Source organism: Dromiciops gliroides, chromosome 1, assembly GCF_019393635.1.
Source record: "Dromiciops gliroides isolate mDroGli1 chromosome 1, mDroGli1.pri, whole genome shotgun sequence".
Taxonomy (NCBI): domain Eukaryota; kingdom Metazoa; phylum Chordata; class Mammalia; order Microbiotheria; family Microbiotheriidae; genus Dromiciops; species Dromiciops gliroides.
The window spans coordinates 670,805,743-670,939,313 of NC_057861.1; the positions used below are offsets into that span (position 1 = coordinate 670,805,743).

The 133,571-nt window shown below is 45.3% G+C and overlaps 4 protein-coding genes across 9 annotated transcripts in view; 2 read left to right on the forward strand and 2 right to left on the reverse strand.

The window, feature by feature from the left end:
• C1H1orf35 (chromosome 1 C1orf35 homolog) overlaps window positions 1-2,119 on the reverse strand; it is a 21,093-nt gene extending 18,974 nt beyond the window's left edge. The window contains exon 1 of the mRNA XM_043978607.1: window positions 1,992-2,119. The gene's annotated coding sequence lies outside the window, so the exon portion shown is untranslated. The remainder of the gene's footprint in view (window positions 1-1,991) is intronic.
• A 3,744-nt stretch (window positions 2,120-5,863) lies between these two features.
• Window positions 5,864-20,647, reverse strand: MRPL55 (mitochondrial ribosomal protein L55). Of its 4 annotated transcripts, XM_043977010.1 has the most exons (5): window positions 20,518-20,647; window positions 18,401-18,553; window positions 13,980-14,181; window positions 7,786-7,968; window positions 5,864-5,913 (listed from the first exon to the last, which is right to left on the reverse strand). In XM_043977010.1, exons 2-4 carry the CDS (start codon window positions 18,424-18,426, stop codon window positions 7,816-7,818), a joined length of 381 nt encoding a protein of 126 aa, XP_043832945.1. In that variant the 5' UTR covers window positions 18,427-18,553; window positions 20,518-20,647; the 3' UTR covers window positions 5,864-5,913; window positions 7,786-7,815. The 4 variants fall into 4 exon arrangements, with proteins under 4 accessions (XP_043832945.1, XP_043832943.1, XP_043832944.1 ...); XM_043977008.1 differs by lacking the exon at window positions 5,864-5,913 and having other exon boundaries at window positions 7,573-7,968; XM_043977009.1 differs by lacking the exon at window positions 5,864-5,913 and having other exon boundaries at window positions 7,573-7,968; window positions 18,401-18,556.
• A 3-nt stretch (window positions 20,648-20,650) lies between these two features.
• On the forward strand, window positions 20,651-49,965 carry GUK1 (guanylate kinase 1). 3 transcript variants are annotated; one of them, XM_043977005.1, is made up of 9 exons: window positions 20,712-20,789; window positions 21,512-21,577; window positions 34,510-34,623; window positions 36,533-36,574; window positions 37,624-37,720; window positions 45,520-45,658; window positions 47,089-47,173; window positions 49,498-49,583; window positions 49,831-49,965. In XM_043977005.1, the coding sequence occupies exons 2-9, from the start codon at window positions 21,550-21,552 to the stop codon at window positions 49,864-49,866; spliced, it is 627 nt and encodes a 208-aa protein (XP_043832940.1). In that variant the 5' UTR covers window positions 20,712-20,789; window positions 21,512-21,549; the 3' UTR covers window positions 49,867-49,965. The 3 variants fall into 3 exon arrangements, with proteins under 3 accessions (XP_043832939.1, XP_043832940.1, XP_043832941.1); XM_043977004.1 differs by lacking the exon at window positions 21,512-21,577 and having other exon boundaries at window positions 20,651-20,789; XM_043977006.1 differs by lacking the exons at window positions 20,712-20,789; window positions 21,512-21,577 and adding an exon at window positions 32,780-32,875.
• A 13,100-nt stretch (window positions 49,966-63,065) lies between these two features.
• Window positions 63,066-109,838, forward strand: GJC2 (gap junction protein gamma 2). The gene is made up of 2 exons (XM_043979143.1): window positions 63,066-63,198; window positions 104,039-109,838. The coding sequence occupies exon 2, from the start codon at window positions 104,059-104,061 to the stop codon at window positions 105,484-105,486; it is 1,428 nt and encodes a 475-aa protein (XP_043835078.1). The 5' UTR covers window positions 63,066-63,198; window positions 104,039-104,058; the 3' UTR covers window positions 105,487-109,838.
• The last annotated feature ends 23,733 nt before the right edge of the window (window positions 109,839-133,571 follow it).

The window sequence follows — 133,571 nt, forward strand, 5'->3', positions numbered from 1 at the left end:
TGGTCCCGCACTCTTATTTTACAGACGAGGAAACCAAGGCTGAGGGAGAAGTCTCTTAGAGGATTATGGGTTTAGAGCTAGAAAGGGCCTTAGGTCATCAAGTCTAATTCTTCTCATCTCTACAGATGAGGAAACTGAAGGTCAGAGAGATAAAATGACTTACACAGATTACAATCATGGTGAGCAGAACAGCTGAGATTGAAACCCAAGTTTCCCTGACTCAAAAGCTGTTGCTTTTTCTGCTGTACAAATTCACTGACTTGTCCAAGGTCACACCAAATCTATGAGCTAGTATGAAGTAGTACAGGGTGGGCCAAAAATTATGAAGGGGTTTCAATATTTAATAACTCCTTTTTTTTTTCCCTTTTGCAGGGCAATGAGGGTTAAGTGACTTGCCCAGGGTCACACAGCTAGTGTTAAGCGTCTGAGGCCACATTTGAACTCGGGTCCTTCTGAATCCAGGCCACCTACCTGCCCCCTAATAACTCCTTTTTAAAAAATTCTGTAATACAACTTCATATAGATGTTACATATAGAATTTACATTATGTGTGAAAAATCAAATCTTGTAAATGATGAAAAATAAAGAAAAAAAATTTTCAAAAAGTTATTAAAACGTGACTTTTGGTCCACCCTGTAGAACGAAGGCTGAACTTGGAGTTGGGTAGCCAGGGTTCAAATTAGGGTCTGCCATATTCCGGCTTTATGACCCTAGCCAAATCCCTGCAAAACTTCCAAGTATGTTTTTCTCCCCAAGACAAAACAAAAAAATACAAATAAAAACCCTTGCACTACCTACTTCACAAAGTGACTGAGGAAAGCATCTAGTAAGCCTCAATAATAATAACTCACATTCACAGAGCCCCGTAAAAGTTTTTAAAACACTTGGAGTGTCTCAGAAGGGAGAGGGAAACTTGGGGGGATGGGGCGTTTAAGGTCTCAGTTCAAATCCTGCCTCAGCATTTACCAGCCGTGTGACTGTGACTAAGTCACTTGAACTCTCTGAGCCTGTTTTCCGTCGTCGGTAAAACTGGGATACTATCAGCACCTATTGACTGGGTTATGGTGAGGAACAAATGTGGCGATGTATATCCAGAGGTCGGCAAACTTTACAGAATTATAGCTATTATTAAATATACTCGCTAACCTACTCTAACCACACCCCACCCAAACCAGTCTTCGACCTTGGCCAGCACATTAGCTGCCTTCCTTTCACACCTCTACACACCTCTCTCTCTACATCCCGCCTCCTTAGCTCATTCCGCGCCTCCGCACCTACGCCCCGCCTTCACGCCTCTTCTTAAAATCCCCCTGCACTCTCTTGAAAATCCCACCTCCTCCACTCCCCTCCTATTAGGCTCCAAGCACGCTCCCTCAAGCCCCGCCCCCAGACTCCCTTCCTATCAAGTCCTAGGCACGCTCCCCCAAGCCCTGCCCCTCTCCTATCAAGCTCCAGGCGCGCTCCCTCAGGCCCCGCCCTCAAACTCCCCTCCTATCAAGCCTTAGGCACGCTACCACAAGCCCCACCCATTTCCTATCAGGCTCTAGGCACAATCCCTCAAGTCCCGCCCCCAGTTTTCTCTCCTATCAGGCTCAAGGCACGCTCCCTCAAGCACCGCCCCACAGCCTCCACTCCTATCAGACCCTAAATGAGCTTTTGTAAGCCCAGTTCCCCTATCTCCGGCCCCAGGCGCGCTCCCGCAAGCCCCGCCCCACAGCCTCCACTCCTATCAGACCCGAGGCGCGCTCCCGCTAGCCCCACCCTGCTCCCATTCCCCCTCCCCTGGGCCCCCCCCCAGGCGCGCTCCCGCAGGCTCCGCCCCTAATCCCTCTCAGGCCTCGGCAACCCCCCACCTCGTGTTCCCCCTTCAGAGCCAGGGACCTTCCCCCTCCCCCCCCCGCCCCCCGCGTGGCTCGTAGCCCGCCCGGCTCCAACCCCTCTTGCTTGGACCGCAGGCTCCTTGACCCAGACCCGAGCCCAGTTTGGCTTACCAAATTTCGCAGCCTGCCGGGAGGCTCCTCCGCCCTCTCACCAACAAGTCGCGGGACAGACAACAACGGAGCGAGAACTGGGGCCCAGCAAGGGAGGACGCGGCCTCCGTCACAGCCCCAGCCGGAGTGGGCGGAGCCGCGGCCGGAAGGCTCGCCTTCCCACTCCTCCCTCTTTCCTAACTCCTCCTCCTTCCCGCGGGGGGGGGGGGGTCTGCGAGGTCCTGCGATTCCGTCGGCTGCCGCCCGGGGCGCTGCGGGGCCTGTCCTGGGGGCGCTCAGGTCTGTGAGCCCGGGTCTCGCAGCGTATAGAGGGCGCTTTCTCGCCTCTCCGGGGATCCATTCTTCCCTGTCCCAGCTCACGTGCCACGTTCTTCGGGGCAATGCAAACAAGCCTGCCTCCTCCCCATTTTACAGACTGCGAAACTGAAGCCAAGGCCCTTGCTTCCCGTCCCGCACCAACTTTTAGAAGCCAGAGTTAGCCGCCTCCCAGGCCGCGGGTCCTTCCCAATGAAAATGGCAGCATTGATCGTGGCTCCGGAGCTGGAGGGAGTGGGGGAGACAGGGTGGGGTGCCGGGGTGCAAAGTGAAGCGCGGGAGGAGGGGAGGGGCACAGGACAAGAGCTTCTGGCCCAAAGTTTGGAGGCTGGTGGGGCTGACGGCAAGATGGCCAGGGTCCTCCTCAACTTTCCCCACTGATCATATCCGTCCCTGAAGTCAGTCAATAAACACTGATTAGGTCCTCATCATGTGCCAAGCACTACGCTAAGCAGCGGGGATACAGGGGGGAACAATGGGCAAATATAAATTAGCCCAGGGGAGGTCCTAGAACTCAGCGGGTTGGGGTGGACTTCCAGTAAAAGACGGGACTTGAGTTGGAATTTAAAGAAAGGGGGTGGGGGAGGAGCATGGAGGACAGCCGGAGAGAATGCCTAGCGCTGACAGGCAGAGGGGCCGCTGTCAGAGGATCATTGAGTAAAGGTGGAAAGTAAGGTGTGAGAAAACAGCAAAGGTGGAAGGGGACAAGGGTACAAAGGGCTTTGAATGCCAAACAATATTTCTTGGAGGCTGTGGGAAGTCACAGGATTTGGAGGGGGAAAACCACTTTGGCAGCTGGAGAATGGATCTAAGCGGGGAAAATGAAGGGGTGGGCAGCAGCAGGCTGTGGCAACTGTGATAGGAGTTTACACTAGAGGGGTGTCGGGCGTCAGCGAAGAGAAGGGGCTGTACTCAGGAGATGCTGCAAAGGTAAAAACGACAGGCCTTGGCAACAGATTGGATATGGGAGGGTGAGAGATAATAAGCACCCCAGAATGACTCCTAGGTTGGGAGTCTGAGGGACTGGGAGGATGGTGCCCACTACAGTAATAGGGAAGGTGAAAGGGATGGGGAGTAGGGCTTAGGGGGAAAGATAATGAGCTCTGTTTTCAACATATTGAGTTTAAGATGTCTACTGGACATGCAGTTTGAGATACCGGAAAGGCAGATGAAACTATGAGATTGAAGGTCAGCAGAAAGATTAGGGTAGGAAAGGTAAGAATCATCAGCATAGAAATTCCATATTAGCTGAGGAGATTGCTAAGTGAAGTACTATAGAGGGAGAAGGGAAAAGGAGAGGAAAGGAGTAGAGAAAAAAAGAAAGGGCCTAGAACAGAACCAGAGGCCTATGGTTAGTCAGAGAGCATGATCTGGAGGAGAATCCAGCAAAGAAGATGGGAAAGAGGAAAGCCAGGAGAATATCAAGGAGGACAGCATGATCAACACTGTCAAAAGCTCCGGAAAGGTGGAGGAGAATGAGGATTTGGGGAAATTGGCAATTAAGAGATATTGGTAATTTCTGAGAGAGATACAGTTCAGGTTCCATCAACTCAATGGAAACCTTCACATACCTCAGACCACAGTGGGAGGTCTCCTTCAGCCCTGGTCTTCTCCCATCTATCTTTCCATCTTATTGTCTAACTCATCCATTTGGCACTTAACGAGTTTCTTTTGTCTTCTGGCCTTTTATTATCCATTATTTTGCCTTTTGATTTATGTACTCTCTCAATCTTCCTGTTATCCACTGGCTCTTCAATGCCTTGAAATTTGACTATTCATCCCTTGCCAAGCCTCAGTCCTTGATTACTCCTAACTCATGTGCTGCTGAACAGAACCGGAGGAAGTCACACAATGGAGTTTATTGGATAGACTACAAATTTGTTGGGGTGGGGAGGGGTTGTTGTTCACTCATTTCTCAGTCACCTCTGACTCTCTGTGACCCCATTTGGGGTCTTCTTGGTAAAGATACTAGAGCAGTTTGCCATTTCTTTCTCTTCCTAATTTTACAGATGAGGTAACAGACTCACACAGCTAGTAAGTGTCTGAAGCAGATTTGAACTCACAAAGATGAGTCTTCCTGACTGCAGGCCGGGCACTTTATCCACTGCCCATCAGATTTATGTGATCCAAACCCAATGAAGCCTGTACTGTGGCAAAGCAATCCTTTTACTCCTCCCTAATTGATTTCCTATCCTACTGCCATAGAAGTTATCTAAACACTACCTTCCCTCTGACCTCTGGATTCTTAGTATTCTGAGAAAATTAAGACCATGTATTGTAAACTCCTTTTTTCTCCCTTTCTTATCTCAGCACCTCTGGGCACTATCCTCCACTCTCTCTGCTTTTCATCCAGTATCTGATAAAATGACCCTACTTTTTAAAAAGGTCAACCTCTCTCCATGTGACCTTGATCCTCTCCCCTCCCACCTTCTGTCTAATCTTAAATCTTTCCTTATGTACTCATTCCTTCCCTACTTTTGTCTTCAAACATGCCAAAGACAGCTCAAATGGAAAAAAAAACAAAACCTTTCCCAGCCCTTATCATCTCCCCAAGCTTGATCCTTTCAAGCCATCTCTTCTCCCTTTCTCTTTCTTTTTTTTTTTTAGTGACGCAATTGGGGTTAAGTGACTTGCCCAAGGTCACACAGCTAGTAAGTGTTAAGTGTCTGAGGCCAGATTTGAACTCAGGTACTCCTGACTCCAGGGCTGGTGCTCTATCCACTGCTAACCTAACTGCCTTCTTCTCCCTTTCTCAACCAAATTCCTAGAAAAAGTTGTCTATACTTATTGCCTACACTTTCTCTATGTAGGTGATTCATACAAATATATATAACCTTAGTCTCTCTGCAGAGTTCCACTCCTCCATCAGCCACTATTATAAATTCTTCTCCCTTCTCTCTATCCCAGTTAGTTCTGTACTCTCTGGGACTGGACAACCTCATCTTCACACTGGCCATTTTCTGTTCTGTTGCTGCTCTATCCTCCAAGCTAGACCAGTAGAAACCATTCATGCCTGGGAGGGACCATGCTCTGCTCCTGCCTCTTCTTGCTCAGAGGGCTGTAATCAAATCAATATTACCATTGCCTCTAGAAAGGGCATGTCAACTGACCATATACTGTTCCATCCACCATCTTCACAATTTTCCAGAACCCAACTCAGTCCCCTGTATGTGTTGTCACCCACTGGAATGGTATAGGTTAGACTACATGGTCACTTGAGTCCTTTCCGACTCTCAAAATTCTGGGAGTCTGTGAATGTAAGCTTCTTGAGGGCAGGACCTGACTTTTGTGTTTGTAATCCCAGCATTTGGCATAAGCCTTGGCACAAAGTAAGAACTCAATATATGGTTTTCATTCCTCCCACCATTATCATTATGGCATACAATAATAACCCTCTACCAACCTGTAATATATATATATATATATATATATATATATATATATATATATATATATATAAAAATTTTTTTTTTTTGGTCGAGGCAATTGGGGTTGACTTGCCCAGGGTCACACAGCTAGTAAGTGTTAAGTGTCTGAGGCCGGATTTGAACTTAGGTACTTCTGACTCCAGGGCCGGTGCTCTAGCCACTGCGCCACCTAGCTGCCCCCTGTAATATCTTTTTACTCAATCCACCATACACACTGATTTTTTGGATTGGAACTGTGACTTTACTAGCAAGGTAAGCATTTATTAAAGCACTTACTATGTGCCAGATGGGCGGCTAGGTCGCACAGTGGATAGAATACAGGGCCTGAAGTCAGCAAGGGTCATCTTCCTGAGTTCAAATCCAGTTAGCTATGTGACCCTGGGCAAGTCACTTCACCCTGCTGGCCTCAGTGTTCTCATCTGTAAAATGAGTTGGAGCAGGAAATGGCAAACCATTCCAGTATCTTTATAAGGAAAACCCCAAATGGGGTCACAAAGAGTCCAACACAACTAAAAACAATTAAACAACAACAATAACAACAAAGGTTCCAGACATAGTGCGAAGAGCTAAGTGCTAAGTTCAGAGACACAGTGCTAAGTGCTGAGACTATAAATACAAGCAAAAAGAGAAACAATTCCTGCCCTAAAGGAATTTACATTCTAATAAGGGAAGGTAATACATAAAACAGTTGAAAATGAGTGGAGGAGGAAAGCTACCTCCTGGGAGGGGTGGCCCATCAGAAGCACAGCTGGGAGGGGAATAAAGATTGGCCAGTCCTGGCCACTCCCCAAAATGGAGTCCCCAAGAGGAATTCACTGAAGGGACAAGAAGGCTGACATGATGGAGAGATGTTCCAGAGTAGTACAGAATTCTGGAAAGTCAGAAGCACAGCCAGGAGGGGAAGGAAACTCCCCCTACCAACACAGAGCTGCATCTTCTCTACAATTTCTAGTCTTAGAGAATTGCCTAGGAAATTGGGAGGTTAAAGTGACTTAGCCAGGATCACACAGACAGGATGTCAAGACATGACCCTCAAAGTCCAGTCTTCCTGACTCCTAGGCTGGCGTTTTATCCACTATTCCCTTCTTTATCGGGACACTCTCCTATCAAAAACCTACATGGGGCAGGGGCAGCTAGGTGGCACAGTGGATAAAGCACCAGCCCTGGATTCAGGAGGACCTAAGTTCAATTCCAACCTTAGACAGTTGACACTAGCTGGGGAAGTCACTTAACCCTCATTGCCCCACAACCCTCCACCCCCACAATGGCTCCATGTCCTCTACCAAATTCTTAAAGTCCATATTGCTCAGCTATCCCCTAATCTCATTTCCTCTATTAAAAATGACCTTCCTTTCCAACATACTTTCCTGGCACTCACTGAGTACATTCTATTTTTTATTTTTAAAATTTTTTTAAATTAATAAAGTATTTTATTTTTTTCCCGTTACGTGTAAAGATAGTTCTCAACTTTTGTTTATACAAGCTTTCCAATTTCAGATTTTTCTCCCTCCCCCCTCCCCTAGACAGCAGGTAATCTGATCACTGAGTACATTCTAACTGCATGGTGACTCTTTGTATGTGTGAGTCAGCGATGGAAAGAGCAGTAGTTATGTGGTCAGATGGGTTTGACCTACTCTGCCTTCCTGGGCCTGTATCCTCATTTGGAGGGTTCTCACACAGTTGTAAGAATCCACGAAGACATGAACAATGTGTAATTGTAAAACAGAATATATATATATATATATATATATATGAGTTGTTATTGCTGTCTGTACTTTTATCTGTCCTATTAAAGTGTGAACTTCTCAGAAGAAATCAGGCTCCTATAAATTCCTGGCAGGGGTCACATATTGTCCTTTATTTCTCACTGCTATGCATACAGAAGTTGCCCCTTAGGTCAATGGGAAAGGTTTGAATCACGGAGAAGCAGCAGAGGAAAAAAGTCTAAGAAAACCATCCACACAAAAAATAAATAAGTGCATCATTATAGGGTTTATCAGTTTTTAATTTTTTAAAATCATGATATATTTGGGTGCATTAAATGCACTCACCCTTTATACAATCTTAACATCAAAACATGTTCAGTTTTTCTTCCAAAATTTTGTGTATTGCTCCACATTGAAGTCATCTCCAAACTCTGTCTCTTTCTTTTCCACTTCAACAAGCTTGGAACTCCGTTTGCGTAGCCTTAGCTTTCTTTCCTCTGGAGAAAGTGTGTCAATATCCACTGGCATCTGAAAGACAGGGGGAAAAGCAAATGGTATAATCATTGAACACGAAACCCTGAAAACTCAGAATTGTAATTCTGGAGATGGAAGGGACCTGGTCCAACCTGCACTGAAGCATGAATCCCTTCCACGCCATCCCCAACAAATGGTCATCTGGCCTCCCCCTGACGATTTCACTCCTGAGAGGAAATGTCATTAAGCCCTGCATTTAGCAATTTCTTATCAAGGCTCTTTAAATTGAGTATGTTTAACCTGTCTTCATAAAATTGATTCCCCATTTAATTCTTTTTATTACTTTTTTCTGGATCCCCTCCAAGTACATGACACCAAAATACAGTACAGACAACAGCTGAATTATCAGTGGTAAAGCCTCCATGATATTGAAAATTTCAGAATTAGATGTTAGATATTAATTAGCAAATCAAATAAAAGACCTGCCAGCAGCAAACAGTTCTGCAGTGCAGGAATTAATCTATGTTAGCTCTTTAGCCTGAGCCCATAAGCTTGTCATTAGCAGCATTTATTAGTGGGAGTTAATAAAGGGAGGTCTTGGATGACCCTATTTGAGAAGATCAGAACTGTCAGTCACATCTGCATGTAAAGTACTCTTGTTAAAGAAGAAAAACATTTTAGTATGAAGTGGTATCCATCCATCCAAGGCTCCCCCTATGAGGTCACTATAAAGAAATAGAACTGATTTTTTAATATAATACCCACACCAGAATTTATACATCCAAAGGAATACAGTCATATTCATTTAACAAACATTAAAGGCCCATGATGTATACAGTATGGTTCTGGGTAACATGGGGGGATATAAAATAACCTGTGTGACATTGGGCACATGATTTAAGGAAGCTCCTTGGGCTTCCTTTTCCTCACCTGTAAAATAAGGGGTTGAACTGGATGACCTCTGAGTTCCTTTTTGGCTCTAAAGCTACCAGCTTCTTAATAAATAAGTCTGGTTTCTACCTTCTACTTTCATGGAATTTATAGTCTAGCAAGGGGTTTCAAACACACACACACACACACACTCACTCTATTATATAATAAATGCATCAAAGGGATGCTATCAAAGTGTTATGATTAGCAGAAAGAGCTTAATGAAGGAAGCTGCATGTGAGGTGACCTTTAAAGGATGGCTAAGGATTTAGTGGGCATAAGGAAGCAGCATCTGGGCACTGGGAATAAAGTCATGGAGGCGGGAAAGTGTGAGAAATGGAAAGACTATGGCAATTGAAGGACATCCCCTTAGTTTCCAGCCTTTTGCCACTACAAAAAAAAAAAAAAAAGGCTGCCATATAGATTTTTGTTCATAGGGTCCTTTTCCTTTTCTTAAAAAAGAAAAATCTCTTTGAGGTATGGGCCCGATTGTAGTATGGCTGAGTCAAAGGATATGCATAATTTAATGACTGCTTCCAAACTGGCTGTGCCAGCTCACAGCTCTGCCAACAGCACATTTTTGTGCCAGGTTTCTGCCCCTATAACATTTGTCATTTTCTATTTTTGTCAACTCCGCCAATCTCTTGGGTGAGAAGTAGAACATCAGAATGGCTTCAATTGGCATTTCTCCAATTATTAGTGATTTGGAGTATTTTTTTTATATGGTTGTTGATAGTTTAGATTTCTTCCTTTGAAAATTGCCTGGTCATATCCTTTGACCGTTTATTGGCAGGCAAATGACTTAACAACTTACAGTATATGAATGTAATGGAATACTATTGTGTCATAAGAAATGATAAAATGGAGAGTTCATTGACACCTGTGAAGAGTTGTATGAGCTGATGTGGAGTGAGATGAGCACAACAAATCATACAGTAACAATACTATAAAAACAAATAAGTTTGGAGGAATTAAGGGTTCTGACCATCACAGTGACCAACCCTGATTCCAGAGGAGCAATGAGGAAGGAAAGTAACAACCTAATAGAGAAGTGATGCTAATGCAAGGATGTGTTTTGCTTTCCCATGCACATTTGTCACAAAGGTTACATTTTTCTTTTTCCCAATGGTGTGGCTGGAGGGGATGGAAGAGAAAATGGACTATTATTTGCTAAAAAAATTTAATTCTAAAAAGGAAATATGGATCATACAATATCAATAAAAAGAGGATGGCTGGCAGAAGAATATGGTCAGACCACTAACTACATGTAAACATAAATGGTATGAGATAAATAAGAAAAGTCTGGTGCTACTTGACTGTGGAGGGTCCTAAATGAAAGGCTGAATTTGAATTCTATTGAATAAACGACAGGGAATCACTGAAGGGTTTTGAACAAAGGAGGTATACAAACAGATCTACATACAAGGACAATTAATCTGACAAAAGTGTTAAGGACAGCCTCAGATAGGGAAAGAATGTAGACAGGAAGATCAGTTAGAGTTTACAATAGCTGCAGAATCACAGACTGTCTGAATTGGAAAGGCCTTTAACAGGCCTTTTGGTCCAGTGGTGTTCAATTCAAATGGAATCAGAGGCCACCAAGCCATTCATAAGGATCCCTGCAGGCAGGTAGGGCTTAGAACACTCCATATTTACACGATCTGTTTTACTGGATTTTTATTTGCTGTTACTGTTTTAGTCATTTACAGTCATGTCTGATTCTTCATGACTCCACTTTCTTGGCAAAGATAATGGAGCAGTTTGCCTTTCCCTTCTCTAGCTCATTTTACAGATGAAAACTGAGGCCAACAGGGTACAGTGACTTGCACAGGGTCACACAGCTAGAAAGTGTCTGAGGCCAAATTTGAACTCAGGAAGATAAATCTTCCTGATTCTAGGCCCAGTACTCTAACCAATGCACCACCTGGCTGCCACATTTTTATTTATTTTGTTAACTATTTCTCAATTACATTTTAATATGATTCGGCCACACTCACGAACACTGTGGGCCACATGATCCACACCTCTGCTCTAAGCCAACCTATATCTGAACAATCCTTCCAAAAAGACCCTAACAAGTGGTCCACTGGCCTCTCTTTAAGGTCCTCTTCCTGAGGCAGTCCACTCGATTCTGGACAGCTCCAATTGTCAGGGAAGTTTTCTTCCCATTAAGTCTGCCTCTTGCCCTTCTGCCCAGTTATTCCAGTTCTGCCTTCTGGGGTCAAGCAGAACGAGGGCCACCCCCCTCCTCCATGCAGCTGCCCTCTCAATTCTGGTAGACAGCTCTCACGTCCTCCAGTTCTCCTCCAGTCCTGGCTCACCTTCTTCCGCCGCTCCCACCTGCCCACAGCTGAGAACAGGACTTCATTTGTCATGTGACCAGGACGACCAGCTCCCTTGTGCTGCGTGCTCTGCCTCTCTCCATGAGCTCAGAAGGGCATGAGCTTTCTGGCTGCGACGCCACACCGAGGACTCAAATAAATGAGCTTGCCATGCCCAAAAGCCTCATCCTGAATTTGTGAATTTATTTTTGAGCCCCAATGTAGAACTTTATATTTATCCCTGTTAAATGTCTTTTTATTTCACATCAGTTCATTGATATAGCCTGTAAAGTGCTGCTGAACTTTGGTCTTTGCATCCCCTTGCGCCAAGCATAGTGTCTGTCCCAAAGGAGGCACTTAACGAATACCCGATGATTTACTGGTTGATGTTTGGCTCCTGAGTGCCATCAAACACATCAGTGATCCTTGCGAGCTTCAGGCAACATTCTAATTTAATAAGCACGTCGTCTACGCTTTTGTCCAAGCTATTGATAAAAGTGTGGAAGAACACAGGGGCCAGGAGAAGTCTCTAAGTGATCATCGAGAAGCTTCATAAAAAAGAACACGCTCCCCCCTCTACTTCACATCTCACAGCCAAACTCCTAGGAAAAAGTCACCTACACTCCACCTCTCTGCCATTTCCTTTTATCAACCCCTTGCAATCTGGCATGAGCCACCTAACTGAAACTGTTATTAATCACTACATCCTTGGGCCTAGGCTCAAACCACATCTTTCTTCACTTCTCCATAGCATGGACCCTGAAGGCCCCTCCTTCCTGAGGGATACACTTGGCTCCCTCAGTATCCATGCTTTCTCCTGGTTATTTTTCTTTCTGACTTCTTGGTCTCCATTGCTGTCCATGTCCATGTTCTACCCCACCCTATGGGGTTAGAACTCCCCTAAAGCTCACTAATCTCATTATTTCAGTGATTTCATCAGTTATCATCTCTATGTAAATAACTCCTGGATCTGGACAAATGGCCCTTCATACTGAACACAAATTCACTTTCACTAACTGCCTATTAGACATCTGAGCAATACAGGGGGAAAATGAGAGCCAGAGGATCTCTGGAGTCACAGGAACTGGATTCAAATCCTACCTCTGATGCTTACTGCTTGTGTAACCTTGGGCAAATAATTTCATTTCCCTGGGCTTGTTTGCTCATCTGTAAAACGAGGGGAGTGGAAGAGATGGCTTCTGGGATCCCTTCCAGCCACGGGTCTGTGAACCCACAATCTCCAACTGAATGCTCTGCATGCATCTCCAACCCGACATACCCAAAATGGGGTTGTAAACTTCCGCCCATTAAACCTGCTCTTTCTGTTTCTGTGAGGGCACAGCCACAACCTGGGAGAACCTCTCAATTCTTCATTCTTCCTCCCTTCCCATATTCAACCAGTCACCAAGCCTTGTCAATCTGACCTCTCCCACATCACCTCTCACACCTATTCCTCTCTCTCTACTCATACGCCAGTCATTCTCGTTTAGGGTCTTATTCTTTCTTGCCAGGAATGAAATAACCACCTCCTGATTCTACTTGCAAATTCTAGTCTCTCTTTAGTCTAATCTATCCTCCCTCTGAAGGCCAAAATAATCTTCCCAAAGTGCCAATCTGACCAGGTCATTCCCCCTGCCCAAGGACCTTTACTAGCTTCCTGTTTCTTCAGGATAAACTACAACCTCCTTTGCTAATGTGGGAGTTGGAATAACAACCCCTGATGGGAGGAACATTTTGTGAACTCTGGCCTGAGGACAAGCCATGTGGCCTTGGCGCCAGGAAGTGACGTTTGCTCATGGGTACTGTTGATCAAAGCTACCAGCCAGTTAGCTTGGAGCTGTGTGTGTGTGGACGGCCTGTTTCTGTTTTCGTGGGAGGCTTCTGGGACGAAGAAGGGGCGAGGGGCTCTCTTTTCGCCCAGGACCTTGGCTTAGCTGGAGCAGAGATGCTGGCTCCCTTAGATAGATTGATGAAGGAACCTTGGCCTCTTTCTCTCTCCTCACCAAATTCTTATGCTCCTTAATAAATACTTAAAAGTCTAAACTCTTGCTAAAGCTTATAATTTATGGCGACCACTCATTAGATTTTTAGACAGTTTAGCTAGAATTTTAGCCCTTATAGACATCAACTTTACAGATGGTGAAAAATCTCACACTAAGCATTTATTTTATTTTGTTTTGTTTTGTTTTTGCAGGGCAATGAGGGTTAAATGACTTGCCCAGGGTCACACAGCTAGTAAGTGTCAAGTGTCTGAGGCTAGATTTGAACTCAGGTACTCCTGACTTCAGGGCTGGTGCTCTATCCACTGCGCCACCTAGCTGCCCCACACACTAAGCATTTAAAGCCATGCACAATCTGGTTCCAGTTGGCCTTTCCAGCAGTATTGCCTCTCATTCCCCTTCATGCACGCACTCTAAGTTCCAGCCAAACTGGCCTCCTTGCCCTCCCTCAAGTCTGGCTCTCTACTTGTGGCCTCCACACCTTTCACAGACTGCTCCCCCCCCCCCCCCCCCCGCCGCCCCAAGCTCCTTTCTGATCTGCACCTGCCTTCCTGCAAGGTTCAGCTCACATATCATTTCCTTCGAGAAACCTTTCCTCATTCCTAAGGACACTCTTCCCCCTTCTCCAATGATCACAGATATCTTTATCTGTTTGTATGTGGCATCCTCCATGTAAAATGTAAACTGCTGGAGGGCAGGGACTTTGTACTCCAGGCCACAGCATAGCGTTTTACACATAGTAGGCTCTTAATAATGACTTTCTGGATAAATACAAGAACAATTTAAAAAATTGAGCCTGTGCTCAAATTCTTACTGTAAGGATCCGCCGAGGCTCCTTATATCTGATATGAATGGTAGATCCATCTTGCTTGACCAACAGCACTGGATACAACCGAGCATAAGCCTTCCTGTGCATTCGAGTGAGAGAAGCCCGGTTGGAGTTGAGCTGGCTGGGGGATGTATGCAGCTGATGTGAAGTGGGAAAGCTGATCTTCACTAAATTCTGCTGTAGGAAGCTACAAAGGAAGGGATTCAGATGGTCAAGTGTGTTCTCATTCACTCAGTGAAACAAACTACCACCAAACATTCCTATCATATACAAAAGACAGCAATGCCAGGCAGCTCTGTCCACCAATGTTAATGCAGCAATGTTGTTTAATCCTGACCAACAGGCCAGGGGCTCAAAGTAACAATAATATCTCCCCATCCCCTTTATAGTACTTTAAAGTTTATGAAGTATTATTTTCCTCCTCATAACAACCTTGTCAAGTGGCTGCTACCAAGAATTATCACCCCTATTTTACAGATGAGAAAATACAGATTCAGAAAAGTAAAGTGATTTTTTTTTGTGGGGCAATGAGGGTTAAGTGACTTGCCCAGGGTCACACAGCTAGTAAGTGTGTAAAGTGTCTGGGGCCAGATTTGAACTCAGGTCCTCCTGAATCCAGGGCCAGTGCTTTATCCACTGCATCACCTGGCTGCCCCAAAGTAAAGTTATTTGTACAGGTAATACAGCAAGCCATTGCCAGAGCTAGGATTCCAATTCCGACCTTCCAATCTCATTTAAAAAGAGGCGGGAGGGGCAGCTAGATGGCGCAGTGGTTAAAGCACCGGCCCTGGATTCAGGAGTACCTGAGTTCAAATCCGGCCTCAGATACTTGACACTTACTAGCTGTGTGACCCTGGGCAAGTCACTTAACCCCCATTGCCTGCAAAAAAAAAAAACACAAAAAGAGGCGGGAGGAGCCAAGATAGCAAAAAAAACAAAAAAAAGAAGAAAAGAAAAGGAAAAAAAAAGCATTAGACTGAATTCTGAGTGGGATAACCAACAAAAAGTCACAGTGAGTTATTTTTCCAGCCCAAGGAAGCTCAGGACAGAAAAAGAAGTCAGGTCTATGGACATTGGGTTGAGGGCTGGGGTGCCCAGTGCATAGGGACAATAAGGGGACTGAACACCAGACCAGAAAGAGATTCCAAGGGACCCCTGTGTGAGCAATGGGCATGGGACTAGGCACCTTTTGGCAGTTCCTTTGTCCCCTTACCTAGCTCTGGGTTATAGTTCTAGGGCAGAGAGGAGTGGAGTAAGGACCAGAGGGCAGAGCAGGGGGGCAGTGACCAGAATCCCTAGCCATGAAAGCAGCAGAAGGATGTAAAGACTGAAGCTTGGCCCAATCATCCCCAACCCTAGCTAAGCAGAGCCTAACTTTAACATAAAGTCCAAAGTCAAGAAACAGGCTGTAAAAATGAACAAACAAAAAAGAACTTGTCCAATAAAGCTACTGTGGTGACTGGGAAATTCAGGATATAGACTCAGAGGACAGATCTTCTGACTCTGATGAAAGTGCTCATTCAGGGGCAGCTAGATGGCACAGTGGATAGAGCACCGACCCTGGATTCAGGAGGACCTGAGTTCAAATCTGGCCTCAGACACTTGACACACTTACTAGCTGTGTGACCTTGGGCAAGTCATTTAACCCCAACTGCCTCACCAAAAACGAAAGAAAGTGCTCATTCCTCTATGCCATGCTAAGAGTGAGCTCCTGGCCCAGGGCTTATGCTTATATTGGATTGCCTACAACCATACATGACACAGAAATGAGCTCTTGTGGGGTGCTGGTTAAGCTGCTGAGTGATTGACAAACTATAGTGTGTTATTGTGTGCTTGTAGGATAGTATTCTTTTTTTAAACATTTGTTGTTAGCATGAGACACTTAAAATCAGTGTGGTAAATTGGAGTACAAAGAACTAATTAACTCCACTGCTGGAAAACAAGAGTGACTTTCAGTTATGAAAAGTGATTAGTTTTTGATTCTTCCAGGGGTTACTTATGGGACAAACCAGACCTCAACAGAAGTTATTTTGGTGAAGGATAAAGTTAAGCTGCATTAATCCCCAGAGATGCTAATAAGATGAAGGGCAGGACTGAGCACACCTGAAATTACAGAGATTCTGAAGCACTTAATTTTCTTTTTTCTTAAGTCCCAGTGTTTACTCATTTTCTTGGTCTTGAATTATGTCTATACTTGCTTGGCACAATGGAATGTGTGAGAATAGTGACAATGCAAGGATTTAAGGACTGACTGATGAAAGTGAGACATCTTCCTTAGGCTTCCAAAGACCTTCTTAAAGTATTTCCTCTCTTAGGTTTCCTCATACCCAACACCTGGCATTTTCTTTTTTCTTTTCTTTTTTTAAAAGGCTGCTCAAAGTTTATTAGTTTCTGTTGAGTACAAAGCAAACAAAGTTACTGAGGCTGCTGGAAAGCACACAGGTCATTTGGATAGTAAAATAACAAATGATAAGTGTGGTTTCTTTTACTTGTTTTTTGGTGTTTTGCTTTTGTTTTCCTTTTTAAAAACACACACACACACAACTATTTCTACACTTAAGCAGCCTGTCTATTCTAAGGGAATAGAATAGGTGGGAGAGGGAAGGGGAGGGGGGAATGGGTTCTGATGCCTAGCACACTTCAGAATCGGGGGAGCAACACAGAGGGTGCTGCTGCCCATGCAGAAGGCCCAGTGTTGGTTTTGCTGGGTTCGCTGACATGCCGCTTCCTCATGGCCTCCTGAGCCAGGTCACAGGTGATCGTGCCATGAGCAACCTGGAAAGTTCTTGAGTGCTCTGGGGATTCCAATACAGTTGTCATGAATGGATGACTCGACTTCCCAAAGAAGTAGCTCGCCCACCAGTGGCCTGGGTCTGATTTGAGAAGACCAGGATGGTGGGGGATCACTTCTCCAGAGTACTCAGCACTTCCATAGGAGCTGTTGCTGGAAGTGGAACCCAGATGTCTTCGGTAGTAGTCATGGGTTGCTATGAGTGAACCGCTGGACGGGATTGCTGCCATGTTGCTTGTTTCTTCCTATGCTGATGTAAACCTTAGTGGCAGCTCCTGAGCAGCCCATCAGGCACTGGGCTGCAGTGGACAATCACAGGTGACCTGGCTCGTGGGAAGGGGACACTAGGCCACAGAGCCCATTTGTTTTTTGGGGGGTTTGGGGGGGGAGGGGACAATGGGGGTTAGAGACTTGCCCAAGGTCACACAGCTAGTAAGTGTCAAGTGTCTGAGGCCAGATTTGAACTCAGGTACTCCTGAATTCAAGGCCGGTGCTTTATCCACTGCGCCACCTAGCTGCCCCCACAGAGCCCATTTGTAAAGGAGATAATGGGAGGATACTCCATGGCAATGGAAAATTCAAGAGTTCTTTGGGTTTCAACACCTGGCATTTTCAAAGGTTCTCTAAGTTACCCATGGGACAAGAAAAAGAAAAGTTTTAAAAATCCTTAAGTCTTTCTGAAATTGCCACCTGATTCTGACAGATTCTCCATTTTTTCCCCCACTTAACTAATAAATATCTGAATGCCTAGTATATGAAGGTACTGGGGAGGAATTAAAAAGAAAAGACACGGTTCCTACCTAAATTTCTGGTAGAAGAGCTAAGAAATAAACACAAAAAAAAACTTTAAAATGTGAGTTAACAAGTAGCAAGAGATATAATTCAGAGGAGCAAGCTTCAGTAGGTGAGGAAGCCTAAATGAAGAGGTAGAGCCTTTGTAACTCACAAATAGGACTTAGACAAAGAAAAGGGCATTTACACGGGGCAAACAAAATCAGTAATTGGATATGAAGTGCTCCTGAAGTAATGAGTTAACTTGTACTGGAGGACTGGTGGGATCAAGTAGGGAAGCAAACAATAGGGAGAGAAGAACATTACATTTGGAGGCAGAAGCCCTGGGCTGAGTCCTAACTCTTTCAGGGCTTAGTTAAGCTGTGTAATCATGGACAAAGCACTTCACTTCTCAGAGACCAGGTTTCCTCACCTATAAAATAGAGATACTCTGCCTTACTAGGGTGTTGTAAGGAAAGTATTCTTCAAACTTTAAAGCAGACTTTAAATGTGAGCAGCTATGAAGTTGTTATAATAGTGGCTGATAAAGCTGGAAGGGTAAATACAGAACGTTTTCTGAATATTCAACAAAAACAGCTAACTCTTATGGTAAAAGGAAGTACTAGTCCACACTTTTGTTTTGTTTTGTTTTGTTTTGTTTTAGTGAGGCAGTTGGTGTTAAGTGACTTGCCCAGGGTCACATAGCTAGTAAGTGTTAAGTGTCTGAGGCCAGATTTAAATTCAGGTACTCCTGACTCCAGGGCCAGTGCTCTATCCACTGTGCCATCTAGCTGCCCCTTGTTCACAGTTTAATAACCCTATGACACCAGAGCTTTGTGCTTACCAAATCACTCTTCTCACAGCTGCCATTCTTGACCCTGGGATGATGTCCACTAGAGCAGCTCGTGAAATGGAAGTTCTCTTCACACGCCTGTCAACCGAACCACATCACAGCCAAGTCACCAAAAGACTAACTGATGTACACTTAGTGTACAATCTGCTGCCCAAGAAAACAAGACATTTTTTAACCATTCTTTCAAAAGATCTCTATTTAAAAAGCATAAAACAAAATACCACCCCCAACACTCTCCTCTCCATACCCCCCCACCCCCGCCCCCGCACTTTTCAATAATATACCTATTAAGCAAAGGGTCAGACTCTCCCAGAATCTTGGCTATATTCATGTTTTGGGAAGTACTGATTGGAATGGCATTAAGGTATCACTAAAGTTTTCAAGGGGCTCAAAGGGTTGATGATCTCTATGTTATTTGACTGATAGGGAATTGGGATTTTAGGGTTGCAAGGGGCCTTACAGGTTATCTAATCTAAATCCATCATTTTGGAGATAAGGAAAGTGAGCCCTAGAACTAACTAAGGTCCTTAACCTGGGGCTTGTGGATTTGAATAGGGAAAAAACAAACAAAAATTTTTTAAAATAAAAAGACCACATCTTTATTTTCAATAATCTCTAACTGAAATTCAGCATGTCCTTCAATTATGAATGTTTTTCTATTTTTAATTATTCTGAGAAGTGGTATATATAGACTTCACCCAGACTGCAAAAAAAGATCCTTAACACAAAATAAGGTTAAGAACCTCTCCCTTAGAGATTCGATTAAACTCATCCACCTTGGAGTCCAGAAGATGTGGGTTCAAATCCTGCCTCTGACCCATATTGATTGTGATTCTAGGCAAGTCACTTAACCTCTCAGTGCCTCCAAGCAACTCTAGGGTATTAAGTTGTAGAGAAGATGCTGGTCTTAATTGAGGGGGGTGGTGGTGTCTCCTTACCAGGAACTCCCCATTTATGTCCCAATAAAACAGGTATAGATTCCTCCAATAGATAACTATCTATCTACCAATTATCTACATTAAGGGCCTATATATGCCAGGCACTGGCCTAGGTGTTTCAGGAAACAAAAACAAAACTGCCCCTACACTCAAGGAGGGGAAGAAACTGGGGCTTGGGGTGGGAGGGGTGGGGAGAGGAAAAAATATGTAAAATAAGTAAATACTTATCAGATTGGTTGCTGTCTTGGGGAGGGGGGAGAAGAATTTGGAACTCAAAATCATATAAAAACAAATGCTGAAAACTATCTTTATGCCTAACTGGAAAAAAATAAAATACTATTAAGACTGAAGATAAGTAAATAAAAAAAATCATTTCTATGAAGGAGGAACTAAGGTAACCTTTGAGGGAAACGAGGGTTTCCAAAAGGCAGAGGAATGGTCTATTCCTAGCATAGGAGACAGCCTGTGCAGAAGCATTAACAAGGAACTACATACAGCCAGTAGCAGAGTTTGGCTGAAAGGAAGAATTTCTAAAGGGGAACACCACAATGTGAAGACATTTAAATCCTACATAGAGTGGTTCGAATTTTATCCCAAAGGAAACAAGGACCCACTGAAGCTTCTTGAGAAGGATAGTAACATAATCGGATCTGTCCTTTAGGAATATCAATTTAGCAGATTTGTGGAAGGTGCTTTGTAGAGGCACAAATTCTGAGCTAGGGAAGCCAAAACAGGAAGTGATGAGAACTTTGGAGGTGATTGTGGTATAAAAGGAAGTGACTTGCCTAAGGTTACACAGCCAGCAAGCAGCAAAATGGGGATCCAAAACCAGTTCTTCTGACTTCAAAGTTCAATGCTCTTTTCACTCCACCTGGAAGACTAGCGACTTTAAAAAAAAACCTGTTCCCAGAAGGGTCCTGACAACCTGCTAGTCCTCAAGAGAGGCGGAAGCTGGTCGGGCACAACACTGGTGCCAGGCCGGATTGACATCAGCAGCTAAAGAACTTTAAGGACAACCAGGACCGGATCCCTCCCAGGCCCCTTGCCAAGGTGAGCGAGGCCTTAGGGCCGGATCAGCCCCAGGCGTCCTGGGCGTCTCTCTAGCCCATCCACGTGGCCTTGGGCCGCGTATCGGCCGGAAATGCGGACGATGGCCGCCACACTACCTACCTCCCAGGGCTGTGGTGTGGGAACCGTCGGGAGGCGCTGGAAGAGCTGCCTAAATAGGAGCATCGGCCTCTTGTTCCTAGTCTGGGGGCATAAGGTCGCGGGCGGCGCGTCTGCGTCGCCTCGCAACGGCGCGCAGTAATGACGCAGAAGGGGGCGTGGCTGCACTCGTGCCTCTGAGTCCGCCTTCATGAGCTGGCGTGTCTGGCCGAAGCTGGCAGCCGCAGCGGGTGTAGCTACGGCCTCTGCCTCCACCATCGGAGCCCGGAAGGCAGGTGAGGCTACGAGGGCAGGGAAGGGCATCTGGAGACTGGTGGATCTCCTCTCCCTCCCCACCTGCTGCTTACCAGGAGCCGTCCCGAAGGGACGGGAGCCGGGAGGGGACAGGCAAGGTCTGCGGAGAGGGATCCGGGGGACGGGAGCCGGGACGGGACACACAGCCCCGCAGGGATACGAGAGCTAGGACTGGCTGCAGTCGGGTGGGGACACCTGGGCGCATTTAGTGCGGCGGGGACCTCGCCTCCTTTTGGTCTTGCCCGGCGCGTGGCCAGCATCACGTCGCCAATAAGGATGATTCCTAGGTCCCCCAAACCCAGGGTCCCCCGAAACCCCGGGCCCCCAGCCCTACGCTGTCCCCACGCTCCCCACCCTCCGGGGCCTGCTGGGTGGGAGGCGTGAAACTTGTGCCTGCGTCGCGTGGAGCTTCCTCCCGACCGGGCCAGTGCTCGCATCCTTTCCATCGCGGGATACCCCCTGGCCGAGCACGGTCCGCTTGTGACCCTCCTGCCACGTTTTTCATCCCCTGATGTGGTAGTCGTCATGTCCCTAGTTATCTGGCCTTATAGCCCCGACACTGAGTGATACGTGTTGCTCTTGACTGAGGTCGTTTTACGTAATCAGCAAGCATGTATTAAGTGCCTACTGTGTACTCTAAGCACTGGGGATACAGGAAAAAGAGGGAAATGTAAATAATGTTTAACTCAATTCGGTTTTGCAGTTTTTTAAAGCAACAATATTTCTGCCGAATTTAACCCGATGGAAGTTCCTCTGAATTTTGCTTCGGGTCAGTATGATTATGTTGTATTGGGAAAGGTTCAGTTCAGTGGAGCAAATGGTAACTCAGTGTATTGTATGAGCAAGGACGTGGGCAGAATTGAGGGGAAAGATCGAAGAAGTACCAGATTTCAGAATTGGAAGGGACTTTGGTGGCCTCCTAGTCTAGTCCGTACTTAAAAAGGAATCTTCTGGGCAGCTAGGTGGCGCAGTGGATAGAGCACCAGCCCTGGAGTCAGGAGGACCTGAGTTCAAATCCAGCCTCAGATACTTAACACTTACTAGCTGTGTGACCCTGGGCAAGTCACTTAACCCCAATTGCCTCACTAAAAAAAACAAAACAAAACAAAAAAAAAAGGAATCTTCAGGACCATGTACCAACAAAATTCTTTGCTTAAAAGACCTTAAGTGAGGTAGGATCTACTGCCTCCTCAGGCATCACATTCCACTTTTGAATGGCTGTTATTATTAGAAAGTGCTTCCTAATATCAAGACTAGATTGCCTCTTGGCAGCTTCTACCCATTGTTTTTGGTTCTTCCCTCAGAGTTGAAACAGAACAAACCTATCTCTTTCCATGTTATAATAGCCTGTCAGCCACTCAAAATAGTTGTCATGATCCCCCTGAACCTTCTCTCATCCAGGTGAAACATTCTCGGCTCCTTGAACCGATCTTCACATGGTCCAGGGCTGAGCTGATACAGACTCTCCCAGCACTATTATTAGAGCCTCTGTGGCTAAAGACGAATGCAGGAATAACTGATAGAATATGTGCCCAGGCAAAGGGCTATAAGAAGGATGAGGAAAGAGTTTCCTTTTACTTGAACGGGGAGGGTGGGGGAGAGAAGAACTTCATAGAAGAACTGGAACCAGAGGTGGACCTTGAAAGTAGGAAGTTTTAAAAAGAGAGAGGGAGCTGGAGAGTCTGTTCATCCAAGAATCTTAGGATGACATGAACAAAGACAGAATGAAGAAGGTAAAATTTGTGGGAATATTATGAGATGACAGGTTGGAGTCAGATTGTGAAGGGCCTTGGATGCTACAGTCAAGGGTTTATAACGACAATAAATGTGGCTTACCAAGGGCTTTTTATCTATACTGCTTCGTTTATGTGATTCGTCCCCCCCCCTTCCGCCCCAGTCTGAGGGCTGAATTTTAGAGGGAAGATAACAGAGGCAGCAGCCAGTTAGGAGATAATTATAGCAGTTTAGGCAAGAAGAGATAGAGCCTGAACAGGGTAGTATCAATAAGCATGGAGAAGAGGGTATAGAGGCAAGTTACATCTTAGAAGTAGAATCAGTAGGACCCAGCAGTTGATTAGATGTGAAGGATGAGGACCCCAAGGATTCAATTCTGGGGGATTGGGGGGGCAGCTAGGTGGCGAAGTGGATAGAACACTGGCCCTGGATTCAGGAGGACCTGAGTTCAAATCCAGCCTCAAACACTAAACACTTACTAGCTGTGTGACCCTGGGCAAGTCACTTAACCCCAATTGCCTCCCCCTCCCCCCCAAAAAAGAAAAAAAAAGCAAGTTTGGGGGATTGGGAAGATCATGATGCGAACAACAGAAATAGAGAAGTTGGAAGAAGAGAGGGCTTAGGGGATAGATGGGTAAGCTCCTTTGGTGTCATTTTGACTTTGAGGTGCTGGTAGCAAACGTAGGTGAGGATATCTAGGAGGCAGTTGGAGAAGCAGGACTGAAATCCTAGGGAGAGGTTGGGGTAGGGCTACAAGATTAGCCACGTCCTTATTTAGTTGTTAGGAAGACCTCCTCTTAATTTGGCCATGCTTCAAACACCCAGCCTCACTCCTCCAACCCATTCATCCACACCTTAAGACTGGGAAATCCACAAAAATAGTTTGGTGTTTGGAGACAGACAGGAGAGCTACTGATTAGGAAGAGAAGCTGAAAAGGGAATCGCTTGTGAAACAAATTAAAAACAATTTCTTCCCCTTTTTCAGTTCCTCATCTAACCCATTCCCTTCAGCCTCATGTGGGAGTAATAGAAAAAAAACCTTTTTTTTTTTTTTTGGAAAAAAGTAATGCCATTCTGTCTCCTTTCCTGAGCTGTGTTGATCACGGTGCTGGTCATAGGGGAAACGAGAGCGTTAAAGTTGGTAGTGAATAAACTTGTGTTACTTTTATTTTTAGTTTGATAAAAGAATACTTAGTAATAAAAAATGTACCACCTTTCCTATGCAAAGATATAGCTTATTATTTGTTAAAGTTTTCTTTTTGCCCTTTGCTTTTACACCCAAATCATTTCCCTTTAACAAACTCCTAGGGCAGCTAGGTGGTGCAGTGGATAGAGCACCAGCCCTGGATTCAGGAGGACCTGAGTTCAAATCCGGCCTCAGACACTTAACACTTACTGGCTGTGTGACCCTGGGCAAGTCACTTAACCCCAATTGCCTCACCAAACAAAAACAAAAACAAACTCCTGCCCCCCTTCCCCCCCAATCCATCTTTGACATGAAAATTGATGAAATCTTAACATGGAAAACACTTAGGTAAAGCTAACTGAAGAACAGCCACATCTTATAGCATGTGCTCTCTTCATCAAATGCTGTGGCTTCCTCTCCTGTATCAGGACACATAATGCCAAAGGTCCTAATTACTCAGAACCAGCAAGTTGAAAAAACAACTCCTCCCTAAACCCTACTCTGCCCTTCCAACTTGTCCCCTCATTCTCCCTAGGCCCTCTCACTCCTGAGAAATCTCAGTTCCCACATAGTGCCAGTCTGGACAGGAGAAAATATAGCTATTTGACTGGTCTCTGATATAATGTGGGTTAGGACACATTGCTCTGACTTAAGGAACTTTAGAACATACAGTGTCAGAGCTGGAAGAATCTCTAGAATATAGAATGTAAGAGCCAGAAGGGAGCTACAGCAGATAGTTAGAACTGGTGGCCATGATGAAGTGGTGGGAGGACTGGGCTTAGATCCTTACTACCTTGGTGACCTTGGGTAAGTGAGTTAACCTTTACGGGCCCCCTTCTTTACAAGAGCTCTCTTCCAGCCACAAATCTCATCCTATGAGGACTTTAGGTCAGTGCCCTCCCATCTTGGAGGGTGTGGAGAATCTGGTAGGAGATCTCTCTTTCACCCTAGGAACATGTGACTTATTTTGATGATATAAACCCCCCTGCCCCCCACACCTCCGTGCTGTTCAACAAACAGAAAACTCCCAACTCTTGCCTCTGGACATTTTCTCTGACTGTCCCCATTCCTGGAATGCTCATTCCAGCCTCCTAGCTTCCCTAGTTTCCAAGTCCCAAGCTAATTAATTCTCATGCCTTCCCTCTGTCAATTATTTCCTATTATCCTATATAGAGCTTGTTTGTATATCGTTATTTGCATGCTGTCACACCGTTTAGATTGTGAACTTCTCTAGGGCAGGGACCATCTTTGGTCTTTCTTTGTAGAACTTAGCAGCGTGCAGGGCACTTTGTAAATGTTTAACTAATGCTTTTTCCGATTCCTGAATGACTAGCGACCATGTTTTGCTTCTCTTTAGGGGTGGTTTAGGAGTGTGTGTAGGGCTTTTTTTTCCTGGCCTCTGAGCTCCATAGGTACCTTCCCCTAGCACATACCTTATTTTGGTTTAGGATGGGTTTGAGACCTGTCCCTTCTCAGCCAAACAGTCCAGAGGAAATTTGAGAAAAAAGAATAAATGCCAAGCCGTGTTGTCACCTGCAGTGTTAGCAAAGACAGCACCAGGAGAAAGGCATCTGTGTGCTCTGGGCAGGTTTGAAAATTTCATCCCCTCTGGGTTACTGTTAATTCAACCAACATTATTAATGGCCTACTGTGTCCAGGATTGTACGATGTATGTGTGTGTATGTATATGTGTATGTATGTGTGTGCTAGAAGATGGGATGCTAGGGACAAAGGAGGGTTTACTTGACCTGGAGATCAGAAGAGACTTCACGAAAGAAGGGACATAGAAGTTGGGCCTTGAAGGGAAAGAAAACTTCGAATGGTCAGAGAAGAGGGAGGAATTAGTTCTAGACACAGGGGACTGTCTTTCTTGATGAGGTAATTAAATTAGTGAACAGCAGGTAGTTCAGTGAAAATGCGAAAGGTGACTGGAAAGGTTGGGTCAGGAAGCAGCAGACTCTGACCTGTTTCTGGGACCCCGGTTTGAAAGTTTTGCCCATTGCCAGTGGATTCTAGCATCAGCAAAGGTGGGGTGATAACTAGTCGCCTGTCAGTTTAGGTGTTACCCAATTGTTACTCACCCACCAGATTAGAGCCATAGAGATTCCAAGGTTGCCCTACTCGGTGCTCCTTCCTGAGGCTCCCTAGAGCCTACCAGGGCCCCCATACAGGCAGGCAGAGACCATTGGTACCTATTGGTCCAGTTCCTTTTTGGATTGGGCTGCAGGGAGTAGGGGGTTGCTTGCAGGGCTGAAGGGTGAAGAAAAGAGAAGTGGATGACCTACCAGGGACATAAGGACCTTGAAGTCGAGGGCAGGCCTATCTGAGGGAGAAAGGCTTTTCCTGTTTTCTTGCCCTGTTACGATTTGGAAACTGGCTTCCTAGGGCTGCCTCTGTCTCTGGTGGGCCTGGTGGCTTACCACACCTGTCACATGTTGACATCTTTTGATCCCTAAACCGGTCTGTTATTAAATTCCTTCAAGAGTAGCAGGGTTTGTTCCCCTGACTCCTCAACACACACACAAAATTTACCGAGTAGGGCATTCCAGACAAGGAAATCTGTCAGGAGCCTCACCTAGGCAAGGGGTTGGGGCAGGGGCAGAGGAAGGGAAGGGTATATAATGGAAGACCTTGCAAAGAATTTGGAATTGAAGTCAGTCATTGTCGTAGGAGCAGCCCTTTGTCCTTTTTCTTCTGTGTGTTTTATCTTTGATGGGTAAATTGCAAGTAGGAACAGTGTCTTATGTACTGTACTGAAGGCCCTTCTATCATTATTTTGTCTATAAAAAGTACTTTGTAGATTCTGACTTAGATGCCTTCCGCCTTGGAATTGCTTCAGTGCCCAGGGCAAGACAGCGGCATTGGCTTTGAAGTGAATGACTTTTCCTTCTCCAGCCTGCCTTCAGCTGACTTCATGCTTGTGCCACACTGTGGTGTCCCTTTTTCTAGCACAGCCACAATAAAAGCCCAGAGAGACAATGGAATATCTGTCAAACATTGATTGAGGCCTGTTCTGTTAAGGCCTCCACAAAAGGGCTCTGCTGCTTTATTCTGACATGACAATGACCTGAACTCCCAAAGGCATCAGTGGAGGCCAAGCACAGACAGATTTTACCAAGTTGGACAGACTTCTGTGAAAACTGTGTTCTAGTATGTGTCAGTTCTCCAAGGACTAACCTAGCTAAGTGCCCATGGGTTCATCACCAGAGAGCTGGCCACCAGGAGACAAATTTTTTCAGTCACATCCACCTAGGCAATAGTCTGTTAAGGTGTGGATAAGCTGTTCTCTGCCCTGGTAGCGTTCTGACGTATACCATTGAAATCCTGCATTCTTGAAGAGTAGCACCATGTGATGAAGGCTCTTTCAGGCAATGTTCAGAGTACAAAGAATCTGGCCCCTGCCCTCAAGGAGTTTACAGTCTAGTTAGAGATAGAAAATGTATACATTTGATAAAGCAGCTGCTGAAACTCAGTGACAAATGACTGACAAATACCAGGTCCCTTCACTACCATCCTCATCATGGCACAGATGTGACAGTGGGCTTTCTAAGGTTAGGCCTGAAAGTTCAAGTTTTGGCACAGTGCGTAGATATTAAGAATAGGCCTATGGGGGCGTAGCTAGGTGGCGCAGTGGATAAAGCACTGGCCCTGGATTCAGGAGGACCTGAGTTCAAATGTGGCCTCAGACACTTTACACTTACTAGCTTCATGACCCTAGGCAAGTCACTTAACCCTCATTGCCCCACAAAAAAAAAAAATAGGCCTAGGAATAGACAGTTTGTCTGTCATCCTAGGGAAGAAGGGAGAAGAGACCTTAGAAGTTGAGTCCTGTTCTTCATTTTACAGATGAGGAAACTGAGGCAATCCAGGTTAAGTAATGTGCTTGGGATAACACATGTAGAAACTGAAGCAGAACGTGATCCTCACCTTCCTGATTCCCGGCTCCAATGCCGTCCCTACACTATGTCTTGTAGACCAGCCTCTCTAGGTGTGCAGAGTGAGGCTCAGAACCAGAAGGTTGGTCACCAGGGTATGAATTATTTTGCCCCAGTAACTCTGCCAAGGCACAGAGGAGACTTATCCATCTGCGAAGGGTGGCCCACACTAATGAAATCGCAGATCCTCGAATACGGTAACATTCACTGACCTCCACATGGGGGCCTGGCAGTGATCTTCCTTAGAGGATTCTTGGGGTGCTGGAGATTTTTCAGGGCCTCAGAGCCCATCATAAGGAAGGGACTCTGGAGATCACATCAGCCAGCCTGTGATTTGCATCAGTATTCTTCAGGGAAAGAAGTACCCACATTGATGAACTCACAGATTGTTTAATACCAAAAAGTGTTAACTGAATGGTTCAGACAGTAGGTAATGTGGGCGTGCAAAGGAGAAAGAGATTGCTGTTGACTAGGATGGTCAGGGAAAGCTTCTGGTAGGATGTGAGATTTGAGCTGGACCTTGGAGGCCCCAGAGGATGTGGGTAGGCATTCTTGAGCAATCTGCAGGAGAGGCAAAACCCTGGAGAGAGAATAGTGCCAGGTGTCCCCTGGACAAAATGAGGCCACAGCCTTCCTTGCTGGAGAGTGGAAGGTGACTTTGGTGGACAGGTGGCAGATAAACCTAGAAAGTTCTTTTAGAGCCACATGGTGGAAGCCTCAAATGTCAGGCTAAGGAGTTTGGAATAAGAGAATAGTAGAAGCCTAAGGGACCTCAGAGACCAGATGAGAGGTAAAAGGAAACCTTGGAAGGTTTTTATGAAAGGGGGTGATATGACCAACGTAGCAAACTTTTCAGGAATCAGGTGGTGGCAAGCAGGGTGGATTATTTTATGGAGAAAAGAAAATGTCTCTCGACTGAGCTGAGGAGGAAATTCAGATGAATTCTACCTACTACACAAGATGGTTGTGAGGAGAAGGCTTGGTGAATGAGAAAGGAAACCCTGGGGAAACACAAGCTATCAGATTAGCCAGCAAAGGAATGAATACCAAACAAAGCTGTGGTGTGGAAATCCGAGGCAATATCCAGAGAATGTGTGAAATGACAAATCATTTGAAACAGGGCCTGCCCTCCATGCTAGGTCCTCTAAGCTGTGTGGAAGGGCAGAGTCATGAGCTTAATACCAATTCCTCATCTGTCAGACGGGAAGAATCATCCCTGCCCTGCCTCTCTCTACTGCAGGGATAACTCGACCCAATGAAAGGACATAGATAACAATGCTTGGAAAACTGGAAAGCATCACAAAGAGGAGAAAACACTGTTTGGTGAGAGGAACCCTGGGCTGGGAGCCAAGAGACCCAAGTTATTTATTTGTTGTTTTGTTCCTCCTCTGCTAATAACTAGCTCTGGGACTTTGGGTCAGATCCCTTAAAAACCCTCTGAGCTAATGTTTCCACACCTGGAAAATAAACAGGTTCAATTCTGGACAGGCCACTTAGAACTCTGAGAGTCTAGGAGTCATTGGCTCCTGGGAATATTCCCTAAAGCCAAGAGCAGGGGAGTTCTGATAAGCCTCTCTTTCCACCCTGCAGAATGCAAGGGCGGTTTTTTTTTAACCTCATATGAAGATAAAATTGGATAATGCACATTTTAAAAAAACACTCTATAAATGCTAGCTACTCTGCTTGTTATCATCTCTGGGAAAAGTAGGTTATAGATGCCTGAGTGCTCTTTCCAACCCCCTCACATGCAGAGGTAGAATCATCATAGAATTTTATAGAGCTCTCGCTTTCCTCACTTAGGAAAAATCCCATGCGCCCTTCAAGAACTACCCCAAACACCATCTTTTGCAGAAAGCCTAGAGCCAGATAGCCCCACATCCTATAAGAGCTCTCTATCCTTTGAAGTCCTAGTGTTTTTTAAAGTTTTTATTGTTATCTTTTCTGTTTACATTGCCTAGATTTCCCCTTGTGTCTCTCCTCTTCCCCCTCCCAGAAAACCATCCCTTTTTTTTTTTTAATTTTTTTTTTTTTAGTGAGGCAATTGGGGTTAAGTGACTTGCCCAGGGTCACACAGCTAGTAAGTGTTAAGTGTCTGAGGCCGGATTTGAACTCAGGTACTCCCGACTTCAGGGTCAGTGCTCTATCCACTGTGCCACCTAGCTGCCCCAAAACCATCCCTTTTAATACTTTCTTTTGAAGAAAGAAGAGGGGGAAAATCAGTAAAACTGATCAATATATTGGGGGAAAAAATCTGTAATTACATATTCCCATGGGACTCCTCTGCAGGGGAGTTGGGGAAGCTCTATCTCACAATATTCACCTTGAGTCATTTTGTGTTGTCTATTCTTTCCATTTATATCATCATAGTCCTTTGTATTGTTTTCCTGACTCTGTTTTCTTCACTTTGCATCAGTTCATGCCAGTCTTTCCATGCTTCTCCGTACCCATTTATTTTTGTCATTTCTTTCCTCATACACACATACTACAATCATTCAGCCATACCCCAGTGGATGTCACAGCTCTTGAGCTGTACCAGGCCAAGGCACTTAGCAGTAATCATCTTGTGTCTTCTTCTCTTGGATCGTGGATTATTTGCCTAATGTGTCCTATGGCCCCTTTCTGGGCCCTGAACCAAGATGTGGAAAACCTGGGTTAGCGGTGCGTGGACTGCTGGACCTAGAGTCAGGAAGACTTGAGTTTAAACTGAAACTCAGTCACTCTAGGTTCTTGAGCAAGCCACTTAAACTCTGTCCACCTTAGTTGCCTTCTCTATAAAATTAGGATAATAATACCATCTAGCTTCAAGGGATGATGTAAGGGTAAAATGAGCTATTATTTGTAAAGTGCTTTCCAAACCTTAAAATCCTATATTATACTAATTGTCATTCATTCATTCATTCATTTGTTTCTGCATTCTTTTTCTGAGCTAATGTTTTTTTGTTTGTTTTGTTTTGTTTTGATAAGGCAGTTGGGGTTAAGTGACTTGCCCAGGGTCACACAGCTAGTAAGTGTCAAGTGTCTGAAACCAGATTTGAACTCAGGTCCTCCTGACTCCAGGGCCTGTGCTCTATCCACTGCACCACCAGGCTGCCCCACTAATGTGTTTTTTGATGTATTCTTTGGCTTTTGGAAAGGTTAGGTAGAGAAAGGAGTGATTTCTAAGTATTTTCTGTCAGGGGAATCATGTTGTTTTTTTAATAAAAATGTTTGTTTATTTTCATTTTCAACATTTGTTTAGATAAGATTTCCAATTTCAAATTTTTCTTCCTCCCTCCCCCCCTCCCCTAGACAGCGGGTAATCTGATATAGGTTATATATATATAAAACATTAAACGTATTTCTGCATTAGTCATGTTATACGAGAAGAATCAGAGCAAAAAGGAAAAACCTCAAAAAAGAAAAACAACAGCACCAAAAACAAAAGAAATAGTATGGTCCAATCAGTGTCCATATTCCACAGTTCCTTTTCTTTTTTCTTTTTTTCTGGATTTGGAAAGCCTTTTCCAAATCATGATGTTTTAAATGAGGAGTATATTAAAGGATAAAAAAATTAGGAAAGAGTTCATCTATAGCTCTCCTTTTCCCTTCTTGGGTTAAATATAAACAACACCTAAGCATAGATTTTTTTTCTTCTGAGTCTCAGAGGAATGGGCCAGCAAGCAAAACCTTGACGACTTTGGTGTATGGGATGTTTGGTAAAGAGATCAACAGTTATGGACCATCTGCTGAAAATCAGAAGATGCTATGTTTATAGAATCTTCTCCAACTCAATGTTTGGGGGTTTTTTTGTTTGTTTGTTTTTGGTGTGTTTTTAATTTCTTTTGTGGGGCAATGAGGGTTAAGTGACTTCTTCAGGGTCACACAGCTAGTAAGTGTCAAGTGTCTGAGGCCAGATTTGAACTCAGGTCCTCCTGAATCCAGGGCTAGTGCTTTATTCACTGAACCACCTAGCTGCCCCCTACATTCTACTCTTTCACATAAAGGTCTGCCACCCAGTCAAAGAACAAATATATCTATGAATAAATACTTAAATATTGGGGGGGGCGGTGGAGAGGAGCCGCAGGCTTTTTGAGAGCTGGTGACGACTTATCCCCGAGAGCAATGAAGGTTAAGTGACTTGCCCAGGGTCACACAGCTAGTAAGTGTCATATTTGAACTCAGGTCCTCCTGAATCCAGAGCAGGTGCTTTATCCACTGCGCCACCTAGCTGCCCCATAATACTTAAATCTTTTTTTTTTTTTTTTTTTTTTACGGGGCAATGGGGGTTAAGTGACTTGCCCAGGGTCACACAGCTAGTAAGTGTCAAGTGTCTGAGGCCGGATTTGAACTCAGGTACTCCTGAATCCAGGGCCGGTGCTTTATCCACTGCGCCACCTAGCCGCCCCCATAATACTTAAATCTTAAGGAAAAAAAAAAATCCATGTTTGGATCCTGACTCTGACACTTGGTAACTGTGAGACCCTGGACAGGTCCCTTCTCCTCTCTGGGTCTCGGTTTCTTTGTAAAACCAGAGCATGGAGCTAAATGATCCTGAAGGCCCCTTCCAGCTTTGACCTTTCATCTGATTTCTGTAAACTTCCAAAGGGCAGGGGCTATTATCTGATTTCTCCTATTATATTGTAAACTTCCCAAGAGCAGGGGCTATCCACAGTAAAGGCTCAGGAAGTACTTGCTGAATGAACAAATTCAGTTTCACAAACATTAGTTAAACAAACACCTACTGAGTTCAGAGAGTCTAAGGGTGCAAAAATGAAACCGGTCACAGTCCGCTGGGAGTGGAGGGGCTGGGGAGAGTGGTATTCCACAGTAAATGAGCAAACATACTGCGGAATGTGATGGGGGCAAAGGAGAGACCCAGACAAAGCTGACGGTTTGAGGAGGGAGCGCTCACTTTTTGGGATGGGAATCAGGGAAGAAGGGAGTTTGGCCGGTGGAGAGGAGCCGCAGGCTTTTTGAGAGCTGGTGACGACTTATCCCCGAGAGCTTTAGGATAAGACCAGCAGGGCTAGAAGCAGAGCGGCTTAGGCTAAGACCCTGGCAGGAAGTGTTCATTGGCTCTTCAAAGACGCCCTGTCTGTATTTAAGGCTCAGCCCAGCCCAGCTCAAGGCGTATTCCTCCTGTCGCCTCCTAAACTCTCTGACCTAGAGTGGGCTATTTTTTTTTTTTACCCAGAACCATACTTAGCATTGCCAGAGGGGGCTGAAATCAGAAGTAAGTGCTGGAGATCGGGGGAGGCAAGTTTACACCTATCAGCAAAGACGGATGGGGAGCTGAGGCTGTGGGTGACCGAGGGCACCTGAGAGCCCAGGCATGGAGCCAAAGATGGAAGCTTCTTTTTTATTTTATTTTTTTGCCCTTGACAGCCTCCAGAGACAGGAACTGGCGAAGCGTTAGAGGATCCTAGCAGTTTTCTTCTCGATCCAACTCAAGAAACATTAAGCATCTGCTATGCTAGGGATCCAAAGCCACTCAGGGAGCTCTCAGGCTGGGTGGGGGCACAGGAGGCTTGTATCTCTGCTGCAGAAATGACAGGGTGATGGCAGATCAGCTCTTAGGTTCTTCTCAGCTGCCACAGAGAAATGGGTTGTCTGTGGGAGAGGCCACATTTCAGCTGAGAAAGCCCGTGGAGTTGGAGGGAGGGACAGGCATCCAGAAATGTAGGTGACACTGTGGGGTAGGGCGGGGCGGGCTGCTGGAGGATCTGATTCAGGTGAGAGATAGGGTGTGAGTAAAGTTAGAGGGACTGGAGAGGGAGGAGGATGGTGTGCAAATGGGAGGGGAGAGAGACAGACAGACGACTGAAAAAGTACACTGGAGCCAGATTACAGAAAGCAGCAGGTGCATGTTTTTATTTCTTAAAAAGCCATTCATCGGGGAGGATTTGCAAGTCCAATAGAAATCTGGAGGGAGAAGGAAATATAATGTGAAAACAGAGCTTGTTCCTTAAAGAAGGGGATTAAGGCTGGGAAGAGAGAGGGAAAAAGGGAGGGAAAGATGGAAAGAGAAGGATGAAGGGAAGAAGGAAAGGAGAGGGAGGGAGGGAAGTGGGGGGGGTGGAGTTTTTGTTAGGAGAACCACTTTCTTTCTCCTAGCACTTTGCTTAGTTCTCACCCTTAGACTTAGTTCCTTCTCCCTTGTATCATAATTTTTGTGCATGTCTTCCCCCCACTAGAGTCTTAAGTTCCTCTGTCATTATTTATTTGTCCCTAAGAAGGAGCATACAACCCGTTTCATGGTAGGCACTTAAATATTTGTTTAATTGAATTTGTTGGCTTTAATTGGTGCAGTTGGGATCAGTGTCATTTTCCTGCCAACTAAGCCCTGGAGGAAATCTGGCTTCGGGGATTGGGATAGGTGAGGAACTGGGGTAAAGCCGAGCACAAGGTTGCCACTGCCAAGTTAAAACTTTGCTCTCCTCTCACCCCCCCTTCTCCATTCTCCTGTCTCTCCTTTCTCTCACCTTCTGTGTGTCCTTTCTCCCTCCTCTTCTCTCTTTCCCCTTCTTTCCTCTCCTTTCCTTTTTCTCTTCTCTCTCCCCTTCTATCTTTTCTCTCCCTCTTTTCCTCTTTCCTATCTTCCTTTTTCCTTTCTTCCCTCCCTTGAGAGATCTCTTTCTTCTCTTCCTTTCCCTTCCTCCCCTCACTTCTCTGCCTATTCTCTCCTCTTTCTCTCTCCCCTTCTTCTTTCTTCCCTCCCCTCCATCTCTCCTTTCTTTCTCTCTCCCCTCCTCTTTTCCCCTCTCTCCTTCCTTCCCCTCTCCTCTCCTCCCCCTCTCCCCTTTCCTCCCTTTCTCTCCCTCCTTCCCCTCTTTTCCCTCTTCCTTCTCTCCTTTTCCCTCCCTCTAGGGATGACAGGACCAAGGCCAGTTGTTCTCAGTGGACCATCAGGTGCTGGGAAAAGCACCTTGTTGAAAAAACTTTTTCAAGAATATGGCAACATTTTTGGCTTCAGCGTCTCTCGTGAGTATTTGTGGTTGACTGGGGGGGGTGGTGGTGAACTGAGGAGTAGAGGCTGGGCCTGCCCAACAGGAGGGAGGACACTGCTCATCTTTCTCCACTGCCTTTGCCCCAGAGGTGAGACCGGCTGCCCCCTGTATAGTGTAAGGCTCTGAGTGCAAATGAGAGGGAGAATATCCTGGCCTCCTCAGGAAAAATCACTCCCATTCCTACCCCCAGCCCAGAGCATAAAGAAGCTTTGAGAACAGATCGATAGAAGAAGCTTTCTCTGTGAAGAGCAAGAGAGTTTAGTGTAGTAACCCTTTCCTCTCCTTCATCAGCCTTGGATTCCCCATTTCTTTTTTTTTTTTTTTTGGTAGGGCTATGAGAGTTAAGTGACTTGCCCAAGGTCACACAGCTAGTAAGTGTCAAGTGTCTGAGGCCAGATTTGAACTCAGGTCCTCCTGAATCCAGAGCCAGTGCTTTATCCACTGTGCCACCTAGCTGCCCCAGATTCCCCATTTCTAAAATGTGGATAATAACAGCAGCCATCGCACAGGGCTGTTGTGATGATCAAATGAGATGATATTTGTAAAGCATTATCACCACCACCACCATCATCATTATTATTAGCCATTTTCCTTGTGCGTCCTGCCTACACTGTCATCCACACCTTAATAGATTATGAGATTGTGAGATGCTGTGGCCACACACTTTGTCCCATAGTGGTGAGCCTCTCCTCCCTCAGCTAGGGTGGTCCTCAGTGACAGATAGACTGTTACTGGGGCCATACTTGAGGGCTTTCCACCTTGCACAGCAGCTTCCTAGGCCATAGGGAAGCCAGGGTCACTTCCACACCATGAGGAGCCATCAGGGAATGCTAGTGGAAACATCATTTTCTAAACATTGTTCATCGGTGCACAGTGTACAAACCAGTGAGCTGAACAGAAGACTCAGTTAATTGGAGCATCCCACCCCTACTCACATTGGATGAACAAGTTTAAGGGAAGGTTTAGGAGCAATGCACACAGAGGAACTCCAAAGTGATAAGGGATTCTTGGCCTTTTTTTTTTTTTTTTGCAAGGCAGTGAGAGTTAAGTGACTTGCCCAGGGTCACACAGCTAGTAAATGTCAAATGTCTGAAGCTGGATTTGAACTCAGGTCCTCTTGAATCCATGGCCGGTGCTTTATTTACTGTACCACCTAGCTGCCCCTCTTGGCCATTTTTGATGATCAAATCCCTTTGGAAGCCACAAGTAAGTGGGCCTCTTTATTGCCACTGCTTTTTGCCCCTGCTCTCCCTAGTATCCTGGCTGTGCCAGAGTTTAGATGGTGCAAAGAAACCCACCTCAGGGCACCTAAGCTTTGCCAAAGCCTCTCAGTACTGACTCCCCCTGTATACCTAACCCTAGCATGGGGAATATTGGAATATCCAAAGAATATTGGAGTTGAGATGGCCCTTATAAAGAGTATCGGATGTGGGGGCTCTTAGCACATTGAAAGTTAGAGCTGGGGGAGGAACTTTAGAATAGGGTACAGAGAATGGCACTAAGGCTTTTGGGACACTGCATATAATATTAAAGTCAAGAATGTTTAGGGTGTCATGAAGGAAAATGAGGAGGGACCTTAGAAATGACCTCATCTGACTCTTTTGTTTTCCAGATGAGAACCCTGAGCACCTGGTTTTGCATTACTCCAGGTCACATGGCTAGTTAGTATGAGTCAGGATTAGAACCCAGGTCTCCTGATCACTTCAGTTCTCATTCGGATATACCATGGCATCTTTGGTGGTTCCTTCTTTCCCATGACCTGTTGAGGGCAGAATGCTCTCTCAGAGCTGGTGGCCCCTTGATGATTTGTTATTCTATGGGTGAAGCCTACAGGGGATCTGTCTTGAGTCTCCAGATTGAGTCACTAGCATACTTTGTTACAGATACCACGAGGAGCCCCAGGCCTGGAGAAGAAAATGGCAAAGGTCAGTGTACCTCGTTATCTGCTGGTCTGGAAGAAAGCCCTATTACCCACAATGCATCCTTTCCCCTGCCCTGCCAGTGGGTAGAACCCCCAATGGAGGACCTATAACATAGAGCTCAGGAGACCTTTAGTCTTGGGATGGGGCCTTGCTCTTCCTTTCTTCCTGGTCTTTGTCTCCATCTTCTCCTTTACTCTCTGCCCAGCGCATATCTTGCCCTTTCACTTCGGTTCAGTTCAGCCATTATTTATCTTCAGTACCTGTGTATATCATGCATTGGGTCTGTGAAGTTCAGAAAAAACAGAGATAAAGTTTCATATTCAGTCCTATTCAATAATACACTAACTAGACGAGCCTGTGTAGAGCAGATGTTGCTCTTACAACATAAATTACAGTATTTTCATAGATGAAGGATACAAGGACATACACACCAGCTGGTTTCATTGCCCCTTCACTGCAGATCCCATTCTTATCTGATTTAGAGAAATGAAGTCACACACATAGCTGTCCCTAGAAGGAGGGCTCTATCCAGAGAGAGGATCAGTTCTTCATGGACCATGGGTGTGAGGTGAAGTGATCTGCCCAGTGGCAAGAGCAGCTTCTTGAACCCAAGTCCTCTTGACTTACCCAGCATTCTCTGCCCCATCTTCTCAACAAGCACAGCATATTCGAGGGACAAGAAGAAGATTAGCTTAGCAGGGGATGAGTGGGAAATCAGAATAACAAGTGGCAGGCCTAGACCTAGAACCTGGGCCCTGAAACTCCTCATCTAGCACTCTCTCTGCACTAACAGTCCATTTTATCTCCCCAAAAGACTCCCAGATCAAGGCACCCTAGGAGTGATCTGTAAACACTAGTATATTGTGAAATAGATGATGTCAGAGAAAGAAATGTGGAAAAGTTCTAGAGGCCAGGTTGGCTTTGGGCCCTGCTTCTAGTCTGCGGGTATGTACAAGATGATTGGGATAGAAAGAAGGGAGCCACGGATGCAGAGCTCAAATGTGACTTGGCTGCAATCAGTGGACTTTTTGTTTTGCCCTTGTTTATTCCAGATTATCACTTTGTGACCAGGGAAGAGATGCAAAGAGACATTGATGCTGGAGAATTCATCGAGCATGCTGAATTCTCAGGAAACATGTATGGGACAAGGTATGTGTCCGCTTAATTGCCTACCCAGACCTTCCTGTGGGAATCGGGCCGGGTTGTTTGGGAATATGGACCTGACTCCAAACCGATGAACTTTAGTGGAGGGTTTGGCCGAATGTTGCCCATTATACCCAGCCTCACTGATGTGGCAGACCTGTACTGTGGCCCTTGGGGATGGGATTACAGCAAAGTCTGCCCTGCTCTTGTCTGTGTACAAAGATGCTGTTCCACTCACCTGCCCCATCTGTAGAATTTAGGGTGTTTAGTTGGAAGAAGAGAATGCGCCAAAGCTATTGTCAGGTATCTATGTCAAGGGCCGCCATATGGAAGAAAGATGACCTTTATTTTGCTTGCTGTTGTTCACACGTGACATTTGTCTCCCATCTCCATCCAAGCCTTTGTTCTGGCCATCACCTGTGCCTAGAATGAACTCCTGTTAATTCTGGACCCTTTTGAAACTGTCCTCCCCCACCCCCCACCTTGCCCCATGCTGCCAGGGCCTCCCTGAAATTCTCCTTGTCTGTCTGTTTTTCTTCCTTCTTTCCTTCTTTCCTTCCTTCCTTCCTTCCTTTTTCCCTTTTTTTTTTCTTGTGGGGCAGTGAGGGTTAAGTGACTTGCCCAGGGTCATACCGCTAGTGTCAAGTGTCTGAGGCCAGCTTTGAACTCAGGTCCTCCTGAATCCAGGGCTGGTGCTTTATCCACTGCGCCACCTAGCTGCCCCGATCCTTGTGTTTGTTTCTACATGCACATGTTGTAGCCCCCGATAGAAGGGAAGCTCTGTGAGGACAGAGACCTTTCCCCCATGAATGCCTGGGACGTTCTATAGCAGGTGCTTAGTAAGCGCTCATTGATAGATTCTGCTTGACCTCAAGGACAGAATTAGGGAGAGTGTGGGGAAGTTCCCAAGATTTTGGTTTAGTAGAAGGAAAAACTTCCTGACGGCAGGAGCCACCCTGAAGTGAAATGCTTCAGGAGGGTGACGAGTTTCCTGTCACTTTATTTCCACTGGGATGGAGATAGTGGAGAACTTTCCCATCCCTTGGGTCGAGGCTTTTGGAAGAAGAACTAGCTGAATTTCACTTTGGCCCCAGAAAGCAGCGGGTGGTACCTGGAGGGTGTGCTTAGTCTTGATGAAGTAGAGAGCTGTCTAGAGGTGAAATGGGTTCCCTCAGGAAGGACCAGCTTCCCCATCACTAAGCCTCCGGGAGGAGATGGACAGCCCTGTGGGGGACGCATCGTAGGAGGGAGTCTTGTTCAGGAAGGCTTGGAGCCGGCGGCCTCGGATATCCTGCCACACAAAGCACTTCTCCCACAAAGCTCTGGGAGATCAGCAGCATAAGGCTTATGACCCCGACTCTTATAGATGAGGAAACAAACTCAGAAAGAAATTGAATGGAAAAATATTTATTAAACTCTTGCTGTATGCAACCACCATCCAGTGTCCTGGGAGTACAAATAAGAAGGAAAGCCATCTCTGCTCTCAGAGCTCACTTCTTTTTCTTTCTTTCTTTCTTTTTTTTTTGGTGGGGCAATGAGGGTTAAGTGACTTGTCCGGGGTCACACAGCTAGTAAGTGTCAAGTACTTGAGTCCGGATTTGAACTCAGGTCCTCCTGAATCTAGGGCCGGTGCTTTATCTACTGCGCCACCTAGCTGCCCCCAGAGCTCACTTCTTTTTAATTTATTTTTGTAATTAACAAAGATTTATTTCCTCTCCCCACCCTGCAAAAAATTTGAAAACAAATCTTGAACAAATAAATATACACAGTCAAACCAAACAAATTCCCACAGTCGCCACGTCCACCTGTGCGTGTCTCATTCTGCACCCTGAGTCCATTGCCTCTCTGCCAGGTAGTGAGAAACACCTTCACCATGAAGGTTGTTTGTCTTTTTAAGTTTTTCAAAATTGTTTATCTTTATGATGTCGTTATTGGACAAATTGTTTTCCTGGTTCAGGTCCCAAGAGCTCACTTTCTATTAGGAGAAACAGCAACTAGCAGAACTCAGCTGTAGGGGCAGATGGGAAGATCCAAAAGTCCTTGGGGTGCACTGTTGGAAAGTGGACAGCCTGGGGTCAGCCTGGGGCCATTGAGGGAAGAAGGAAGGGAGATAGATGACTTGCCCATGATCACACAGTAGGCAGGTGTCCAAGTCAGGAATCAAAACCAGGTCTTCTTACCAGAAGTCTAGCACTTTCCCTTCTATACTCTGCTGCTTCTGCATAGGGGGACTGCCCTGTAACTCTTGCCAATCATCCTTTGAGGCTTTATCATCTGTGAATTTCATCATCTTGAGCCTAATTATCCATGGCCCCATGACTCAAAACCTGGAATATCAGCCATTTATCTAGACATTTGATAGTGAGAGCAGTACATTTATTTAATAGACCAGCCAAAACCTGTGGGTTTTCTCAGGGCTTTTATGTATTATGTGGGTAGCACAGATATTGCCCACTTTGGGGCCACCAAAAATGACCATGTAGAGAATGACCATTACGTACCTTCTTTCAATTCAATCAAATGTATTAAGCACCCATTTTTAATTACATCTTGCTTTCTTGCTTTCTTGCTTTCTTGTGCAGCAATCAGGGTTAAGTGACTCGCCCAGGGTCACATAGCTAGTAAGTGTCAAGTGTCTGAGGTTGTATTTTTTTTTTTTTTTGGTGAGGCAATTGGGGTTAAGTGACTTGCCCAGGGTCACCCAGCTAGTAAGTGTTAAGTGTCTAAGACCGGATTTGAACATAGGTCCTCCTGAATCCAAGGCCAGTACTTTATCCACTGCGCCACCTAGCTGCCCCCACATTTTACTTTTTTCAATCAGCAAAAACCGGCCTTCTGTCCTTCCCACCCACCCAAATTCTCCCCCTCATCCCCAGTTGAGAAGAAATGAAAATGAGAGAAATTAATGAATGAAAGAAAATGAATGAACAAATGAAAGAAAAACAAAATCCTTAGTGCAAACATGTAAAGCCAAACAAAACAAATATCCACATTGGCTGTTTTAAGGAACTCAGTTTAGATAATGCAGCTTGTAGTCTAGTGAAGGCAGGATATATAAACTGATGCCACAAAGTGATATAAGTATCGTTGAGCATAAACAAAATTGCTGTGAGGTCTGAAGAGAGAGAGGGCATTGACGTGGTTAGGCAGGCAAAGCTCCTCAGTGGAAGTGGCCTTTGAGTTCGGCTTTAAAGAATGGATTGGAATACAACCCACAGTGATGGGGAGGAGGCCCAGAAAACATCATGAACCCAGGCAAGATGTATCCAGGGGATGGGGAGCCATCCAGGGTGGCAGAGGAGAGGGCTGAGAAGGTAGGGTGGTGCCAGTGCATGGTGGGCTTCCAGGCCAAGGAGCCAGTGTAGACATGGGAGCAGAGAAGCCCCGTGATCAGATCTCTGCCCAAGGAAGATGAGCCTGATGATTGGAGGGAGGAGAGAGTAGAGGCAGAAAGACCCAAGTACTTGGAGAATGTTTTAATGAGAGAAGTAGGTCTACAAGTCTGTTTCCAGCTAGTGACAGTAGAAGGCTCTTGCCAGAAATGGGGAGTGGGGAGAAGACAGAGATGCTGTCTCTGGAAGCCAAGAGGTCTGGGTTCTAGTCTTCATTCTCCATCCTCCGTCAAGTGGAGTTTCACTAGCTGACCCTTAAGGTTCCTCCTAGCCACGACATTCTGTGTCCTAGAAAAGTTGAACATAAGGCTAGAGATGGGCTGACTTAGTAAATGTTTTTGTCACTTGACTCCATTCACATAAGCTAGGTAGCACAAGTTTTGTTATCCCTATTCTAGAGATGGAAAAACCAAGGCTCAGACACAGGAAGTGACTTGCCTATGGTCATACAGCTTGTTGAATTGAGTCAAGTTCTTCTTTGATAGTAGCCCTATGAGTAAAATTAGAACTTTATCATCTGGACTTTAACTTACTTCCACTTGAGTTGAAAGTGCTAATAGGAGGGGCCTTGGTTAATGAGCAGCCACCACCATCCCTTGGCCCTGGGAATCAGGCTTGAGTTGTTCCTAAGTCTTGTCCTAGGAGGAAATACTGGAAGACTTTTCTGTCCCCTGGGTAGTGGCTCTTGGGAGAGCCTGCAAATCCTTCCACTCTCCCACTCCTGTCAGCTTGACCTAAAATAATGAAGGAGCAGGGTGATTGGAGTAACTCCCAGAGTAGGCCCTGAGGAATGCCATCTCTCATTATCTTTTTTCTTTTTTTTTGTGAGGCAATTGGGGTTAAGTGACTTGCCCAGGGTCACACAGCTAGTAAGTGTCAAGTGTCCGAGGCTGGATTTCAACTCAGGACCTCCTGAATCCAAGGCCAGTGCTCTATCCACTGCGCCACCTAGCTGCCCCACATTTTTATTTGCTTTTTTGGGGGGGGGGGTTGTTTTGTTTTGTTTTTTTTTGCAGGGGAAGTAAGGGTTAAGTGAACTCAGGTCCTCCTGAATCCAGGGCTGGTGCTTTATCCACTGAGCCACCTAGCTGCCCCTGGAATGCCATCTCTCAAGGAGCCTAATGAGGTTTGGCCTTGAGAAAGCATCCCATGGGATGGGTGGTGCTTGCCTCTTGTGAAGCACAGCCTTTAAAGAGGGTTTAGGGCTGGAAAGAGCCATGGTCAACCTTATTGTCTTATAAATGAGGGAACTGAGCCTCAGAAAGGTTGTAATAAGTGGCACAGACAGGGTTCTGAAACCAGGCCTTTACATGATCACATAGCATCCTGGACTGGGCTGGAAGGTCCTTCAGAGGCCCCTTGTTCAACTTGTCCCTGAGTAGGAATACCCACCACAACACCTCCTCTCCGGCCTCCCAGCGGTAGGGGGTTTAATCACTTCCTGCAGCATTTCTTCTGGATGCTATGAGAATATTTCCCTTTCTATCAGCTTTAATTTTCCTCTCTGAGGTTTGCTGATCCCTGGGATGATGGAGCCTGGAGACTCCTGGACCATGGCCTAGGTGCTCCCAGTGATTGGTGGGAGGAGACAATGAAGGAATCAATGAATGAATAAATGAATGAAAAAGCATCGATTAAGCCCTTACCATAGGCCACACAGTGAACTAAACAAGCATTGAGATACAAAACCAAAGGCAAAATGATCCTGCTTTTAAGAAGTCTGCCTTGTAACAGAGACATTATAGGATAACTTAATATAAAACACTTAGAGGATAAAATGGTGGCCAAGGAAGGGGGTTTCAGCCTGGAGATCCACAGGAGGACTGGGCTGAGTGAGAAAGCAGTCATTGGAAAGTCCTTTCTCCAAGCTATGGTGCTGGGGATTTGATGACTGTGCCCCAAGGAAGAGGTGGGTGTGTCAAGAAACTTAGTTATGGAACTAGGCAGCAGCAAAATCCACAGAAATGTACCAGTGTGGGAACAAGTTCAGAAGGGAACATAAAAACAACCTTTATTTGGGCTACCCCAGTAGATGAAAACATGCTTTTAAAAAACAAAATGTAAATAACAGGAGACGAGGGTTTCCTATGCAAACATTCTTTGGCTCTTGTTTGTGTAATTGAATATTTATATTTATTTGTGATAGATATATATCATGGGTTTTTTTTGTGTGACTATTGGCAAATAGTAAAAAAACACAAAAAACCAAAAAAGTTTCTTAGACCAGTGTTTCCCCTCTCTGTTTCCTTGTAAAATTTTTTATTGAAAAAGCTCAACTTTGGCTGAACTAAGGAGAAAAGAGATTCCCTCAGCCAGCACAGAGAGAGAAGCTCAGCATGCATTTTTAATTACATACTGTATGCTAGGCATACTGATGACCTAGAGAAAGAACTGGGTCCCCCAGAACCAGAATTAGGTTGGGTAGATCGGTGAACATCCCAGAGGGAGAAGGCTGAATGAGGGGCTGCTATGGGTGGTGGTAAGGAAAAAACAGTTCTCTGAATCCAAAGATGTGGGCATAAGTTCTAGCGCTCACTTGCAGTGGGACCTGAGCAAGCCCCTTCATTGTTCTCATCTTCAGTTGCTTTATCTGTAAAGTGGGGGGTAATAATCATGCCCACTTCCTCCTAGGGTGTTGCCACTTTGTGAAGAAGATGCCTGGTAGATACAGAGGGGCAGGTACTGTGAGTGTTATAGTCAGAGTGTTGGGAAGGTTCTCAGGAGGGAGAGGTCCTATCTGGTCGAGCAGATCACAGATGGCTTTGTGGAGGAGGAGGTGGCGCCATTTAAGCTTGACAGATGGATAAGATTCCCATGAGCAGAAATAAAAGGAGCGGAGGAACTGTCATGTTCCTGCAAGGGTTAAAAGCATGAACAAAAGCACACTCCAGGCTTCTTCAGAGAACAGCGACTTGTCCTGCTTGGCTGGAGCTCAGAATATTCAGGGATGGAAGGGGAAGAGGAAGCTGTTGAGGTGGGGTGGGCCCAGCTAAGGAGAGACCCTGGCCAATGCCAGGCTGGGGAGTTTGGAATTTGTTCAGTGGTCAGTGGGGGACAGTGTAAGGTTTTTGAGGAGGGACATGACACAGAGCTGGGTTTGAAGAAGATTGCTGTGGCAGAGGGCGTAAGGTGAATTTGAGCAGGGGCACAAAGAGATGCTCTTGGAAGTAGCCACAGAATCTGAGAGTTGGACCTCAATAGCCATCTAGTCCCAGCTTAAAGGAATTTCCTCTGTAAAAATCATACCCAACAAATGGGCTCCAAAGAGGGAGAACCAACCCATCACTGCTCAAGATGGCCCCGACTTTAGGTGGTGGGAGCAATGAAAATGGAAATGGAAGGGACAGATCTGAGCAGGGTTGAGGAGGAAGAGTGAATAGGCCTTGACAATAGGGTATAGGGAGATGATGGAGAAAGAGAGGAGTCATCATTATGAGCTTAATTGAGAAAATGGAGGCAGCTCGGTGGCTCAGTGGGTGGAGCACTGAGCCTGGAGTCAGGAAGCCCTAACTTTAAATCTGGTCTCAGACGCTCACTAGCTGTGGGACCCTGGGCAAGTCACTTAACCCTGTTTGCCTTGATCGACAAGAGAAGGGAATGGCAACCCACTTCTTTATCTTTGCCAATAAAAACCCTAAATGGGTCATGAAGAGTCAGACATGACTGAACAACTACAAAATGTGCTTGTGGGCAGGTAAAAAAGAGGGAGGAGCCAAAGGTGACTGGAGGCTTGATCTGGCTTTGTGCTGAAATAAGAATAATAACAGTCTTGTGTATTTTGTCACCCAGTGAGTTATTTCATCCTCACAACCAGAGGCAGTGGACCTGGGCTCAGCTATTGGAGAGAGACAGAGAGAGGAGAGAGAGTGTTGGGGAAGGGGAGAAGCAAAGAGAGAGAGAGTTGGGGAAGGGAAAGGGAGAAGCAAATCCCAAGAGACAGATGGATCTAGGTTAATATCCAACTTCTGAAGCTCACTAACAAACAGTATGATCCTAGGCAGGGCATTTTACTATTCATTTTCCCCATCCATGAAATGGGAGCGGTAATCTTTGTCATCACTTCACAGGGTTACAGTAGAAGAAGTCTTGTTTGAACTTTAGAGCTATAGTCCTAGAGGAATATAAATAAATAATAATGTTGTTGTCTAGCAGTCTTTGAGGTTAGGCGGCGTGCTGCATGGTCGATGATGGAACAGGCCCAGAGAGGCAGTAACTCATGTGAAGTTACAGATCCAGGACAGAGCAGGGCCGGGACTCCGCGTCGGGTCCCCTGCTGCAGCCCTTGGGGTGGGAGTGGGGGCGGGAGGGAGGTCACAAGTTGGGGGGGGTAGCTGTTGTGCTTGCCTGAAGACGTTGCCCAGAGCAGAGCTGGCTCCTGCAGTCTGCTGAATGGCCACTCTGCTCTCCCTGCAGCAAGGCCGCTGTGCAGGCCGTGCAGGCGATGAACCGCATCTGTGTGTTAGATATCGACCTGCAGGGGGTGAGGAACATCAAGAAGACCGAGCTGCATCCCATCTATATCTCCATCCAGGCGCCATCCCTGGACATCTTGGTATGCTTCCTCCTGGATCCCGGGGGGGGGGGGGGGGTGCTGATCGGGGAGCCACCACCCCAGATGGCCTCCCCAGTGACCAGGGAGCTTCGGGCTTTTCAGAGAAGGGGTCCGAGGGCTTGCCCAGTGAGAGAGACTTCTTAGTGATGAGCCCCCTTTAGGGAAGAAGAGAGGGCAGCATCCACTCCCTTGGGGTGAGCCTCCGGGCCCTGGGCTGGGCCGGCCCTGGAGGCTGCTCATTGATTTCTGGTACAGCTTCCCCTCTGAGGTGCATCTTGCCTCATTTCTGAGTCTTGGGCTCCCCAGGATGCTCCTCTCCATTCACGCTTCCTGGGGCTGGACCATTTCCCCTTCTCCTTCTTTTTCTCAGTTTAAACCTTGGCTTTTTCTGTCCCTCCAGTTCCAGTTCAGCTCCCGACTCTTCCTTCTCTGTCAGAATCAGGTCCCATGGGGCAGGAAGCTTACAAATCCCTCTAGTCCAGCATGGCGGAGCAGAACACGGCTTGGGGAGGGGGAGGGGGAAGCTTAGACTGGGGCTTCCCCTCACCCCCAGCCCGGGCACCCATGAATGAAAGGGTCCTTGTCCGTTAACATGAAGAGGATGCCACAGAGGCAGGGCTGTCATCCCACCTGTTCTAGGGCACCAGCCTGACCTGAGACCCTAGAAAAGGACAGTCTCTTCTTTCCTGACCAGTCCCTTTGCATCATCTCTACTCATTGTCGCCAGTTCAGATCAGAGCAGGAAGAATGATCTTGGGCAGGGTCCCTTCTGTCAGGGATGATCATATTCTAAGCTCATGACTCTAGAGCTGGGAGGAACCTTTCATTTTACAGAATAGAAAACTCTGCCACAGAGGGAAGGAGTGATTTGCATTAATGTCCCCCATCGGGTAAGTTCCTGAGGCCAGATTTGAACCCAGATCTTTTGGGTTTCTTGCTCCAGTACTCTACCCACTGGGCCGTGATGCGTATTAGTTACCCCTCCCATTTTTTGGTCCTCTTCTTGTTGGATAAACTTCTTTGTTGACAAATCTTCATCAAAGCCATTGCTAGGAATGTCAGACAGACCTTGGATTAGGGTTCAGGGCTAGCCACTAGAGATTTTCCTGCAAACCAATATCGCCCCTCTTCTACCTCATTTAGTCATTTCTTCAAGTTGCCAGCATTTCTCTTTCTCCTCCCTGGTGAATGGCGAGCACTGAGCTCATCCTTGGGCTTGGTCCACCCAGGCCTTGGGCTATTCCAGCAGTGTCCCCAGGGGTCAGGCCTCTCCCACCAGAGACTTTCTGCAGATAAGCGGGCCTTGTGGGGAAGGTCACATCACACCTGGGTTGAGAGAGCTTTGAGAAGAGGCCCTACTCAGGATCCTCCAGGAGCCAGTGAAGACCAGGGTTGCATTGAGGTCACCAGGCCTCTGTTGTGCATTTCAGGAAAAGCGACTGAGAGACAGGAAGACAGAAACAGAGGAAAGCTTAAAGAAGAGGCTGGCTGCAGCTGCGCGCGACATGGAGAGCAGTGAGTAGAGCGTGTGTGCAGGCAGGGAAGCCACCTGCCTGGCTGCCTGGCTCTGTGCCTGGTATCAGGGAGCATTGCTCACTAGGCTCACTGTGGTAACCATCATCCATTCCCTTAATGGGTTAATAGGAAACATTTCCCAGGTGTGGCTATCCAGGATGTTGAAGATCCAGCATTCTCTGGTTCTTGTTACCTGTGCAAACTTAGACACCTCATCTCTGACTCACAGGCTCCTTTGCTATAAAATGAGGGGGTTGTATACCAGATAATCACCAAGGTTGGGACAGGGGAGGGACACAAGACCCAGAGGCAGCAGGATGTCGTGGGAAGAGCTTGGGTCTGGGGTGTGAGAAGACCTGGATTCTAATTCTCACTCAGATGCTTAACTTTCTGTGTGACCTTGGACACGTCACTAACATTCCCTGAGTCCTACTATCCTTAGCAGTAAGACAGGGATGATCCCATAGTCAAAGGGCTTCTCTAAGTTTGAGAGCATGCTGAAACTCTCAGTGTCTCTAGAAATGTCAGCAGACATCATCCTAAAATAGAACCCCCCTGGTGGCACTTAGGTCTCATTAGATGGTGACTAAGAAAACTCTAGAACATTAGTGTACAGGAGGAACAAAGCATCCCCTTCGAGGCTCAAGGAAGAAAAGGTGGTTAGAGGCTCTCTGAAGGAGGCGGCAGCTGGGCCACATAAGGAAGAATGGATAGCATGTTGGAAGGGGAATGTGAAGTGTGGTCGGGGCGGGCAAAGCACTGTGCCGGAGGGTGCAGTGAAGCAGGAGATGAGGAAGAGCCGGCGGGGAGGTGGAGAGCTCCGGGCCTCAACATGGTGGGCCTTGATGCATGGGGAGTGTGGTGGCGGGAGAGGAGGAAGGGGCTGAGCAGGTGCTTTGGAGTCTGAGTTTGGCCACCAGGCACTCGTGTGATCTCGGCCTAGTCTTGGTCCCTGAGTCTCACCTTCCTCATTTATATACGAAGGGCCTAAACCCAATGATTTCTGGCTCTGGCTCCTATGATCCTAAGCCCAGATCTTGGCAAGATCCTGTCACAAGAATAGCTCATGGCTCTGTAGCTCCTGATAATGAATAACCTCACCGCTGGAGGCCACTGGTGACTGCGGTTTGGGGGTTTTTCCATAGCAACCATTAAGATGTAGAGGAGGTGCTCCTGAGACTGCATCAGTGAAGAGCACCCCCCCCCCCGCCCCCCCACCAAATCCTGCATCTTTGGAGCTTTGGAGTATTTGCAAAGAACCTTTCTCCCAGGCCCTGGGAGTAATAGTAGCTTAGACAGTAGTAGCTTAATTCAGCAAGCATTTATTAAGTGTCTGCTGAATACAAAGACCAAAATGAAACCATCCCTGCCCTCAAGGAGTTTATATTCTATTGGGGAGAAACAATATGTACATAGAAAATGAAATAGAAAATAGAGAGCAATTTCATGAGAGGGATCCCAAGTCTAATGTGAAGGGCAGTTTGTTAACAAGAGAAAAGGGTGTAGAGGGCTCGGGAAAGGTTTGATGGAGTGGGATAGAGACCCACGAGGGACAGTGTGACACAGGTGGGAGAGGACAGCCGAGAAGGGAGCTTGGTCCTCACCACCAAGGATGGAGTTCTCAGGCATCAGATGATCAGACCTTTTCAGGCAGCAGTGGCCAGGTTAATTTGGTTGTCGATCCCAGAGCCATGAGGAGGTGTGCCCATGGTGGCAAGGTGGATAATTCAATTCAACAAACTCTGATAAAACACCCAACCTGATGCAAAGCATTATGCTCATCTCTGGGATACAAAGTGAAGCCATTCGGGGGCTACGCAGAACACATACCAAAAAATAAATGCAGAGTTTTACAAAGGAAAAAAAAAGTGTCTAGATGAACTAGAGAGGGAGAAACTGGAAGCAAGGAGATGAAGTACAAGGTTATTGGAATAGGCTGTGTGAAAAGTAATGATTGTAAGGTAATAATGGTAACACTAACATTCATGTAGCAAAGTTCCTTCCTTGCAACAGCCCTATGAAGTAAAGAGTGGAAGAGAAGCTACCCTCGTTTGCCAGCCTAGGAAATTGAGACAGAGAGAGCCACACAGCTGCTGAATATCCAAGATGAGTTGACCAGAGTTCTTCCCATGATACACCAGGGCTTGTTTTCATACACACCCTGCATAATCCCATTGGCCCCCTGGCCATCGCTTCTTTGGGAGCAGCCAAGACCAGATGGTGGCATCCCTTGGAGAGAAAGGTGAGGGCAGCCTCCTGAGAGGACTCAGGCTGCAGACCCACTTCTAATGCCTTCCCTGGGCCCCTCCCTCTTGTGCTTCCAGGCCAGGAGCCCAACCTGTTCGACTTGATCATTATCAATGATGACTTGGAGGAGGCTTACATGACGCTGAGGAAGGTGCTGGCTGAGGTGAGGCCCCCTTGGGTTTGGGTGTTGGCCCTGCCGCTTGCCACCTGGGGGCCTCTCTCTTAGTCTCAGTCTGCAGCACTGCCCCGTGAGGGACTCGGATGAGGTGATCTCCTCTCTGTAGTCCCTGGGATGTTCTGGGGGCGGGCAGGCAGGCAGGCCTTTGGCCCAGGCTGCTTGTTCTCTCTGTCACTCCCCACCTGCCTGCAGCATGCTGGCCCAACCCGAGCCTTGTCCTTTTTCCCTGCAGGAAATCCAGAAGGCCCAGCAACCCAGCAAGTCGTGAGCAGAAACCTGAGGCCGTCCCACTGCCCTCCCCCAATCCCTTTACATTCCGAGAGACACATTCCCTTGAGTCTGACCCCTCCCTACCCTGAGCCGCAGAGGTGTGCGAGTCAGCTGGAACCCGGGGCATCTTGGGCCAGAGCAGAGGCAGGTGTCTGTGCCTTTTGAACCCCCGCATCTTCTCCCACCATCCAGACCCCGTGGCATCCTCAGTGCACCCCCAAGACCCTGGGAGAGAGACTGTGTCTCCAAGGTTCCCCCACCTCTAGGCCAGGTTGGCACTGGGCCTCAGGACCAGGGAGAAGGCATACAGACCCTCCAGAGGAGCCTGGTGACCGTTTGTGCCCTGTCTCTCTGGGTTCCCACGTGCCCTGTGTATCAGGGTAGTGACTTAGATGCCAGGCAAAAGCATGAGGCTCTTGGCGTTGGAGGAGAGGATCTTGCAGTGACCTCTCTGGGGAGTGTGTCCACTCAAGGTGCTCCAAGGAGGGGAAGACCAGCCTCGGATGAGACCATAAAGGTAGCTGGGCAAAAGCCGGCTGGTATGAACCAGGGCCACAGTTGACAGGCTTTGAGTGGTCAATCACCCTGGGTGGTGATTGAGTTTCAGGCCACCAGCCCGGCCCTCCAGCTGCAAGGGTACAATGGTTTTATGAACAATTTGGAATTTGGGAAAGTGTCCTGGGGACCACTGGGGTAACCCCACTTGCACACACATGCACCCTCCCCCATCAGACACTTGGACTAGTTTCCCTGGGGAATTCCTTACCGGCCCCACCTCCTTCCCATCCTCCCCTGCCTTAGCAGACCAGATGTCCAGGCGGGTCGTGGCCGTGTGTTCAGCGGTGATCCTGAGCACAATCCTGATGCTTTATGTCCCCGTGAGCCCTAGATGGGTGGTCCTTCTCTGAGCCCAAAACCCATCTTGGAATAAAATGCATTTTATTTTAGAAAGGCCTCCTGGCTCTTCCTGGAAGATGAGCTTGGGGAATCTAGCTAAGTTTAGAGCCTCTTCCTAGTCTGCCCCATGTCATTGCTCTGGGAATTCATCCTGCAGCAGGGAGGGGGCTGTCTGCAGTGGAGGCAGGCAAAGACAGCTAGAAACCCCTGACCCCAGACTCTTCCTTCCCCCACCCTGGGTGAGGTTAGGTCTCCCCTGGGCCTCAGTGGTTTTGTCTCTCTTCTGAAAACTCCAGAGGAACCCTGAGCACCCAATTTCCCCACAAAGAAGCAGGCCCTCCCAGCCTAGCATTCCCACACAAACCAGGCCACATCACTAGCCTACCCATTTGTTACTCAGGACCCCAAGGTGGCGGCCCGGGAAGTCTGACCATAGAATCAGCAGCCCCCCCCCCCCACCTCAGGAGTCTCCCCATGGATGTGACACAGGGAAGGGTCTGAGGCCAGGACTTCCAGGAGGGAAGACTTCTTTCTAGAGCAGGATGGGTGGAGACTTCCTCCCTGCCTGGAGGGCCAGGTCCCAGCTGCCTCCTCCCACCCCCAAGGGATCCTAGGAAGTGAGAACCAGGCCACCTTAGTAAGTGCTGGGAATCTTATGAGCTTAGCCCGCTTTGGAATCTGGGAGAAAAGTTCAGCTTGAGTCTGTACCACCCACCCTGATAATGTTCCAGCAGGCTGTGCCCTCAGCTTCTTCTTCCCCCTCCCTAGAGGACATCCAGCCTACTGAGAACGCCCCGTGGGTCCCAAGGCTGCTGGGCTTTGTGGTAGATGTGGGCAAAGACATGAACTGCTGCCCTGCCCCACCTTCAGGATCCTGCAAAGTCACCAGATACACAGGGTCACACTGCCAATGTCTTTATGGTGGTACTGTGTGGCCGTGGGGTCCCCCAATTTAAAAGGTAGAGGTCACTCATAGGTCAGTGGAGACACACGGGTGTGCATGAGCGGGCTGAACTAGGTTACCAGCGAAGAAGCCAGCATTTATTAGGCACCTACTGTGTTCATGGAAGTTAGGTGGTGAAGTGGATAGAGTTCCAAGCCCAAAGTCAGGAAGACTCATCTTTGCGAGTTCACATTTGACCTCAGATTACTGTTCACTACTATATGACCCTGGGCAAGTTGCTTAATCCTGCTTGCCTCAGTTTCCTCATCTGTCAAATGATCTGGAGAAGGAAATGTCAAACCACCACTGTATCTTTGCCAAGAGAATGCCCCAAAAGGGGTCACAAGGGGTTGGACACAACTGAGCTGAAGGAACTGTGTACTCAGTACTGTGTACTCAGTACTCAGTACTCAGTACAAAAAGGAAACAGGCCTTGCCCTTGAGGGGCTTATAGTCTGCTAGAGAGATACACATGCATGGGAGTAAATACGAGGTATGTACAAAGCACTGTCCAGAAGGGAAAGGTGCCAATAACGGGCAGGAGGGAGGCCTCATGAGACGGGGCGTCCGCTCTTGAAGTTGGGGGGAGTAGCCTCTGCTGAGGGTCCTCCTGTCCAGCCACCCAGTCCTGGAATCCCCTCGGGCATCTGCACTCTGCTGGAACACTTAGCCAGGATACTGGATGGGGATGGGGAGCTCACTCTCCACCTGCAGCCATTTCATTTTTGGAAATGGCTGTAATCTATGAAAAGCGCTTCATGATGTTGGCCTGATGTGCATCCGGCCGTCGCTTCCATCCCTAGATCTTCCCAGAACAAGACTGACTTCCTTTTTTTAGAAAAGTATTTGTTTACTTAGTTTTGACTTCTCTTCCCCTTCAGACACTGAAGGACAGCTCTTCCTTAAACCTTCTGTTGCCTGGGCTAATTCACCCAGATCCTGAAGCCACCATGTCCGGCAAGGTCCAATCCCCTCCCCAACCTGACTGACCTCCTTTGGACCAACTTCCTTCCCAATGTAGAGCACCCAGAGCTGCACCCAGATACTCCAGATGTGGCCTAAGCAGGGCAGGGCAGCCTGGAACTCACACTTCCCTGGCTCTGAGTGCTAGACTTCTATCAGGAGAACACAAGACTATCAGCTTGAGTCATGTTGGTGATTCTGGTTAAGGGGAGGGACGTGAGGAAGAAAAGGGGATGTCTTATCTTTCAGGATGACTGCCCTCCATGAAGTTAGGAGTCCTCAGAGACCTCCATCTGACTCCCCACCCTCTCCTTCCTCCCTAAAGCCTGGACTCCTTCCCCAGCTACTGAGCCTTCCAAAAGTCTAATAAAAAATGAGGTGGGCTGGTTGGGGTAACAAGACCTGGGTTCGAATGCCATACCTCTGTGACCTTAGGCAAGATTACTTAATTACTCAATGCCTCAGTTTCTTCCCTTGTAAAGTAAGGAGATTTAGAAATAAGATCTTTCTTTTGTTTGTTTTGTTTGGGTTTTTTTGGTGAGGCAATTGGGATTAAGTGACTTGCCCAGGGTCACACAGCTAGTAAGTGTCAAGTGTCTGAGGCCGGCTTTGAACTCAGGTCCTTCTGACTCCAGGGCCGGTGCTCTATCCACTGCATCACCTAGCTGCCCCGAAATAAGATCTTAATAGAACCCTCAGGTTCTTTCTAGTTCTGGTGTTCTTGGTTCTAAGGTCCTTTCCACCCGTGACATTTTATGTTCTGAAATCCTGCCTCCCTCTGGGCCTCATTGTAGTCAATAGAGTGCTGAAGATGGAATCCAGCAGGTTCAAATCCCTCCCTGGGTATGCACACACTAGTCCTGGGACCACAGGCAAGTTCCTGAACCTTACTCAGCCTCGGGTTTCTCAACTCTAAAATGGGGATAAAAATACTTTTATTAGACCTACCCTTTGGGGTTATTATGAGACCCAAATGAATGAATGTGAAGCATTTTGCTAAACCTTAAAACCCCAGTTATCCTTGTCGTCATCATCTGATTGCTCAAGGACTCCGGGGCGGATCTCATTTCCTGAGAACAGGTTTCCATGATGGGAGTGGGTGAGGAGGGAGGAGGTGGGTGAGAGCACAAGGAACCTGGATTTCTGAAGTGGGGAGGAAGCTCGGGGGCTCCTTCCCAGGCATCTCCCTGGGCCTCAGTTTCTCCGTCTGTAGGAAAAGAAAAGGGTTGGGCTAGCTGGCCATTGGGGTTTCTTCAGATCCCTGGTCCTGAGGTCCTCCCTCCATCCGCATTTCTCTGCTGGGAAGTTGAAACACTGTAATACTCAAGGACCACAGCCAGGGGGAGCACTGGGCAGCAAGACTGGACGGGACTCCCTGTCCCATAGAAGGGAGTTAGGCCTATTCTGCTCAGAGTCTCACTGGCCCAGTGGTGGGAGGGAAGGGAGTCTGGGGTTGCCATCGTGTTGGCCTTTGTGAAGCAGGGACAGGGCTGCGGGCACTCAGGAGTAATGGTAGTCATTGCATGGGTGAGGACGAGTTGTACTTTTCCGTTAATGAGAAAGTTCCCCTGTCCACTATTCTGCCACTCCCCACCCACCCAGGTGTCTTGAGCTGATCGGGGAGGACGTGTCTCCCAGGGATGGTCGTGGTGAGCTGTGGGCCATCCTCTCGAGCCCCCCGCTCAGTCTGAGCCTCCTGCCCAGGCTTGTGGGGTGGCTGGTGGCCTTTGGGCTCAGTGACCAGGGCAGGGTCCAGTTAGAGGTTACACTTAGCGCTCAGGTGTGTGATGAGGCTTAGGGCTCAGTCCATTCTCAGCCACAGCGACTTAAAGAATGAGTGAGAGGTTTGGAAAGACAAGCCCTGTATAAAAAGCTGAGAGCAGGCAAGAAACCAAAGGGCTTCTTTGAGGGGCAAGCTCTGCCTGTTAAGGGAATCTGCACATCAGGAAACCTTTGGGTTGGAAATGGCTCTAGGTCATTGACTCCATCCCTCTGCTTCCTTACAGGAAGAACTCCGATGCAAAGCAGCCTTTTACACCTAAAGTTGGGAGGGGAGTCAACTTTGTGTTGGCATCAAATCTCATACAAAGCTTTCACACATGCCTGTCAGTATGTGTCTATGCACACCTACATGCTGTGCAAGATTGGGGGAGGGGGGATATTGTCATTTTCCTCTTCGAATCACAGTGTGTCAGGGACCTCAGAAAGGACCTAGAGCCCATGAACTTGGCACTTTTTTTTCTTTTTGTGGGGCAATGAGGGTTGGGTCACAGCTAGAAAGTGTCAAGTATCTGAGGCCGAATTTGAACTCAGGTCCTCCTGAATCCACCTAGCTGCCCCCGAACTTAGAGCTTTTTAAATATATATATTTCGATAACTGCCTTTCGGCACAATTGGTTTTACTTTGTAATCCTGTAGGTTATGCTTTATGCATTTAAAAACATGATTCTGAGAAGGGCTCCCTGGGCTTCCACAACTTGCCAAATGAGGGGAAGAACCCCCCCATCTGATTTAATTCACCCTGTCTGTACCTGAGCAAGAACCCCCTCCATATGGAACTTCTCTTACCAGTTATCATCCATCTCCATATCAGAGACCACTAACTTCTGAGACAGCCCCTTCCACCCATAGATGGCCCTCATTGCCGAGAAATTCTCCTGCCTCTTCTTCCCAGCCCTACCCCCTGCATACCTAAATCTACCTCTTTGCAAATTGTCCCTGGTGTCCTCTAGGGCCCTCCTAATCAATGGAATCCCTCTCCCGAATGATGGCTCTGCAGACACTTGGAGGCAGCTCGAGTGTCCCCCAGAAGACCTCTCCCCTAGACTAAACATCCCAGTTCTGTCAATTCCTCCTTATATGGCATGCTTTTGAGGCCCTCCACTGGCCTGGTCACCCTGCTCTGGACCGGGACCAGCTTGTTGATGTCCTTCCTAAAATTAGAAAATGTTTATGAAATTGAGTTGAACTGTGCCCCAAACTATCGACCCCTGGCCCAGAGATTGCCTCTCCTCCTCCCGGACCTGAAGTCCTGCACGAAACTTAGCCTCCTTCTGCAAGTGGGAAATGATTGTGTTTTTCTCTGCCCTTGAATTGAGCTTTGCACCTCTCGCTAAAGAGGCAAAATGGCACAGTAGATAGTGATGGATTTGAAGCAAGGGATGCTCAGATTCATATCTCACCGCAGGGGTGAAGGAGAGAGAGACAGGGACAGGGACAGGGACAGGGACAGACAGAGACAGAAAAAAAGAAGACAGACAGAAAGAGGCAAACAAGAGAGAAGGGAAAAAAAAGAAGGGGAGAGAAATGAGCCTTCATTTTCAGTATGAGCATTTATGCCTCAGAAATTGGCTAGTGCTACAAATCAGGCCTTGATTAATTGTTTTGTTGCTTGTCTAGACTTAAAGTGATGGAGATTAAAGTTCATTAACTTTAAAAGTGTGTCCTTTGTTCATTTGTTGGGGATGGGGCTGGGGGCAAGGGGGGAGGGGTGTGGAGCCAGTTGTTAAACACTGACCTGCACACTGCTGCCCCTATGTGGCAGAGGTGTCATATTTCTAGCCTATTACAATTGGGGCTGACAAAACTCCAGGCTTCAGGGCAAACCAGATTAAAATATAATTGGGAAATGTCTAACAAAATAAATAAAAATACAATTTGTTGTTGTTCAATCATGTGCTATTCTTCCTTGACCCCATTTGGGATTTTCTTGGCAACGATACTAGAGTGGTTGCCATTTTCTTCCCCATTTTACAGATGAAGAAATTGAGGCAAACAGGGTTAAGTGACTTTTCCCAGGGTCACACAGCTAGTAAGTGTCTGAGGCCAGACTCGAACTCAGAAAAATGAGTCTTTCTGACTCAGGCCCAGCATTCTATTCTAGCTGCCAAAAAAACAAACAAATAAACAAACCAAACCCAATCAATACAACTGAGATAAGGCCAAATTTCAGTTTTCTTTTTTTTTTTTTTTTTTGGTGAGGCAATTGGGGTTAAGTGACTTGCCCAGGGTCACACAGCTAGTAAGTGTGTAAAGTGTCTGAGGCTGGATTTGAACTCAGGTCCTCCTGCATCCAGGGCCGGTGCTCTATCCACTGAGCCACCTAGCTGCCCCAAATTTCAGTTTTCTAAGTCAATATGCAGCCTGTAAGGATCTGTTTCTATTTGAGTTTGATACTACTGACCTTGGACAAGTCACTTAATGTCTCTGGTCCTTGGGTAGCCCAGGAAAACTGCAAGTTACACATGTAGTCTAAAATCTTCACCTGGGAAGGGGATTTCTACACCAGACATATCGATCTGCCTTATGTTCCTATTCCATTCTACATAGTGTAGTACATGGCATAGTATAACACTGCTTGTCTGTGTATGCCCAGAATCCCTTGTCTAAACCGTGACCTCCACGAGGGTAGCCTCTGTGTTTTATTAGCTTTGCATCTCTTACAGAGCCTACCACAGACCCCAGCAGAAGACAGTGCATGCTTCATGAATGTCTATTGAATGAGTATCACTCCATACTTACCTGCTGGGCCAGCCTTGATGCTGTATTTGTCTTCTATCCCAGCTATCACAACAAGAGACGGTCTCCTATAGCAGAAAGAGAGTTTGAGTCAGAGGACCTGAGTTCAAATACCACTTCTGCTGCTTACCGCCTGTGTGACTTTAGATAAGTCACTTAACCTCCATGAGCTTCATCATCCTCATGTGTAAAAGTGATAACATTGTGCGAGATGATCTCAGTTCCTTTCCAATTTTGAATTCTATGATTTTTTTTTTTAGGCAGTCAGGGTTAAGCGACTTCCCCAGGGTCATACAGCTAGACTCTAATGCCAGATTTGGACTTAGGTCCTCCTGACTTGGGGGCCAGTGCTCTATCCACTGCACCACCCAGCTGCCCCTAAATCCTATGGTTTTGAGATCCAAGAGCTCTACAAGGACATGGAATGGGTGGCCAACTTGCTCCCATCATTCCCAGATTAGACCCTAGAGGAAAGGGCATTAGGGAGAGGTAGTCAGGTGCATTCAGGCTCCTACAGAGCCATGGGAATCAAAGGAAATGGAGAGATACAATAGCTGGGTTTAAGGCTGGCGAAATGGAGAGACACTTTAGCCTAAGCAATGGTAAAGGGAAAGAGAGCCAGTGGGCTATGTTTAAGGAAATTGCCTGGTGAGGTTATTTAAGCTCATTAGGTTTGACCTAATGTTTTTATTTTATTTAAATTTTTTTTTTTTTTTTTTGCCGAGGCAACTGGGGTTAAGTGACTTGCCCAGGGTCACACAGCTAGTAAATGTTAAGTGTCTGAGGCCAGATTTGAACTCCGGTCCTCCTGATTCCAGGGTTGGTGCTCTATCCACTGTGCCACCTAGCTGCCCTTAATCTTTTTAAATGCTGCAGAAAAATGAAGCCTGGTCTCTTTAAGAAACAGTGGCCAGATTATAAACTGAAGAAATGGAACAAGCATCAGAAAAGAGGAAGAGTCACAGCTGCAAAACCTCCAGGCAGACAGATAAGTACTCGGAAAATAACAACGACTTTCTGGGGAGGTTGTTAATCCCAGAATCCCAAAAGCTTGCTGTGGGATGGGACCTTGGAGGTCATTGAGTCCACCCCCATCCTGAGCAGTAATCTCCTCTACAATATCCTCCCCAAAGAGGCAGTCAGTCATCCAGATTCTGTTTGGATATTTCCAGTGATGGGGAACTCACTACCTCTGATGCATTTCATTTCACTTTTGATCAGCTCTAATTGTTAGAAAGTTCTTTATTCAGAACCTAACCCTGCCTCCCTCCCATAACTTCCCTCACTCATTAAAAATAAATAATCCTTCTTCTGTATGGTTGCACTTTAAATATTGGAAGAGAGCCCTCAGTTGCTGCTGCTTTTTTTTTTTTTTTGGTGGGGCAATGAGGGTTAAGTGACTTGACCAGGGTCACACAGCTAGTAAGTGTCAAGTGTCTGAGACTGGATTTGAACTCAGGTCCTCCTGAATCCAGGACCGGTGCTTTATCCACTGTGCCACCTAGCTGCCCCCTCAGGTGCTTCTTAAGGCCTCACTCCTCCAGGATAGCCACCCCCAGTTCCTTCCAACAATCCTCCTCGAGCTCATTATTGTGGTCACCTTCCTCTGGAAATCATGTTATCATGTAACTGTCATTTCTGAAATGTGGCACCTAGAACTAGAAAAAAATATTCTAGAGGGTGTCTGACTAAAGCATGAGACAGGGAGACATTACATTTCTCCCTTTGGACACTAGCCTGTTGTTAATTAATTCAGCTTAAGATGGAGGAGGGCTGGGGTCTTTTTTGGCTATTACATACATTCAGTAATGGGAAATTAATTATCTCTCTTCGTGGACACCACTCCTGCCCCCAGGCTACCAGTTCCATCTTTGGTTCTGACATTTAAAACCCATCAACCTATAGCTTTCACTTACATAGCATGTGAAAATAATTCATAATAGCTATAATAACAATAGCTAATGTTTAGATAGTGCTTACTATGTGCCAGGCACTGTGCTAAGTGCTTTATCAATATTCTATCATCTGATCCTCACAACTCTGGGAGGTAGATGCTATTATATTCCCCATTCTACAGATGAGGAAGAAAGGAAGCTTAGTAGGGCTGTGTAAAATCTAATGTTTAAATTTAGTTTACTGGCTAAGTGGTAGATTTTAACCATTAAGTACTAGGAATAACATTTTGTACTTACGAGTTTATTTTGCCTTTAGCTTGTTTGTAAATAACCAGAGCTCAACTGGAAAGGTGAGAGACCAGGGTTGGCTGGGACCTGGACACTGGAACTTCCAGGACTGTGTGAATGATATAGAAATCAACCGCGATGGACAGATGGGAAGTACGGAGAGATAGGCAGAAGTGTGGAGTGTGGGAAAGGTCTGGCTTTGTGACATGAGTAGGCAGAGAATCAGAACCAGAGAGGTCTGGGTGTGGGTCACAGGGAAGTATCCCAGAAGGTAGTTGAGACCCAGCTCAGGAAAGCATGACTATGGGTAATAAGCCAAAGTTCAATCAGGCAGCCAGTGGGCTGAGTGTCAAGTGGTTCTGGAGACAGAGCAGAGTTTTAGACCTTGGGAGGACTAGAAAGAACAAATAGAACCCCAGACCCAAAGTAGCAGGTATATTGTTCAAGAAGGGGAGAGGCGATGAGGAGCCAAAACTGAAGTGTGGTGTAGGGGAAAGAGGTTTGGTTTGGATTCCAAATCCTAGCCCTCCTGCCATATGTCCCTGGGAAAACCACTTAATTCCTCTTGGCCTCAGTTTCTTCATCTTTAAAAATGGGGAGGAGGAGTAAAAGACTCAGTTAATCTCCAAATTCTTAAATCCTGATGATAAGGCTTCTGTTACTGTGACTGGAACATGGATGGAAGTTTGGTCAGAGGGGGACAGGACAATTCAACTGCATTCGAGAAGCCTTTAGTAGGCATCTGCTCTGTGCAGAACCCTGTGCTCACCATTGGTGATAAACTCTAAATAAAACCAGGTAAACAATACCTTTGTCATATGGGATAGCTCTCTGGGAGGTATGGAGGGGAGGGACACAGGAGGACATTTAGGCTGTGTGGAAACAAAATATATCAATAAAATTTATTTTTAAAAAACCAAGGTGGGGGCAGCTAGATGGTGCAGTGGATAAAAGCACCGGCCCTGGATTCAGGAGGACCTGAGTTCAAATCCGGCCTCAGACACTTGATACTTACTAGCTGTGTGACCCTGGGCAAGTCACTTAACCCTCATTGCCCTGCAAAAACAAACAAACAAAACCAAGGTGTCTGCCCTCATGGAGCTCATAATCTAATAGGCAATCTGAGGAGGTCAAGGAGGGTCTGAGAGGGAAGGACATAACAGATAGTGGGATTCAAGGAAGGCTTCCTGGAGGAGAGGACATTTGAAATCAGGATGGAAAGGAATTTAGCAGGCAAAGAGAAGGGAAGAGGGCATTAGAGGCATAGGGAACAGCATGAGCAATAGCATAGAGGTGGGCAGATTCAGGGAATGGAGGCTCATTTAGTTTGGGTGGAGCAGAGCAGCCATAAAGAGGATAGTGTAGGCTGAAGCTGGAAGGGCAGGTGGGAGTCAGGCTGGGGAGGCACCTACATGCCTGGTAGAGGGGTTGGAACTTTCCTCAGCTAACAACAGGGAACCACTCAAAGATTTTGCGCATCAGGATGGTGTGAGCAGATCTATTCAGAAGGAAGATCATAATGACAGTGTGCAATGCCTGGATTGGAGGTGGGAGAGAGCAGAGGCAGAAGATGCCTTTAGGACACAACCAAAATAATCCAAATGGGTAGCAAGGAAAACCAAACTAGGGAGGTGGCAGAGGGGAAAGAGAGGAGAGGGTGTGGTACCTGAAAGAGGGTAGGGAGTTAGAATGCACAGGACAAAAGCCCATTTGCCAGAACTAGGCACAAGGTGAGGGCAGGACCAGCAGCTACTAGGCTAACCTGAGCCAAGCCAAGAAGCCAAGGGTCCTCCTATCTCCCCTGCTCATGGTATGGATTGGCCAGTGGCTCTGGAGAAAGTGCAGGGCGGGGGGGGGGGCAGGAACTGAGCCTGCAGGTGGGGTTCAGCCTGGTGCTTCATAACTTTCTAGGAAGAGTATCAGATTGGTCATTACACTCAATGTAAGTAAGATATGGAAATCATTTCATTTCGATCAGTAATAAAAACTCTACAATACGTATGCTGCCGGAACAAGCAGAGATGTATATTTTAGCAATAAAGGAAATACTTTCCTCAAAACATTACTTGGAGAACGTTGTGCACAGAGACAGCAATATTGTTTGATGAAGAACTGTGAACAACTTAACTATTCTCAGCAATACAGTGAGCCAAGACAATCCCAAAGGACTAATGATGAAAATTACTATGCACCTCCAAAGAAGGAACTGATACTGACTGAACACAGACTGAAGCATGCTTTTTGTCGCTTTCATTTTTTCTTTTATTCAATTCTTCTTACCATAATGATTAATATGGTAATGTTTTACATAATTGCACATGCATAACCTATATCTAATTGCTTATTGTGAGGTAGAGGGGAGGGAGGAAAGGAGGAATAGGGAGGAAAAACATTGCTTGAGAGGTGCAGGAATTATCATCCCCATTCAGTCATAACTCTTCTGAGGCTCAGAGAGATGAAGTAACTTACCATAGGTCATCTAGCTGATAAATTGGGAATTGATTCCCCCCACCCCCAACATGGCATAGTGGAAAGAGGGCTGGACTAAAAATCAGAATTCAATTGAATTCAGTTAACCTTGATTTGTTTTTATTTTTTCCCTGATAACATTTATTAATCACTTATTATATACAGATTCAAGGCATTGGGTTTTAATCCTGGCTGGTTTCTTATTAGCTGTGTGACCTTGGGCCAAAGCACATCTCTCTCAGTCTTAGTTTCTTCATCTGTAAAAGGAGACAGGTAGACCAGATGATCTCAAGGACACTTCAGGTTCTAGATCCTATGAACAAATAATCAAGAACAAGTTCAGTGTTCCCTCCCTCCATCCCTACCATTCTCAATTACCTGATCTTGAACTTAGTCAGGCTTAATCCCTTATCTCCTTTACTTGATTTTTATGAGAAAAGTGTTTTGTAAACCATGTAGCTGGGGGCTGTAGGGGATCTTCCCCTACATAGGTAACTTGGTGGAAGCTATCCAAGGTGCTGGCATTGTAAATGGAGAGTTTTTTCATCCGCACTGGATTCACCTTGCCTGGCCCCTTATCCTAATACAATGGTGGAAACATTGGAGTAGGGAAGGCAACTAAACAGATATGTAGGGTTAGAACTGGATAGACCCAGAGATGAGAGAGACTCCATGTCCTAGACCCTCCTTTCTATCCCTGAACTCTTCCTTGGCACCTGTCCCGGATGGATTAAAGGAATCCTGGGGAAGAGTCCCCAGATCTAATAATAGCTCAAATTTTCCCATCTTCCACTCCTTTTCCACCACCTCATAACTACTTCTCATCCTTCTCCCTCTCTATTCTTTCCCTTCTCCTATCCCTTTTCCCTTTCTTTCCTTTCTTTTTGAATTATCCCTTCCCTTTTCATCATCCTTTCCCCTCCTTTCTCTCTATCCATCTCCCCTCACTTCACTCTTATAGCCCCCTTGCCTTCTCCCCATCCTTCTCCCCTCTCTTTTCCTCAAACTTTCTGCCCATCCTCCTCTCCTTTCTCCCCACACTCTTCATCCTCACCACTGTCTTCTTTTTCCCTCCCCCCCTTTCAGGCCTCCAGGAGACAATCCCTAGGATTGAAGCAGCCCCAGGAGCTGCTGCCTTCCAGGGAACAATGGGACCTTTGAAGGGGGGGCTGCCCCCTCCACCATTGTGCTTGGTGGTGAGAGGTGGCCCCGGGTCAGGCCAGGCCCCTGCCTCTGCCTCTAGTACCAGCACCAGCACCAGCACCAGCACCAGCCCAGAAGGAGAGCCAGGCAAGCCGGCACGGTGCTGTGTGGAAGGGCAGTCCCTCGTGACTCCGTGTTTTCTTTTCTAGAAAAGGTAGGCTGCTGCAGGGGAGGTGATCTCTCCTGGCAATGGGGGAGAGGGCTTGTTAGCATTTTACTCCTCTCCAAATTATTTTCTATTTACTCATCTCTGTACCCGTTGTATCACCAAAAGAATGTAAACCCCTGGAGGGCAAGGACTCTTGTTTCTGTCTCTGTATTTTCAGTGTTTTCCTCACTGTATCTGAGTTAAGGTCTCTCTCATCTCTGACATTCTATGTTCCATCTTTTGTATTCTAAGGTTCTTTCCAGTCTAACACTCTGTGTTCCTTGTTCTAAGTTCCCAGCCACCTCTAACATTCCCTGATTCTAAATTTGATTCCAAGTTTCTAGGATCTCTACCTCTTTCCTGGGGAGTGAAGAGTCTAGAGGGAGGGATCAGCTGTAGACTAGCCCCCTTTACGGGCCCACTTGTTTGGATGAAGAGGCTCCCACCCAGTTAGAGATAGCTCCAGAATTTCCCCAAATCCCACAAGTCTTTTCTCTTTCCCTTTTCTCTCCACCCCCCTCAAGGCAACTCAGGCTGTGTCTCGATTATTCCCAGCAGCTGGAGCCTCTCACATCTCTGCAGGCCTCCAGGACCTGGGACCACGTTAGCTCTAGGCAGAACCCATGACCAAAGTCCCGAAACTCCCATCAGCCTTCCCCCTGCCCCAACCTACTCAGCCAAACCCCAGCTGTTGTGTGTTGGGATAAGGTCAGAGACTGACTCCATGAATCCAAGAACTGGACTGGGGAAATCCCCTTCCTGAGGACAGCCCAGGATACTGGATGATTTTTGGAAAAGACGAGGGTGAGGGGTCTGGGAAATGGCAGGAGGGGAAAGGATGGAGAGAATGTTGTCCTGGGGCCTTGGGTCCATCTGGCCTGATGGTCTAGTCAATCCATACTGTTCTACAATGGGAAGAACTACTGCCCCCTCGTCTCCAGGTTCATTCCCATGCCTCAGGCAGGTCCTCACCCAACTCACCCCCTGGGGGAAGGAGCTTATTGATTGACTGATTTCAAGACTGCTAGAGAAGGGATGTCCAGTCCTTCCTTAAGTCTAACCTCAGTCTCTCCTGCTCTGATTTCAGTTTCATTAGTTTTCTTGGTCACTTCTGAGAGTTCTCATTTCTCTAGCCCTTGACAGTTTACAGAGTCCTTTCCTCACAGCAGCCCCGTGAGGTATGCATTATTATCTCCATTTGCCAGTTGAGGGAACGGAAGCTAAGATGAGGGGAAGTGACTTTGTCATCAATAGCAGAGCTGGGAAGTCAAATCTGATGCCTTAGATGCCTCCCTCCCCTGGTTTTGAGATGGGAAAGGGGAGAGTTACCCATGATGCATCTGGGGAGATGAGGGCATTTGGGGAAGATTGGGCCAGCAGGAAGGAGAGCTTGGATCTTCACATGGAAGGGGTGGGAGCAGAGGAAATGAAGAGGGTGGTCATCTACAATGCTTCAGAGACACAAAAGGAAAGAGGCTGGGACACAGGAGACACCTTTCTCCCCGGGGGAAGCTGACAGAGCCCTCCTAGCCATCTTGGAGGATGCTTGGGGATGACTCACACATTTTCCCCTTGACCTACTCAAAGTCACAGGGGCTGGGAGTGGAGCCTTCCCGCCCAGCCTGGGCCCCAGTTCTATGGGAGGAGGCCCTATGGTCAGGCCAGCAGCACAAGAGGCCCAGCAGCCAGCCCAGGCTCAGACCAGGGAAGGGGGGGATGCAGAACCACCTGATGAATTCTAAGTAGGTGCTTTTCATCTTTCCGAGGCCCCCCTTGGGGTGGGCTGAGGGGAGCCAGTCAGTAAGGGTGGCTATAAGATGTGGGAAGTACTATGGGGTAGAAACTGAACTGGGAGAAAGTAGGGTCTGGGAGAATGTAGGGACAAGCAGGGTCACCTTGGGCTGGGACTTCTCTTCACCATCTACTCAGGATGAGCATACAAAGAATGTCAGAGCTGGCAGACCTTTTATTTTATTTATTTATTTATTTATTCATCTATTCATTCATTCATTCATTTATTTACTTATTATTTATTTATTGGTAAGGCAATTGGGATTAAGTGACTTGCCCAGGGTCACACAGCTAGTAAGTGTCAAGTGTATGAGGCTGAATTTGAACTCAGGTCCTCCTGACTCTAGGGCCAGTACTTTATCCACTGTACTACCTAGCTGCCCCCTGGAAGACCTTTTAGAACACAGAATGTCCAAGCCTGAAGGCGGTCTTAGGACTTGGAACACAGAATGTCAGTTCTAGGGGGACCTTAGAATACAGATCAAAGCTTGTCAGGGTTGGAAAGTACATGAGAATTCAATTCAATTTGACAACCACGTGTTGTACACCTACTATATATAAGTAACTAGAACATGTGTGCTAGAGCATGGAATGTCAGAACTGGAAGGAACCTTAGGACACAGAAGCTGGATTATCAGAGCCAAAAGGGCCATTAGCTATAATCTAGTACCATGCCCTGCCCCTCCCCCACCCCACTACCACCGTTTTACCCAAAGAGGGAAATTCTCACATCAGAACCCCCAGTATAATTGGGGGAAGCATGATATAAATACACACAGGACACATAGCACGCATGGGGCTGGACAGCAGCAGCCTCTGTAGACAGATTATTATTCATTTGCCCATACATTCATTCATTCAATTCATTCAACAAAAATAGATTTTTTTTTATGACTGATATTTGCCAGGCCTGGCACCAAGTACCTGGCAGAGACAAAGACAAAGCTGTCTGACCTCTCTAGATGGGGAGGGAGGCAGAATCATATGCAGATATGCAGATAAAGAAAGAAAGAATGTATAAAAGATAAATACAAAATTGTTTCAGGGCAGGAGCGTGTTAGGAGTCTGGAATGAGTACGAGGAGGAAGGAAACAAGCATTTATTAAATGCCTTCTATGTGCCAGGTGCTCTACTTTACTCATTTTATCTCATTTGATCCTCACAAGGACCTTGTGAGTTAGGTGCTATTATTATCCTCATTTTAAGTTGAGGAACTGGAAGCAAACAGAAGTGAAGTGACTTTTCCAAGGTCACACAGCTAGCCAATGTCTGAGCCTGGATTTGAACTCAGGAGTTGACCCTCGGAGGAGCGCTCTCTCCACTGTGCCACCCAACTGCCTCCAGAGGGGCCCTGGTGGAGCTAGAGATCTTCCCCTCAGGTGGAAAGGGAGAGGGAGGTCATTCCTGGTATGGGGGATAAGCCTTGCAAAGGCAGAGAGATGTAATTTTGAGTATGGGGAAGAGAAAAGAGCTGGTTCGACTAGAACAGAGAGTGAGTGAAAGGGAATAATGTGTAACCAACCTGGAGAGGCTAGAGCCTGATTGTGAAGGGCTTTCCATAACAAACAGATGAGTTAGGATTTTATCCCAGAAGCAATAGGGAGCTTCTTGAGAATGGGCAGAACTGGGTGGGGGGGCAGCTAGGTGGTGCAGTGGATAAAGCACCAGCCTTGGATTCAGGAGGACCTGGGTTCAAATCTGGCCTCAGACACTCAACACGTACTAGCTGTGTGACTCTGGGCAAGTCACTTAACTCCCATTGCCCCACCAGAAAAGAAAAAAAAAAAGAAAATGGTCAGAACTGTGTTTTTAGGAATGTCAGTTTGGAAGCTACGGGAAGGATAGTTTGGAGAGGGGTGAGACTGAAGGCAGGGAGAGGAATTAGTCTATGTGAGAGGCAATGAAAACCTAAACTAGGATGGGGGCTATGTCAGTTTAGAGAAAGCAATGGGAGAGATTGTGGCATTTGATTCAACAACAAATGTCAACTGATGGATTGGGGGTCGGAGGAGGAAGAGGGAAAGTCAATGATGACTGAAATTCTGAACCTATGAGGCAGGAAGGATTGGGGTCCCCTACATAGAAACAGAGAAATTAGGAAAAGGAGTGGGTTTTGGAAGAAGGCTAATGACCTCCATTTTGGAGGTGTCTATGAATTATCCATATGGTGATGCCTAATAGGAAGTTGGTGATCCTGTCCCGCATCTCAAGAAAGAGTTGAAGGCTGCATACATGGGCTTAAAAGTCACCTGCAAAAGGAAAATTATTTACCCCCTTGGAAGCTGATGGTATTTAGAGAGAAGAGAGCCCAGGACAGAGCCTTGGGGGAAGCCCATGGTTTGTGGGCATGACATGGATGATGAATCAAGAAAGGAGACTGAGAAGTCAGTCTTCTAGGCAGGCAGGTAGGAGGAGAACCAACAGAGAGGTGTCTGGAAAACTCCAGGGCAGGGGAGGGGAGAGGATATCCAGAAGGAAGGGGATAGTAAAGTGTCAAGAGCTTTGGGATGAGGGCTGAGAAAATAATGTTTTGATCTAACAATTCAAGATCATTGGTAACCTTAAGGAGATCGGTCTCAGGTAAGTGGTATAGTCAGAAGCCAGATTTAAGGTGGGGAAAGAGGTGAGAGAGGAAACAAAGTACAAGCAAGGAGTATATAGATAGTTTTTGTGTGTGTGTGTGTGAGGTAATTGGGGTTAAGTGACTTGCCCAGGGTCACACAGCTAGTAAGTGTTAAGTGTCTGAGGCTGGATTTGAACTCAGGTCCTCCTGAATCCAGGGCTGGTGCTCTATCCACTGTGCCACCTAGCTGCCCCTAGATAGCTTTTTAATTTTTTTTATTTTTGTGGGGCAATGAAGGTTAAGTGACTTGCCCAGGATCACACAGTTAAGTGTCAAGTGTCTGAGGCTGGATTTGAACTCAGGTCCTCCTGAATCCAGGGCCCGTGTTTTATCCACTGTACCACCTAGCTGCCCCCCTAGATAGCTTTTTTACGGGAATTTATTATTGCTAAATGGGTAAGAGATTTAGAAGGATAGCTTGAGGGGATTGAAAAGTTAGATGAAGGTATTTTAAGGATAATGGGGAGCTGGCATGTTTGTAGGCAATAGGGAAGAAGCAAATAGATATAAAGAGATTGAAGATTAGAGAGAAAAGGGATGAACCAAAGAGTAAAGTACCTGAGAAGGCTAAAGGGGGAGGTTGGATTCAGAGTACCAGTAGGAGGGTTGTCCTTGGTAGTATAATGGGCCAACCCCTTCCTCCAGGACTGGAGCAAAGGTGGAGATAGCACAAGGGACAGCGTTGAGGGAATAGCATTGAGGATTGGGAATGGAAAAGGGACATTGGGGAAGGGAGTGATCTCACGGCCTCTGCTAAGAGGGAGGGGGATCAAGGTAGTATAGATGGATAGAGAGAAGAGAATGTCTGAAACAGGTGCTGTGGGGACTGTGATAAGGAGTTAATTAGGGAGGAATGAAAGGATGGCCGCACAGCAGTAAGGGCCCAATTGAAATTAGATAACATAAATGTATAGGTCCCATGCTCTGTGACTTCCTCCAGCAGCTCTCAGAAGCTCTAAAGATTGGGGTGTGGGTATATTTTTTGTCTCTCTTTTCTTTTACAATATGACTAATATGGCAATATGTTGAACATGACTACAGATGTGCAACATATCAAATCACTCGCCTTCTCAGTGAGGAAGTTGGAGAGGGAGGAAAGGAGAAAATTTGGAACTTAAAAGTTTTAAAACAAATATTAAAAATTGATTTTCCATGAGGATCAAAATTGAGTTTGGGGGGGAGGCTGGCAGATGGCAGTCTGAGTGATCTCCAAGCTCTGTATGGCGGAGGTATACACAGATGACTAGTAGCCAGACACAGAGCATATTATCAGAGGGTCATCTCCTTAGGAAATTGAGGTCTAGGGCAGTGGAAATGCTCAAGGTAACTGGACTATAAAGAATCCAAATCTGGATTTGAACCCAGATCTCCTGACTCCAAATTCAGTGCTGTTGCTCAATAGTTAGACACAAACAATTCTCCAGACTTCCTGAGAGAGGAAAGGGATCCTTGGTCTGGGACAGCAGTTCTAATGTTTGGAAACAACTCGGGGAGCCAGATGGAAGGATTTAACTCTCCCTCCCCCCTCTGTGTCCTTGTCTTCCCCTCGACTCACAGGCATCAGCTGCTCCCCTGGCTCCAGCATCGGCGCTAAACATCAAATCAGTTCAGACAGGTTGGGGAAGGAGACAGGCTGAGGAAAGAGGGAAAACCATAACAACTCCTAGAAAAACAGACAGACAGACAGACGGATGGAGATAAATGGGTTGTTGTTGTTGTTGTTTGTCCTTCATTCCTGAAGAGGACCTTGACATCGGGGTGATATCATGACTTGTAGTGAATTGGATTTAAGTGAGGGAAAGCTGTTGCAAGGTCACCAACCTCACTCTCTCCTCAGAGCCATCTGCATCCAGTGGCAAGATATAGATCAGGATGACTGGATAGGGAAAATGGATAGGTGGAGAGAGAGAAGAGAGAGATTTATCTAACAATCACCACCTCACAGGGTCATTGAGAAAATCAAATGAGACAATTTATGCAAAACCAAGCGTTATAGTACTATATAAATGCTAGCTAGCTAGCAAGCAAGTAGTAGTAGTAGTAGTAGTAGTAGTAGTAGTAGTAGTAGTAGTAGTAGTAGTAGTAGTAGTAGTAGTAGTAGGCAGCTGCACTTAATAAATGCTTGCTGATTGATTTGTTGTGAAGAAAATGCTTTATAAAGTTATGGCTATATAAGGGAAGGGAACAAATATTTATTAAGTGCCTACTATGTGCCAGGCACTGTGCTAAAACCTTTACAAATACCTTATCTAATCCTCAAAACAACTCTGGGAGGAAGGTGCTATTATTATATTCCCAATTTATGGTTGAGGTAACTGAAGTGAGCAGAGTTTAATCGACTTGCCCAGGGTCACACAGATTTGAACTCGGATCTTTCTGAATTCAAGCACCCTCTCTACTGTACCAATTGGCTACCTACTATGTGTTGGGCACTTTGCACAAGTCTGTGAGAGGTAGTATAGGCAGTCTTATTCCCATTTTACATATGAGGAGACTGATGTGTAGAGAGTTGAGGTGATTTGCCAGTGGTCACACAGTTAGCAAAAACATCAGAGCTGTGTTAGGTGTCCTGAGGTCAGGTACCAGGCCACTTATCTTCTTCAGTTACTTTTCAAGATGGGGAGGAAGAAGGATGGAAGGAAGGAAAGGAGAAAAGGAAGGAGCCCGCCAGTCTGGGGCCAGGGAAGAGAGAGAGAGAGAGAGAGAGAGAGAGAGAGAGAGAGAGAGAGAGAGAGAGAGAGAGAGAGAGAGAGAGTGTGTGTGTGTGTGTGTGTGTGTGTGTGTGTGTGTGTATGTGTGTGGTGTTTTGCAGGGTGGGGAAGGGTAAAGTGGAAAAGCCTATCTCAGAGCCTTCTCTTTTCTTTTTTCTCTTCTTCTTTTTTCTCTTCTTCTTCTCCTCCTCCTCCTCCTCCTTCTTCTTCTTCTTCGGCAATGAGAGTTAAGTGACTTGCCCAGGGTCACACAACTAGTAAGTGTCAAGTGTCTGAGGCCAGATTTGAACTCAGGTCTTCTTGAATCCAGGGCTGATGCTTTATTCAAGCCTTCTCTTTTCAAGGTTAACCATCTCCATTTGATCCAACTGATCTCAAGCCCATTGGGTCACCTTGGACTGCCCTTCTCAGGATGAGCTCCAGTCCATCAGTCCCCTCCCTCATTCTAAGCACCATACCTCCCTTAAGAGAGTGAGACATGATATTAGTTTTTTGTTTGTTTGGGTTTTTTTTTTTTGCGGGGCAATGACGGTTAAGTGATTTGCCCAGGGTCACACAGCTAGTGTCAAGTGTCTAAGGTCGAATTTGAACTCAGGTCCTCCTGACTCCAGGGCCAGTGCTTTATCCACTGCGCCACCCAGCTGCCCCCATGACATTAGCTTCTGAGACTGCCATGGAGGCACAGCTGACTCATGTTGACCTTAAAAGCTTCTAAGACCCCCAGATCTTTTTTCACAGGAACCATTGGCTAGCTGCATCTGCCCATATTGAAAATGTAAAGTTGATTTTTAAAAACTTTATTTCTCTAACATTTCATGTCACTAGATGTGGGCCATTGTTCTAATCTGCTGAGGTCTTTTCATATCTTAACTCTGCCATCCTGTGTGTTAGCAATCTCTCCCAGGCTGATGTCATCAGCCGTGATAACAATGCTATCTATAACTTCAGCCGCATCACTGACAAAAATGTTAACCAGTTCAAGACCAAAGAGAGATCCCAAAGGCACTCTATGTGATATCTCCCTCTGAGTTGACGTTTTAAAATTAGTTTTATTGATATCTTTTGTTTTCAAATCAACTTCATTTCCCAATATACCCCTCTCCAACAGAGAGTACCATCACCTATACCAAAAAGTTAAAAAGAAATGGGACTAGAGGGGAAGCAGGTCAAAATGAATCAGCACATTAATCACACAGTACAGAAGGATGTCCCATTCATAGTCACTCACCTTGGCAAAGAAGGGAGGAGATACGCTTTCATATCTCCTCTTTATAGAAACTGAGGCATTGATGTTTATTCCTTGTGTCTCATCCCATCGGTTCCTGAATTCAATTAACAATCCTAATCATTTAGTCCATCTGTGTACATCTTGCCCTTGTAGCACTGATCAATTGACAAGCATTTAATATGCATATGTTATGTACCAAGCATTGTGTTAGATGCTAAGGATACAGATACCAAAAAAAAAAAAAAATGAAACAATCCCTACCCTCAGGGAGCTTACAATCTCTCTTTTTTAAAAATAAAAGTATTTTATTATTTTCCAGTTACATGTAGAAATAGTTTTCAACATTTGTTTATATAAGATTTCCAATTTCAAATCTTTCTCCCTCCCTCCCTACCTCCCCTAGACAGCAGGCAATCTGATATAGGTTATATATACATAATAACAATTAAACATATTTCTGCATTAGTCATGTTATATGAGAAGAATCAGAGCACCAAGAGAAAAACCTCAAATCAGAAAACCAGCAGCACCAAAAACAAAAGAAATAGTATGGTCCAATCAGCATCCATATTCCACAGTTCCCCCCCCCCTTTTTTTTTCTGGATTTGGAGAGCCTTTTCCATCATGAGTCCTTTGGAACTTTCTTGTTCCATTGGATTGGTGAGAAGGATCTAGTCTATCACAGTTGATCAACACATAATGTTGATGATACTGTGTATAATGTTCTTCTGGTTCTGCTCATCTCACTCATCAGAGCTTACAATCTCTTGGAGAGATGTGTACATATATAAGAATAGAAGGGGGGCAGCTAGGTGGTGCAGTGGATAGAGCACTGGCCCTAGATTCAGGAGGATCTGAGTTCAAAGCCAGCCTCAGATACTTGACACTTACTAGCTGTGTGACCCTGGGCAAGTCACTTAACCCTTATTGCCCTGCAAAAAAAAAATAGAAGAATGCCTACAAAGTAACTAAATACAAGATTCTTAGGGAAGAAGAGAGGGCATTAGAAGTTGGAGGATCAGGAAAAGCTTCATGAAGAAGGTAAGATTTAAACTGTATCTTTTTTCTTTTTTTGGCAGGGCAATTGGGCTTAAGTGACTTGCCCAGGGTCACACAGCTAGTAAGCATTAAGTGTCTGAGGTCGGATTTGAACTCAGGTACTCCTGAATCCAGGGCTGGTGCTCTATCCACTGTGCCACCTAGCTGCCCCTGAACTGTATCTTAAAAGAAATGAGTGATTCCATTAGGCAGCAGTAAGGAGGGTGTTTATTCCAGTAACAAGGAATGAACCAGTGACAGAGCAAAGACACGGGATAGGGGAGGCAGCATTGTCTATGAAGAATACAGAGAAGGTCAATTGTGCTGAACTAGAGAGTGAGTGAAGAGGAATAATGTAGAATTAGCCTGGAAGGATTGGCTGGATCCAAGTTGTGGAAGGCTTTAAAAGTCAAAACAGGAATTTCTATTTTATCCTCAAAGCCATAGGGAGCCACTGGAGTTTGTGGAGTTGTATACATGGCATCATCAGATCTAGGCAGCTGTGTGGAAGAGAGGTGGGAATGGGGAGAGGCTTGAAGAATGGAGACAGATGCAATAATCCTGACAGGGATGATGGGGACCTGAACCAAGGTGGTGGCTATGTGAGTAGAGAGAATGGTAAGATTAGAGGGATGTAGTGGAGGAATACCTCATCAAATGCTTTACTGAAATTTAGGCAAACTATATACAGCATGGGCAGCTAGGTAGCTCAGTGGATGGAGTGCCAAGCTTAGAATCAGGAAGACTTATCTTCCTGAGTTCAAATCTGTCCTCAGACACTCACTAGCTGTGTGACCTTGGGGAAGTCACTTCACCTTATTTGTCTCAGTTTCCTCATCTGTAAAATGAGCTGGAGAAATGGCAAAGTACTCTAGTATCTTTGCCAAGAAAACCCCAACTGAACTGAACTGCAACTGAAATGAACAACAAAACATACAGCAACCAGCAACCAGCAACCCTGGAGCTGCCAGTCTGGTAATCCTATGAAGAAAGAAAATGAAACTAATCTGTCATGCGTGAGTCTTCTTGAAGGTCTAGGACTTAAGGAATCACTGCTTACCTTTCTTAAGGTTCACTACCTATCCTTTTTTTGTTTGTTTGTTTTTGTTTGTTTGGTTTTTTTTTGGCTGGGCAATGAGGGTTAAGTGACTTGCCCAGGGTCACACAATTAGTAAATTTCAAGTATCTGAGGTCAAATTTGAACTCAGGTCCTCCTGAATCCGGGGCTGGTGCTTTATCGACTGCACCACCTAGCTGCCGCTACCTATCTTTTTAATAACACATTCTAGGATTTTAGCAAGGATCAAAGTTAAACTTGTTGGCCTAAATTTTAAAGACTCTACTTTCTTCTTAAAAAATAAAAAAAGAAAGCTGGTAAATTCCCCCCTTCTCCAGTTCTGCAACACATCTCCCATTCCACACGTTCTTCAAAGATCACAGACCATGGTTTAGCAATTGCCATGACCAGGTCTATGATCCCTGGGATGTAGTTAAATAATCACAACAAATATTTATTAAGCCAACCTCATGTGCCCTGGAAATCCAGAGACACAACAAAGCAGTCTTCCGGGGGAGGGATACAACATGAACAGAAATATTCATGGTACAATGAAAACTGAGGGAAAGGGAAAACGCTAACAATAGGGGAGGTCAGAGACATCTTCAAGAAGGAAATGAGCTGAACCTCGTAGGAAGAGAAATATTCTGAGAGTCAGAGAACAATCAATCAATCCAAAAGCATTTATTTCTTACTCAATCCCAGGCCAGTGCAAAGTGCTGGGCATAAAAACATAAAAATGAAAGTCTTTGCTGGTGAGGAGCTCTCTCTATCCTATAGGGGAAATAACATGCACCTATTGATTTTTATACATATATACACACACACATACCACATATATTAACTATATTAAATATATGAAACATATAAATATATGATACATGAATCATATAAATATACATGAAATATATATGAACATATTGCATATATATGAAATCTATTCACAAAAATAAATACAAAGCAATTTTTTGTAGTGGGGAAGCAACAGCAACTAGGAAATAGGGACAAAAAATCAGGGAAGGTTTTGTTAGAAAGTGATGCTTGGTGGACAGCTAGGTGGCACAGTGGATAAAGCACAGGCCCTGGATTCAGGAGGACCTGAGTTCAAATCTAACCTCAGATACTTGCCATTTATTAGCTGTGTGACCTTAGGCAAGTCACTTAACCCTGTTTGCCTCTGTTTTCTCATCTGTAAAATGAAGACCCTGGAGAAGGAAATGGCAAACCACTCTGGTATTTCTTCCAAGAAGACCCCAAATGGGTTACAGAGAGTTGAACACAACTGAAAGATGACTTAACAACAAGAAGAGGGTAGCTACTGAAGTTTATGGAGCAAGGGAATGATGTGGTCAGATTTGTGTTTTAGATAGCTACTTGGAGGGTGGCTTGGAGTAGGGAGAGATGGGATGGGAAGAGTGCACTCCAGGTGTGTGGGATGGCTTCTGTGAGATAGAGACTTGAGTTCAGGGAAGGGCTATTTTGTCTAGTTTGGCGGAAAATAGAATCCATGAAAGAGTAATATGAAATAATGCTGAAAACGTAGGTGATGGCCAGATTGTGGATCTTAACTGCCAGGATAAGGAGTTTTCATTTGTTCCTACAGGAATGGGCAAACCTTGAAAGTTAGTGAGCAGGGAAGAAATATCTGTGCCTTGGGAAGATTATTTTGGCAACCTACATGAATGATGAGTTGGAAAGGGCAAAGATTAAAAAGGGAGAGATGATAGTGTGGGTAAAAGATAATGAGGGCCTTCAGAAACATGGAAATTGTATGAATGGAGAAAAGGGTCCAAAGGGGATGAATTTGTGGGGATAGAATTGACAACTCTTGGCAAATGATTGGCTCTGGGGAGGGGAGATGGAAAAGAGAGAGTCAAAGATGACTTTGAGGTTAGCAATCTGGGTAACTGGGAGGATGGTACTATCCTCAACAAATACAAAAAAAGTCTGGAGGAGGGGTAGGGTTGGAGTTCTGTTTTGGATGAGTTGAGTTGGTGATGCCCACAGGGCATGCAACTCCCTCTGAGGCTAATTCATGAATCCTACTCAATGCGCTCCAATATAACTACTTTCACTTCAGTTTGATTCATTCAATTCCACTGACAGAGACTTAATATTGAAAGGACCTTAGAGATCACAGACTTGCCTCATTTTACAAATGAGAAACTGAGGTCTCGGGAGGAGAAATGACTACCAAATAGGTGTGAGGGAGAACTAGAATCATAGGATGCTAGGGGCTGGAAAATGAGTAGAAAATCAAATCCAACCTGGTTGTTTTACAAAGGGGACCCAAAGAGGGAAAGGATCCCCTAACTGGTGCCAGGGGGAAAGCTGGGATTCAAACCCAGGCCTTCTGACTAGGGGTTCAGTACTCTTCCCACTACCTTGGGTTTCCAAACCAGCAACCCAATGCTAGCCTGCCTATATTACAAAGCCACAGCTCCTAAGATGGTACCTTTAGAGATGGAGGTGACTTTAGGGGCCATGGAGTCCAACCTCCCTCGTTTCCAGGTGAAGAACCTGAGGCACAGAGACACTAAGGGGATGCCCAGCATCACGAAGCCAGACGGCATCTTTTGGGTTCCACACTCAGTGCTCTTTCCACTACAAGGCAGGGGATATAAAGTCAAGAGTAAAATGAATAAACAAATCCCGGGCCCTGCCCTCTGGATCTTACATTTTCTTTGGGAGATTCGACATATGCATAAAAATTGAAGAGCAAGGGAGCACTGACAACTAGAAGAATTGGGAACGGCTTTCTGTGCAGATGGTACATTTGAATTTCAATTCAATGAGCATTTATTAAATGCCTCCTATATGTTGGGGACAAGATGAAAGGCAAATTGAAAAACAAACAAGTAAACAATCTGAAAAGGGAGGCAAGAGTCAGATTATAGAGGGCTTTAAATGCCAGTTGGAAGATTTGTATTTTCACCTAGAAACTATAGTGAACTACTGAATGTTCCAGATTATTATTCCCATTTTAAAGATGAGGAGACTGAGGGTCACAGAGGTTAAGAGACATTCTCCAGGCCACACACCCAGTACAGGCATGGAAGTTAAGACTAGATCCCAGTTCTTTTATCTCTCCCCACTGTACCACACAGCTATTTGATCCAACAAAATTTTACTAAGCATGGTTCATTACATTTGCACATCCCCATGGCCACTTATTCTGCCATTCTGGTACAGATCAAGGGGCATGCTGGGAAATGCTTAACAACCAGCTCTTACTCACTCTCTAAAAATGTATATATGACACATTTTAAATTTTAATCTGCATTATTAACATTTTCACTATCATTTTCTTAAATCTGGATAGTCAGCCAAACACTAAATCAAGCCTTGGTTTATAGCATTTGCAGATTTGCAAGGTATAAATGCTCATGCTGAAAATTTAACAACCAGCTGTTGTGAACTGAAACTAGCTGGCTCCAACACTACCCTGGGCATGGTGTACTTAGGACCAAAATTCCACAGGTTTTCTGCGGGCTCTGTGAAGCCTCAAGTGTACATATATAGAATGTTGTCATGTTGTAATAAGTGTAGTAGGAATTATGGGAAAATAAGGGTCTAAGATCTCTTTGTCTTCTTCAGAGGACATTATAAAGTTCTGAGCTTAGAAAGCAATAAATGGTTAAAGGAAAACTCGGGAGTCCAGGCAGGAGGAAAGGAATTATAAGGACACACTTTTCAGCCAGTTAAGGGAGAGAAGCTATAACTTTGGGTACAGACTGGACCTTAACCCTGAGCAAAGATTAAGCTCAAATCTGAGGTGGAGAAACCAAAGGATGAGGTATCTATCTATACCTTGAAGAACCCCCTGGGATGAGCTGGGTGGAGAGAATGAATGGGTGTGGGAGGCACTGAGAGCCTTGGGATGAGAAGTCTCTCTGGCCAAACTTGTCTAGCCAGATTCAATCTCTCCCCATTTTGGTGGGATGGGGGGGGGGCGGAGAAAGCATCTTTCCACTTTCTAATGTAAGAGAATTCCCTCCTTTCCTTCCTACTTTCCCTCCCTCCTTCCTTCTCTCTCTTTTTTTTTTTTTTGATGAGGCAATTGGGGTTAAGTGACTTGTCCAGGGTCACACAGCTAGTAATCGTCAAGTGTCTGAGGCCATATTTGAACTCAGGTCCTCCTGAATCCAGGGCCAGTGCTTTATCCACTGTGCCACCTAGCTGCCCCCCTTCTCTCTTTCTTTCTCTCTTCTTTCTCTCCTTCCCTCCTTCCTTCAATCCCTTTATTTCTTCTCTTCTTCCTTTTCTCCTTCTTTCATTCCTTCTTCCTTCCCTCCCTCTTTTCTCCTTCCTCCCTCCCTCTTTTCTTTCCTTCTTTCCTCCCTCTTTCCCTCCCTCCCTCCCTTCCTCACATATTTGTTTAAAGAAAACACAGCCTCTATTTTCTGGGAACTCACAGGTGTGTGTGTGTGTGTGTGTGTGTGTAAGAGATCTAAACAGATGATTATTATGCTCAATATTATGTGATGGGGTGGGGGTGCTGGGAAAGCCAGAAAGATTGAGCTGCCTGTCCAAAGGCCCCTCATGGAGTTCAGTACAGGGAACCAGGTGCTCCATCTGTCCAAGCCATAAAGGCCCCTTTCTTCTCTTTGACTCAGTCAAGGTCTTATGGCCTCAGGACCAGGCAAGATCTGAGAGCTAACATAGCAAACTATTCTTCTAATGGCCAAGAGAGGGAGTCCCCACCTCTGTACATGAGCCAGTAGGATGGTCTATCTCTTCTCACTGGCTCCAAGAGCCAAGAGGCAGCATGGTTTTGATGCTGAAGAATTGAACATCACTGGAGAGAGGTGTGTGAAGGTGGGGTGGGCAGATGACTTAGAATCAGAGAATCCCTGAATGATAGGGCTAGGAGAGCCAGGAAGGACAGTAAAACATAAAATGCCAGTGCTAGGAGGGACCTTAGAACATGCAAAGTTAGATAAATATAAGGTGTCCCCTTTTGGCACAATAGATAGAGGGTTGGACTTGGAGGTAGAAGACCTTAGTTCAAATCCTGCCTCAGAGACTCACAGCTGTGTGACTGTGGACAAGTCACTCATTTTCAATCTGTTTTAGTTTCGTTTTTTCTTCGGTCTTAGTAGTATGTTATTTTTTTTTCCAGTTACATGTGAAGATAGTTTTCAAAATTCTTTTTTTTTTTTTTGGTGAGGCAATTGGGGTTAAGTGACTTGCCCAGGGTCACACAGCTAGTAAGTGTCATGTGTCTGAGGTCGGATTTGAACTCAGGTCCTCCTGACTCCAGGGCCGGTGCTCTATGCACTGTGCCACCTAGCTGCCCCAAACACACCAATTTGTTTATTTTTTTTTGTTTTTATGGGCAATGAGAGTTAAGTGACTTGCCCAGGGTCACACAGCTAGTAAGTGTCATGTGTCTGAGGTCGGATTTGAACTCAGGTCCTCCTGAATCCAGGGCCAGTACTCTATCTGCTGCACCACCTAGCTGCCCCCAACATTCATTTTTATAAGATTTTGAGTTCCAAATTATTTTCTCTCTCTCCCTTCCCTCCCCCCTCCCCAAGACAGCAACCAATCTTATCTAGGTTATAGATGTACAATCGTGTTAAACATATTTCCACATTGGCCATATTGTGAAAGCAGCCTCAGAACAAAAGGGACCTCAAGAAAGGGGGAAAAAAGTGAAAATAGTATGCTGTGTGTTATAGTTTCTTCATCTGTAAAATGAGGGTAATAATGATGGGATTGCTGTGATGATCAAATGAGATAACATGTAATATGTTTTGCAAATAAACCTTAGAGCACTATAAAAATACTAGTTATTATTTTATTTAAAATTGCATTTATTTTTTAGTTATTATTTTAAAAGACCCATGGAGGCAGTGTTAGCTAGCAGTCATTCACATTCTAGTTGGATTTTATTACCCCAGATGGTCAGTCAATCAACAAACATTTATTAAGTGCTGACTGTGTGCCAAGCACAGGGCTAGGCACTACAATGTGAGCTCTAGGAGAGCAGACTTTTTCTCTTTTTTTGGTCTTTTTATGCCCAGGGTTGTAGCAAAATAAGTCCTTAATACATACTAGTTGAATTTAGTTGTCAGTCCCTCCTCCAGCTTTAACTGAGACAAGCCCAATAAGGGATGAGAGATTCCAATGGGAAGACTATTGGAAGATGGGATGAGAGCCCCTGGTGCCTGGATGATCCAGAAAAGGCAAGAAAAGGCAATGGTGAGCTCCCTCCCCCTCCCCAATACTCCCACATAGAGGGTGTGCCTTCCATGCATAGCCCCAGGCCAAGAGAATGGGGAGAAAGTTGGCCCCAAACCTCCAAACCTAGTAGAACCTGTGCTAACAGGTTTACTTGGGCTCAGGGTATCTGATGCATGAACTCCTGACCAAGTCTCTCAGGAAATCATCAAGTTCAATCCTCTCATTTTTACAGATGAAGAAACTAGGGGCCAAAGAGGTTAAATGACTTGCTCAGGGTCACACAGCTAGTATGTATCTGAGGGTAGATTTAAACCTAGGTCTTCCTGACTCCAGGGCCAGTGCTCTATCCCCCCATGCCAACAGCTGCTTCTCCGTGGTCAAGGAAGCTTTGTCTCAGCTCTGCTGTTAACTCTCTGAGTGATCCTGGGCAAATCACCCTCTGTGTGCCTTAGTTTCCTTTTCTGTTAAATGGAAAGATCCTATTTTTTAAAGATACAAATAGCCACCTTAAGGGAGTTACTGGCTCATTGTCAGAGATGGGGGGGGGCCTCAGAAAGGGACCTGAAAACTCAGAGAGGGGATGGAGGTTCAGTGAGGGGATGAGGTCACGATGAGTGAATGGGCAGACAATCCCTAGAGGGCTTTAGTGTCAACACAGGCTGGCTGAACCATCTCTGTGATTCTCTGCCCTGCTTCACCCATCTCTCCCCTCCCCCATACACATCCTGCCCCTTCTTTTCATCAGAGTCTGTCTAACAAGAGGAAGCCTGCTCGCCTGCAATGGGGCGTGTATCCATGTCTGGGTCTCTGTGTAGAGACTATTGGAAGGAAATGGTGCTCTAAGCTGGGCAGGACTATAGGGAGGGGGGTAGGTAGGTGGTGGGGAGGCAAGGAGGAAATACCTGGGCAGGGTCCCCGGGCTCTGCTATTGTCCCTAGCAGGAAGATGAGAGCTCATAAAAAGGGGGTCACTGGACTCCCATTCCCCTGCCTGCAGCTGGGGTTTTCTGCCCCCCCCCAACCAAAAAACCCCACCAAAAACCAAACCATTGGCTCACCCTCCCTTCTCCCTCCAAGCTGTAGTCCACACCCAGTTAGGAAGATGTTTGTTTTTTAGGCTAAGAGACAAAGAGAGCCATAAAGGGGAGGATGTGATAGGTTGCGGGGGGGGGGGGGGGGGAGTTGGGAGGGGTGTAGCATGCACGGTGTTCCCATCCTGGAATGATCCCCTAGGACCCAACTCAGAGAATGATAGTTGTCTGTGGACAAGGTTAAGGATTCACATATAATAATGTGTGGAGGGGCTGAGACAGAGGAGTTCTCTGTTCTCCAACTCAAGTGCTAAGTCTCCCTGATCCAACTCCCACCTTTCTTTCTTTCTTTCTTTCTTTCTTTTTTTTTTGAAAGGAAAATTTCGTTTTAATATCACCTTCATTTTTTTTGTAATAAAGTATTTTATTTTTTCCCCATTACATGTAAAGATAGTTCTCAACTTTTGTTTATACAAGCTCTCCAATTTCAGATTTTTCTCCCTCCCTCCCTCTGATATAGGTTATATATATATATAAATAAAATGCAAAGTGGATGATTTTGATTATATTAAATTTAAAAAATTTTGTACAAACAGAAGCAATGCATCCAAAATTAGAAGGAAGGCAGAAAGCTGGGAAACAATTTTTGAGGCCAGTACTTCTGATAAAGGCCTCATCTCTAAAATATATAGGGAATTAAATCAAATTTATAAGAACCCAAGTCATTCCCCAATTGAGAAATGGTCAAAGGATATGAACAGGCAGTTTTCTGATGAAGAAACCAAAGTTATCTATTCTCATATGAAAAAATGCTCTAAATCTCTAATGATTAGAAAGATGCAAATTAAAACAACTCTGAGGTACCACCTGACACCTATCAGATTGGCTAAAATGACAAAAAAGGAAAATAATAAATATTGGAGAAGCTGTGGGAAAATTGGAACACTAATCCATTGTTGGTGGAGCTGTGAACTGATCCAATCATTCTGGAGAGCAATTTGGAATCGCCCAAAGGGCGATTTGACCCAGCAATACCACTTTTGGGTCTTTTTCCCAAAGAGATCATGGAAGGGGGAAAGGGACCTACATGTACAAAAATATTTATAGCTGCTCTTTACGTGGTGGCAAAGAATTGGAAGTTGAGGGGGTGCCCATCAATTGGGGAATGGCTGGACAAGTTGTGGTATATGAATACAACGGAATACTATCGTGCTATAAGAAACGATGAGCAGGAGGAGTTCAGAGAAACCTGGAGGGTCTTGCGTGGGCTGATGATGAGTGAGATGAACAGAACTAGAAGAACATTGTACACAGTAACATCAACATTGAGTGTTGATCTACTGTGATAGACTATATTCTTCTCACCAATGCAATGGCACAGAAGAGTTCCAGGGAACTCGTGATGGAAGAGGATCTCCAAATCCAGGGGAAAAAAAAAAAAGAACTGCGGAGTATAGATGCTAAATGAACCATACTATTTCTTTTGTTTTTGATGCTGTTGTTTTTTTTTTCTATTTTGAGGTTTTCCATCATTGCTCTGATTTTTTTCTCTTATAACATGACTAATGCAGAAATAGGATTAATGTTACTATGTGTGTGTATATATATATATAACCTATATCAGATTACCTGCTGTCTAGGGGAGGGGGGAGGGAGGGGAGGGAGGGAGAAAAATCTGAAATTGTAAAGCTTGTATAAACAAAGGTTGAGAACTATCTTTACATGTAACGGAAAAAAAATAAAATACTTTATTAATTAAACATTAATCCTATTTCTGCATTAGTCATGTTATAAGAGAAAAATCGGAGCAATGATGAAAAATCTTAAAATAGAAAAACAACAGAACCAAAGACAAAAGAAATAGTATGGTTCATTCAGCATCCATACTCCACAGTTCTTTTTTTTTTTTCTTGGATTTGGAGATCTTCTTCTATCATGAGTTCCCTGGAACTCTTCTGTACCATTGCATTGGTGAGAAGAATATAGTCCATCACAGTAGATCAACATACAATGTTGATGATACTGCGTACAATGTTCTTCTGGTTCTGCTCATCTCACTCATAATCAGCCCACGCAAGACCCTCCAGGTTTCTCTGAACTCCTCCTGCTCATCGTTTCTTATAGCACGATAGTATTCCATTGTATTCATATACCACAACTTTTCCAGCCATTCCCCAATTGATGGGCATCCCCTCAACTTCCAATTCCTTGCCACCACGTAAAGAGCAGCTATAAATATTTTTGTACATGTGGGTCCCTCTCCCCTTTCCATGATCTCTTTAACTCCCACCTTTTTTTTTTTTGCAGGGCAATGAGGGTTAAGTGACTTGCCCAGGGTCACACAGCTAGTAAGTGTCTAGTGTCTGAGACTGGATTTGAACTCAGGTCCTCCTGAATTCAGGGCCGGTGCTTTATCCACTACACCACCTTGCTGCCCAACTCCCACCTTTCTTGATAATTACTTTAATTTTGTATAGCTCTTTGAAGTTTACAAACAGGGGTGTTGCAAAATTCAAATAAATAATGAATGTAAAGCACTTGCCAAACCTTAAAGTTGTATATATATGCCTGTTATTACTATTTATTATTATTATTATTATTAGCCTCCAGGCTAGTAATGACTTAATTCCCTAAGCCTTCTGCTTCTAAGCTCGAGCCATGTTTGTAGAGCAACTCAGAGGTGTGTTGTTAAATACTTTACAACCAGTCATTTTGGGGGAGAGGGGAGGGATGTGTATACACATTTTTTTTTGGTGGGGCAATGAGGGTTAAGTGACTTGCCCAGGGTCACACAGCTAGTAAGTGTCAAGTGTCTGAGGCTGGATTTGAACTCAGGTCCTCCTGAATTCAGGCCCTGTGCTTTATCCACTGTGCCACCTAGCTGCCCCCTGTATACACACTTTTAAATTTAAACTGCATTATTAACACTTAATCTTAAGTCTAGAAATCAACAAAATGATAAATTGTGCCTTGATTTGTAGCAACTGCACATTTCTGAGGTGTAAATGTTTACACAGAAAATTTAACAAGGTCTCGCTGAAACTGGTTAGAGCTAGCCCCAGCACACCCTTGTAAAGTACTTGCTTCACAAAACCCTATACAAAGGAGCTAGTGACATTATCATAGTTCCCATTTTATACCAGGAAAAAATAAGGCTAAGAGCCGATACACATACTTGTCCCGCTGGTAAGCATCAGAGCTAATCTTGAACACAGGACTTTTGTCTCAAAGGACAATTTTCTTTCACTACACCTTGTAGTCATGTCCTGGCTTGTCTCTGACTGAGAGGCAATATGGAATACCAGTCTACTGACCTTTCAATTGGAAAAGTCTGAGTTCAGATCCTATCTTACTAGTTGTATGACTCTGGTCAAGTCACTTGACTCTCTAAGATTGTTTTCTCTCTTGTGAAAAGAGGGGGCCTCTCAGGTCTCTTCTAGCTCTGTGATTCTGAGACCTTCTTTATACAACTCTCAGCTCTAGACTTCCTACTTTTGAGGCCCTTTTCACACCCTGCCATTATAGGGGGGAATTTAGAGACACAGAGAGAACAGAAGAAAGAAGACAGTTCTGGAGCATTGTTAGACAATGACCTGGTAAGTTCCTTCTTTTCTCTTGGCCTCAATTTCCCCATCTGTAAAATGAGGGGATGAGAGCAAATGATCCCTAAATCCTATCCAGTAGTGATTCCCTATCACTTTGCTGACTGAATGGAGAATGGATTGAAGTGGGGAGAGAATTGAAGGGGATCAACCCACCGGCAGGCTATTTCATTAGTCCAGATGCAAGGAGATGACAGCCTGCACATGAGTGGTGGCAGTGTCAGAGGACAGAAACGGACATATTCGAGAGATGCTGCAAAGGTGAAATCAACAGGTCTTGGCAATAGCTTGGCTATGGCTGACTGCTAGATTGGGAGCCTGAGGGACTGGGAGGATGGTGTCCTCTAAGGTAACAGGGATGGTAGGAGAGGAAAGAGTGAGGAGGAAAAAATAATGAATTTGGTTTTAGACATGTTGAGTTTCAGCTGTCTCCTGAATATCCTATTCAAGATATCTGAAAGGCAGTTGGAGGTACAAGATGGGAGGTCAGCAGAGAGGTTAGGAAAGGATAGGTAGATTTGAGAATCATCAGCATAGACACCATTTTCAGTGGATTCTGATGTTGGACAATGGGACTATCACCACCATCCCCATTCTGGACCCAATCTTTCTAGTAGTGGAAATTAATATGGCCTTAATGTTTCTGAGTCTCCTGTTGGCTCACATGAAGCTTACAGGCCATTCACCATGGCCATATCTTTTACATACAAACTCTTGCCCATCTCCACCTTCTTACCCAAGCCTAACCCTAACCCAGATCCTTTCTCTATCCCTATTAAATTGACTTGAGTAGGTTTAACTTTTCTCATTGTTTCTTATCCCTTCTTTAAGATCTTCAGATGGGGGGGGCAGCTAGGTGGCACAGTGGATAAAGCACCGGCCCTGGATTCAGGAGGACCCGAGTTCAAATCCAACTTCAGACGCTCGACACCTACTAGCTGTGTGACCCTGGGCAAGTCACTTAACCCTCATTGCCCTGTAAAACAAAACAAAAAACAAAAACAAATAAAAAGATCTTCAGATGAATGATTGGTACTTAATCAGTTGAAGGATTGGCATCATGTATGTGTTCTAAGATCTCAACCTATTGGACTATATATCCTTAGGAATGGCTTAAACATAAACTACAGGCCAAAAAAAAATGTGGTGGGGAAAATATGAAAAAGGGAATGAACTGACAGGGTCCTTCAGCCATTAGAGAAGCTTTCAGGAAGTCCTTGAACTCCTCATTCACTCCACAGTTACCTTTTCCAACCAGTAGCTAGGTGATACAGTGGATAGAGCACTGGCCTTGGAGTCAGGAGGACCTGATTTCAAATCTCACCTCAGACACTAGCTGTGTGACCCTGGGCAAGTCACTTAATCCTGTTTGCTTCAGTTTCCTCATCTGTAAAATGAGAAGGAAATAATAAACCACTCTAGTTTCTTTGCCAAGAAAACTCCAAATGGGGTCATGAAGAGTCAGGCATGACTCAACAACAAAAACTACAAGAAGTCTTTAGGTGTACACAGAGGCAAGAGACATGATTTCCAGATTTGGGTATTCAAAGATATTTGAATCACCAGGCAGTGTGTGCTCTGAACCAAATGAGAGAGAGACACAGTCAAGACTGTAGGTCACAGGAGGGGAGTGATAAGTATAGAACAGGTCTTGATGAATGGGAATAATAGCTCACATTTCTCTAATTGTCCTTCGTGGAAGAAGATCATCATCAATAACAACAGTAACACCTACAACAGTAACAACAATAGTAACAACAGTGGCAGCAACAGTAACAACTACAACTGCTTTAATAAGAATAATACTTAGGGCAACTAGGTGGTACAGTGGATAAAGCACCAGCCTTGGAGTCAGGAGGAACTGAGTTCAAATTTGGCCTCAGACACTTGACACTTACTAGCTGTGTGACCCTGGGCAAGTCACTTAACCCTCATTGCCCTGCAGGAAAAAAAAAAGAATAATAATACTTTTATAATAAAGCCTTAAGATTTACAAAAGGCCCTTCTTACAACCTCCCTGTGAGGTAGGCAGTGCAAGTACTGCTATTCTTATTCCTATTTTATGGATGAGGAAAATAAGAGGTAAAATAACTTTCCTAAGGTGGCAGAATTTGGCTTCCAAACCAACTTTCCTATTGCCAGGTCAGTCAGCCAGTCAATAAACATCGATTAAGCACCTGCCACATGCTAGGGACTGTGATAAGGACTGGGAAAACAAAGAGAAGCTGCCCTCAAAGAGCCCAAAGTCTAATGATAGATCCTGTGATCTTTTCACTGTTACGCTGGTGTGTTTTCACTGTGGCATAGCCAGAGAGGCCATGCCAAGGCAAAAGACTGGTGAACACCCCCTGTGCTGCAATGGTGAGAATGTCACCATTGCCCAGTTGGAGTGAAAGGAATGAGAGGGCTTCAGAGGCCAGACAATGGGGGAGAAAAGCAGGTTATGGGGTCATCTTTATTTCCTTTCTCTCATGCATTCATTCATCATTCATTCAGCAAGCACATCCTGTGTGCAGATTGCTGAGAGAGATAAAAAGGTTTAAACCAAACTCCATCCCTGTTCTCATGGAGCGCATGGTCCATGAGAACAAGGACAGGTCAGTGAGTTGGGGGTGGGGGAAGGGGAGGGCTTAAAATTACAGGAAACTCTAATTATAGGATACTACAACACACAATGTTACATGATAAGAATGTAAAGCCGCCAGCTTCTAAAGTCAAGGAGAGAAGGTCCTTGAAGATGAGGGGGATAAAGGAAGGCTTGGGAGGTGGGAGGTGGAGGTTGGACAGGCAGCATTTGAGTTAGGTTATAAAGGAGGGATGGGTGTCAAAAGGCAAAAAAAAGGAGGGAGGGAAGTCTAGGCATGGGGAAGAATATGAGCAAAGGCATGGAGATGAGAAAATACAAAGTATGTTTTGGAGGTAGAAGTGTCCCTTGTGGCTGGAACATAGAGGTTCAGAGTGGAATACTGTGAGCTAAGACTGGAAAGATAGGATACTCCCAGATTATTAACTAGACAGGGAATCGCTGAGGAATTTGTAGCACAAGAGTGGTGTGACCAGATACATGCATGAGGAAGATGGTGGTGGTAGTGGTGGTGACTGTTGTTTCAGTTCTAGTTGTTACTGTTGCAGTTGCAGTTATAGTTGTTGCTATAGCAGTTGAAGTTGCAGTTGTTACTGTGGCTGTTGCAGTTGTTGTTACTGTTGCTGTTGCTGTTCTTCCACGAAGGACAAATTGGAGAGGGGAAAACACAGAATTGGCAAGAACTGATAGGAGTCCTTTTCAGTAATTCCTCTCCCTAACCACTTTGTATTCAGTTACCAAAATTCTTCCTCGGAAGTATGTCTTCCTCTTCAGGTCCCCAACTCCTGTTAACATCCACATCATTTCTCTGGCCCACTGCAATAGTCTCCTAAGAACTAACTCTAGCCCTTTCCCCTTTAAATCCTCCTGCATATGATGTCCAAATAATTGTCATATTGTTCCCACTCTGAGTACATCATTACTCTGCTCAGAAACTTTCAATGGCTCCCCATTGCCTAAAGGCTAAAACCTGCAATCCTCAGCCTGGCGTTCAAAGCCCTCCCCAATCCAGCCTGAATAAACTTTCTAGTTTCATCACCTCCTACCCAATTATATATTCTTCCCTAGCCAGGATGGTTTGTCTACATGTCCCAGTCCGAGTCTTTGGCTTTCAATCATCTCCATCCTTGATAACCCAAGGGAGTCTCATCTTCTTCAGGACGCGCCTCCCCTGATCCCTCTATCCCCTAACAATCCTTCCTCCTCAGAGGGCACTTACTCACCGTGCCACCCACACTTTGGCACCAGGCTTTCACACTGCTGGGTATTGTTCTCCTGTTGGTTTTTTCCCCCCTTTTCTTGTGTATGTGTCTTGTTTCTCCAAGAGGAGAAAACATGGGGGGGGGGGCGGGACGGGATCAGTCTCTTCAATGGCTTGTCACATGAAAGAGGGATTAGCTTTGTTTTGTTTGGCTGATAAAAGCAGAACTTAGATGGCAGCGAGGCAGATTCCAGCTTGTCGGTAAGAAACATTTCCTAAGAATCCGCATTGTCCCAGGGGCGAAGGGGAGACTTGAACAGGTAGTGAGCACTTCCTCCTTAGGGGGAGGGGTCTTCACACAGAAGCTGGATTTTTGTCTTCTCTGTATTATTCTGGGTTTTTGTTTCTGTGATGACTTTAGCTACACAGTTCTCTCCACAGTGTATACACGGATAATGTCTTGGTTATTCTCTCTTTATCCTGCATCACTTAAGTTTTTCTATGATTCTGGGAAGCTTTCATATCTTTAGTTTCTTCTGATGCCAGTAATATTTCTTTGTACACACATACATACACATACACACACACACGGAGCACGTTTTGTTCAGCCCTGGCCTCCTGGCTGTTCCATGAATAAGACACTCCATCTCTTGATTCTGGGCATTTTCTCTGGCTATCCCCCATTCCTGGAATGCTCTCCCTCCTTCTCTGCCTTCCCTCTGACTTCCTTTAAATCCCAGCTAAAATCTCACCTTCTACAGAGAGCCTTTCCCACACCTTCTTAATTCTAGTGCTTTTCCTCTGTTAATTATTTCTTATGCAACCAGTATGTAGCTTGCTTTGTATATTATTTGTTTGCATGTTGTCTCTCCTCCATTAGATTGTAAGCTCCTTAAAGGCAGGGACTGGCTTTTGCCTTTTTTTGTATCCCCAGTTCTTAGCATAATGCCTGACATATATTAGGCACTTAATAAATGTTGATTGATTGATTCCACAGTCCATTGACACATGGGTAAAAGCAACATATCTTTTCAAAGATTTCCAACCAGTATCTCAGCTCAGAATAGGAAACAAAAGCCCCTCTTACTTTACTCCCTTCCTCATCCCACCCCACCCCGATCCGAATGTAAGCTCCTAGGGAGCTAGGACTATTTTCATCTTTGTCTTTGCATCTCCAATGCCTAGTACAGTGCCTGAAACATAATAAGTGCTTAATAGACACTTGCTGAATTGAATTTTATAAATGGGATATTAATGATGATGATGATAGGTCACATTTATGTAGCACTTTAAGATTTGTAAAGTACTTTATGGGATATATGTTATCTTGCTTGAACCTCGAAACAACCCTGTGACATATTATTATACCCATGTTACAGGTGAGGAAATTGAGGCTCAGAGCCATTATTCTACTTGTTCAGGGTCAGATAGCTAGCAACCTAACAAAGGTGGGATTTTAACCCAAGCCTCTGTGGCTGCCATGCCAGCATATTATTTGTTATGCCACACTATAGAATATCAGAACTAGAAGGGGGTCTAACCAGTATAAGTATGATTTAGACTAATTCCTTTATTTTACAAAGGAAGAAACCAAAGTTCAGAGCAAATGAGGGACTTATCCAAGGTCACCTACCTAGCAAATTAAATAGCAGGTACTCATACTCAAGTCTCCTGATTCCAGATTCAATAGTCCTTCCAGCACAGCAAGCTGCTTCTCCCCTCTAACTGGACAATTGGAAGACTGGGCCCTTGAGAAAGGGGTTCAGGCCTCAGGGAGGAAGCAGGAGAGATTGGAGGACCAGAATGAGCTTTCCCTGAGCCTGTAAGGTCATGGAAGGCAGTCCTATTCTGAAGCCTCTGCCCATTGGCCTCTTTGTCCATCCATGCCCCTCCCCTGCCAGCCATCAATGGGATCCTAATGTAAGAGATGCATCCTTAAGGTAGAAGCTGAATTTCAAGGACTCAGAGTGAAGAGTTCTGGGGTCCTTGGCTCTGGTTAGGCTCTGTCTGCAGTGTGGTGTTCCTTCAGGCTGCCACAATTCAGGAAGGACAATCAGAAGCAGAAGCACATTCAGGTTGGGGAGGTGACTAGCTAACTCTACCAGGCTCAAATTCAGGATTCAAACTGGTCAGCCTGGAGAAGAGAAGATTCAAGGGAGACCTAAGCTTTTCCTTCAAGTAGCTGATGGGTTGTGATGTGGAGGAGGGTCCAAGGAGAGGTAGTTCCAATCTTGCTAACTCCAGGTTCAGCGCCCCTCCCACTACTCCACACTGAAGAGATGCCCTCTGGAACTTGGTGGTTCCATGACCAAGAGCTTCCTAGGGACATTTTCTTCTCCTCTCTCTGTCCTTGCAGAGTCCTGTCTACTGCAGACTGAGGTCCCAGGACAAGATCAGTAGAAACCACATCGCTTCACATGTGATTATACCTTTTCTTTGCAGAGTCTCAAAGTTGGAGGCAGCTATCCGATCCATCCCATAAGTGAATGAGGCTCCTCACAACAATACACCCAACAAATGGTCTTGTTGTTCAATTGTTTCAGTAGTGTCTGACCCTTTGTGACCCCATTTGGGGTTTTCTTGCCAAAGATACTGGAGTAGTTTGCCATTTCCTTCTCCAGTAGATCCGTTTTGTTAGGCAATCAAAGGTTAAGTGACTTACCCAAGGTTACACAGCTAGGAAGTGTCTGAGGCTGGATTTTTTTTTTTTTTAGTGAGGCAATTGGGGTTAAGTGACTTGCCCAGGGTCACACAGTTAGTAAGTGTTAAGTGTCTGAGGCTGGATTTGAACTCAGGTCCTCCTGACTCCAGGGCCGGTGCTATATCCACTGCACCACCTAGCTGCCCCTGAGGCTGGATTTGAACTCAAATTTTCCTGACTCCAGTGCTCTATCCACTGAATCACCAGGTGCCTCTGAGCCACCAGCTGCCTCAACAAGTGGTCACCTGAACCTTTTCTTGAATTCCTCCAAAAAGAAAGAACCCACTTAAGGGAGCCCAATCCACTTTTGGGAAACTCTTCATTGTTAGGAAGCTTTTCCCTGACTCAAATCCAAATTTGCCTTTTTTGCAATTTCTACCCCTTATTCCTAGTTCTATATTCTGGGGCCAAACCAGAGGAATCTCTCCCTTTTCCCATGTAGTGACCCATCAAATACTTGGAGATAGAAACCATCTTCCTGTTCCCAGCCTGCCCCACTCCCAGTCTTCTCTTCTCCAGGTTAAACGTTCCTAGCTCCAGTTATTTTAACTGATATTCATATGGCATGACCTCAGCCTCTTCCACCATCCTAGGTTCCTTGATCTGGATACATTCCAGCTTATCAATGTCTTCCCCAAAAGATGAGGCCCAGAATGGAATAAACAGTACACTACTTGTATAAGTATCCAATAGTTTCAGGTATGTCAATATATGTATGTGTGTATGTATGCACGAGTGTATTGATGTATGCATGCATGCATGTATATACATGTACACACATACATACACTTGAGGACCCAATACACATAGGAGGTTTCAGCTGCATGTCTGATGAAAAGATGCCGTGCTTCTTGGGGTATAATGACCCAGCTGATGGTCATGTATATCTGAAATTAATATAGAAGGGGGAGCTATTGTTATTACTGGCTCTGTTATATCCAGGTTGGTCCCCTGTCTAGGAGCCTGTCACTGGGCACCTTCTCCTAAAAGGTAAGCCCCTTAAGGACCAGGCTGATTTTCATTTTGTCTTTTGTCTACTTCTCTATCACACATGGCTTGCTCACAGTAGGCACTTACTTCATCGGTGCTTGGTGACTTGGATTGGATTGCTAGGAGCCTGAGTTTAGCTATAGGCTGAGTCTGGAACTCAAGTCATTCTTGCTCTGGTCATGTCTTTAATGTGCTCCTTGCTTGGCCTGAGAACAAGTTGATCTCTTGGAAAGAATTTGATTCCCATATGAAATAATGAGAGTTTTGAGCCCTGTGTGTAAAGGAAGGTAAGGAAAGTAGACAATATATGCTGTATGCAAGGGTTCTTCCCCTGGGGTCCATGAGCTTTAAAAGATATATACTTTAAGAAGTATATTTCAGGGGCAGCTAGGTGGCGCAGTGGATAGAGCACCGGCCCTGGAATCAGGAGGACCTGAGTTCAAATCCGGCCTCAGACGCTTGACACTTACTAGCTGTGGGACCCTGGGCAAGTCACTTAACCCCAATTGCCTCACCAAAAAAAAAAAAAAAAAAAAAAAAAAAAGAAGTATATTTCAGGGGCAGCTAGGTGGCGCAGTGGATAGAGCACCAGCCCTGGAGTCAGGAGGACCTGAGTTCAAATCCAGCCTCAGACACTTAACACTTACTGTGTGACCCTAGGCAAGTCGCTTAACCCCAATTGCCTCACAAAAAAAAAAATGGAAGAAGTGTATTTCAATAAATTTGGTTTCCTTTGTATTTTATTTTATGCATTTAAGAACAATATTTTGAATAGACTTCACTATACTGCCAGAGGGAACCAGGATACAACAAAGATTAAGGTCCCCTATTCTGGGGGTCAGTCTCACTTGCCTTCTGTGAAACTCAGTTTACCTGTTTGTAAAATGGGGAGGCTCCAATACTCATATTACTTGCTCCACGGGGGATCTTGGGAAGAAAAAGCACTTTATAAACCTCTGAGCTATTGAAGTGTACATTATTATGATTATTGTCATTAATGTAAATTGAACTGTTTCTGTTACTAACCTCATCTCTGGTTGATCCCCTCTTCCCCTGTTGTTCGCCCCATGCCCTACCCAGTGGTCACTCTGCCCTTATTGTCATCTTTGTTACTGGGACAGGAATGAGAAGGAGGGCAAGCAGGGAGGGGGTATCTGTGAGAGATCTGGCTCTCACCCAATGTGAAGGGAGAACAGGAGATAGGGTTGGCAGGGGGAGGGGAAAAGGGAGGGAGAGGCTAAGTCTGGGCCCTGCTCATTCATAAAATCTCTCCCAGCATTGTGTGTTGGGTGAGGGTGGGGACCACTACCCTGGGCCAGGGATGTTGGGGCAGGTCCCTTTCCGCCCCAGCCCAGCTAGAGGTGTTTACACAGCTTGGTTCTAGAATCTTTAGGGCTGTGGAATAGAATTGGCTGCCTACAGGGAAGACCCAGGGCTATGAATGATCCAAGGGCCAAACAACAGCTGAGAGGGTCGAGAGAAGGGCCAGATTTCCCATCCATTAAGGCCAGTGAGTTTGACAAATGGGATTGGCCGGACACTGGTTAGCCCAGGTGCTGAGAATGAGGGGAACGGAAAGGCAAATATATACCCCTCCACCCTCAGCCCCCCCTCCACTCTCTCTCAGTGGCCTGTCACGGTGCCTGAAATTCCACCATTAGTGCTCCATTCATCATTTGGGTGAAGACCAGTGGTTTTTTTTCTTTTTTTTGAGCAATGAGGGTCAAGTGACTTGCCCAGGGTCACACAGCTAATAAGTGTCAAGTGTCTGAGGCCAGATTTGAACTCAGGTCCTCCTGAATCCAGGGCTGGTGCTTTATCCACTATACCACCTAGCTGCCCCTCAGGATCTGCTTTAAAAGTGCGCTCCACCCCCACTTTCTGACCCCTGCTCTGTGATTGAGCTATGGTGGAGGGGATTTTGAAAGAGGTCTATTCAATTTTGTTCAACAGATATTAATTAAGCAAATGAGACTGCTGTGATGTATTAGGGAGAGCATCAGTTTTGAAATGAGAAGACCTGGCTTTGAGTCCAAACTTTACCACTTGACTCACCTTGGGATAGTCTCAGTGACTCAATGAATGGTATTGTGTCTAAAAAAATATTTTAAAATATTTTACTGCCAAAAAATACTGACCATCATCCGAGCCTTTAGCAAGTCATGATCTTTCTTTTGGTGGAGGGTCTTGCCTTGACATTGATGGCTTCTGGGGGGCAGCTAGGTGGCGCAGTGGATAAAGCACCGGCCCTGGATTCAGGAGGACCTGAGTTCAAATCCAGTCTCAGACATTTGATACTTACTAGCTGTGTGACCCTGGGCAAGTCACTTAACCCTCATTGCCCTGCAAAAAAACAAACAAACAAAAAAAACCCCACCTATATTACATGGACATTGATGGCTTCTGGCTGATCAGGGTGGAGGCTATTGAAGTTTACCACATTGATGGATTCTTCCTTTCATTTGAACACTTAGAGGCCATTGTAGGGTTATCAACTGGCCTATTTTCAATATTGTTTTCTCTCAGGGAATAGGGAGGCCCCAGGAGAGGGAGAGAGACAGCAAACAGTCAGAAGACACACATTTATCAATTAAGTTCACCATTTTTGTGGGCATGGTTCATGGTGCCCCAAAACAATGATAATAGCAATATCAAAGATCACTGATCACAGATCACCATAACAGATAAAATAATAATGAAAAAGCTTAAAATATTGCAGGAATTATCAAAATCTGACACAGAGACATGATGTGAGCACATAGTGTTGGGCACTGATAGACTTGCTTGATGCAGGGTTGCCACAAACCTTCAATTTTGTTTTTTTAAACCATAATATCTGCAAAGTGAAATAAAGCAAAGTGCAATAAAATGAGGTATACTTGTAAGTGTTTGTTGACTTGACTGAATCTGTGGGTTATCCAAGAATAGGAACCACATCTCTTCCTTCCCCTACTTGTACCTTGAAAGAGGGGATAGCAAGGAGGGTGTAGGGAAGAAGACTCCATTCAAGAGGAAGAGTTACTGACTGGTGTTACTGATCTTGAAAAACAATTTGATATGATATAAAATATGAGGGCAGCTAGGTGGTGTAGTGGATAAAGCACTGTCCTGGATTCAGGAGGACCTGAGTTCAAACCCAGCCTCAGACACTTGACACTTACTAGCTGTGTGACCCTGGGCAAGTCACTAAACTCTCATTGCCCTGCAAAAAAAAGGGGGGGGGGGAGAAAAAGAAACAGAAAAGGAAAGCAATTTGATGTAAGGGGAAAGGTTCTTAGAGTCAGAAGGCCTGCATTTTAAGTCCCAATTACTCTGTAGTATGTGACCTCTTACTAGTCTATCTGAGCCTTAGTTTTCATATCTCTAAAATGGGAATGATACTCCTTGCTCCACCTCACCCATGGCTTGTTAGAGGAAAGCACCTTGTAAATCTTAAAATACAATAGAAATGGAACTTATTAGCTTTCTCCTCCCTTCCCCAGCCCTTGATAGTGTTGAAGGATCCTGGGTTGGGGGAAGGGAGACCTCTTGCCCACATTTTGGGAGAGTACAGTCAGAGTCCGGGCCCCATGGTCTGTCTTTCTGGGGTTGGCTCCAGCAAACATGGAAAATGGGGGAGGGGGCAGCTGGGTGGTGCAGTGCCTAAAGCACCTGCCCTGGATTCAGGAAGACCTGAGTTCAAATTCAGCCTCAGACACTTGACACTAACTGTGTAACCCTGGGCAAGTCACTTAACCCTCATTGCCCCCAAAACAACAACAAACAAACAAACAAACTTGGAAAATGGGGTGAACCAATGCTCCATCTCCTGCTTTTGGAGGCAGACATATTTCTGAGTCTGGAATTTAGAGTTGGGAAAGTTGAGATAAGTGGAAGAAGGAACAAGGGATAATGACCCAGAAGATTCCTGTTGAACTGATTCCTGTTGAAAAGAGACTTGGGTTCCAAGTCTGACTCTGGGTCTTCTTAGGGAAATCACTATGCCATCTCTGTATCTTTGCTTCCTCCTCTGTACAATGAAAACTTTGAATCTTTGTTTGGGGTTTCTCCCAACCCTCAATTATTTGTTTTTGTTTTTGTTTTTGGTGAGGCAATTGAGGTTAAGTGACTTGCCCAGGGTCACACAGCTAGTAAGTGTTAAGTGTCTGAGGTCGAATTTGAACTCAGGTTCTTCTGAATCCAGGGCCAGTGCTCTATCCACTGTGCCACCTAGCTGCCCCCCAACTCTCAATTCTAAGGGTCTAATGGCCCTCCCAACTCTGACATCCCATGTTCTGTGCCCTGAGATACTGGAGGTATTTTGGTGCAATGCAGAGTGATGAAGTTGGAGTCATGGGACCTGATTTTGAATCCTGGCTCTATGGCCTTGGGCAAGTCACTTAACCTCTGAGATTCTGTTTCCTCATCTGTAAAATAAAAGGGTCAGACTGAGTGATCCCTTCCAGCTCTAGATCTCTGAGGCTGTGATCCCTCCCCGTTCTCAGAATCTGATTGTTTAGGCTGGGGGACTGTTCCTGGGGAGAACTGCCAAATGGTCCCTTTTTGAGCCTGTGATCAATTGTCTTTTATAGTCTCCAGACTTGGGGGCCAGAGGAAATTGATCTTTAAATGTAGCTGGACAGATGGAGGTTAGAACAGAGGAAGAACTTTCTAGTTGAGAAGGGTGTGGATTACCAGAATTGATAAATTCTCTAAAAAGAGCTAGGTGCCCCTCCTGAAATCTTGGGGAAATTGGTGGAGTGTGTATGCAGGTGGAGGAGAAAGGACATTTCTGGGTCTCCTTGAGCCCTGACCTGGCCTTTGGCATTCATTAGGATTTAATGGGACTTCAAGGAAATCAGATGTCCTGGATCCCTGGGGATTGCTTGCGATGTGTCTTGGATGGACACCAAGAAATGTCATAGTATAGTGAGGGAATAAAGCATTTCATTTGAAATTGGAAAATCTGGATTCTCAATCAAAAATGTGGCTCTGCTATTTATTATCTATTTTTATGCCCTTCTCTTGGTCTCAGTTTCTCCATTCAGAAAATGAGGGGTTTCCAAACAGATGTTCTCTGAGGTCCTTTCCACCTCCCCAGGATTCAGGAGGGGTGATGTCAGGGTACCATTTCCCCAGGAACTACTCTTAGCCCTCCCCCTTCCCTAGGACCTCAGGCAGGGGAGCAGAGAGGGGGCGGGGCAGGGATGTGGGCACATAAATAGGGTCAGGAAATGTGTCCATCCCTCACCCCTCTCAGCCATCCAGCAGAGCGAGAACACCATCTCTCCAGCCAGCCCTGGACTTCTCTCTTCTCTCCTCTCCTTGACTTAGCCATCCTGGAGCAGGTACTTGGAGAGGGAGGAGATGGAGGGGGCTTTCAGGACCTGTTGGAAGGGCTGGACCTTTGGGCTTGTATCTGTGTGTAACTGTTCCTCTGGGGGTCTCTATGTTGGCAACTCTGATGATAGGCGCGTGTGGGAAACACTGTGTGTACCTGTGTATGTCCTTGTGTGATGTTTTATTTGTGATCTATGTGTGACTGACAGAGTGTGGAAAGCACAGTATCCTTGGGAGTCATGTGTGTATGTTTGTATTCAGCACGTTTGTGCTTGAGATTGTGTGTATGATTACGTGCTTTGGTGTATGATTGTGTGTATGCCCCTCAGCATCCTCCCAACTGGGGTCTAGGTGGGCCCCCAGCTCCAGCCCTAATTCCTGCCCCTACTTCCATCCCATCTCCTGGCTCCTAATCCTCTCTGAGGAAGGAGATCTCCGGCTCTGCCTTCTAGGAGCCCCCAATCTGGGGAGGGGGCTGAAGATACTGTCCTCTTCCTCAGGGAAGTCCCCATTTTGAGGAGGATGATAGTCTCTGCCCTCTAGGAGCCTCTGGTAAGACAAGGGAGTTTTATCACCTAGCCCCCCCCCCCCATCCGTAAGAAAGGATTGTTCCTTATTGCCTCCCTCACCTCCCCTGAATTCTACATTTTCCTACTCCCTGACGTCTCCATCCTCCAATCTCCCAGATCCTCACCCAGAACAAGAAATTGAGAAACCTTTTTTTTCTCCAAAATCATTAGTCCCAGTGGGGAGGAACGGCTCAGGAAATCTGGCCATAACCAAGACTCAGGACTATTTGAAAGTGCATCCTCCACCCACCACAACACACTGGAATACACACACACACACACACACACACACACACACACACACACACACACACCATAATTTGGGGATTGTCAGCTGTGGCCCTGGGCTGGGGTTCTCAACAAACTAGCAAAACCTGAATCACTTTCCTTCCATCCTTTGATTATTTTCCCTTGTGACATTTATTGTGACACAGATGGGCAGCACACACAGACAGACATCAGACCTTCCTTCAGACATGGCTTCTTCCTCTCTCATCCCACACAATCTTTTGAGTGGCCGGAGCTCACTCAGTGACCGATGACTTTAGAGGAATCACTTTTCCTTCCCGGACCTCGGTTTCCTCATCTGTAAGAAGAAGATAATAACACTTTTGCCCCCTGCCTCACAAGGGTCTGGTGAGGAAAGCCTTTTATAGACTGCAAAGCCCTGGAGAAAAGAGAGTTGCTGTTATTTAGGGGACTTGTGGTCAGAGAATGCAAGTGCTTTGGTTTGCCTGGGGTAGGCAGCTATTTGTAGTAGGAGAGGAATTGGTAAATTGGGGTTCAAACATCTGGCTTTGCTACCGACAAGCTCCATGACCTTGGGCAAGACACCTCCTGTACTCTGAGCCTCAGTTTCCTTCTTTGTAAAAATAAAGTTGTTGGACTAGATTATCTCTAACATCTTTCCAAATTCTAAGTCTATAATCTATAGTTACATAAATAAAAGGAGAAGATGGATCTGGAAAGGTACGTTGGCACCAGATCATGGAAGACCTTGAATTCTAGAAGTCTTGGCACAGCATAGAGTGCTGGTCCTAAAGTCAGGTAGTCTTGTGTTCAAATTCCACAGCAAACACTTACCTTGAACACACCACTTAACTTTTTTGCATCTCAGTTTCCTTATCGACAAAAAGGTAAGAATAGTACCTTTAGAATCTAGCTCCCAGGGCTGTTGTGAGATTCAAGTGAGATAATACTTGTGAAGTGATTTGCAAACCTCAGAGTGCCACATAAATATCAACTATTCAGCAAGGGGTGGGGGGAGCCACTGAAAGCTCTTGAACAGAGGAGCAACATGATCAGGGATGTGCTTTAGGAAAATTAATATGGCAGGATGTGTAGGAAGGATTGGAGTAAGGAAAAAGAATGGAAAACCTGAGAAGGAGCTATTATTATAAGTAGTTCAAGAAGAAAAGGGTCACAATTGTTCAAGCAAGAAATTAAGATAGGGGAGCTGGAAAGGGAACAACGGGTTTCAGAGATGTTACAGAGCTGACTAGGGAGTGAAAGAGAGAAAGCCAAGGAGCTGAGATTTTGAGCCTGAATCACTAGAAACAAAAATAGCTAATATTTGTACAGCTCTTTAAAGTTTGCAGAGCATTTTATGTAGATTATCTCATTTGATCACCTACGAAGTAAGTGTCCTTATTATCCCCATTTACAGGTAAGGAAAATGAGGCTGTTACCTGACCAAAGTCACACAGTTAATAAGTGTCTGAGGCAGGATTTGAATTGATTCAAAGTCCAGCATTATATCCCCCTCCCGGGGTCCCCCATTCCACCAAGTTGCCCTGTTTTGGGAAGAGGATAAGTTCAGTTTTAGACAATGTTACATCTGAGATGCCCCCTAGGTAGGGGTGTCCTATAGGCTTCTCTATATAGATATAGGCCTAGACTATAGGAGAGAGGTGGGATCTTTGCCAAGGTATTGAATCAATGCAGTATGAATATTGATCAATATGGTATTGATCAATGTGGTGTTGGTCCATGTGATATTTTTTGTTTGTTTGTTTGTCTTTTTGGCAGGACAATGAGGGTTAAGTGACTTGCCCAGGGTCACACAGCAAGTAAGTGTCAGGTGTCTGAGGTCGGATGTGAACTTAGGTACTCCTGAATCCAGGGCTGGTGCTTTATCCACTGCACCAGTTAGCTACCCCCCTCCCCCAGTTCCATTCTTGCAGAGCTACCTGACTTGGAGCTGAGGGGACCCCTTCCAGGATTCAGAAGAATACAATTATAGAGGTCCATCAAGTTCAGCCCTCTTGTTTTACAGATGGGAAAACTGAGGCGCCGAGCGGGGATGTGCCCGAGGGACTGCTGCGAGTTTGTGGCAGAGCCCATATGAGAACTCGGATCTTACCGACCCCGCCCGGCCCGCGGCCCTGTACTCTGCTACAGCCTCAGCTCTGAGGTCCCCCCACAGCCGCCAGAGAGACCAGTCCGGGAACTAGGGGAAGGGTGTACAGCCTTGGCTAGCTGTGCCTGGGGTTGGGCAGGGCTGGGCTGGCTGGGCGGGGCCAAGCTAAGAGGCTTCAGAGCCTAGCGGGAGCGGGGCTCGGGAATGGGATCCAGGAGCACCATGGCTCTGTGAGTAGCACGCACTCCCTCCCCCGCCCCCTTGGGGACCCCCCTTACTCCAACTGCTCCTCTGTTGTGGGATGCTCACGGCCCCCGTTCCCCTTTTACAAGTGAGCATGAGAATTCGTGTGTATGTGTGAGAGAGACAGACAGAGAAAAAGACAGAAAGAGAGAGACAGACAGACAGAGACAGAGAGGCAGAGAGACAAAGAGACACAGAGAGAGAGAGAGAGACAGACAGACAGACAGACAGACAGAGACAGAGAGACAAAGAGACCCAGAGAGAGACAGAGAGAGAGAGAGAGAGACAAAGAGACACAGAGAGACAGAGACAGAGAGAGAGACAAAGAGACAGAGAGAGACTGGCTAAGTGGGTTATCTGTGTCTCTGAGTTAGAAGTAAGCTTAGGTCTCGTCTGTCACTTGGAGTCGTTGTTTGTGTCTCTCGGTATATGTATATTCTTGGGGATTAGCCTGTGTCCCTGCGCCTCTCTGAATTTCTGATGAAGAAGGCAGAGAAGTTGGCCGGAGGGAAGCCGAAAAGAAGGGGAGGGATGTCGGAGAGAAGGGCAGCCCCGAAGTTTCCCCCGACTCACCCACACACATGCACGCACATTGAGTGCAAGGGTCTCCTAGGATCCTTGCCTCTTCTCTAGGAACCTTTCTCTCTAAAGGGCGAGACAGGGACCAGGGCCAGGGATGAAGTAGGAAACTTTTCAAGACTAGTGAGTGGGTGTGCTGTGGGAGACACCGTCGCAGCGCTGGACCTGCTTCAAGATTGGGGGAAGGGCAGGAGAGGCATGGGGGCACAGGCTTTAGAATTAGAAGGGTTTCCTTGGAGATCATCTAACCCAACTTTCTATTTTTTTTTAATGTTTAGTGATTAAAAACAAACCATAGTCTTTCCCCAGGGACTCCCTCATTCCCGCTGTCTCCCTTGCAAGGAAGGAGTTAGGACTGTTAAACAACAAAAATTCAGCACATCAGCCATGTCTGAAAATAAAGGCCTTATTCCTCATCTGTACATACCCCCCCTTTTTTTTACTTAAACGTGGGAAGTGGGCTTCATCATGGGATCATAGACTTAGATTTGGAAGAGACCTTAGAGGCCATCTGGTACACAACCTGGACATTTAAAGACAAGGAAACTGAGGCTAAGAGAGGTTAAATGACTTGCAGAGAGTAACACAGGTAATATGTATCAAAAGAAAGATTTGAACTCATGTATTCTTGGCTCCAAGCCCAGTACTGAATCCAATGCACTCTGTAGATGCCTCAGTTCTCTGAATGCCATAAGTCCCCTGAAGCCATGACTGGTCACTACATTGATCAGAGTTCTGAAGTCTTTCAAAATTGTTTTCCTCCACATTATTATGGTCTTTGTGAAAATTGTTTTCTTGGTTCTGCTTGCTTCTCTCTGCATCAGTTCAAATAATCCTTCCCGTTTGTCATTTCTTATGAGACAATAATACTCAATTACATTAATATACCACAACTGGCTTAGCCATTCCCGTCAATGGACACTAAGGTGGCTCAGTGGATAGAGCACTGGGCTTGGAGTTGGGAGGACTTGAATCCCAATACAGCCTCAGACACTTATTAGCTATGTGACCCTGAACAAGTCAATTAACCTCTGGCTGCCTCGGTTTCCTCAACTGGGGATAATAATAGTAGAATCGTTGTGAGGCTCAAATAAGATGATATTTATAATGCCCTTAGCATAGTGCCTGGCACATAGGAAGTACAAACATTAATTAATGCTTGTTTCCTTCCTTCTTCTCCAGTTCTTTGCTACTATAAAAATGCTGCTATAAATATTGGGTTATATGTGGCATCTGCCTTTCCCTTTGTCTTTGTCCTTATAGTTTATGCTTTGTAGTACTATACCTGGATCAAAGACAGATAGAATTAGTGATTTTTAACATACAATAATATAGAATTTATATAGAATATGTAAGTTAATATATTTATATATTATGTAGTATATGATAATTATACATAATGTATCATTTAATGTATAATTGATGTATAATAAATGATCTTCCTTTCTATCTTTTGTCATCTTTGCCAAGCTGATCCAACTACATTTTAGTGAGGAGGAAAGTGAGGGCCAGTTAGAGGGTGTGACTTGCCCATTGTTCACTGAATGGCAAAGTCAGACCCTCTAGTTTCAGATCCAGCACAAGGCTATCATGCCTGGGTCTGTTCTCCCTTATGCCTCTCCTCTCCCTACCCTCAGAGGCAGAAAGAAAGAGACTCCTGTTGTGACTCAGAGGCAAATGAGACCCTGGATCAAGGACATCTAAGTTCTTTCAGTGGAGAGGCCTATTTGGGGACTCATGAAGCCTTACCCCTCAGCCTCCCAACTGGACAGCTCATGGCTCCAACTCCCCAGGGCCATGGGGTTTGATGCTTCCATCTATTGATGATAATTTACAATTCAAATTTTGAAAAGGTGAAACTTCTAACTCCTCATCCTCTAGCCTCTAAGCCTCTACCCTGATTCTCTTTAATCCTCATAACCCTTAATTCCCTACCTAGGGCCTCCAGAAGACCGGAAGATCTAGAATGCTCTCCTCAGTCCCAGTTTCCATCATTCCCAAAGGGAGAAGCTGGCTGGCATTTGGATAAGCCTCCCAGGAGACACTCATGAATCTCTGTGGGGTGTAGAGAGATCCCTGATGCTCTGGAGGCTCCCAAGTTTGGAAGGAGAGGAAAAGTAAAGCAAGGATATAGGAGGGGGACACATTGAGAGTGGGGTGAAATTAGAGTCTGGGGAAGGCAGGGTGTTGCTCTGGAAAAGGGATGGACAAGGGATGAGGGAGAAGTCAAAGGTTGGAGTTTAGGAAGGATGGAATAGAAAGGGTGGGTAGCATCACTGCCCTCCTTATAACAGATGGAGAGACAGAGAGGACTGTGGGAGACTGATGTTCTGACATGGAGGAAGGAGCTCACTGGACAGAATGAACTGAAAAAAAAATAGTGTGACAGAAGGAATCTCCAAACAAATCAGGGAGTGTCAGAGGTAGGAGGGCCTCCCTCACTAGAAGTTCTCAGGCAGAGGTTGGAATGCTATTTATGTTGGGGGTGGTGGGGTTGGTGAGGCAATTGGGGTTAAGTGACTTGCCCAGGATCACACAGCTAGTGTCAAGTGTCTGAGGCCGGATTTGAACTCAGGTCCTCCTGACTCCAGGGCCAGTGCTCTATCCACTGCACCACCCAGCTGCCCCTGGAATGCTATTTATAAGGCAAGCTATTATAAATCACATTTCTAGAGCACTTTAAGGTTTATAAAGCAGTTCACTCACGAAGACCTTGTGAAGTATATCGGGCGGACATTATTATCTCCATTTTCCAGATGGGGACACTGAGTCTCATGGGGGACGGGTGGAGTGATTTGCTTAGAGTTCAGTTACACAGCTTGAAAGCGGGGACCCTATCCAAGTCAACTCAATCTAACCAACATCTATTAAGAGCCGGCTCTTTGTCAGGCACTGCGGAAAGGCATTGCGCACCGTGTAGGAGTGTGGACACCGTGATCTTCAAGGCTCCGTGCAGGCTCTGAGGTTCTGCGCATCTCAGGTTCTCTCATTCTTGGCTCTCACGCCTTCCCTTTGCCATCTCCCACCCACAGGTCCTGACTGATCAGCCCTTATGACCAACATGAGCTGGAACTTCCTGACGAAGCTGCTGGAGGAGATCCATAACCACTCGACCTTCGTGGGCAAGGTTTGGCTGACGGTGCTGATCGTCTTCCGAATAGTGCTGACCGCAGTGGGCGGGGAGTCCATCTACTCGGACGAGCAGAGCAAATTCACCTGCAACACGCGGCAGCCCGGTTGCGACAACGTCTGCTACGACGCCTTCGCCCCCCTCTCCCATGTTCGCTTCTGGGTCTTCCAGATCATCGTCATCTCCACGCCCTCCGTCATGTACCTCGGCTACGCCATCCACCGGCTGGCCCGAGCCTCCGAGGAGGAGCGGCGCCGGGCCCGGCGCTGGCGGCAGGGCGGCCGCATGTCCCGCAGGCGGCCCCCTAGAAGGAGGCCGCCGCTGCCTCCGCCCCACCCGGGCTGGGCGGACACCCCGAATGGCGGAGAGGAGGAGCCCATGATCGGTGTGGGGGAAGAAGAGGAGGCTGGAGATGGGAGCAGGGAGGACCGGGAGCAGGAAGAAGAGAAGGAGGCCCTGGCAGCAGAGAAGGGCAAGGGGTCCCCGGAGGCCGGGCCTGCCAAACAGAAGCACGACGGAAGGCGCAGGATCCAGGAGGAGGGGCTCATGAAGATCTACGTGCTGCAGCTCTTGGCTCGGACCTCTTTTGAGATCTGCTTCCTGGTGGGGCAGTACCTGCTATATGGCTTTGAGGTACAAGCTTTCTTCCGATGCAGCCGGGATCCCTGCCCTCACACCGTTGACTGCTTCGTGTCTCGGCCCACGGAGAAGACGATCTTCCTCCTGGTGATGTATGTGGTCAGCTGTCTCTGCCTCATTCTTAATATCTGCGAGATGGCCCACCTGGGTCTGGGCAGCCTGCAGGATGCCATGAAGAGCCGCAGGGTGGGGGGCCGGGACCAAGGTTCAGGGGGCTATCCTTCACCCCCGCCCCTGCCTCGGCAATTACCCCATGGCTACCCGTATACTCGCAACATCTCCTGCCCTCCTGAGTACAACCTGGTGGTCAGGGCTGAGAGGGCGACAGCAGCAGGGCAGCTCATGCCAAGTGGACTCCTGGCCCATGAGCAGAACCTGGCCAATGGGGCCCTCCAGGAGCTCCAAGAGCTTCAGGGCCCTAGCTCAGAGGAGAACCCACCACCAGTGGATCTTGCTGCTGCCTTCCGAGGAACCCATCGTGCTGGGACCCAGGACCCTATCAATGGGGTTAGGAGCAATGGATTCCCTGCTTATACAACCCAGGTAGGCTTACCACCTTCAAGGACTGACAGTCCCGCCTCAGCGGGCACAATTGTGGAGCAGAACCATGCTGATGGTGCCCAAGCACGGCAAGGAGCCAAAGCCAAATCCAACTCAGAGAAAGACAGCAGCGTTAGCAGTAAAGATGGCAAGACATCTGTGTGGATATGAAGACCTTTAGATGGGGGGAAGGGGGCAGCCAAGAGCCAACCTCCATACAACCCCCAACCTTCAGCCCTTCCCCCCAAAGTGTCCCTGGAGTCACCTTAAATTTAACCCCGAGGTGGGACTTGGTTTTATAACTTTTACCAGGAGAACATCAGCACCAAACTTAGAAGAAAGGAGGAAATGTGGGGCTGTGGAAAGAGAATTGGTTTTGGAGTCAGGAGATTTGGGTTTGAATACTGGTTATCCTACTTACTAGCTGTGTGACTGGGCAAATCATTTCCCTTGTCTGAGCCTCAGTTTCCTTCTCTTTAAAACGAGGGAGCAGGACTAGCTGTAACCTTCTGTGACTCTGTGATTTAAGCCACATGAGTGGAAATTCAATCTGCCTTCCCCTCTTTGGGCTTTGAGGGTGTGGGAAAGCTGGGGAGTAACAAAAATCGAGGCTCTGAGGTGAGGCAATGGAGTTCAAATGGAAGGCTCAGTTGACCCCATTATCATCACTATCCTTTTAGAAGATGTAACACTTTTTCTAAAGATAGCAACAGAAGCCCTTTAACAGGTAGTGTGGTCTAGTAAAAGGATACTTGACCCCACCCCTCCACCCCTCATCCAATGGAAAGAAGGGCTAGCCTCTGAGCTGGGTCTAACCTTCTCTAATTCTACATGTCAACAGTGCTCTGGGGGAGAGGAAGAGGAAAAGATTCTAGGTGTTAGAATTAACTGGGAATGACTTTTGGCCAGATCTGTAAAACCGTTAATGAGGGAACCTGAGTTTGGGAATGGAAAATATGCTTCTGAGACACCCTGGTGCAGTGAAAAGCACACTAACTTTAGTGGCAGGAGTCTGGGTTTAGATTCCAGCTCGGCCACAGAGGCTATCTAAAATCCTTTCTGGCTCAACATTACAGGGTCCTGTGTTTTTGGGGGGGGGGATGGGGAAAGAATTATTTAGTGACTTTGGGATTCAGTGACCGCGCAGTCACCTTCTGATTTTCCTTATGGCAAGAGCTGGGGTAGAAGGAAGATCATCCCCAGAACCAGCAGGATACCCCAGGGTGTTCTCTCTTTGTCCTTGGTTCTGTTATTTGACATGTGGTCAGGGAAGGCAGACATATTTGAATCTTTACCTGAGCCAGATAACCAAAAAGATAAAGAATCCCTTCCCTTTCCCTTTCTCCTTTCCTCTTTCCATCTGAAAAGAACCATAGACCATATCCCAAAGATTTATGTGGTGGGGATTATCTACTTTAGGACTCCCGGTGCCATCCTTCCATTGGGCAGCTAATTGATAATTGACCTTATCTATTCACCAAGTGTGTTTGTACAGCCTATCTGCGGTCCCATTAATTGTGCAAAGGTAATTCCTGCCCTGACTAGCATGTGTTAGAAATCTGTCTAAGCATGGGAAGCCCTGGGGAAGGAATTACAAAGGTTCCCCATCTGGGAAGAGGTAGTTCTTTCCCTATCCTCATCCCTGTTTCCTTTCAAAGCACCAAGACACCTCAAGTGCCATCACTCTTTGGGGAGAGCAAGATTCACTGTGGCCTCCCAACTCTCATCCCTACTGTGGTCCAGGGAACAAGAGTTGGTGAGTATGCTAAGGACCCACCAGACACCATCCTTGTTCTCTCTCTTGCTTCCTCTGAGACCCCAGCAGGAGTCAGGATCCGGGCTAGGGGAGAGAGGGAGGAGACAGTTATGTCAAAGAGAAAGAAATTAAAATGGTGATGGGATGATGGCTTCTAGAAGCCCTCAGGAACTAAGAAATTTCAGCAGTAACTCCAACAGGTCTCTTTTGTTTTCAAAGCCCATGTGGCTTCTACATAAAGCCAAAGTAATGTTCAGAGTAACCTCTCCCCAGGGCTGTCCCTATAAATAGAAGAGAGGGGGTTGCCCGTACAGTGCAATTTGAAGGGCACTCCCTCTGACTATCTGTCACAGTGCCTGAAATTCCACCATTATCACTTTATTCCTTTGAGGATTAAAGGCTCCCTAGTTTTCCAGAAACCACTGTTGAAATACAAGTACCTCTGGACAGCAAGATACTTCATACATGTAAGTTACACATTACTTACTGGCTAATACTGGTGGGGATTAGTTGACGACTAGTTAAGAACAAGGCCTTATGTGAGTATGGGGGTAAGACATGGAATGACATTTTCAAAGGATGGAGGAAGGTGAGGAAACAGAAAGTAGAAGGAGCCAAGGAGCAGGGAAAGAAATGAGTGGTTGGCCTGGGCTCCCCTGAACCTGGGTTCAAGTTAGTAACAGCATCAGAGCTAGAGGGGACCTTAGAGATCAACCATTTTACTAAGGAAGAAACTGAGGCCCAAAGAGGGAAGTGACTTGCCCTAGAATCTAGATCTCCCACCCTAGGTTTCACAGCCTGATTTCTCAGCTGCCAGGCCAATATCTTCCAGGTTCAGGGGACTTCCCAGGTCATTCAGACTCTCAGAAAACTAGGTTTGGGGAGTGAAGGGATGAAGTGGAGTTTCAGGCCCTGTTCAAGGCCCTGGTTAATTCATTGTGGACAGCTTTGACTTCTCTCCCCCCCTCCCTCCGCCACCCCGAACTCCCTTGGCTTTCCATCCCCTTGAGAAATACTTGAAGTCTCCATGAGCATCAGGGCCAGCCCACACGCTAGCCACCGAGTTCTGTTTCTGCTCCTGAACTAACTGACCTTTGCATCTGGGACTGCCAGCATAGGGCTGAGAACCCTGAGTCTTGGGGTATGGGAATCAGGGGCAGGGAACCCGGGGGCCCCTCCCTTTGGTCCTTTCTCCCCATGCCATCACCCAGTCAGCCCCACTTTACCATGGAAGGTGCAGGTTCAAATACTAATAGAAATAAATAAATAAATAAAATACAACTTGACTTTTGTTTACAACCTCCTGTGTGTGCCTATCAAGTATTTATTTTTTGTCAATCATCAATAAAACTTCACTTATCTCCTATTTGCCTAGAGCTAGACTAGACTTTATTGTTCAAGACCTTGACAGGAAAAGAAGATACAACAACTGTCCTTTAATGTTCATAGTCTAGTGGAGAAAGCAACTCACAGTCATGAAACATAACAAAACAAGATGGAATGTAGCCAAGTAGTACTAAATTGTGTGGTTCACTTGCTCACTCATTTAGTCATTCATTCATTCCCTGTCATTCAATCATTCTCATTCATTCATCATTATCAGAGTTCACTGTCTTTGTAGTGGAAAAGGTACAAAGATATCTAATCCTTATTAAAGAACTCATAGGTTCTTGCCCACATAGAGCTCATTAAGTAAGTGGGTGTGACAAAAAGTTAGTTATCTGTAAAAAAGAAAATCATACACAAAAAACTTTTATAAAGATTTTATGATGAATATTGAAAAACTGGAAATAATCAACATATCCATTGACTGGGGAATGGCTTAATGAATTTTGGCAGAATAAGGCAATGGAATATTTTTATAGCATAAAAAATAGAAGATGAACAATATGATCTTTAAGATCTCTTCTAACTCTGAAATTCCATGACTAAAACATAAACCATGTGAAATCATATGTAAAGCGATGTATAGGAAAGACAGTGGAATTTGAACAACATACACTTTGACCATAAACATCTCAAAAGTCATAACAGCAATAAAGTGTTCTAAATTCATTCATGGTGGACAAGGTATTGATGGGGAAATGAGAGTGGAGGATCATCTCCCCATAAACTTCCTTATTAATCTAACTCTCCTGAAATTGAAAAGTCACCCTAGAAACTGCTCTCCAGTCATCTCACTCACTGAACAATGTTCCAGATCAATTTTCTTCAGTAACTGTGTGATCTTAATTGTTGAGATCCTTCCTACTTTGACAAAGATTGGTTTAAAGGAACCAATTGGTGGAAGGTATTTAGCTTGGAAAATAAACGACATAATTGTTTTCAAATTCTTGAAGGGATGTGATATGGAAGAGGCATTACACTCTCCCCTCCACCGTTAGATTGTAAGCTCCTTGAGGGCAGGTACTGTCTTTTGCCTTTTTTTGTATCCCTAGCACTTAGCAACAGTGCCTGGCACATAGTGTGTACCTAATAAAATCTATTGATTGATTGCTCTATTTGGCATTGGAGGCATTGTGCTAGGCCCTAGGAGGAGTGTGTGTGTGTGTGGGGGGCGGGACAAATACAGAAGCAAGACAGTCTCTCCTCTCAAGAAGCCATCACCCTCTTATGGAAAAGAAGTCACAGCCAATGTGAGAATTTCTCTTGGACTATGCATATTTGTTACAAGGACCTTAGTTTTCTTTTTTTCTTTCTCAAAGAGTTGGGGTGATGGTAGGGAGAAAATATTTGTTAATTATTAATTGAAAAATAAAGAATAAAAAGAAATACATAGAATAAAAAGAAAAAAGAAACACAACCAATAAAGGAACCAAAGCAAATAAATTCTTTTGGGTTATTTTTCCTTTCATCAAACTTTGATCTCCACTAAAGTCTTCCTTTGGTGCCTCCTTGTGGTGTGGAGGTGGCTCTGGATTCTTAAAGGCTGTATTAATTAAGTACAAGCTTTGACTGGTCCCATCAAGCTGGGAAGCCTCTAACAGAATCCTGACAGTAGACTGGTGGATAGGGGTAGGGCTGTGGTCTGTGGTTCATGGTCCTGAGATCAGCCTGGCTAAGTCAAGAAAGGTTTGGCCAGCTGGAGATTTAAAAAAACACAATATATGAAGATGGTTTCCTAAGGAATTGCAACCTATGACTCAAAGTATCAAAATCAAGATCATTCAAACTGTAGGGGTTTTATTTGGGATTTCAATCCTTGTTCATTATATGTACATTTGTGTCTTTTCAGAGTATTATTAAGTTTCCAATTTTAAAAAATACTTTAAAAAAGAAAAGAAACATTCCAGGCAGAAATGGACTTCCCATCTCCCCCCACTCCAACCTCCCTATCTTCTAGCTCTATTCAGTTATGTCCTCCATTGGGACAATGGGCCATTAAGGTACCAGAGCTCAATAGAGGTCAGGAAAGTTTATCCTCTCTAGGGGAACACTGGCACAGCCTGGCAGACCTGAACTAGCTCCTTCTTCCTCCTCCTCTGGACAAAATACAGAGGAAGAAAAGATCAAAACAGGAGAAGACTCATTTCCTTCTAAATATTTGCACCCTTCCATGGCCACAGACTGAATTTTAACCCTGGTCATAAACTGATCCCTAAAATCAACTTGCTGGGGTACCAACACCTTCAGGAGTGAGTGTGCATGGGTCTGTGGGATAGCCCTGTCAGTAGCAACTTTTCAAGTGATTTCAACACCTCTGTTCTTTTACCAGTCAGGGCCAAGGTTCACCTATCCAGGCCCAGAATCCTAATAGGTAGTTTTCTAGAGGTTCTAGGAGGGTTGGGGGTGGAGAATTTAGGTCTTATCTAATCCTAACCCACTATTTCTCAGCATGAACCTATCACCAATGCCAACCACAACTGAAATTCCTAGTTCCAATCCAGACCTTAGCCTAACACCAATCTTAACCCTAATCCAAACTCCAGGGCCATCTTTAATCCTAAACCAATTTAGGGTCTTGTGCAAAAAAATGTTTATTAATATATGTATGTCTCAGCTTTGCTACTAAGTTCTATAATTGGAATCAGGAGTAACCACTTCTTCTTCTTCTTCTTCTTCTTCTTCTTCTTCTTCTTCTTCTTCTTCTCCTTCTTCTTTTTTGGGTGGGGCAATGAGGGTTAAGTGACTTGCCCAAGGTCACACAGCTAGTAATGTCAAGTATCTGAGGCCAGATTTGAACTCAGGTCCTCCTGAATGCAGGGCCAGTGATTTATCTACTGTGCCACCTAGCTGCCCCTCAAATCCCACTTCTGACACCTATTATTTACATGACAATGGGCACACAGACCAAGACCTATCTATCCATGCAGGGAAGACCAAATGGATAAAGAATGCCTCTTGCCCATGTCACCTTCTCTTTGACTTCCCTCTTGGTCTAGCTCCACTGACTGAATGGAGTGACCTTCAGGAAAGGCCTCCAGCACGTCGGGTAGAACCTCTGTGGTGAATTTGGGGGAAGACATTAACAAGAGTCACATAGGATAGTTAGGCATGGATAATTGCAATCTGCATGGTTGGGAATCCACAAGAACATGGATCCACTTGAGTGTTTGAAGTTATGGGTGAGTGATTTCACCTCTTTGAACCTCAGCTCTATAAAATGGGGATAATACTATCTGTAGCATAACCCGATTATGTTGTTGTGATGGTTAAATGAGACAATGTACACAGACACCTTTGCCAAACTTACAGTACCATCCACACAACAGCTACTGTTAGTATTACCTGTGCAACTTTGGCAAAGCTGCTTGGCCTATCTAAGCCATAATTCCTTCATGATTAAATGAAGAAATATGATTCCTCTAGTCCCTTTGAGCTCTAAATCCTATGACCCTAAAGCAGATAACAAATGTAAGCAACCAAGGAGAAGAAATGTTTATCCAGATGCAGTCACCAGTACAGGGAGGGAAAGTGAATAAAGTCTGAGTTCAACAGAGCTCATAGCCCAAGAAAATGAGCAGGTCCTCAAGATCCCAGGAAGCTTAGGGCCTGGAATAGGGAAGGTGCAGTCACTGGTGAAAGCTTTAGGTGAATCCCTGACTCTCATAGCAAAGGATCCCTAGATGAGTTTTCAGCAGAACTGGTACCTAGGAAAGTGAAGATGGTTTTACTGAGGCCAAAAGTCCAGGGCATTACCCTTTGTAGATACCTTTCCCACCATGCCCTCCATGCCTTGATCCATTCTCACTCTGGGAGCAACTTCTGTTGTTTTTCAAGATCTTTAGCAGTCTGGGACTGTACCTCTGTCCTGCCTCACTGCAGAGAGGTGAGGGATGCAGCAACCTGAGACCAAAGGCCCAGTTAGGAAGGAGATTTCAGCTCCTTTAGGAAGTGGGAAGGCTGGGGAGGGGAATCGAGGAATGTTATAGAAAGAAAGACATGGCCTGGCTCTTGTCTAGTTTGAATCCCCTAATAACCCAGAAGAACACAGACCTGGGGTCTGGGGAGAGGCTGCTGCTTTCAAATTTCTTTTCCAAGTTAGGAAATCTCACACCTGTCCCAGGATGATTAAGGCCAGGGGAGAGGGAAAGGCAGGAGGTGAAAGGTGGAGAGTTGGATATTAGAGCACAATCAGAAGGGAGTGAGACATTCATTGTAATTCATTTCCATCCACTGAGCCAATTTTCCTTGTGCTCATAGGAGAAATATTTCATAGACTGCTGCCATGGTGTGTGTGGGGAGGGGGGTAATGGAGACACCCCCAGAGTGGAGGGAGTTTTCCTCTCCTTTGGGCTCCAGGATTGGGCTGAGGGGGTGGGACTGGTGACTAAGAGGAGAAAAACAGGAAAAAAAGGCCCCATGGTAGCAGCTCCAGGAAAACCCTAGTCAGCCTTACAGAGACCTGTGTCCCCTCCAACGGCTGGGTTTCCATCCCTCCTCCTCAGTTGTCCCCCAGCCCAGATTTCAAAAGCAAACACAGGAGGAGGAGGAGATGACAATAGGGGGTTGAAAATAAGTCATTTGGGTGGCCAGTTTTATGCTGCAGATTGGGCTCCAAACCAAAAGCTCAGTGAACAGTGACTTGAAAGTTGGCAAAGGGCTGGAAATCGTTGGATTTGAAAACTCAAACCCTATAGACAAAATGAAGACATAGGGGCTGGAGTATGGTACAGGTAGGTAGATTGGGGAATGGCTAAATGACTGGAACCCGAGAGTGTCAGTGAGTGGATTGAAGTGGTTCTGGATGTCAGTCTCTACTAGAGGCCCCCATGGTTGAGTCTGTACTCACCAACATCCTTATCAATGACCTGAAAGCATAGATGGCAAAGGACACGATGCCCCTCCCAGGTTAAACTCATCACCTCTAATCTCATCACCATGTTGGTAATTCCAGCCTTGACTGTTGATGCCACCTGCTTCAGCCTTCTCTCCATTCCAGTTGGAGGGATGGAGGATGGGCCACCAAACTCCATCTAGTGCCTTCCTTTATGGAAGGCAGAAATCAAACTCTCAGCTCACCATCTGCTGCTCTGCCTGTAGCCCCTGGTGTCTCATCCTCACCTTTCTTGCTTCTTTTTGTGTGTTGTCTCCCTCTTTAGATTATAAACTTATCGAGGGGTTTTTCTTTTTATTAATTGTATCCCCAGAACTTAGCACAATGCCTAGCACATAGCAGGCACTTAATATTGTTGTTTGTCCTTGTCAAAGAGGATCATGACATTGGGAGGTGATATGGCTTCTACTGAATTGTATTTAAGTGAGGCAGGTCTGTGCAGAGTCACCAACCTCACTCTCTCCTCCAGAACCATTTGGGTCCAATGGCATATGTCAGGATGACTGGAGATGGCCCTGGATTGAGATTAAGTGACTTGCCCAAGGTCACACAGTTAGTAAGCGTCTGAAGTGATATTTGAACTCAATTCCTCCCAACTTCAGGATCAGTGCTGTATCTACTGCACCACCTAACTGCCTCATGGCACTTAATAAATATTTATTGGATTAGACTGGCCAGATGGCATGCTTATTGAACTGATGAACTGCACAGAATCACAGAAAGAATTCCAGAGGCCACCTAGTCAAACTTGTGCCTAAATAGGAATCCCTTCTACATTAATTTTTGCTTGCAAACCTTTAATGAGATTGTTTATCATCATTACCATTATCATGATGAGGATAAACTTACTATTTCCTGAGGCAACTCATTCAAATTTTTGATCACTCTAAATATCTATTATATAATCTCTTATATCAAGCCTATATTTGCTTTTTTTTGGCGGGGCAATGGGGGTTAAGTGACTTACCCAGGGTCACACAGCTAGTAAGTGTCGTGTCCGAGGCTGGATTTGAACTCAGGTACTCCTGAATCCAGGGCCGGTGCTTTATCCACTGTGCTATCTAGCCGCCCCCTATATTTGCTTTTAAGAAAATTTACTTCAACCCATTGCCCTAGTTCTTCTCTCTAGGCCTGAATAGAACATATCTAATACTTCTTCTGCATGAATACTCATAGAGAGATTGAAAGGATAGTTAACATATTGGGTGACGAAATAAGGATCCAAAAATATTAGGCTGTTGTTCGGTTGTTTCAGTTGAGTCTGACTCTTTGTGACCTCGTTTAGGGTTTTCTTGGCAAAGATACTGGAGTGGTTTGTCATTTCATTCTCCAGTTCATTTTACAGATGGGGAAACCGAGGCAAACAGAGTGAAGTGACTTGCCCAGGGTCACACAACTAGTAAGTGTTGGAGGCTGGATTTGAACTTAGGAAGATGAGTCTTCCAGACTCTCAGTCCAGAGGTCTATCCATTGTGCCACCTAGCTGCTCCCCTTTCACAAGATAGTTCCAAAAATATATCAAACAGCTAAGATGAGTAGCTCAATCCAATGAAATGAAATTTAATAAAGAAAAATGGAAATTTCTACAAGTAAGTTAAAAACATTAATTGTACAGATATAGGTATATGGTAGTTATAGGGGTGTGTGTGGCATAGACATGTCAAGACATGGGTCCATGTGACAAAGATATGGGTCTTTAGGGGTCAATAGAGGGACATGGCAGCCAAAAAAAGCTAGTATGATTTTAGGTTACATTTATAGAAGCATACCATGCAGAGAAAGAGAGGCGATAGTCTCCCTGTCTTCTGCCCTGGTTGGACCACATCTAGAGTGTGTTCAGTCATGGGTGTTATATTCTTGGATGTTTGACAGGTAGGAGCAGATCTAGAGGACAGTCATCAGGATATTTAGAGGACTGGAGGCCCATGTTATATTGTTGTTATTTGTCCTTCGTTTCTTGAAGAGGACTAATGACATCACAGTGGTGATATGTTGACCTGTGCATGAACTAAATTTAAAAGGATCATTTGGGGGCAGCTAGGTGGCTCAGTAGATAAAGCACCAGCTCTAGATTCAGGAGGACCTGAGTTCAAATCCGACCTCAGACACTTGACACTTACTAGTTGTGTGACCTTGGGCAAGTCATTTAACTCTCATTGTCCTGCAAAAAAACAAAAAAGAGGATCATTTGAAGGAATGAGGAATGTTTATCTTGGAGGTGAGAAGACTTGCTCTTCACAATTTATTGTCTCCAAGTACTGAAGGGCTGTTCTGTGGAAGAGTTTAGATGCTCTCTCTCCCAATCATATTAATCCAGGGTAATGAGGGGAAATCTTAGGAAGGGGAAATTTCATAGAATGATATACTTAGAAATGGAAGTAACCTTATCAATCATCTAGTCTAACTGCCTTATTTTACATATAAAGAAACTGAGGCCCCAAAGGTTGAGCAACATGTTGGTTTCATGTCAATATAAACAAAGTCATCTTATCAGTCAGCTGTTCAGAGGAGCAATGAGCTTCCCCACTCATTAGCTGGGGAGCTTCCCATCATCAGAGGTCTCCTTCAGAGGCTGGGTTCAATCTCTTGTAAAAAGGTGTGTGTGGGGGGGGGGGAGGGGAGTATTCCACACTCCGTGTCACCAAGCCCTCTCCTAACTGGTCTCACCACTTCTAGGTTATCCCATCTCTCTGCCATCCTCTAACTGGGCACCAAAATGATCTTCCTACTCTACAAGTCTGATTATGTGACTCCCTTCCTCAAAAACCTTCAGTGGCTCCTGATTCCGTATATGATGACAGAGAAGGAGTACCTCCCTCCTTTCAGTGGAGGGGGTGGGGAATTATAGTGCACATAATATTGCTTCATTGGTTGGTTTTGTATAATTTTTGTTGTCATTGTTTCAAGGGCTCATTTGGGTTGTTTGGGGAGAGGTATATCTGGAAATGACGATTATGCTATAAAAACAAAAGGAATCAATAAAATATATTTTTTAAAAAAGAAAATACAAAGTCCTTAGCCCAGCATTGAAGGCCCCCTACAATCTATCTCTCACCATCTTTCCAACTTCATTTCAGACTATCCTATGTTTCAGACAAACTGGACTACGTGACATCTCTTCATTTGCCTCCATGCATTTCCCTAAGTAGCCTCCATGTTAGAAATATATTCCCTTTTCGACTTTGCAACACACCCAATCCCGAGTGTCCCCTTCTTCTGGAAGCTTTCTCTGATCCTCTCTTCCAATTACCTGGCATATCTTTATTTCCTGGAGGAAATAGGCTGCTTTGGTTTTGTCTCTAGAACAGAGCTCAGTGCAGGAAGGTTTGTCAAACTGAATTAGATCAATATTGGGAGAAGGGATGCTTTTCTTAAATGTGGCTTGGATCTGATGCTTTAGGATTCTAGGATTCCAATTCATATGAATTCACCCAAATTCCTTGGGTCCTTAGTGACTCTTTTACCCAGTGCTGTGGAATACAAGAGAAGAAAACAGGCCCAACCTCTGGGCATTTCCAGCCAAGTTGTGGAAGCAGAGCTGCTTTGGAAACAGAATCTTCCCATAAAGTGAGTAATCTGTCATTAATCTCCCTCCCCTTCCCCCTTCAACACCTGGGTTCTGTTCATACAATTTTCATTTAATATCCTGTCTTGTGTCGTTCTCATGTTATTCCAAATGTGCCATCCCCCCAAATAGGCTGGACCTGCTTTGGAGACAGATACTGGGTGTCCTTGCTCTCATGTAGTGTATTCAGGCCATGGAGGGACAAGGGCACAGTTGTGGTACTACAGGCAACAGGCCTGGAGGTAAATTTCAGTATTGCTACTCACCCCCTGAGTGACCTTGGGAAAGTTATTTCTCCTTTCTGGGCCTCAATTGACTCTTCTGCAAAATGGAGGGGTTGGAAGTTGACCCCTAAGGTTTCTTCCCACTCCAGACCCTATGATCTACCAGGCATTCAGTCCTAGACTAGTGTAATCCTCTTGCCAAGGGCACAGAGACCCCAAAGGTAGAAAGTTTTTAGGAGTTATCTCACTTGACCTCAAAACCCTAATTCTACAGAAATAGAGGAGAAAATTTTCCACTGAATAGCACATGATTACCTCTTTCAAGCATATTGGCTACAATCAATTAATCAATGAGCATTTGTTAATTTCTTACTTTGTGCTAGGCACTGTGCTATACATTGGACATAATAAAAAACTGAAAATAGTGCCTGCTCTCAGGGGGCTTATATTCTAGTGAGGAGTTTACATATCAGAGGAAGGTTTTATGAAAATAAATTTTTTAAAAAACCTGTACATTCTGCAATAAATAACTTACCTAAATTCTCAAAGATCATAGGATCTTGGGTTTAAAGGTGGAAGAAATTTCTTAGAGGCCACCAGATCCACACCTCTCATTTTACAGATGAGGAAACTGAGGCAAAAGAGAGGTTAATGCCTGAGGTGGGATTTGAACCTCCCTGCGAGTCCAGTTCCCTATCCAACACACCATGCTCTAATGAACATTTCTCAATGTCTGTTAGAGTCCCAGTGCAAAAATTCACAGGCATTAGACCTGGAAGAAACCTTAGAAATCACCTGGTTCATCTCCTTCATTTTACAAAAGAGGAAACTGAAGCCCAGTGAGGAGAGATGCCTTGCCTAAGGCATCACAGCAGGGGAAATAGCAGAGCCAGGGTTGGACCCAGACCTTCTCATTCTAGATCCATAGAGTGGCCCTGCCTGGCTGCTTGTGCTTCTGGATTAAATGATATCCCTTCTCCTACCCAGCCCTTTGCTGGGGGGCAGTCAAGTGGAAGAAGCCCCTTGGGGGAGTCAGAGCCCAGTCTTAATGCCTCCATAGCTGTATGGGCAAGTTCCTTCCTTCTCTGGGTCCCAGTTTCCTGCATAAAATGATAATAATATGTTTGCTCCCTACCACACAAGGTTGTTATGCAGAAAGAGCTTTGAACATCTGTAGAAGTGCAAGCTGTGATTATTTTTATAGGGGGAGTATCTTTGTGTTACTTTTACAGAGAGACTCACCCACTTCCTCCACAGGATTGTAGATTTATAGCTGGGAGAGACCTCCTGTTGTACACCCCTTCATTTTATAGATGAGCAAGGAGGAAAGTGAGGACAAGGGAGCTAGAATGAGCAACACTCGATCACACAGGCATTAGTAGGGGGGCCAGGATTGGAACCCAAGCCCTCCAGCTCCAGATGGAAGGCTCCTTCCTATGGCTGCTCATTCAGCCCAGAACATACATATATACATTCACATGCATAATATGCACATAAATGCATGTGTATAGATACATAGGGATATACACATGCATGTATATAATGTTCAGTTATTTTTCAGTCATGTCTGACTCTTAGTGACCCCATTTGGGGTTTTCTTGGCAAAGATACTGGAGTGGCTTGCCATTTCCTTCTCCAGCTCATGTTACAGGTGAGGAAACTGAGGCAAACAGGATTAAGTGACTTGCCCTGGATCACAATCCAGTAAGTATGTGAGTCCAGGTTTAAACTCAGGAAGATAAATATTCTTGACTCCAGGCCTGGCATTCTATCCTCTGTGCCCCCCAAATGCCCATATATTATACATATATATCTATATAGACACATATACACACATATAAATACATACACACATTATATATATGTATTTGGATATATTTGTATGTGTATATAAGTATATGCTGATGTCTATACACATCTACACAGGTATCTATACACCAGTATATACATGTGTATGTATACATACACATCTATCCACAGAGATGTATATATGTATATGTATATACACATCTACATATGCACACACCTATATGTACACATGTACATATGTACATGTATTTATACATGCATATATAGGTACACGTATATATGCATATACATATATATGCACATAACTATATGTATACATGCACATTGTGGATCTATTTATACACTTGTATATAAATACATGTAGATACATCTACACATGTATACATGCATATACATATATACATGCATATATGTATGGGTTTGTGTATATATGTATGTATGTGCATGTGCGTGTAGGGGTGTGTTCCTCCCTGGAGTTCCAGCTCTCATTTCTCCCCTCCGCTGTCTGCCTTTGCCCTGTGGCTACCTGGGAAAGGCGATGTCACAGACTGAGCTCACTCAAGACATTCTCATGGCATAACCAAGGACAAGTCACACTTGGTCACAAGCCCTCTGGGCTTCAGCTTCCTCTCCTGTAGAATGGGGATAATGCTCTTTGAGCTGCCTATCTCCTAGCACTGTTGTGATGAACTTGCTTCCCAAACCTCAAGCTGCTTGGTGGGTGTAAAGGAGTAAGATGGTCTAATGGACACACAGGGGAGAGAGCCCCCTGAGCCTGCCAGCCAGCCAGATCTTAAGACAGGTCTATGTTCTGTAAACCCCGAGTAGTCATCCTGCAAGGCACAGCTCAGGCGCCACCTGCCATATGAAGCTTTTCCTGACATCCTGTTATTAGCACTTTCACTCTCCTGAAATCACCTTGCATCGTGCATTTACTTACTTGTGAACATGCTATATGCTCTCTCCCAGTAGATTATAAGCTACTTGAGAGCAGGGACCTTTTGTGGGGGTGGGTAGCCTTAGTTGATAGTACAGTGGCTTGCACACAGTAGGTGCCTTAAAATGTTTACCAAATTGAATAATAATAGCTAACATTTAGATAGTGCTTGACTACATGGATAACTAGGCACTTAGGCGGCCCAGTGGATAGAGTACCAGGCCTAGAGTCAGGAAGACTGATCTTCCTGAGTTCAAATCCAGCCTCCAACACTTACTAGCTGTGTGACCCTGGGCAAGTCACTTCACCCTTGTTTGCCTCAGTTTCCCCATCTGTAAAATGAACTGGAGAAGGAAATGACAAACCACTCCAGTATCTTTGCCAAGAAAACCCCAAATGGGGTCACTAAGAGTCGGACATGACTGAAAAATAACTGAACAACAGCAAAAGTATAGTGCCTATTATATGACAGGTACTTTGCTAAGTGCTTTGCAAATATCATCTCATTAGATCAACACAACAACCCTGGTAGGTAAGTGCTATTATTATTCCTATTTCACAGTTGAGGAAACTGAGGCATGCCATGGTTAAACGACTTGCCCAGAGTCACACAGTTAGTAAGTGTCTGGGGCTAGATTTAAAATCAGGTCTTCCTGATTCCAAGCCCACCACTATACCCACTGTAGCACCTCGCTGCCTCAATCATGTCCCAGCCCAGCCCAACTGTCTTTCCAAGACCTACTCACAAAAAGGTAAGGTTTTTTTCTCCAAAGGACCAGCTTGATTCAGAAAATTGAATTAGTCCTTTGGACATCTGTTTGTTGTTGTTCAGTCATTTCAGTCATATCAGACTCTTTTATGACCCCTTTGAAGTAGTTTGCCATTCCTCTACCTCATTTCACAGATGAGGAAACTGAGGCAAACAGGGTGAAGTGACTTGTCCAGGGTCACACAGCTGCTAAGTGTCTGAAGCCAAATTTGAATGCAGGTCTTCCTGATTCCAGGCCCAGCACTCTATACACTATGGTGCCACCATTCATATTTAGGCCCCTCTGCTTGGCGCAGGGGCATATAAAGATGCCGCTCTTCTTTTAAGGTTCTTCCAATCTAGTAAGAGCAATGCCACATGCTCATAAATAAACATGATACAAGGTAGAATGTTGTAGGAGGAGTCCAAAGTGTTCTGGGAAAATTGGAAGAAGAGGGTAATCAATAATTTTTGGCCATGGTGGAGTTCAGTGACCTGTCCAAGCTAACTGCTAAAAAGGCTCAGAGCTAGGCTGGGCCCTATTGCCTTCCACTTAGGGGCCATACTTATATTCTCTACCTTTACCCCTACCCCCCCAAACTCTCATAGATTGTAATCTTTTTTGGGGGGGGGCGGGGCAATGGGGGTTAAGTGGCTTGCCCAGGGTCCCACAGCTAGTAAGTGTCAAGTGTCTGAGGCTGGATTTGAACTCAGGTCCTTCTGAATCCAGGGCCAGTGCTTTATCCACTGCACCACCTAGCTGCCCCATAGATTGTAATCTTGATGCAGTTCAGTGTAGGAGAAAGAACACTGGGCTGGAAACCAACTCCAGGCTTAGCTGTGTTCTTCAGCAAGTAACTTCACTACTTGACTTTGGTTTCCTATTCCTAAATATCTCTAAGGTCTCTTCCAGCTCAAGTATTCTGTGATTCTGCTTTTAAATGGCCTGATTGTCGCAGAAGAAGGGCTGGGTCCTGTCATCTTTGTGTGCCCAGTGTCTCACTCGGGGCTTGGCACATAGTTAAGTACCTAATGTTTGTTGAGCATGAGTTAATCAACAAATAACTCTCCTCCTTCCCTCCTTTCTTGTCCTTTGGTTTTTCTTAACTGTTTTTCTTTTTGACAAAGCTGTTGGGGCAAAAGAAGAAGACACCCTTACTTGATTCTTCTTCATTTCCACACATGGTAGGCATTTTATAAAAAGTTGTTGAATGAGTGAAATACAACATTTTCCTGCTATATCATACTAGGAGAAGAGCCAGGGCACCAGAGGGGGTGTGGCAACTAGGGGACAACTAAGCCACAGATAAAGAATCCTGCAGGAATTATGGGCCACAGGTACATGCTGCTGCAGGGATGAAGCACATGCCCAGGTAAGTGAGGGAGGCTTTACCCATTTTCATGGGCTGTCTGCTCCGAGGCAGAGGATGAATGGAGCAACTGCCTAACATAAGGTTTTGGTTCCAGCCGCAGAGCAATGATGTCAATGGGAATGGGCCCCAGGCTCTCGCTTGCCTGCTGGGCTCAGCCTTCGTTGTCCTTGGCACCAAATGCAGGTAACATCTTATGGAAGTTAGATCTCATTCTTCCATTCTTCCTCACGGCTTCCATCCAGCCCAGGGTGACCGAAGGGCAGGAAGTGAATTCCTTTGCTGGTCAGATCCGGATTGCCTGTCTCTGAAAGACAGCCAAGAAGCCCAGAGGAATGTGCCCAGTGAGGCTCTCTGGGTCCCCCCAAGTCCTGTGTGTGCCTTGTTATTATTCTCATCCCTCTTCCGTTTCTATTCCCCAGAAGCTGGCCTGTGGCAACTCTGTACCGGGCAATAGGGACCACCCAGTGCAGGAATTCCAGGTCAGGGGTTGTGTCCAGCTCTGGGGAGGAGAACAGGAAGGCCTATCATTGGAGAACAGAGAATGTGCCAGGGACCTGGGCCACAAGGGTGGGGAAAAGCATGAATGTGGTAGTGGGGAGCTTAAAACCAGGCCTGGATGAAAAAAAACATGCTCCCCAGGGGCAATCTAACGAGGTGGAAAGAAGGCAAGCCCTGGGTGTGAATCCTGGCCCTGTTATTTCTTTGCTGGGCAGTTATGGATAAGTTGCTTCAACCCTCTAAGTCTTCGATCCCACTAAAATGACAGTTTACTCACACTCTTCACCTCACAGGGTTGTTATGAGGAAAACACTTGGTGAAGTTTTTAGGCATTCTAGAAACATGACTTTTGTTGTCCTTTGTTCTCGAAGAAGATCATTTTGATGTCATGACTTGTGGTGAATTGGATTTAAGTGAGGCAGGGCTATGCAAAGTCATTAACCTTACTCTCTCTTCCAGAGCCATCTGGGTTGAGTGGCAAGGTATACATCAGGAGAACTGGAGATGGTTCCGGATGTTTAAAGCAATTGGGGTTAAGTAACTTTCCCAGAATCACACAGCTAGTAAGCATCTGAGGTGAGATTTGATCTCAGGTCCTCCTGACTACAGGGCCAGTGCTCTATCCACTGTGCCACCTGGCTGCCCCAGAAGAATGACTATTAGGTCCATTTCAGATAGTCAGGACCAAGAAAGGAGGTGGGGGGACTGTGGTGGACCCCAGATGACCCAGAGAAAGGGCAAAGCACTTTTAAAAAGGTCTGAAAATTTAGACAATTAGACAAAATAGACCCAGAAAAAAACGCACCCAAACCTAAACACCCAAAGGACTCCTTTCTGTGTAAACGTAGCCTGGCTCTCTAACTAGAAGGCTCTCTCCTCTTTCTGCTCTTCTTCTCCTCTCAATGTATCTGCTACTGACCGTCACCTCTCCCTTCATGGTCCCCAGGCTCTGTATGAAGGAGGGAAATAGACTTCATTATCTGTTCTCCAAGATCGGGATTCCTGTCTTATTTACTCATTTGTGTTCATTGGCCTTGCTCTTGGAGGTGGGGACTGGAGATAGGTAGTTAGAAGACCAGTTAGGTAGGAATGAATATAGTCAGAATACCAGCAACTCAGCCTGTGATGGGAAGCCTTTCTCAATGGCTAAAGATGAGCTCAGGATTAGAAAGCAAGGAATGGGTTTAGTCCAGAATAGCCAGGCAGCCAAATCTCAAACGAGCCGGAAAGTCCCCAGAAGAAAGTCAGTGTCCCCTGTGGGAGCTACCAGATCATTTGGGCTCCTGGCCTAGAGATGATCATGGGACCAGACTGGAGCTTTAGTTATAAACTAGATTAACTATGAAGCTGAAGCTGGAGAGACTCTTGTGTACACACACACACACACACATACACACACACACACACACACACACACGTTTTCTATGGCCTACAATCTTTTTCTTGTAGTTTCTATATGTCTCTTTTCCCTTGTGAATAAATCCTAGGAAATATGTTCTTATGGTCTGGAGCATGTAATAGCAGCAGGAAGAAAAAGAGGCAAATGCATGGGAGAATCAGTCAGTAAGATTCAGTGGTCACAGTAGAAGGATTAGCCTTAAGTAGTTTGGAATTGGCAAAGGATAGGGGCACAAGTCTCTGGAACTAGGGCGCTAAGCGAGCTTGAAAATCAGGAAGGGCCAGGAATTTCAGGACCTCTTGTGGGGAACAGGGAAAAAAGAAAGTTTGGGTCCAAGGGTGAGACCTCCTGGAACATGTCTAAGGAAGAGGCCCAGGAAAGACTCCTTTCTGGAGCCACTAGGAAGCATCTTGCTGGAGCCATGGACTGAGGGCAGGACTTTGAGCCCCAAAGACCTGGATTCAAATCCTACTTCCAACACCCATGTTGACCTCTCAGAGTTTCAGTTTCCTCACCTATAAAACGGGGATGATAATTATAACCAAAGTGCCTCACAAGGTTGTTGTGAGGTTGACATATTCAAAGTGCTTTGTAAACCTTAAGGTCCTATATAAATGCCAGATACTATCATAAATCTACTTTTATTCATTCAGGAGTCCAGACCCTAGATGATGTTGGCCTTCTGCCCTGAGTTAGCACTCCCCCCCCCATCTTTATTGCTACCACCCCAGGATCCATCTGGCAGTTGGTTACTGTCTCCTCCCAGCTCTGCTGAGACCAAAGGATTCCTCTGTGACACCCAGAGACCTGGTAGAGACCTGCCTCTGGATAGACCTGTTGACTATACATTCTGCTTCATCTCTAGCCTTCCCAAGGCCAAGCAGGTCATGAGGAATATCCTTCATTTTAGGATATTAAGTTCTGTGTATGTGGCCTGCTTCTTTATTCCTGGAGTGTGTTGGTTTATCATGAAATCACTTATTTAGGGAACAACTGATTTTAAATATAAGAAGTATTATGGATAGGAAAAGCTAGTATATAGAGCATTTAATAAGCAATGACTATGTCCTAGGAACTATGCTAAGTGCTGAAGATACATAGAAAAGCAAACAAGATAGACCCTGCCCCTAAGGACCTTATTTCTAACGGGGGAAGATAACATTTTTTTTTTTGCAAAGGGGGAAAAGGGAACCCACATCCAGTTTTTCCTTAAGAAGAATGGGGGAGGCATCTAGGTGGTACAGTGGATAAAGCACCAGCCCTGGATTCAGGAGGACCTGAGTTGAAATTTGGCCTCAGACACTTGACACTTACTAGCTGTGTGACCCAGGGCAAGTCACTTAACCCTCATTGCCCACAAAAAAAAATGGGGAACTGAAACATACTATAAATCCAAATCATTCTTCTTTTTATTTATAAGAGAGAAAAAAATACTTACAAAAGCAAACTAATTCTTTTGACATGTTTCTCTCCCCTCTTCCATATCAATATACCTCTTTTCTCTGTGCTTACAAAGTTTGGTGGGGGTTGGTTTTATATAGTTCAGCACTGTAACTTCATTGTGTAGAAATTCTCAATGAGGTAAATTCCTCTACCAGGAACTTACAGTGCAGTTTGGCAACTGTTTTACAACTTAGTCTTACAGAATTGTCTGGGGTATTGAGAGGGTAAGTGACTTACCCAGGGTCACACATGTAGCATGTGTCATAGGAGAGATGTGAACCAAGGTCTTTCTGCCCACAAGGTCAATTCCCTATCTTACAACCACACACTGGCACTTATTTTTTAAAAATCTAGCTATGGTTAATGTGTGTTGTTAGTATCCTAATTCTGTTCTCTTCTTGTTGCATCATTTCACATAAAGCTTTCTATATGAAGAACTATCTCAGAGCCCGCATCTCTGCCATCTGAAATGATACAACAGTATCCTATTGCATTGATATACTATAATTTCTTTTGCCTTTCCCAGTGGTTGGCAAGTGTCTGAGGCTGGATTTGAACTCTGGTCTTACTGACTCCAGGTCTGATGCTCTCTGGAGCCACCTAGAGTATGAGGAAAGGAGACAAAAGGGCCTTGGAGAGAGCCCTGGCTGATAAAATAGTAAGTAGTTTCCAGGCAGATCCAGGGCATGGATGGCTTTGGGGTTTGATTTGTTTTTTTCCTCTACACCATATTGCTTCCCCATGGTGGATCTGGGCAGATCCAGGTTTCTGTTAAAGTAGAAGGAACACATGAGACAAAAGTTCAAGATAAAGTAAAATTTCTCTCTTTTGGACTGGAGGGTCCAAAGGTTATAGAGGAAGGGTTGGTGAAGAATGTATACACTGGGGTGGCGTTTCCTATTCCTATTGCCAACACCCTACAAGGAACTCTGAAAAGCATCCATATGGTCTGTGGCAACAACCTACATACTAATTAATTCTTTCTTTAGTTCAATAGTCTCCAAAGTCATCTTCAAAAGGAGGCTATCGATAGGCACATGGGATGAAAATAGAATTTGTTTCTATTTATCTTACCTAAAAACTATGTGGTAAAAATTATTTGTGGTAAAGATTAATATTCCCGTTTTTAGCTAACTCATTTGGGAGGGGCCACCCTTCGCCCACCCCGAGGTTACGTATGCTACTGAACTGAGAAGGAGAACTCTCCAAAGGCAGTTTTTGAAGGACCTCTCCTTTTGGGGAAGGAGAGACTGAACGATCCCTGAAGGGAGGGGGATGGCTGCTTCTGGAATGCAAGCTCACTCTTGGGTCTCTGTCTGGCAACTCCCCTTGCAGTGGCACATGTTCATTCTGCCTTGGCATGGTGTGAGCAACTGTAGACTGTCCGGGGTTGGTGAGTTAATTATGGAAAACTCTAAATTCCTTTGAACTAGTTTAATTGGAAATGGTCTGGGCAGTGAATAGGTTAAGCTTAGAGTTAAGAGTATTTATCTGTATTTCTATTTTCCTATTTCCTTATCTTTGATTTTTTTATTAGGTTCACCTTTGTGGTTAAATAAATTCCCAAGTAATAAAATCTGATCCTTTTGTGATCTAAAGCTTAGAGGCTCCTTTCTTATTGGCCTGGGAGAAATATCTAAAGGGCAGTTCAGAGGGGAGGGTAAACCTAAAAGGTCCCTCATATTTCTGGGACCCCAATATTAAGACGAGTCACCCAAATAATGCTCCGTATATAAAATTTTGGCCCTCACAACTACTTTATTAACGTTTAATGTATGGATTAGTATGAGTGCCTATTACTGGTCCATAGATCAGAAAGTCATGTCACATACAGTATTCAAGGTATCCTGGAGGGTAGGGATGGCCATTTCACAATGTAAAGGGGATGACAATAGCATCTTCATTCAATTGCTCACCTTCACCATAATATGACACATTTAGTTAATTGGATTTATGAATTATTATATTATCTAGGCTGGTTTTTTCCTTATAAGGTATTATGGCCATCCTTAAGACTTGGTTGGTTCATGGGCCTAAAGGCTCAGGCTGTTGACCACTTCCTAGACACCCAAGTACAGAAGAGACATGGGGAGCTCTAGGCGTCCTCTGATGCTTGGCTGGTAGAAAATGATGGGCAACTCAGGAAGAGCTCTTGGCTTAGCTGGGTCAGCTCAAGGTACCCTCAATGCCTCTCTTTGTATTTTGTTTTTCTTTTTCTTTTTCACTCTGATTTCTTTTCCTTCCTCCTCCATCCATTGAGAAGGTAAGAAATATGGTACCCATTATAGATATGAAGTCATGTAAAATATATTTCTGCATTAGTCATACTCGGGGGGGGGGCAGGAAGGAAGCAAGAAAAATAAAGGGAAAAATATGCTTCAATCTGCACTCATTTCATTGGTTCTCTACCTGGAGGTGGATAGCATTTGTATCATGAGTTTTTTGGAGTTATGGTGGATCACTGTATTGATCAGAATTATTAAGTCTAAGTTAATTATCTTTACAATATTGCTGTTACTATATAGATTGTTCTTTTGGTTCTGCTCACTTCACTTTGCATCAGTTCATATAAATCTTCCCAGGTATTCCCAAAACAATCCCCTTCCTCATTTCTTACAGAACAATAATATTCCATCACATTCATATACATAACTCGTTTAGTCATTCCCTAATTGATGGATATCTTCTCAGTTTCCAACTCTTTGCCAACACAAAATTGAGCTGATAAAAATATTTTTGTACATATTTTTCTTTTTTTCTTTGATCTCCTTGGAGTATGCACTTAGTAGCAGCATTGCCCATCAAAGAGTATGCATAGTTCTATAGCCCCTTGGGTATAGCTCCAAATTGTTCTCCAGAATGATTGAATTAATTCACAGCTCTGCCAACAGTAATGCTTATCCTTGTTGAGCATCCTTCTCCAGTAAGTAAATCTCATTTCATTCCTTTTTTTTTTTTTTTTTTGCAGGCAATGAGGATTAAGTGATTTGCCAAGGGTCACACAGCTAGTGAGTGTCTGAGGGCGGATTTGAACTCAGGTCTTCCTGAATCCAGGGCTGGTGCTTTATCCACTTCGCCACCTAGCTGTCCCCCCTCATTTCATTACAATATCAAATATAAACTACTTGGGGCCTGGTCAGAGTCAAGTCTAGTCCGACCTCAGACACTTGACACTTACTAGCTATGTGACCCTGGGCAAATCACTTAACCCCCATTGCCTGCAAAAAAAAAAATGTACACAAAATAGACATTTTAAAAGTGAGATAAAACAAAAGTAATAAACATTAAAATTTTAAAATAGTTTTAACAACAGAACAAAAAACCTTTTTTTGCTCTTAACAGCAATGTAACTGAATATACTTCACTTTTGAAAAACATATGTGTTTGTACTGGGGGGAAGGGCAGATTTACAAATAACTGTTAGTAACTTCAGTTCAGTTAGTTAATTTAATCAACATAGTAAACCAAGTAGGTGAATTTTTGTCATTTTTTTTTTATTGAAAGATACATAGCTGGGGCAGCTAGGTGGCACAGTGGATAAAGCACCCACCCTGGAGGCAGGAGGACGTGTGACCCTGGGCAAGTCCCTTAATCCTCATTGTCCCACCAAAAAAAAAAGATACTCAGTAAAATAATAAGCCAAAGCATATTAGTGAGCATAACAGCTTTGGTTAAGTCGACAAGCACCTTTGGCAGAAGTAAAAAACAACAAAAAGTTAATTCTTTTAACTCAACAGAAAATTTTCAGTATAAATCCATTTCTCTTTCTGTACACAACTTTGCTAAATGAATATTATCATACCATAACTTCTTATTTCATGTTTTGTATTAGTTGCATTTGTGTATGAAAAGTTGTGTTTGTGTAAGGAAAAGGCCAGTTTGGCTGGACAGGGAGTATAGGAAGGAGAATGATGTTGGGCTAGAAAGACTAGAAGGGTAAGTTGAAGTCAAGATGCAAAAGGCTTTAACTACCAAACAAAAGTAGCTACTATTACTCCTACAGGCAATAGGGAGCCACTGGAGTTTATTAAGGTAGGGTGGGTTGAGCTTCACTTTAGGAAAATCCATTTGGTAGGTATATGGTATATAGGAGTTCAGGTGCCACCTAATCTTATAACCTTCCCATAGCCTCTCAAATTCTCCTAGGACACTTTGTCTTGAATAATCCTTTCATCCCTATCAAAATGGGCCTCCTTGTAATTATATTAGCTATATTAGGTATATATATCTCACTCCCATCCCCATGCCCAGTAAATAGTTTGAGGGCAGAGACAAGTATTTTTTAAAAATATTTAATCTTTGTATCCTCAGTCCAAGCACAGATCTTTGTAAACCATAAATAAGTAGTTTTTTAGTTGGCTTAAATTAAATTGAACTTCCAACCCTCCTGAAAGCCTCCTCCCTTCCATCAACATAGATTCCAGTCATTTAGGGGTGAGGAAGTTAATGATCTCAAGAATCACTTTCTCTAAGAAATGCTTTAGCTTTTATTCTACTCACTTTCCTAAGGGAAGAAGTATAGAAAGTGTGTTAGGGGAAAATATTCTTAATGTTTTCGGTTTTACTAAAAAGGACGTTTAAATATTTATCCACAGGGATTAGGGGATGGAATTTTCCAAATGGCATCTTTGAAGCTGTTGACATGGGAGACCAGTAGTGATTAAGATATAACTATCCTAAGGGAATAATAGCTCAGAAGAGGGGAGACTAGGAACTTGCATAGGGAAAGGGAGGAGGTGGAATAGGGGAATGTTGGGGCATAAGATTGCGTTTGGTTGTATTGGAGGCACATCCCAAACATGGTTATTATTAGGAGGGTGGCATATGACCTGTTTTCCCACATTCCTGTGAGTTAGTTGGTCATAGGCTCCTAGGGATCAGGCCTTGGCTCACCAGGGGATTCTAGATCCCCCTCATAGGAGATGTTGTTTTTTTGGTGAGGCAATTGGGGTTAAGTGACTTGCCCAATGTCACACAGCTAGTAAGTATCAAGTGTCTGAGGCCAGATTTGAACTCAGGTCCTCCTGAATCCAGGGCTGGTGCTCTATCCACTCTGCCACCTAGTTGCCCCAAAGACGTCTGACCTAGAAAACTGCATGACTGAAATTCAAATCAAAGTATATTCACCCGAAAGTCCTGGTCTCTCAGGAGAACCCCCCAGGGAACTAGGGGATGAGAAAAGAATGTTGGTCCTGGCAGTTACAGGTAGAAATAATTTCCAGGACATAAAAATCAGTTGAGTAGCAGGAAGTCAGCAGCAAATAAGCAAATGAGAACAAAGGAGAGGGCTTGTGGGTTCTGAAACCAGAGCAGCTCGCCTAGGATGACTGCCTCTGAGTACTCAAGTCATAGGTCTGATGCCCAAAAGAATTCATTAGCTTCAAGCAGGATAAGGAAGCAGGTTTTATTGGTTGGGGGTAGAAGACTAACTCAATAGATGAGGATAATAATGGCGAAAGCTAGCATTTATATAGAACTTTTAGGTTTGCCAAACAAATCAGTTGATCCTTATAACCCTGTGAGGTGGGTGCTGTTATTTCTATTTTATAGATGAGGAAACTCTGATGAACAAAAAAGGAAACTGAAGCAACAACAAAGTTAAATAACTCCCAGGGTCACTCAGCTAGTATTTGATGCAGAATTCAAACTCTGATCTTCTTTACCCTATATCCTGCATTCTTATCGACTAGGGGACCTAGATGCTCAATAAATAAGGAAATCAAAACAACCTGTGTTGCTTAAAAAGGGCTGGAAGTTCAATTAAATTTCAAACTACTTATTGATGGCTTACAAGGGCCTGTGCTTGGGATGAAGATACAAATATTAAACTTTTTTTAAAAATTACTAGTTTCTGCCCTCAAAGAATTTACTCAGGGAGAGTGTGGGAGATGGACACATAACTAGAAGAGTATAACACGAGGTCCATTTTGATGGTGATCAAAGGATCAAGACAAAGTGTCACGAAAGATTTCTCTCTCTCTCTCTCTCTCTCACACACACACACACACACACACACACAGAGAGAGAGAGAGAGAGAGAGAGAGAGAGAGAGAGAGAGAGAGAGAGAGAGAGAGAGAGAGAGAGAGAGAGATTTTTTATAACCCAGGAGGCAAATAAGGGAGTGGATTCAAATGTTAGGCTTGTGATTATTTGCTTTTATATTTTGGGAAATCCAAAACCATGAAAAGAGGTCATAGAACTGAATTCAGAATGGAAGCAGATATTTGCTCCTTCTCTATTGACCTGTATCCTGAGTGAAAGGAATTGATGAAATTTGCTAATTCTTGCCCTGTAAATTTATTGAACCACATATACTCAATGGTCTAATTATAGTCATCTGTAGAGGCAAGGTCTGGTCTTTCATGTGTATGATTGGACAGGAATTGCTTACCTAGGGCAGTTCCTGTTTCTTTAACATCTCTGGAACCATTAAAGTTGATTCATACTCTGGGAAATGTCAGGCCACACATCTATCATTGAGAGCTCACACTATTTGTTTTCTATGGAATGATATTCAGGCCAGACTTCCCCGGGGACAAGGAAAGATGTTAAAGGAGCAGAAGTTCTCTCCTCTAGGTATGCAATTCTTGGCCTCTCCTACACAACAATCTTTTCCCCCCACTGTGGCAGGAAATCATAAGACTTTTCAAATCTCATTCATTTGCACACTACAAGAATATGCTTTATAAATACCTGGGCGTGGCAATTTAACAGTAATGTTACCAATATAGAATTTAAAACCTCAAAAGTGCCTCAACAAGATTAAAAAAAGAAAAGGAAGCTCTTCAGCTTGACCCTGAAAGAAAACCGGCTGTAGGGGCAGCTAGGTGGCACGGTGGATAGAGCACCAGCCCTGGATTCAGGAGGACCTGAGTTCAAATCTGACCTCAGACACTTGACACTTACTAGCTGTGTGACCCTGGGCAAGTCACTTAACCCCAATTGCCTACTCCTCTCGGCCCCGGCCCCTCCCCCCCCAACAACAACAACAACAAACCGGCTGTAAAGACAGGAGGGCTCTGGCCTGACTCTCCAGGTTGCTCTCTTTGACTACTAGGTTGCGGTCTAATTGGCCTATCGGCCATCTCCTTCCCCTAAGCCTTTGCATAGGCCGAATCCGAGGCCTGGATCACACTCCCCTTTTCCAAGTCTATCTTCATTCAAGGATCGGCTCAAGCACTGCCTCCTCCAGAAGGCCTCCTTATCTTCCCGGTTATACCTCTCCCCCTCCTCAAAAATCATCTATATGAGGGTAAATTCCACCCCCACGACCCCCCACATAAGCTCCCTGAGGACAGGCACCGCTGTTCACATTTTTCTCTCCATCTCCAGTATCTAGCAGGTTATCTTCTCCCTCGCACTTAATAAAAGCTAGTCTTTAAGACTGCAAAAATGCGGGGGTGGGAGGGATTGTCAAGGACTGGAAACTGAGGCCCGAGGAAGGGGAAATCAAACTTCTTCTCGGCCACCTAGGATCCAAATCCGCAGACCCTCCGTCTCTAAGTGAGGTTTTCTTCTCACTCCCTTAGGGTGAAAATCATCAGGGGTGACGGGGGCTAAGGAGATGGGAGGAGGAAGGAAGGGACTTTGTGGGCAAAGTCCTGCTAGGCCGAGGTTGTGGGGAGGAGGTTCCTGGGATAGACAGGCAGTTGGTGACGCCTCGTTGCCCATCGGCGTCAACTATAAGCTGCCCAAGGGCAAGAACGTAGCCACCTTCGGTCCCGGTATAAGCCGAAACTCGCCGGAGTTTAGTCGGCGGACGTGGCTTACACGATTGGCTGGAAGATTGATTGACGGCCGTAACGACACCGCCCCCACGCCCCTCATTGGGCACCCTCCCCGGGTGGGCGTGTCAAGACGGTGGGGGGGTGAGGGGGGAGAGGTGCTGTGGCCTTCTCCTCCCCTCGTAAAGGGCACGGCGTTACTTTTCAAGATGGCTGCGGCGGCACTGCTCCGCTGGGCGGGTCCAGGCCTCTGCAATTCCGTGTTGGGGCTGCCGTTTGGCAAGGGACTGAGGCGCCGCCTGAGCCTGGGCGGCCGCAGCGACGGAAAAGGCAGCGGCAGTTGGTTTTACTTCCCGCTGCGCGATCGCGACGCGCTGCGCGTGCACGGGCCAGATGCAGAACCGTTCCTTCTAGGGCTGCTGACCAATGAACTGCCTCGACTGGGTCCTGGGGGCGGGGCATCGTCGCCCGAGGCGGCCCCGGCGCGCGCGCACTACGCTCAC

What these genes read in the sequence shown, in the direction of transcription:
- MRPL55 (XM_043977010.1), bottom strand. Translation starts at nt 18,426, where the DNA reads ATGGCAGCTGTGAGAAGAGTGATTTG. An exon ending in GCTGTGAGAAGAGTGATTTG is followed by an intron (nt 14,182 to 18,400) that starts GTAAGCACAAAG and finishes CTTCCTTTGTAG; the next exon opens with CTTCCTACAGCAGAATTTAG. An exon ending in AGCCTCGGCGGATCCTTACA is followed by an intron (nt 7,969 to 13,979) that starts GTAAGAATTTGA and finishes CCTGTCTTTCAG; the next exon opens with ATGCCAGTGGATATTGACAC.
- GJC2 (XM_043979143.1), top strand. Translation starts at nt 104,059, where the DNA reads ATGACCAACATGAGCTGGAACTTCCTGACGAAGCTGCTGGAGGAGATC.
- GUK1 (XM_043977004.1), top strand. Translation starts at nt 20,705, where the DNA reads ATGAGCTGGCGTGTCTGGCCGAAGCTGGCAGCCGCAGCGGGTGTAGCT. An exon ending in CATCGGAGCCCGGAAGGCAG is followed by an intron (nt 20,790 to 34,509) that starts GTGAGGCTACGA and finishes CCCTCCCTCTAG; the next exon opens with GGATGACAGGACCAAGGCCA. An exon ending in TGAGGAAGGTGCTGGCTGAG is followed by an intron (nt 49,584 to 49,830) that starts GTGAGGCCCCCT and finishes TTTTCCCTGCAG; the next exon opens with GAAATCCAGAAGGCCCAGCA.